General features: G+C 41.2%; 1 protein-coding gene and 1 pseudogene across 1 annotated transcript; both read left to right on the top strand.

Annotated features, from left to right (window-relative positions):
* The first annotated feature begins 17,036 nt into the window (after window positions 1-17,036).
* Window positions 17,037-115,720, top strand: Itga2 (integrin subunit alpha 2). The gene is given in 30 exon segments (NM_001427291.1): window positions 17,037-17,214; window positions 44,479-44,596; window positions 58,129-58,238; window positions 60,417-60,508; window positions 64,707-64,821; window positions 64,989-65,116; window positions 66,085-66,233; window positions 68,123-68,273; window positions 68,504-68,669; window positions 70,390-70,466; window positions 72,657-72,795; window positions 74,073-74,218; window positions 75,018-75,161; window positions 77,000-77,203; window positions 77,907-78,043; window positions 80,711-80,850; window positions 83,331-83,482; window positions 85,377-85,487; window positions 86,094-86,176; window positions 86,585-86,726; window positions 88,354-88,446; window positions 88,915-88,991; window positions 89,079-89,162; window positions 99,330-99,432; window positions 100,748-100,858; window positions 102,696-102,800; window positions 105,164-105,277; window positions 108,678-108,767; window positions 110,988-111,104; window positions 112,024-115,720. Coding segments are annotated over 30 exon segments (3,537 nt in total). The 5' UTR covers window positions 17,037-17,156; the 3' UTR covers window positions 112,105-115,720.
* On the top strand, window positions 21,514-21,618 carry LOC120101248 (small nucleolar RNA SNORA44; annotated as a pseudogene).
* Window positions 115,721-117,162: the final 1,442 nt, after the last annotated feature.

The following is a 117,162-nucleotide window of genomic DNA, read 5'->3' as shown; positions in this document are numbered from 1 at the left end:
ACATGAAAATCCATACATACTGTCTTAGAGTTTCCATTGCTGTGTAGAGACACCATGACCAAGGCAACTCTTGTAAAGGACAACACTTCACTGGGGCTGGCTTACAGGTTCAGAAGCTCAGTCCATTATCATCAAGGCAGGAGCATGGCAGTGTCCAGGCAGGCGTGGTGCAGGAGGAGCTGAGTTCTACATCTTGTTGCAGAGGCAAACAGAAGACTGCGGTCTTTTAGGCAGCTAGGGGAGAGTCACAGAGCCCACTCCCACAGAGACACACTTCTTCTGATAAGACCACATTTACTCCAACAAGGCCACACCTCTTAATGGTGCCAATGCCTGGGCTAAACATATTTAAACCACCACACATACATACACACAAAATAGCAAAGGAAAAAAAAAGACCAAAAATAGAAACAATTCAGCATAGGAAAGCCCTGTACACAGAAGTGGAGACATTCCAAAGGATTTGGGCATTTTATGAATGGAGCTTCATTTACACTCAGAAACAGATTTATCAATTGTGAAAGTCACTACCCCCATCTATACTTCATAAACCATAAGAAATGCACAGTCTTATAGCAGCATTTCATATGAAAATGTATACTTTTAAGGGCCTTAAAATAACCAGGTTTTCTGCAATATAAGCTTTAAATAAAAGCATTTCTACCTTTTAACCTTGGAATATAGCACAGTCATCTACAAATTTCATACTTGATAACTAAGTTACAAAAGAGGAGGTAGGCAGACTCTTATAAAATAAGTTTACAATTTCTTGTTGGGTCACATTCATAGCTATTCTGGCGTGTATGCCTTTCTTATCTATAGATCTAGACTATTAAAACAGTGTAAGCCATTCAGTAGGTAAATCATTTGCAACAAAAGCTTGAGGAGCTGAATTTGAGGCCCCAGAGCCCACATAAGGCCAGGAGCAGATGTGTGCATCTGTAATCCCAGTGCTAATAAGTAAAGATGGGAAGCAAAGAGAAGAGAATCTGTGGCAGTTGCAGACAAAAAGGAGAATCCCCGGAGTTCACAAGGCAAGGGAACCTTGTGTCTAAAGCAGAGGGGCACTAACAAAGAGCCCCTGCCTCAAGCAACTCAAGCAAAGTAGGGGTCACTGGAGGTTGTTCTCTGACCTCCACACTTTCTCTCTCTCTCTCTCTCTCTCTCTCTCTCTCTCTCTCTCTCTCTCTCTCTCTCACACACACACACACACACACACACACACACACACATACAATAGTACAAGCCACCTTTCATATGATTATTTTTATAAAGATTCATAACAAGTGTAAAGAAACTGTATCTGGATGTTCTTCCATTGCACTGAATAACACAGCGACGGAGCTTCCACATTGCTTCACATGCAGAATAATTTCAGCTACAACAGTTCCCCGAAGGTAGGGTTTGGTAGTGAGGTTCCAAGGGCATTGCCAGCAGCTATTGAATGCAGCCAATTTTGGTTCTGACTACACTACTTAGCCCACCAGTTTGTACGCGGTAGATGCTAAATAAATACGTATGTGAATAATTAATTACCACATTACTCCTTACCTGAATTCGAGTGAATCACTGTGGACACAACGTGTGGGTGAGAAGACAGCCTACAAGAAAATTACAAAGGAGAAACCTGGAGAAAAGGGTAAGTTAGGCGGAGGAGCGGCAACCTTTGCATATGGCACAGCGGGGGACCAGAAGCAAGAAAGATTTAGAAGGTGACTAAGGCTGAGAATGTGGGTCTCTGCCTTGGGCTCCATCCACTGCTAGATGAAGCCTCTCAGGAGACAGTTCTGCTAGGCTCCTGTCTGCAAGCACAGCAGAGTGTCATAATAGTGTCAGGGTCCGCTCTCTCCTATGCAGTGGTCAGGTTGGGGCAGTCATTGGTTGGCCATTCCCTGGAACCCTGCTCCCCGGACATCTTGCAGGCAGGACAAGTGTGGGCTTCTCCTTCTCTGAGGATAAGAGGGGTAAATGAGGAAGAGGTATGTAAGGATAGGACTGGAAGAAGAGGAGGGAGGCTGCAATTGAGATATAAAGTGAATTAATAATAATAATAATAATAATAATAATAATAATAATAATAATAACCTTTGAAAAAGACTGAGATTATGACTCCCCAGAATTTGAGATTCTCCCAGTATCACAGAGCTCTTTTGATGTGTTAACAAATCTCACTGACCACTCCAATCAGATAAATGTTAGTGGAATTATTGGCTCTGTTTGATTTTTTTTTAATGTTAAACATTTGAAATGTATTTCTATCAAAAAGGACAGACTCCAATCTAAAAGGTAAAATCACAATGACTTCAAACAAAATAGGAGTCAATGTCCCTCATGAAGTGTACTTAAAGTTCAAGGGTAAAATAGCTAAGTGAGAAAGGGTTCTAGAGGCAGTTGATGGGAGGATACAACTAATCCTGTAGAGACTTGAAGCAGGGGTTGGGGGACCCCTCTCAGAGTCAAAGGGGAGGGGCTGAGGGAAGAAGGGAGGGGACAACATTTGGGATGTAAATAAATAAAATAATTAGTTAATTAAAAAGAATAACCCTGTATTTCAACCAACTTAAAATAATTTTTGAAACATCCATATGGATGAGAATTCCTTGAGAGGAGGCTGCATCTGCCAAGATTGACTGACTGGTTAGAACTATAACAATATAGAAATGTTGAACTGTTACAGATCCAAAGCCTAATTATTTTGTCTGGGACTAGCTTTAGCCCCTCAAGTAGCCAATCTTTGTGCACATCTGTTTAGGAGCTAACATCATATAACTAATAAATAACTAATATAATATAATATAATATAATATAATATTATATAATATAATATAACTTTGACAGACCACTAGCTTCCACTAATCCCAAAGCTGAGAATGTCATCATTCAGGTCTTAGGCCTGTAGAAGAGATTTCTCCCTCTTCATGGAGCCACCTCTCTTATGTTCTCACACATATATTTAAAAATTGCCTTGACTGATAACCTTGTTCCCCCATTGCCATGAATCTGCTCCCATGTTGAAACATGGACCAAGCGATGACTAAGACTTATGTTTCTCTGGCACTGGTCAGTCAGATTTGGCTCCAGAATAAACTATCATTTAAACTACCTAGCAGATAAAGATGGTTTATTCTCCAGGCAAGCCTTAAAGGGAAAAAAACATCATCTTAAGTGTTTTTAGGAGAGAGCTAAACTGAAAAAGACACCTTACTGAATTAACATAGATCTTACCAATCTATTTTTTAGAGCTGAGAAAGGCTATGAAAAACCAAAGGCTTTTACAAGTCAAAGTTAGAAGACAGAGAATAGCGAAGGAGGAAGTCATCACACAGAGAAGGGAATGGAGTGCCCAGCGAGACGAAGCTGGGAACTCACGCAGTTCCTAGGAGTTACACAGAAAACGCAGTGTTCATGCTTTTCACCTCCATCGAGCTGTCATAGGCAGCTTTATGTCTGGAGTCTTTTCATATGCTTTCAAGTAGCTATCTTTTGGCTGCTGCTAATTTTAAATATAATGAAATTTTCCCCTCTTGGATAGCAACTGATGTGGCATTGAGATCGAAATTTCCAAAAAGGGCTCTTTATTCTTTTAGACATTAGCTTCTTTTTTTTTAAATTAATCAAAATCGTTAGTCATTAGTTGAGCAAACACATTTGTTCATTAATAAACAAATATTTATGGTCATTAATTCAGTGTTGGGTTCTATCTTAGAGATTATGAATGAGGGAAGTTAATGACATCCATTCACCATATTTAGAGATTTCTCATAGAAGGGTGAAGTTTGTGTCACCAGTAATGTAGCATGATGAATAGAAACCTGTTCAAACCAGCTCATGAGAAAGCTTAAGAGGACACAGGCACATTTTATGGGTCTCCCACATAGCTGAAAAAAAAGGAAATAAAACATAGAACCCAGACTCGATCTCTATCTTTCTCTCAAAAGAACCTAGGAGAGCCAAGAGTCAAGAAAGAGGAACTGGACGATATGGGGGCGGGGACTGATATAAATATAGTACATATATATGGAATTTAAAAATAACTTAATCTTTTAAATTCTTCTATGATGAGGGCTGAAAGCCACAGTTTAGATTTTTTGTTTTCTGTTTTTCTCCAGATCCGTGTTGTTTCTTGCTGACCAGGCTTCAAATCCAACCAGAATGATTGATCATTCCCAAAACATCCATGCCACCAATGTGCTGGTGGGCATATCTCACCAGGCCAGTCACTAGTGTACCTCCCAGTATTCACAGATGAGTAAGACTGTTAATGAACTTCTTCCCCACTCCTGGCAACATGCATAGAACCTTCCAGAACTATGAAAGCTAGCCAGTAGGGATAAAGCTTCAGGTCAATACTAGTTTGATATCTTCATGTCCTGTGATTCAGATATGTGGTGTTTCCAGCAATATGGTATAATCATCAAGTTCTAGAAGATAAGCAAAAGAATAGCAATAGCTGATGATGTTTGGAAGTGGTAGTAAGTTTGGAAGTCCCATTGAACAACTAAATACGGGTATTTACTTGACAGCTTACAGTGTGTGAGAAAGCATTGTACCGTCATTCCAGGTAACTTCCATTTAAGCCTCAGTATATGTACGTGTCTTACTGAGCTTCTACAGTAGCTTTTCATGTGGCATTCCCCACAGGTTTTTAGCATTGATTATCCTTAATGTAGTACTCTCTCCTCTAGCTGTCCTCCTATCTTGGATGTCAGTGAACGCTTCCAGTTTCATTATTCCTCCTTTTCTTTTTATACCACCTATATTCTGTTTCCTTTTCCCTGAAATCCTTCTCCCACAGTTTCCTGCCTTGCATGGGCACTCCAATTGAAGTATAAATATCTAAAGATTCAAAGCAAGCATACACATACGAGAGAGAACATAAATCATTTGTCATTCAGGGTCTAGACTACTTTGCTGAAAATTCAATTCCCAGCTCCTTCCATTTACCTGCTGTGATGGTTTGGATATGCTCAGCCAAGGGAGTGGCACTATTAGAAGGTGTGACCTTGATGCAGTAGATGTGTCCCTGTGGGGGTGGGCCTGAGGATACTCTGTCTGTTCCTGGCTTCCTTTGGATGAAGATGTAGAACTCAGTTCCTCCTGCTCCATGCCTGCCTGGATGCTGCCATGCTCCTACCTTGATGATAATGAACTGAACCTCTGAACCTGTAAGCCAGCCCCAATTAAATGTTGTTGTTTATAAGACTTGCCTTGGTCATGGTATCTGTTCACAGCAGTAAAACCCAAACTAAGATACCTGCAGATTTGTAATTTGATTTTTTTTTTCTCCACAGCTGAATAATACTCCATTGTGTAATGAAGTACATCTCATTACTGTTTTACCATTCATGGATATTTAGGTTGTTGGGATTCCCTGGCTATTATGAATAGAGCATCAATGAACATTGGTGATCAAGTATCTCTGTAGTGGGATATAGAATGTTTTGGGACTAGGCCCAGGAGTGGTCTGGATAGACGCCATGATAGATCTAATTATGACTTTTTATAGAGCTTTTATGCTGATTTTCTCTGTGGCTATCCCAGGGTCCTTCCTCACCAGCAATATAAGTACTGATCGTTCTTGTAGCTCTTGGTAATTATCACAAAGACTCCAGGCAGAAAAGGATGCAGAGAGTGGAGAGACTTTGCAGTGAGAGACTTTGGAGAGCTCAGCTCTAAGTGTTATGTCTTTGCTATATGCTCCCTTCAAGGATCTGAGTTCTATGCTGAATAATAGTCAGAATGATTATAAGAGCCCGAGGTCATGGATGATTGTAGGGAAACAATGTCTTGCAGACACAGCAGGGCTGATATACATATGAATTCACAGAAATTGTGACAGTGTTCACAAAACTTGACTGCATTGGTACAAGCCAAACAAGTCCCAGAACACAGAAGTGGAAGTAGGCATAAAGTCCCACTCCTAACCAAGAAGTTATTTGCAACTGATACCTCTGTGGAAAGGGAATAATTCTTTTTCTTCACATAAATGTCTTTAGCCGGTCATAGCAATCACATTCTAGGGAAAGCCCCATGCCTACAAGTAGTTGGTCAACACAAATGAACCTCATATTGCTTTGTGTGTGTGTGTGTGTGTGTGTGTGTGTGTGTGTGTGTGTGTGTGTGTGTGTGTGTGTTGTTTTATTTTGTTTTGTTTTATATTTTTGTCTTATTGGATTTTTGTTTGTTTATTTGTTGAGGGAGATGGGAAGGGTGGAAGAGGGAGGGAGAGAGGAAGTTGGGTAGATAATGAGGTAGAGAGGACCCAAGAGAAGATGGGACAGGGCATAAATATAATTATTTAAAAAAGCGAAATACATTGTTATATGTAGGGGATCTCTGCAAACACCATGGCCAGCAGAGTTTGAGCCCTGTGAGGCTAGAAGGAAATTCAGTTCAACATGACTCAGTAAATAGCAAGGTTGGTTCTAGACTTCTAGTCTGACCCCAGACACTTTATATTAGGCATGTTTAAGCACAGCAGTTTTAGGGAAAAAAGTTTCCTGATGACAATTAACTAAATCCTGTGTGTATGACAAAATATGATTGGGTGGAAACTCCTTTCAAGGTTCATAGGACCATTTCCGTAAAGGTGAGTTCCATTGACTAAAAAAGTCTTCAAAATAAGGGTCTAGGGAAAATGATTGAGAGAAACATAAAGTCCTGGGTAGAAAGGTGCGGCTTTATCATACAGATAGAGCAGGGGTCACCAGGCTGCCAACACCTCTGCTCCATTTGTAAAATACCTGTGACATTTACCATAGAATGGGCTCTATCGACTGGGAAACAATGTTCAAGATAAAGGTCTAGGGGGAAAGAGTCCAGGATAAGCACAAGAGTTTGAGGGAGTCAGGTATGCCTTTGTCCCACAGATAGCACAGGCTATCAATCACATCCATTCCCAGCCTTCTGGAAGGGAAGGGGGAGGGACAAGTTATACATCTCTTTCTTGAGAGACAACCCTGCCTGTTTAACATTCCTGGGATTCCCAATGCATATCTGTGATCACCAGGGCCTTGTACCCTCTACAGTTATCTTTTTGCAAATTAATGGTTGAAGACTCTCTTTCAATAACGTGACTTCCACTGGTACTGTAATTAACAACATTTACAGTACCAGGCATGGTATTTCTCTTTTTGACTAAGTCTTAAGTTCAATTGAAGAGCTGTTGGTTAGCACTCGAATATGTCACTACTTCAGCCTTAGGGTTATTGTGTACAATGCTGGTCATTGATAAAATTTATAGGTATCATAGCTGGGTAGGAGAGTTGGTGCCCCCACCTCTTTTGGAAACTTACATGGCATTTTCTGGTACCATGAAGATTAGTCCTTAGGGAAGGGGCATTCAACTCAGTTCCAACCAGTATAACTCCCTAAAAGCAATCTATAAACATTTGCCCTCCCACCCTCAGATAACTATAGCCCTGACCCTTCAGGAAGAAAACTTCTCTTTGCCACAGATGGGCACCATTACAGAGAAGCACGACCAATCAAAATGCACAGTCGTGGAGTCATAGCCCAATGCTAACATCTATGAAACACTTCCAAACCTAAGTCTCAGAGAACAGCACAGAAGGGAGAGCAGAAAGATTTCAAGAGCCAGAGAATCAAGGGGTTTGCTCTGAGATTGTGTCTCCTACCAGCCTCAGAGGCAACAGCCATAAAATCTCAGCGGCATGATTGCTGAAACATGAGGTGGAGAACTGTGACCCAATAAACATCTCAAAATGAACGATAAAACCCCACAGCCCTCCAACCCACACAAAGAACTTTAGGTAAGTGATGAGAGCTGGGAATAGGAGAGGTGGCTTGACCCAGAGAAGAGCACACCAACTGCTTATCCAGTGCCAAATGGTCACTCCTGAGACATACCTACAGGAAGCATTATACAGACTTAAAGGTGTGTGTGTGTGTGTGTGTGTGTGTGTGTGTGTGTGTGTATACAATAACAATTATTGAAGAGGACATGAATTTGCAGAGAGAAGCAATGGTTCTATGAGATGGTTTAGAAGGAGAAGACAGGAGGAGATTAAAATCTCAAAAAAAAAAAAAAACCCAAAAAACTTTCTTTTCTCCAATATATGTTTTTGGCCATTTTGTCAAAAATCGGGTGGATGTAAGTCTTGTGTGTGGGCCCTCAATTCTATTCCACCAATTACTGTGACTCTATTTAAATTAGTCTCATATTGTTTTTACTACAATAGCTGTGTGGTGATAACTTGCAATCAGGGATAGGGAGACCTTAAGTAGTGTATTTGTTGTTCAGGATAAATTTTGGCTAGTCTCAGTCTTTTGTATTTTTGCATGACTATTCATTTTCTTCAACTTCTGTGAATAATTTCTTTGGAATTCTGATGGGGATTGCATTGAATCTATATATTGCTTTTGGTGAGATGGTCGATTTTATGATATCAATTCTACCAACCCATGAATGTGGTAGGATTTTCCATCTTCTGGTATCATTTTCAGTATCTTTCTTCTGTGTCTTAAAGTTTTCATTGTACAAGTCTTTCATTTTCTCTGATAATGAATTACAAGACTGTTTCCCCTGAGACTATTTGAATGGAATTGCTTCCCAGATTTATTTCTCGGTATGTGTGATGTTTGTGGACAGGAAAGCCAGTGATTTTGTATCCTGATACCTTGCTGAGTATTTTGTCAGCTGTATGTGACTTCCAGTAGATTCCTCATCATCTTTTATCATATCACCTAGAAATAACAGTATTTTGACTTCTTTCTTTCTCATTCATATCCCCTTTATCTCTTTTTCTCCTATGACTGCTTTAGGCAATAATTCAAGCACTGTGTTGAAGAGGAGTAGAGAGAATATTCCTGATTTTGGTGAAAATGCCTTGAGTTTTTCTTCATTTTGCATGATTTTGGCTGTGGGGCTATTATAGACTGCCTTTTCTGTGTTGAGATATGACCTCTGTATTCCTGAATTCTCCTGGACTTTCATTATTAGGGAATTTGGATTTTTGTCAAGGTCTTTTCTGAATCTAATAATATGATCATATTGCTTCTGTCTTGAGTCTATGTTCCACCTTAATTTTTGAGAAAGGATTCCTCACTGAATTTGAAGATCACCATTTTTACTAGTCTGGCTGGCCACTGAGACTTTGTGATCTGCCTATCTATACCTTCAGACACTGGGCTTAAAGATTCATCCTACCACACTCAATTTGTGTGTGGGTGCTGGAGATCCAACCTCACATCCAAAGATTTCTAACAGTCAAGCTCACATCTCCAAAGAAAAATTGTAATGGTAAGTATAAAGTGCAGACAGAAGACAGGAAAGGAGGAAGTAGAGAGAGATTATGAGGAAGACTGTACGTAGTCTTAGCTACTGTCTTAGCTATTGGGGTGAAGAGACACCAGGAGCACAGCAACCAGAAAGAAAACATTTAATTGGGAGCTTGTTTAAAATTAAGCACTTTAGTCCATTATTGTCACCATGAGGAGCATGATGGTACGTAGACAAACAGACATAGTGCTAGAGGAGTAGCTGAGAGCTATCAGGCAGCAGACACAGAGAGAAACACTTGACTTTTGAAACCCGAAAGCCCACCCCAGTGACACACTTCCTACAACAAGGCAACGCCTCCTAATCGTAACCTCAGACAGTTTCCACTCCCTGGTGATTAATCACTCAACTATATGAGCCTGTGGGGGCCATTTTCATTCAAACCACAACTGTAATTTGATAAGAAATCTTACAAGCAACAGAAGGGCTCATGGTACAGGAAGTGCAGAATTGGTTTGCTGATAAGGTGTCCTAGTGGTAGCCCCAAGAAGGAGAAGAGAGCTTTCTAGAATGGTGGTTGTATAGTATGAAATAAGCAAGGTGCATTAGAAGAGAAAAGAGGTCAGAAAGGAACCTGGGGAACCTCTGCTGGATCCCCTCTCTCATGCAACAAAATTCTGGTCTAGCGTTGAAAAAAGAGAAAACCTAGGAAAGCCACTTCTCTCCACAATCTACCTCAGTATCCAAAGACCCTTTCAAGTGCTCAGTGAGAGCGAAATTGCTTTCTCAATAATACTGAGGCATCAGTTGGCTTTGCCACTGTGTTATTATTTACTCTTACTTCATAAGACAAGTGTTGAGTGATGGTAATCTCTGTGGAGGGAAACGGGGAAACCCCTGAACATTAATGCTGTAGAATCTGAAGAGTTCTTAATATGTGTTCAGATTTCTTAACTAGTTTTAAAGAAACTGTTTCCTTTTTCCCAGTCCTCCATTTGCAATGGAACCTCCCGATCAAGATGAAGATTTCATAAAAACCCTTTGCTGGGAAGACCATCGCTCCCAAGGTTGAACTCTCTGACACTACAGAGTATGGACGGGGCAAGATCCAGGATGTGGAAGGGACTCCCCCTGATCAGCAAAGGATGGTCTTTGCTGGAAACCAGCTGAGAGATAGGTGTACATCCGACTACACTCAAAAGGAACTCACCCTTCATACTGTACTGAGATTTCCTGAGTCTTACACCAGTTCCGAGAAGAACAAGCATAAGATAAAGAGGAGTAAACTGACTGACCGGAAATGCTGGAGAATGGATGAAAATGGCAAACGCAGTTGCCTTCAACAAGAGCTTTCTTTGATGAATGTGGTGCTAGGATCTTTATGGCTGTCCACATTGGCAGACATTACTGGGGCGAGCGTTCTGTTTAATCGCTCCAACAAACCAGGAAACAAGTGATGGTGTGTGAGTTAATAAAAAGACGAGAACTAAGAACCAGAGGAGAAAGAAAGAAAATACTGTTCGTTGAATTTGGATTCCAGTTTAGAGGGTTATGTAAAATTGCCAGAGGTTTAGAGATGACAGGTCTGTGTTGCAACACCTTAAGTCTTATGATTTAACTCGAAGGACATACAACAGGGTCACATGCTGAGCCAGATACAAGAATTAACATGTCTTTTTAAAAACAGATATTGAATAATATCTATAAAATAAAAACTATAGAACAATGCTACTCTTTTCATGGGTTGATTTACAATGGGAAAATAATTTTCTTAAATGTATGGCATTTCTGTAAATATGTAATAGTTTCTGATATTAAAAATTAATATACAGATATCTGAATTGCTCTGTTTTAATATTTTATATGGTAAATGTAATTTAAAAGTTCCTTAATAATTTGAATGGCATAAAAGGATCCTGAGGGTGCGGTGGGAAAGTCCAGCTCTTGCCTTATTTCCTGATGGGGATGTGGTTTCCAAACTAACTAACCCAGGCAAGGTATGTGTTAGGTAAGACTGCCAAAACTATTTGTCTCTCAGCCCCTTCATGCTGGTTAAATATTATAATCCACAAATTAGCTCTTTGTTTCCTGAAAATTTTGCCTGCTCCAAAAGAATATACAGCTCCTTATCTAACCTGTGTCCAATAGCAGTGTGGTGCTAATTTATCCTCTTCCAAGAGCAACACGCCCCCAAAAGATACACTTTTTTCCTCCCCAACTCAGACAAAACACATTAGGAAGAGCTACCCTGCTTCCCAAATCAGAGTCTGCTCCAAACAGAACTCACATTTTAGTGATTCAGAAGGGAACAGGCAGATAGTCATCTTCCTGAAACCTAGCTGGCTTCCCACCAGGAGTCTGAGCTGCCCAGCTGTGTGTCAGGGTTACTGAGTAATCCCTTCAGAGCTCTCCTGCCTCACTAAGCACTCAGCACACAGGAGGTCAGAAGTGTCTGGTAGGATGTGGAAGTAAAGAAGTGAAGTGGTGGGTGAGAGAGACAGCCTGGGGCTGTGAGGTTTGAGGGTGCTGAATCTAGGATATTAATCATAAGTTCTAGCTGCAGGTGAGTACATCAGCTTGGTACTGCTATGAGTCTAGCCGGTCATCCAGTCTAGCCTGGTTGGCAGGATCCTGCCCTGTGAGGATCACAAAAGGTCTTCTCAACACAAAAGGTGGACAGCTGTGGGGAAACAACTGGCCTACATACATATGCACACGCACAAGCACACACATCAGCACATAGAAACTTGTACATGTATGCACATGCACACACACATACATGCACAGACACATGCACATGCACACAAGCACACACACATACACACACACACACATACACATACACACACAAAGAAGTGGAGGTTCCGGTTCTACGCACTATTTTATAAATAGATTTGAAGGGTTTGGCTTTCCCGAGTGGTTACGTCTGCCACACCTGAAAATTTCTTGCTATCTCTATGAACTTGGGGAGTCCTTTCCTGCTCAGAGGCCTGCTCCCAAAAGATTTTGAACGATGCGAGTAATAACAATTAGACAAGCAATTCTTTATTTTATGAGACCTTTTGAGTGCTTCAAACACTCACTGGAATAATTCTAGCCTCGTCAATGTGCAGAAATCTGAGGTTGAGTCTTTTAGGGATATTAGATTTAGAGACGATTAAAAGCGGATGTTATTTATGGGACACAATGAAAGCTGTGCTAAGAGGAAAACTCATAGCGCTGAGTGCCTGCAGAAAGAAACAGGAAAGAGCATATGTCAGCAGCTTGACAGCACACCTAAAAGCTCTAGAACAAAAAGAAGCAAATACACCCAGGAGGAGTAGAAGGCAGGAAATAATCAAACTCAGAGCTGAAATCAACCAAGTAGAAACAAAAAGGACCATAGAAAGAATCAACAGGACCAAAAGTTGGTTCTTTGAGAAAATCAACAAGATAGATAAACCCTTAGCCAGACTAACGAGAGGACACAGAGAGTGCGTCCAAATTAACAAAATCAGAAATGAAAAGGGAGACATAACTACAGATTCAGAGGAAATTCAAAAAATCATCAGATCTTACTATAAAAACCTATATTCAACAAAATTTGAAAATCTTCAGGAAATGGACAATTTCCTAGACAGATACCAGGTATCAAAGTTAAATCAGGAACAGATAAACCAGTTAAACAACCCCATAACTCCTAAGGAAATAGAAGCAGTCATTAAAGGTCTCCCAACCAAAAAGAGCCCAGGTCCAGATGGGTTTAGTGCAGAATTCTATCAAACCTTCATAGAAGACCTCATACCAATATTATCCAAACTATTCCACAAAATTGAAACAGATGGAGCCCTACCGAATTCCTTCTACGAATCTACAATTACTCTTATACCTAAACCACACAAAGACACAACAAAGAAAGAGAACTTCAGACCAATTTCCCTTATGAATATCGACGCAAAAATACTCAATAAAATTCTGGCAAACCGAATTCAAGAGCACATCAAAACAATCATCCACCATGATCAAGTAGGCTTCATCCCAGGCATGCAGGGATGGTTTAATATACGGAAAACCATCAACGTGATCCATTATATAAACAAACTGAAAGAACAGAACCACATGATCATTTCATTAGATGCTGAGAAAGCATTTGACAAAATTCAACACCCCTTCATGATAAAAGTCCTGGAAAGAATAGGAATTCAAGGCCCATACCTAAACATAGTAAAAGCCATATACAGCAAACCAGTTGCTAACATTAAACTAAATGGAGAGAAACTTGAAGCAATCCCACTAAAATCAGGGACTAGACAAGGCTGCCCACTCGCTCCCTACTTATTCAATATAGTTCTTGAAGTTCTAGCCAGAGCAATCAGACAACAAAAGGAGATCAAAGGGATACAGATCGGAAAAGAAGAGGTCAAAATATCACTATTTGCAGATGATATGATAGTATATTTAAGTGATCCCAAAAGTTCCACCAGAGAACTACTAAAGCTGATAAACAACTTCAGCAAAGTGGCTGGGTATAAAATTAACTCAAATAAATCAGTTGCCTTCCTCTATACAAAAGAGAAACAAGCCGAGAAAGAAATTAGGGAAACGACACCCTTCATAATAGACCCAAATAATATAAAGTACCTCGGTGTGACTTTAACCAAGCAAGTAAAAGATCTGTACAATAAGAACTTCAAGACACTGAAGAAAGAAATTGAAGAAGACCTCAGAAGATGGAAAGATCTCCCATGCTCATGGATTGGCAGGATTAATATAGTAAAAATGGCCATTTTACCAAAAGCAATCTACAGATTCAATGCAATCCCCATCAAAATACCAATCCAATTCTTCAAAGAGTTAGACAGAACAATTTGCAAATTCATCTGGAATAACAAAAAACCCAGGATAGCTAAAGCTATCCTCAACAATAAAAGGACTTCAGGGGGAATCACTATCCCTGAACTCAAGCAGTATTACAGAGCAATAGTGATAAAAACTGCATGGTATTGGTACAGAGACAGACAGATAGACCAATGGAATAGAATTGAAGACCCAGAAATGAACCCACACACCTTTGGTCACTTGATTTTTGACAAAGGAGCCAAAACCATCCAATGGAAAAAAGATAGCATTTTCAGCAAATGGTGCTGGTTCAACTGGAGGGCAACATGTAGAAGAATGCAGATCGATCCATGCTTATCACCCTGTACAAAGCTTAAGTCCAAGTGGATCAAGGACCTCCACATCAAACCAGACACACTCAAACTAATAGAAGAAAAACTAGGGAAGCATCTGGAACACATGGGCACTGGAAAAAATTTCCTGAACAAAACACCAATGGCTTATGCTCTAAGATCAAGAATTGACAAATGGGATCTCATAAAACTGCAAAGCTTCTGTAAGGCAAAGGACACTGTGGTTAGGACAAAACGGCAACCAACAGATTGGGAAAAGATCTTTACCAACCCTACAACAGATAGAGGCCTTATATCCAAAATATACAAAGAACTCAAGAAGTTAGACCGCAGGGAAACAAATAACCCTATTAAAAAATGGGGTTCAGAGCTAAACAAAGAATTCACAGCTGAGGAATGCCGAATGGCTGAGAAACACCTAAAGAAATGTTCAACATCTTTAGTCATAAGGGAAATGCAAATCAAAACAACCCTGAGATTTCACCTCACACCAGTGCGATTGGCTAAGATCAAAAACTCAGGTGACAGCAGATGCTGGCGAGGTTGTGGAGAAAGAGGAACACTCCTCCATTGTTGGTGGGATTGCAGACTGGTAAAACCATTCTGGAAATCAGTCTGGAGGTTCCTCAGAAAATTGGACATTGAACTGCCTGAGGATCCAGCTATACCTCTCTTGGGCATATACCCAAAAGATGCCTCAACATATAAAAGAGACACGTGCTCCACTATGTTCATCGCAGCCTTATTTATAATAGCCAGAAAATGGAAAGAACCCAGATGCCCTTCAACAGAGGAATGGATACAGAAAATGTGGTACATCTACACAATGGAATACTACTCAGCTATCAAAAACAACGAGTTTATGAAATTCGTAGGCAAATGGTTGGAACTGGAAAATATCATCCTGAGTGAACTAACCCAATCACAGAAAGACATACATGGTATGCACTCATTGATAAGTGGCTATTAGCCCAAATGCTTGAATTACCCTAGATCCCTAGAACAAACGAAACTCAAGACGGATGATCAAAATGTGAATGCTTCACTCCTTCTTTAAATGAGGAAAAAGAATACCCTTGGCAGGGAAGGGAGAGGCAAAGATTAAAACAGAGACTGAAGGAACACCCATTCAGAGCCTGTCCCACATTTGGCCCATACATATACAGCCACCCAATTGGACTAGATGGATGAAGCAAAGAAGTGCAGACGGACAGGAGCCGGATGTAGATCGCTCCTGAGAGACACAGCCAGAATACAGCAAATACAGAGGCGAATGCCAGCAGCAAACCACTGAACTGAGAATAGGTCCCCTATTGAAGGAATCAGAGAAAGAACTGGAAGAGCTTGAAGGGGCTCGAGACCCCATATGTACAACAATGCCAAGCAACCAGAGCTTCCAGGGACTAAGCCACTACCTAAAGACTATACATGGACTGACCCTGGACTCTGACCCCATAGGTAGCAATGAATATCCTAGTAAGAGCACCAGTGGAAGGGGAAGCCCTGGGTCCTGCTAAGACTGAACCCCCAGTGAACTAGTCTATGGGGGGAGGGCGGCAATGGTGGGAGGGTTGGGAGGGGAACACCCATAAGGAAGGGGAGGGGGGAGGGGGATGTTTGCCCGGAAACCGGGAAAGGGAATAACACTCGAAATGTATATAAGAAATACTCAAGTTAATAAAAAATAAAATAAAATAAAAATCCTTTACCAAAAAAAAAAAAAAAGCGGATGTTATACTTCTTGGATTCGAAAACGAAAGACTCAGATGAAAGCTGTCTTTCCAGAATCGGAAAGATTGGGAAATGGTGAGGTGCAAGCTCTGGGGGAGATGTTCTCGACCTGTGGGTCGCGACCCCCATAGGTGTAGCTTAAGACCATTGATTGGAGGGGTCACCACAACATGAAAACCATATGAAAGGGTCCCAACACTAGAAAAGTTGAGAACCACTAATCTTCAGTCCTCGTAGACTGTTGACTCTTCTCACCTGTCCTGAAATAAATCAAGTAAACTCGGTGATCCAACTCCTCATCACCTCAGAAATGAACGATCCCCTCCCCTCTCTCTCACACCCCTCTGTGGTGCAAAAATAGTACCTCAGGGATAATCATAGCTTGAGAGCAGCTCTTTCTGATGACTTAGTGTCGAACCTGGTCATTCTGAGCTTATTTCTGTCCCTTTCTCCACCCACTCAGGAAAAGCAGAGCAGGGCCCGCACTTAGCAGCCTAGGAGCTGCAGGTTAAGTCTCATGGCTCTCCTGCTGAGCTTTGGGGGGTTGGCGGGGGCTTTGACTTGATACAACTGCTCTGGGGACTGCCTAGGAGTCAGTTTCCTGTGGACAGAGAACGAAGTGATGTTGGTTGTGGGTGGATCCTGCGCTTTTGGGTCTGGGGTGCCAGAACAATTTGGTACAGGGTTCGAAAAGCCACCAGGTTGTCGTTGCATCCGCACTGTCTGTAAGATGAGGGCGGCTGTGTGGGCGTCCAGGGATCTTGGCTCAGTGCACTGAGCCCTGGAGGGGTTGGGCTCAGCGGGGCGTGGCAGGACAGAGTTTGCCTAAGCTGGAGGGGCGGGCAGGGGCGGTTCCTAGCTCAGGAGCTGCAAGCAACTTTTCCTTGCTCTCTTTCAGGCTGGAGAGAAGTCCTCCCGTACAGCTTCTGGAAAGTCTAGCTTCTGGGAGCCCTGGGCCAAGGGTACTGTGCGCACCCCCAAAAGCACTTTAGATTCCCCAGCGCAGACCCGAGATGGGACCGGGACAGGCAGGGGGCGCGCTTCTGCTGCAGCTGCTACTGCTCACTCAAGGTAAGTAAACTCCACTGCGCGTCCTCGGACGGACCCTCAGTGGTCCTAGGAGAGCAGGGAGGGATCGAGCGCTGCTCTGGAGCTGGCGAAATCTGCTCTGCATTCATGTGGACTCGGGATCCAGGCTTCCTGGAGCCGCTTGAACAGATACGAGACACACACACACACACACACACACACACACACACACACACACACACACGCACACACACACACGTCCGCATTAAGACGTGTTTCACCCGATCGATCAAAGCATCTTTCAAAGTCATCTTTCGAAGAACAATGGGTTTAGATGTTCTCACACCCTCGGGTTTAGAGCGTTTGTGGGTGGCCCGCAGACCGCGCGTCCAGCCTCCCAACTTCCCACAGATCCCTGGCAGGTGCTGAGCTAGCTCTGAACCAGGAACCCGGGATCTAGCTCCGGGCTGCAGCTTGCAGCCCCCAAAGGGTAGCTTTGCAGGAAACTGTGATGTATATTTTTCGCCCCACGTGCACAATGCCCCCCTATTCTTATTTCAGGAAGGAGCACTGGTGTTTCTTTCCATAGGAGGAAGAAAAGCTAATCACCTCTTAAATACTAGGCAGAAGGGGACTCTTCCTTCCCTCCTACCTTCCTCTTATTGTTGTAATGTCGCCTGTCCTTCAAAGAAAGTAAACTTAGGCCAGTTCTCTCCACTCTCTTGATCTTAGACATGACAAGGGGATTAACTGAGACTGGAGCCAAGCTGCCTGACCTGACTTCCTTTGCCCTCAGTGAGGAAGGAGGGTGGGAAAGGTGGGCCCAGGAGAACTTTCTCTCCACCTTTTATCCACAGTCTGGTTATGCCTAAAGTGAGGATTTTAAGGTAGTTAAGGAGAGACCGAGAGGGGGAGGGATCGTATCTGGACTCTAAACAGCTAAAAAACAGCAAAATGGTCCTTGGTTGTCAATTATTTTACAAAAAGGGAAAGCGTTCTCTAAACCGTGCTTCTCATTCAGGGTCATCTTTCTTTAAGGTTGAGGAAAACTAGTCCAGGTTGGCCTCGTGGAACTTTCTGTCTGTCAGAGAGGAGAGGAAATGCCCCCTTCCCGATTCTCCAGCCGATACAGGGCACTGTTAGTTGTTGGGATGCTAACCTGTGCCCCATGCTTTGCACACGTTCTGTCCTAGAAAAATACAATTGACCTGAGGGGCCATCGGGTCTACCGTATGGGGTTTAAGACAGTTGGATTGGATTCTGAAGTTCAGACTGGAAAGTCTCCTAAGAGGTACTAGGAACCCAAACCTGGGCTTTTCATCTCTCAGATTGACGGTATTATTAAAAGGAGCCACTGAAGCACAACACCAGCTTCTGATCTCTGAAATGTTGAGGCTTGTTCTGGGAGGAGTCGCTGACAAGGACCCGGGTGGAATGTGTTGCCGAAAGGCACGGAGTCGGGTACCGGTTTTCCTCTGCAGTTAGTTAATTGGTATGATTCAATGTCAGCAAGCAGACAGGATTTACGTGACATCTATAAAAACGATCCCAGGTATTTATTTCTCTCTCTCTCTCTAGTTCAGTTATTTGTATATCCAAGGGACCCATTTTCTCTTGATTCGTAATCATCTGACTAAATAAAATCAGATAAATCAAATTTTGCCATTTGAGGGAGCAATGGGGATTGGTAGGTGGGCAGCATAATTTCAGATGCCTTGGGTATGTAAGGATGGCATTCAGCTGAAAGTTCCCAGGTTACTGGTACTTTAAACTTTTATTTTTATCTTACCTGTATAAGCATCCTGAACTTGACACTAAACGGACACACTGATTGTTCTTTATAGACCACGCGCATGCGCAATTGTGATGCAAGTAGATACAGAAGTTAAAAATGTGAAGACATACACAAATGTGTGTTTCTATACCTCCCATTCTCTGCAGCACACGGACAGACAACGTTAGGTGCAAACTCGTCTCGGATCTCATTGTAACACTTAGATTCAAATTTGTTTCTCATGATCCTTCTCACAAGTGGATAAGAGGAACAAGAACTCCGTTTTATTCCGTACTTATGCCTTTTCCTTGTCCATGAGGAGGCTGACAGGGAAGAACAAGAGATCACATGACACCTAGGGAATCTGTCAGTTAAGTGCACATCCAGAGAAGAAACCAACTGTCACCTTAGCATCAGTGAAATCACACACTCTCCAGTGGTCTCACGGGCCAAGGAATTGTCTCTGTGGATTTTTCACTGCACTCTGAGAGGTCAGCCCTCCCTCTCGAACTAGTCTCCTTTGTCTGTAAACTATTCAGTAGGTTCCTCTCAGGGTAAGAAGTTTTCCTTTTGATTTTTGCTTTCCTCTAGAAACTCCCTCTCCCCTGGCCTGTGTTCTCTCTCTCTCCTCTCCTCTCCTCAGCGTCACCTCTCCCCCTTAGAGGCTCATCTTCCACCCTGTCATAAAGAGTGTTTGCAGAGCTCTGTCCAGGATCTCCCTCTTCATTCTAAGCTTTAGAATCTAAAGGTTCTTCTGGGTCCGGATCCTTCCTCAAAGCAGTATCTCTCACCACTCACCTCTTGATTTCAAAGCTCCAGATTTCCACACCCATGTGCTCTATTAATATGCCAGAGCCGATGTTTCCTAAGGTGAATTCACCACCTATCTTCCAGGTTTTCTCCTTTAAGCCAGCGCACCGTGCTAGTAGTGAGGCTGGCAGTGTGTTTCCCAAGTTTTCAATTTTTCCTTCCCATATATACAGTTTCTGCCACTACCCAGGTCAATCCCCCCTCCTCTTATATCAGAGCACTTGTGACTTTGAACCTGGCTTTCCCATTTCGTTCCTTGTCCCTCCAGTTTATTGTTCTTACTGCCACCTTTCTAAAACACTTACCTGCTTTATCAACCTACACCCTTACTTCAAAGACTTGCTGTTTCCCACCACAACTAATATAGGGTAAAGTCCAAATGTCTTGACAGTCATAAAAGTCCTCTAGCGTCTGGCTGTGCTTTCCCTACCAACCCTCCCTCCCCCCACACACTATTCAAGCCTACATATAAGTACACACAGGCACTCCATACATGCAGGCAATCTATACATTTCAAACATTATAAGCACCTACATACACCATCCTATGTCTAAGCTCAATGGACAAAGTTTATATTAAACTTTTCCCAGACTATATTCCCATGAACTTCACTAGAATGTTGCCTTTCTTCTTTTCCCTCTCATTTCTTTGCAGCCAACCAGTTCTCCAATCCTAGAAGACATGACCCCAAACATAATTATAAAGTAGAACGGTTTAGATTCTGTAGCACAAAAAGAAAAGATAGGCTTATCTCTAAATTCTATGAACCAGTCCAGACTCCTCTTAACTTCAGCCTCTCAATAGCTTCTGGTCACTCTTTGATGAAGTAGCTTTCTTCCTCCATAAAGGATCAGTACTACGTAACCCTTCTCAGTAGGCTCTGTGCTGACTCTCGAGACTATTTGAAATGTATGGATTTGGTCTCTGGACTCCATCCTTAAAAACAAATCTTCATGCATTCCTGATGTTCATTCATGTTTATAAGTGAGTGCATAAACACTATCATTGTCTCTTCCCATTCTCTAAATTAAAATTTCAGTGTTGCCTGTCTTATGAAATGACTGTCAAGATAGGCAGTCAATGACCACATCAGTTTCAATAAATTTGTTTTAAGCTGATAAGTGCTCTCTTTCTTCATGTGCTAACATCCTGGGCAGATTAAGAGGGAGAAACCTGGTTATCTCTAGATGAACGTCTAACAGTGGGATTCTAGACACTCAGCAAAATACATGCCAAGATACAAAACCTGAAAACTTTCAGGGATGATGGGAAAATATCTGAGGCCGAAAATATATTAGCATCATATAAATATAACCACCAATATTATAAGCTCTAGTCTTTACCACGAAGCCTGCTTAGCTTAGTACTGACAGACTCAGGACAACAGAAAGGAGGAAGAACCATGGGATGTTTCCCTGTTAATTGCAAATCGAAGGTGAAGAGTTGCTGTCTGTTTCTTCAAGTTGTCATTGTGACCATTGCTTGTCTTCCTATGCAAACAGAGAAAAAATGGCTCTGAATAGCAGATGCCATTAAGTCCAGAGATAATAGATTTTGTGGATAGATGACAATGATCCCAGCCCCTCTTCGATGAACCTCAGAAACTCTGCCAATCTGGCAGCATATAGTAAATGTCATAAGCCAACATGTGACCGTACATTCCTCTGCTAAAGGCATATTACAGACACAATGCCAAGTCAGAGAAAGCATGATACATGGTACAGAGAGGTCTATTTCTATGAGTCTAAACATGGAGAAAGAAAGTTTCTTTGGATCTCCAACTGCATGCCAGAGTAATGGAGAGACTTTGACAGCCCAGGTCATCACAGTGCCTGCAGTTGCCACTCAGTTCTCCTATATGTTAAAAGAAATAAAAAAGGAAGTTTCTTTGTCCCTAAAGGATACTTAACTGGCTTCAACCCATCATCCTCCATATATATGTGTGTGTGTGTGAGTGTGTGTGTGAGTGTAGGAAAAGAATCTTCATTTTTCAAACAATATGATTTTTGTCACATTCAGACGCCAGGTTCAGAGAAGCTGCAGCCATCTTGCAAGCATGATGCCAAACAGCTACTGAAGGATAAAAGCAGCTATACCATAGATGGCACCGGAGAAAGATGGAGAGGATATTAGTGCCTGGAATTGTCTTTGAGTTTCTAAATTATCAAAAGGAAATACTAACCTTCCACTCGATTAGGTTAAAAATGTTTATATAATTTTAAACATAGTAATGTTTTATATAAATGAGAATTATAAAGTCTTCCCATGGCATAATAAATATCATGTTTGCATACAGTTCATGAATGATACCAAACAAAATGTTGAGTTTGGTGAAGGAACTATCATATGGACAGTAAAAAATCAAGCCTCCAGAGAAGACAGGAGTCATTAGAGCTTAGATCTTCCACAGAGGACTGTCCAGGTCAGAGGGTCCAGTCTAACACTTTACCTGGATGGAAGCATTATCATTGCAACATAAGACATGCAGCATGTTCCCTCGATGCACTGTTCCCAGGGGGTACAGCACAGCCTCCACCTAAGGAGGACCCACGTTTCATTCCTGTATCACAGAGGACCACTGACCAAAAATTCAAGCTCACGGTGTTGATGGAGAACGAAAGGTGAGAGATAAGCGATCTTCTGGCCTTAAGCTTTTTCACTTATGGAAGACCCAGAGTCTTACCTTAAGGGTAGGGAAGGCCCTGAAGGTAGCCTAGCAAGGAAGTGATACGCTCAGAACTGCTCACTGCCATATCACCATAGTGGCAAGGGATAGGCCTGGAAGGCAATACCATGCACACCTAGGAGAGAATCAGGGTTAGTGTTAGTTTACCACTCCAAGAGAGACATGCAATTTAAACTTAAGTGCTATGAAGGAAGAAGAGACAGGATTTGGGATAGACTTCATTTTGTCACTGAGGGAAAAGATCAAGCCGATGTTTAGATTTCTGGTATATAAAGTACAACGCGCAGCCATTTACTGAGACAAAGAGTGCTAGAAGAGACAAGTTGTAGGAAAGAGGTGATCAGTCTGAGGCGGTTGAGCTGGCAACATCCAGGGGGACCCTCTAGTTGGTCCACAGTGTTGTGCAGTGGCCTTATGATCAGTCCAGTGAGTGAGATGTGCAGAGACGTGGGAGGCATCACATCTGGAGACAACTGAGCGAGCACGTGGTGTTGCTGAGTTAAGTAAGGAGCAAAGACTAGATCTCCAGTGAGCCACAACTAGGGAACTACCTTGGAGGGTTAGGTGAGAGACAAGCGGTATGGAGGGAGAAGGCGGGGAGTGATGCCAACGGGAAACAGCAAGAAGTCTGTAGAAAGTGAAGCAGCACAGAAGTGCTTAGAGAAAGAGAACGAGATAACTGTGTAGAAGTCACATGAGCGTGGCTGCTTGGGTGATGGCAGCCCTCAGCCTCTGCAGTGACTAGGTAGACGTGAGGACTAAATGTAGTGAGTGCCTGCAGTCATGGAGGAACACTCGGCAGAAACGGGAGGAAGAACAGAGAGAGGGTAAGACAGGAGACATTCCTTTCCGCATCTAAACCAGTGGTTTTCAATCTCTCTAGTCCTGCGACCCTTTAGTACAGTCCCTCTTGTTGTGGTGACCCCCCCCAACCATAAGATTATTTCCATTGCACTTCTTAACTGTAATTTTGCTACTGTTGTGAATGTAATGTAAATATGTTTAGACATAGAAGTTTGCCAAAGGGGTCATGACCCACAGGGTGAGAACTACTGATCTAAGCAAAGAAGGAAACACTCAAATATAACTTACGCTAGTTAGAGCTCAAATTTTCTATTCCTAATTCTGCATGGTGCATGTATGATTTTTCCAAAATCATGTTGTGGCATCTGCATGTTTCAGATACCCAGAATCCAAGAGTGAATGGGAACAACTTTAGGGTCTATGGAAAGGATCTTAGAGGGGAGGGAGAAAAGAAAAAGATAGGGGAAAGTGGTCTCTCTCTCTCTCTTTTTCTGTGTGTGTGTGTGTGTGTGTGTGTGTGTATGTGTTTTGTATATGTGTATACATGACAAGTATGTGTGCTCTTACCCACAGGTGTATGTATGGAGGACAGATGTAAGTGTTGTGTGTCTTTTGCTACTGTTTTCCACCTTAAATTTTTTGAACAACGTCTCCCCTGGATCTGGAACTTACTGTTTCAACTAGGCTCGCTAGCCAGCAACCTCCCATGGTCCACCTGTCTCTGTTTCCCATTTGCACCTAAGGGATGGATTTATAGATGTTCACTGCCGTGCCCAGCTCTCTTTACATGGCTGCTGAGAACCCAGAGTAAGATCCTCATCTTATGGAGTGGGTACTTTATCTAGAGAGCCGTCCCCCCTGCCCTGTTGTTAATATTGTTAGAGTTGTGATTACTGCGGATGGCGTATATTCAGTCTATGCCGGCTAGTTCCTGTACAGAAGAGTTAAGTTCACCATGCTGTACAACCTTAAACTGCAGACTGTTCCAGACTTTTCAGTGCCCAGAATGCTATGGTGGCTGATCATTATAAATATATTGTAGCTTCCCCTGGAGATTGGTCAGTTTTCATGGCCCAAATATTTAGCAGAAACTGTAGAACTGTAGGCAGACTCCTGGCCTTATCACTCCCTGCTCTAGACCCACAGCTGCAATATTTGCTTCTATTAGAGAAAATGAATTGGGGGGGGGACAGTTTTTACTACAGAAGCTTTCTGTGTAAAAATGAGGTTAATGCTTAAACAGAGTGAGGCAAACAAAAGCACATTAGAGGCCGTATTGTCAGCGTCTGAGATTATTCCGATGTTTGTTAAATAGCATGAGGAAAGCCACTGCCCCAGTAGCCACCTCGGACACTGGCAGCTGTCATTCATTGAAACGTGGCCTTTGTTTGTCTTTGTGCAGGCCTGAGCTCATTTCCATGGATACCATGTAGCCTTGCAGACTGATCTCAAGCTGGAGTCTAGCCAGAGCAGCCAGACAGCTCTATTCTGATTCTTTCCCAATTGCATTCAGGTCCTTTAACCCACAGTTCTTGGATGCTTGATGGAGCGAAGACTGTTTTGGATTTTGTAACCCTTTCTAAAGCCCACTGTGGGGGCTCAGTGCATGACACAGACATTTCACACTAATCAATTTGGCTTTCTAGGTATTTATTAGTGTAGCTCCCTGGCAGGGAAGAAGGCAAAAGAAAAGCTTAGCCTGGAAATTGCAAGACTTATGCGATCATTTTCTTTTAGAATAGAAATAGAATATATAGTCCTAATGAAAATACAATATGGGATTGAAAAGGATCTATGGAAATATCATAGTAATTAAAGTAATTAAATTCCTTTGTTAGTACAATACTTAATGTGTGCCCCCCAAATGGTCACACTGTAATAGAATCATTGTGATGTTATTTATTGTTATTGTTTGGGAAAGGGTTGAGGACTTACATCACTATTAGTTTTGTAAGGTGTCATATAACCTTATGATTCCTTCCTCCCTCCCTCCCTCCCTTCCTTCCTTCCTTCCTTCCTTCCTGCCTGCCTGCCTGCCTGCCTGTATATCTGTCTGTCTGTCTCTTTCAGTCTCGCATGGCCTGCTGTCCAGATATTCTCAAGCTCTCAACTCCTGTTTTGAAAATCATTTAATTCATCTTCACCGGAGTACTTGTGTCTCAGGAGGCATACCCACCTATCTTGTAATTTAGTGCCACTTCTCACATGCACCCTTGAAGCAGCTGTCATGTGATGTGTCCAATCCCTGTTCGCTCTGATAGATTGTGAGCTTTAAGATAACAAGCCTCCGCCTTCCTTGTGTGTATCAAAGTTTTATTGTTAATATTTTAAAAATTACTTTTACATTTGTTCATTAGTGGAGGTAGAGGAGGATGCCAGGGCACACATGTGGGAATCAGAGGAGGACTTTTGCGTGTCTGTTCCCTCCTTCCACCATGTGCGTTCTGAGTGTGGATCTCAGGTTAGCAGACTTGGCACCAAGAGTCTTAACCTGCTGATACTGCCGCTGGCCTTGTTGACATTCTGTTTGTGAAACACAAATGAATATAAGAATCACTGTAGAGTTGCCCGTCTTGGTCTGATGTATAAGATGTTGTCAGCCAGTTACATGTGGTCTAAAGACAGTCTTCTGCTTGGTTGATTTTATTCTCAGTGATATGTACTGGTGTCATTCTTGGTATGAGTGTAGTGGTGCATTGTGTACTGGTGACATTCATGGTGTGGATGTCATGGAACTCAAATTTTGTGCTCGTTTGCTTTCATTTTGTTTTAAATATAACTTCAAGGAAGGTTCCCTAATACAAACTCAGAAAGGTATTGTCCTGCATTCCATTAAACAATATTTTTTTTGTATCCTCATGTAGGCCTACATTTTCCTGTAGTGGATTTTTGTGAATGATATGAAATAGAAGTTTAAAAACAAGCAGTCAAGCAACAGTCTTATCAACATTTGTTCATTCTGCATGCACACACACACATGCTCACACATTCTCACACAGACAGATACACATACACAAACACACAGACACACAGACACATACACACATACACTAAAATCATTCCTTACTTATTCCTTTATTCTAACACCCTTTAATCCTTTTTAGTTTTAGTTGTTTGTTATCATACCAGATACGCATTATTTCTTTAACAAATGTTTTTATTTGTTTGTTTGTTCGATTAGTTTGGATATTTGCCCGATTGGATTTTTGTTTTGTTTTTGTTTTTGTTTTGTTTTATTTTTTACCTTTTATAATCTTTTTCTTGCCATACTGAGCTAAACATGGTCTCTAAGTCAGAAACCAATACTAAGTAACAAATATTGTGTTGAATACTGAAAAGAAAAGGCAAGAGGAGACTCCTTCTCATGAGCGGATTTCAGCCTCTCACCCATTCTTTCATCAACAAAGTGACTTTCCCTGTTGCTAAGATATTTATTTAAGTTGACAAATGATTTGATTTTTATAAATCTGTTTCTGCATCTCGGTGATAACAAAAATGTTCTTCCATAATCCATTTACATGTCAATGTAGATGAGTTGCCTTTTAGATATGATGAAAGTTTGTAATCGCAAACTGGTCAACATTTGTGATGGACTGTCGGATTACAGTTTTGTTCATGATTAGGATCAGGTTTATATTAGATTTTTCATGCACTCTTCTTTTGGATTTTAATGTCAAGATTGAGCTATCACCATAAACTAGAATTCATTTCCTCTGTTTTGAATATCTCAAAAAAAAATTCTGTGAGCTTACAAAATGGCTCACATGCTACACAAGGATTTTGAGCTCCATCCCCAGCACCCACAGGAAATAAGATGAGGTGGCTTACAGCTGTAACTTTAAACACTCCTATTGGGAAACTGTAGGTGGGAAAGAGAACATCATAGAAGCACTCAGGCTAGCTAGCTTGGAGTAGAGAGATTAACAGAAATAACAAGGTAGATCCTACCTCTGTGAGGGTGGGGGATGGGGGGACCAACTCCTGAACTTTGTCTTCCAACTCCCATATTCTTACTGTTACGTGTGCATGAAGACACACATGGACAAGAACATATATGCCACCACTTTATAAAAGGTTTGTGTAATTTTAGCTTATTTTTCTCATATTCTTTTTAAAATGTGTGTGTATGTGTGTGTGTGTGTGTGTGTGTGTGTGTGTGTGTGTGTGTGTATGTGTGAACACTCTGAAGGTCAGAATAGAGTATTGGAACTAGGGTTATACTCCATTCTATATACTGGGAACTGAATTGAAGTTTCAGGAAGAGCAGAAAGTGTTCTTAACTGTGGAGCTGTGCCACAAGCCTCCTTTTAATATTCACGATAAGAAGCTCTGGGGAAATTGTTTCTATTTACATGTTAGTGTGCAAATTTAAATAACAGCTTAGATATTAGAACTAGTTTCAGAATGTCTAATATTTACCTACCTTTTTGCCCTATTATCTTTGCCTTTCTATTATGTCAGACTTTAAGAAACAATAAATTCTCGCAGTACGTTGGTTTTGTTGGCTGTCGTTTGACAAGCAGTCCGGATAGTTGGCTATTAGCAAACAGAGGGTTGTCTTCGTTTTTATTGTTCCGATCTTAATTGTTGACTTCAACTCTCATATGTCTTAGTTACTTTTCTTTTGCTGTGACCAAACTCCATGACCAAGGCAACTTATAGAGGAAAGAATTTGTTGAGAGATGATGGTTTCAGATGGTGAGTCTATGACCACCGTGAGAGGGAGCATGGCAACATGTAGGCAGGCACAGCACTAGAACAATAGCTAAGAGCATCATCCACAAGCACGAAGTAGAGAGAGCGAGAGAGATCACAGGGAAAACATGTGCTTTTGGAACCTCAAAGCCCGCCACCAGTGACACACCTCCTGCAACAAGGCCACACCTCCAAATCCTTCCCAAATGGTTCCACCAACTAAGGATGAAAGCATTCGGATATATGAGCCTATAGGGGCCAGTCTCATTTCAACCACCCATCTCATACTGCACAGGAAATTATATGTGTATAAATGTAAGTTACAGAGTATGGCTAAAGATGCTTCATCAGAATTCAAGATGCCTTACAGAAGTCGGAGACGAAACGCTGGCAGACATGCACGTAGGGATCTTTGTGGGAGGTTAGGTAGTGAACCCTTTTGGAGAAGTGCTGGAGAGGTTGCTGGATGAACCAAGTTTCCAGGTCACAGGGTTGAACAAACACCTGTGAGCTGCAGAGCTAAATTCAACCAGATGAACATTTATTTCCCCAATATTTACAAGTCACTCCTATTTATAAACTTGTTCACATAAAATTTTAAGTGGGCAGGAAATGATTTTCATCACCTCAGCTTTTAATTGATGTGCGACCTGTTGTACCTACTCATTACCGCTGTTGTTCTTGATCTGTGCCACCAGGAGGTTATAACATTTTTAATTATGCCAAATCATGTCAAAGAAAAAACGTTCCATTTCACTTGCTATTTCCATGTCGTATTTATGTGCATTTCAGTAATGAGGTCTTATTTTCATAATTTTTCTTATTTTCCTCATAAAATTAAACTATTTCTTCATCCCCATTTTCTTTCATTTCTCATTTTTTTTACTTCATTCACACATATAATTGATGTTCCATTTCTCACAATTTTTTTTACTTGTAAATTTGCCTGATGTTTGTTTAAAGTGTCCTCTGTCATCCACGGGGATTACACTTCAATACCTCTAAGGACTGTCTGAAACTACAGATATAACAACACCTTTGTATATCGTTTTCTCTTATATATACATGTGTATGGTGGTTTTATCTATAAATTAAGCACCATTATGGTGATATGCACCTGAAATCCCCAACACTCAGGAAGAGAGTTCTGCTTTACCCTCTACATGACATATTGAGACAATAGTAACTTCTTGCGAACGAAGAAGAAAATAGGCACAGAAAATAGTAATAGTTTAAGAACAGTGCCTAATAATAAAAAGGAACTGTTGTAAAAGTTCTAAAATAAAGTTGCATGAATGTGGTCTCCCACAAAAACGTGTAGCGCCTCTAACCTTTCCCTTCGTGCTGATTCAATGCCTGTCTGATAGGCAGTGTGATAGGACTGTGATAGGACTAACAAACCGTGATGTGGCATCTGGTGACAGGATGACCTGAGCACAGTGTCTGCAAGGCCACGGAAGATACTGAGTGGCTCACAGGCAAGCAGCTTTGATATGCTTGAGAGAGGGATAACTTATATTCCTGGGAGCATGGAGGAGAAGATCTCATCGGGCTCCTTAGACTAGTATGCACGTCAAGAATTACAAGTTGTTTCTAAAAATTCCCACTTACTATTTAGATCATGGCTCATTGTGGGAATGTGAAACTGTGAAAGAGAAACTACGGAAGAGGGTGAACTGCTATTTTTAGAACCCCAAAATCAATAGTAGAGGAGGTTCTGTGGTAGGACAGGAACACGGTAGCAAAACATTGGGTTTCCCCATGCAATTTTCCCAACTGAGGTCAGCAGGGAAACATGCTGCCTTTCTGCCTCAGCTTTCCTGGCATAGACAAGTACAATTATTCTAGTCACTATTTCTTTCATATGTAACATATATATATATATGTGTGTGTGTGTGTGTGTGTATACATACATATATATATGTATGTATGTATGTATATGTATATATATATGTATATATATGTATACACACACACACACACACACACACACATATATATATATATATATATATATATATATATATATATATATATATATATATATATATGGCTTTTAGCTGACTTTGCTGTTTTAGAACTGCTTCCAGATGCAATGTTGGAGTTTAATTGAATGCTGCTAAGTCTGATAGTCAATGCTATGACTTATGGAAAAAAAATCTTTATGTTACGCACTCTTCCTTCAGGCATGAATCAATGTATCCTGCCTTCTCCTGGTTAACAATTGTCCCATTGTTGGATATTTAGGTTGCTTCCTGTGGGATTTCCTTCACCTTTGCTGTGTAAAATGTAACTATAACATCATTATACACAACTTTTTCTTCTATTTCCTTTTGGATGATTTCCCAAAGCAGTATTACATTGTCAAAGACGGTGTGACTGTGTGTGTGTGTGTGTGTGTGTGTGTGTGCATGTGTGTGCATGTGTGTATGTGTTTATAGTGTGTACTTGTGCATGTTTGAGTGTGTATTTGTATGTTTGTGTGTGTGTGGTGTATGTGTATGTATGTGTGTCTATATGTGTTTCTGTATGAGTGTTTGTGTGTATATATAGTATGTCTATGTGTTTGTGTGTATTTGGTGTTGTATGTGGGTATATGGTGTGTATGTGTGTGTGTGTGTGATATGTGTGTGTGGTATGTGTGTGTATGAGATGTGTGTGGGGTGTCTCTGTGTCTCTGTGTATGTCTGTTAGCTCTTGTCACATTTTCAACAGCATAGCCATCTGCTATGTAGAAATTTATCAACTTCCCCAACATTATCTTTTTCATCTTCTTTTGTAATTTGTTAGAGATGAAGTGGCCCATTCATCTGCTCACAAGGAATCACTGCCAAGTTACAGTTTTAGAAGTGTATTTTGTGAAAAATATCTATAGATTCAGGTCAAAGAACTTAGAGCTAGGGCCCTCTGATGTGGGCCTAAAAGAAATCTCAAAAGTTTATCTAGTTCTCTCTGTCTCTGTCTCTGTCTCTGTCTTTCTCTCTCTCTCTCTCTCTCTCTCTCTCTCTTTCTCTCTCACACATACACACACACACACACACACACACACACACACACACATTTTTACACCTGGATTTTGAAAAGACTAAAGCCCGCGTCCAATCTGCAGTGTTCTGCATGTGTTTTCAAGATGCCTTTTGACTGCCCTCTGAAAGTTTCCTTGAAATAAACTTCTATTTTGGCACATACAGTCCCAACAGCTGTCACTCAAAGAGGATTTTTGGCACTTTCACTGATTAAAAACCTTGGGCAGGGAGGAAAGACATTCCATTCGCCACAGCGATTCCTATGATCAACAGTCTGTAGGCTGCACTGGTTTGCGATTACTGTGCAGAGTCACCCAAAGCCAGGGTCTGAGCAGCTTAGCCATCTTTTATTATGATGGTTTCTTGACCTGGGATTTTAAGGGGTGTCTTGCCTGAAGACTCTGCCCAATTGCTGCTCTCAGAGGGTAAGCGCTTTCTCTCCCTGTGAGGCATCCATTAGTCTCAACAGTCAGGCACCTACTGTGTAACCTGACTTCATGTGTGGTGATTTGTCTAAAAACCATACTGGGAAGGAAGTTGGGAGACATGGGTTGGTGGTGTAGAGTACCTTCTGCTCATAGAGATGCCCTGAGTTCAGCTCCCAGCCACCACGTAAGGTGGCTCACAGGCTCACAACCACATGTAACTCCAGATCCAAGGAGACCCGATGCCTCTGACCTCCAAGGACACACACACTGGTGGGTATATACTTACCCAGAGACACACAAATACCCACAATTAAAAGTAATAGAGACTTTAAAGAGATGCTGTGAGCAACTCATGGCCTTCTCTGACTTTAACTTGGAAACCACATCATAGCCTCTATTCATCTGAGCCATGAGCAAGTGTCATTTCACGTCAGGGGAAGGAGGACGAGACTCTGCCTCCTAGGGGATGAGTATCAGAATATCTCACCACAGAAACCTAAACAACTTAACATTGCTTGTGAGACCTCACTCACTGTTTAGACTACAGTTCAGACGCCAGCATTGCTGACATCTGGGGCTTGATAATTCTTCTAGACTGGGGGTGGGGCTGGGGGTAGACTGAGTAATACAGGATACTGTGCAGTGTGCCTGGCCTCCACCCACTAGATAGAGCAGCCCCAGTATGACAGTCAAAAATATATCAGACATTACCAAATGTCCCCTGAGGGGAAACAACTGAAGAGAAGAAGCCTGTGATGAAGGCATTTCCTGCTTATGGTCACTCAGAACCGAGCTGTGAAAAGTTACATGCCATCACTGTAGGTAGCTTTAAATAAGTCACAAGCAGATCGGTTTCTACTTTGTTGGTTCACAAGGAGGATCAAGTGTTATTATTATAAAGGGGAGAACATTTTGTATATTGTAAATCCATAGCCGGGCATCTGTTATCATTACTGTTGTTATTATTAATTGATTGATTGACTTACTTATTCATTCATTTTATTATCATTCATTTACTTAGGGGAACATTAAAATAGTGCCAGGCTACCCTATTTCAAAGGAGTGTCAGACACTGGGGAACTGGAAGAGCTGAGGCAGCCTCTCCCTCTCAAATGCTAAGATCACTGGATGTAACATTCTCCCATTGAATTTTTCTTCCTTCATTAAAACCAAGAGCAGGTTATACTATTAGATTCATAAGAAGTTGAAGGAATCATTTTGGGTCTCTAACATATACTTTTTTGTGTGCATTGTACCATAATTACACAGCATACTCGTACATGTCATGTGCTCGCTTACAACGGACTGCAACTTAACTTGGTTGCTTTTGTGAGAAGGAGGTGTCATCTACCTGCTTTGTGATCCTTCTCATCCTCAAGACAATACAACTGAAAACCAGATTTCCTGCGGTTGTGTGTGGCCATTTCCCATAGCCATGTGTATTCTGGGTAATGATTAGCTGCCCTTGGAAGTGAAGTCTGTTGGCTTAATTCCATTGCAGAATTTGCATCACCCACTTCCTGTCATTGTGGCTTCCTGAGAATGACACTATTTTCTTAGGTTTTAAGGTATGCTTTTCCCATGTGTCAGCAAAATGCAGCCACATATCATCCGGCTACTCATGATGCAGCAGTTTTTAGGAATTTGTTCGGGATATGCTCTTCTGTCTGTGGTGAAAGTGGGTGTGTCCAACTAAGTAGTATGGTTTGTGAAACTTCCCAAGAAGTGTGTGCTAGCCTCAGTTGTGTGCAGTGATGCCAAGAGTGAAGACAGAAAGAGACTGGCTTTCTTTCCTCTGTGTGTATCACATGTTAAGCACTTAGTGGAAGAGTTTCTCATGCATTATCTGATGTACAGGAGGCTTGTGTACTGACCTATTTTACAGTGAGACAGCAGCAGTTGCCATAGACTGAGAAGCTTGATCACAAGGCTCAAATACCACACGCACAGCTCTTAGATCCCATGGTGCACTATTTGCTCTGTTAGTGGCTTTTTTCACATTAAAAATATAACTAACTTCTATCTTTGGCATAATTCTACCATGCTACCACCATCAAATGTGAACAGTCTTCTTTTTAATGTCCTTCTGAAACTACCTAAGAAGAAAAATTAGATATTCTATAGCAGTGGTTCTCAATCTGTGGGTCACTATCCCTTTGGGGGGGTTGCATATCAGATATTTATGTTACAATTCAAAACAGTAACACAATTATAGTTATGAAGTAGCAACAAAATAATTTTATGACTGAGAGCAACTGTATTAAAGGGTCACAACCTTAGGAAGGTTGAGAATCACTGTTCTACAAAATTCTAAATAGAAAACATGCTATATATACCTGCCTGGACACATGAATATGCAGTTCATACTTCTAATGCATGCATTTATAAATTTTATTTGTACAAAGCAGTATGTAACACATAGTCATCAATGTGTCTACTAATCTGTCTCTAAGTCAATTGAGTGCCCTGCATTCCCAGCCCTTGCTTTGAACCATCCAGAACTCTGAGTCATTTTTTTTTAAATTAAACAGGTCTTTCTTGTCCATCCATTATTATGTAATCAATTTAGTGTTTAGAGGAAAGAAAAAATAATTGGGTTTTGTTCATTCAGAAATTGCTACAGATAGAGTACTACTCTAAGTACGGGGCCATATGGTAGTTAATAAATTAAGCATGGTCCCTACTTTTATAAACAAAGAAGGCTAAGTATAAAGCACACAGGGCTTCAGTTTTAGAGATGCCCGTGCAAACCCTGTCCCATGCATTCACATGCCTGATATTTCTTATTAAATATAAAAAAGTTAAACTACTGTCTCTTCCAACATATTTCAATAACAAAAACATCAACCACAAGGTGATGAATAAGTTCTATAATCCATAATTATGGATTAATTCCTATAAAAGAAAAGTTAAAATGCCTTGGAATGTCCTAACTCTTATGCCATTGAGAAATAATTCCAGACCTTTACATGACATTTTTAAAGAAATGTATAGAGGGAAGGGACATACTTAAATGGTATAATTTCACTAGGCTAAAAAATGACATGTATCGTGCTGTTGCCTTTAAAGAATTATTATATAAAACTGTCATTTGAAGAAATGATAAAAAATGTGCAGTCACAAACTGTAGAAAAAAGATCACTGTACCTGGTTAAGGAATCTTGATTTTGTCATCAGTGTTTGAAAACATCCTTAGTGTTGCCTTTCTCATTCCAAATAAGTATTTTAGCTATAAGATTTTTTCTAGCAAAATTATTTTGTTTCCTTGAAGAACTTCCCTTCCTCAAAATTTAGAAGCTTCTATCCCTGCAAAACAGTATGCCTTCCATTATACATTTCAGTGGGTTAGGCATACAACACAGAAATTTTATTGATCACAGATAAGTAAATAAATCGTAATGAAGAAGACAGAATTCTTCCTGGAAATGGTACAATATGTTGTGAATAGATTCTGTATTATTTTATGGTATGATAATCGCTACAATATTATGCACTTTTCTGAGATTCTGAGGGACCAAAATCTGGACATGGCTTCGCTGGGGCCTTTTCAGATTTTTGTAGATGGCTGTAATCATGGTGTTGGGTAGAGATAGGTCTCGTTTAATTGCCTGCCTGAAGTAGAATGGCCTTTCTGCTCCTCACATTGATGGCAGGTATTAGCCGTGACATCTGCTTCTATTTTGCTATTAATCTGCATATGGATAAGGCTGATGGTCTTACCTTGACCTAAAGGCATGTATGTCAGGAGGTGGGGATCACCAGAGAGAACGCTACAGCCTGACTACCACAGTGGTGGAGGAAGGTTAATTTATGAGAAGAATGGAGGGGCCGTGAGAGCAAATACAAGACCCTATGGAGCAAAACTCACAGAAAGCAAGGGAACAGATCGAGATCAGATGTGTGAGGGAGCCAGAATCTCAGCTGTGTGAGCTTTAGATGGGTGGGAGCAGACGTCCTAGAGCAACAGTTCTCAACCTGTGTGTTGTGACCCCTTTGAGGTCAAATGATCTTTTCACAGTGGTCACTCAAGGCTGCCAGGAAACACAGATACTTACTATTCTGTTCTTGGCAGTAGCAAAATTACGGTTATGAAGTGTCAATAAAAACAGTCTTAAGGTCTGAGGTCACCACAACATGAGCGTCTGTTTAAAGAGTCGTGGCACCACAAAGGTTGAGAACCCCTGTCTTAGAGGTAGAGTATGGCTGTGTATGCAGCTGTGAAGTAAACTGCTTTGTGAGATGCTATTGGAGAAGACTGAGGACTACTAAAAAGGTGTGCGAAGGAAGGCTCAGATCATCAAGAAAGACCACATGCAAAATGTGATCTTGATGAGGATGATGCCAATAGACAGGCAAAGGTGGATGGAGAAAAGTCCACCAGGCCTCAACACGACACAGAGAACTATGGGTAACTGAAGAAAGCTGGGAGAGCAAAGCTAGTTTCCCAGAGAAGAGCACACCAATTGATTGTCCAGGGCCAAAGAGTCAGCCCTGAAAACACAAACACACACACACACACACACACACACACACACACACACACCACACACATAACACACCACATACATGCGCACACCCTATACACACAGAATACATATACATACCACACACACACTCACACTCACACACACACTGACACACACACGCAGTATGTGTAACATTATACAGACTGAAGATAATTTTAGGAATATGGATGTGTATATATTATACATATATTATGTATAACATATTTATACTTTTATTCTTATATACTTATATACACATATATATGTCCATATACACATATATACATGTGCACATGCAATAACAGTTAGTGAAATATAGAGCCCATGAACTTGAAAGAGAACAGGAGGGTATATAGGAGGGTTTGCAGGAGAGGGAAGGAAGGGATGTAATTGAAGCATAACCTTAACAATATAACATAAAAACGACCATACAGAAAGATAGGGTGTGGAGTTAGGTAGAAGGAGGATCTGGAAGTGAGGAGGTGTGGAAGAGGAAAGTATGATCAGAGCATGTTGTATGAAAACTTATTTTTAAAAAGACTTTAGAGCAGTTCCCCATGGACAGCAACTTAACAAGTAGGGCTCGTTTTAATTCTGATCTGCTCGCCATGTGCTACCTGCAGATGTGTGAAACACACTTTGCAAGGAACAAGTTTGGTAACAGGCCCTGGCCAGCCAATGGCATGAGGTGGAGAGAGGTAGGAGAGAGACCAGACAGGAAAGGGATTTCTCTTCCACGTAGAAGGCATTTAGGGAGAAGTCGAAAACACTCTTTGATGAAGGACTTTCAAGGATTTCTCCCAGCAACTTTTGGACCAGTAAGACTGTTTCACCGTCTCCAACTCAACTGTCAGGAGACAGTAAGTCTGCCAAATGTAACTCTCCCTCATGCATCCCTTTTGAAAATGGAGAAAATCTATCAAGTTGCTAGACGGCACCAAGTCACAGTAAATGGATGCACAAAACAATTACAGAGAGACTTTTGAGATGGTTCTTGCCTTCAAAATCGAATTGTTGAAATGTGAAGATGCTTCGAAATGCCTTTAGTGATGTAGCCACTCGTCAAGACTCCATGCAGTTTCTCTTCTCTGTTTCTCCACCCTCACTACTCCCCTAACCCCTAAACACACACACATACACACACACACACATTCACACACCACTCATACCACCCACACACACACACACACTCACTTACACAACACTCACACCACACTCACACACCACTCACACTACCCCCCACACACACTCACTTACACAACACTCACACCACACACACACACATTCACACACTACTCACTCCACATACACATTCACATACACAACACTCACATATCACTCATGCCACACACACACACTCACTCACACAACACTCCCACCACATTCACACAACACTCACACTACCCCCCCACACACATACACACACACTTACTTGCAGAGCACTCACACCGCACACACACACACACACACATACATACTACTCATATCACATACACATTCACACACACACGACACACATACACACACATACTCACACACTCACATACCAACCACACCATACACACTCACACACACACCATTCACACCACATACACCTTCACACACATATAACACAAATACACACACACACTCACACCATACATATACACTCACACACCACTCATACCATACACACACACTCATAAACACATATTTACACACCATTCACACCACAAACACACCACTCACACTATATATACATTCACATACAACACATATACACATACACATTCACATGCCACTCACACCACACACTCATACACCACTCACTCCACATACACATACACATTCACAACACACACATACACACACTCACATATCACTCATACCACACACACACACACAACACACACACAACACTTTGAATTTTTTTTACAAAAAAATTAGCATCATGTAAAGCATATCTTTCTTCGTATTTATATGTGTGCCTATATGGACGGAACCTTTGAAACCTAGAGCAATTAACTGAAATTCTCTGGTAGAATTAGACTTCCCTCTCACTAATCTACAAGCACTGCATAGCAAACACTGAAGACAAAGTGGTTTAAATAACAGAAATACATTTTTTGATAGTTTCAGGGGCCAGCAATCTAAATGCTTTGGGAACAAGAACTGTAGTGAATGGGCTTCTTGCAGTTGGCCATCCTCTTGTCTTGTCATGGCCCTTCCCTTGTGTGTGCTGTGGTGTGATATACATATGTATATGTGTGCATGTGTACGTGTGGTGTGTATATGGTGTGTGTATATGTGTGCATGTGTATGTGTGTGTTTGTGATGTGTGTGTGTGTGTGTGTGTTTTGTGTATGGTATGTGGTGAGTGTGTGCTGTGTTTGCATGTGGTATGTATCTGTTATGTATCTGATTATGTGTATAGTGTGTGTGTTGTGTGTATATGTATAGTGTGTATGTGGTGTGTGTGTATTATATGTATGTGTATGGTGTGTGTGTGGTGTATGAGTATGCATGTGTGTATGTGTATGTGTATGTGTGCATGTGTGATATTTGAGTATATGTGTATTTGTGTGTGGTGTGTATATGGTGTGGTGTGTGTATGTGTTGTGCATGGTATGTGGTATGTGTGTGGTGTGCGTTTGCATGTGGTATGTGTCTGCTATGTATCTGAGTATGTGTATAGTGTGTGTGTGTATTGTGTATGTGTGTGGTGTGTGTGTGTGTATGTGTGTGTGGTGTGTGTGTGTGTGTGCATGTGCCCACATGAGTACTGAGAGAGATAGCTCTGGTATGAGGAGTCATCTTGGGAGGACGCTGGTCATGTTGGATTAGAATTCCACTGTGCTTGCCTCTTTCAATTTGAGTCACTTCCGGACAGCCCTTCAGTCTCTTATTGTACTTGCATCGGGAGCTAATGCTTCCCTGCAGCACTTTTAAGCATAGCCCACAGCATTTCCTGAGCTTGGATAATATATTTAGATGTTTATTTTTGATCGTGCAATTGATGCTATTTCCCTTATTTGAACATAGAGTGATTGCCCAATACATGATGCATTCTCTGCAAACAAATATTTTTGAGCCAGAGAAAAAAGATGTTACCACTCAGAGCTTAGCAAGTGGCATGGCTGTTCTGACCTCAGCTTCCCTTGACCCATCACCACTAGTCTCATAGTGGAAAAGACTAGGTGAACATCTGCGTGTACAGGAAAGAGGTAATGAACTTGTGAAGCCTATTCTTTGTCCTGAGGAGATATATTTATCTACCAATGAGTTCACTATAAGCCCAACGCTGTGAATAAAAAGGACCAAAGGTGTTATATTCTCACTAGATTGGTTTTATTAAGTTGAATAGTAACTCCTCAAAAATAAGTCCCCATTTACCTTCTCCTTCCAGTTTCCTGTCCTGACTACCTTTACATGTGAACTATGACATGGAAATATAAGCAAAATGAACCCTTTCCTCCCTAAGTTGCTTATGGTTATCCCAGCAATAGAAACCCTAAGACAATTGTTTTGTCACAAAAGAAAACCTGAGACAGTTGTCTTAGTTGACAAGAGGCTCTTTATATTGTACCTTGAGGAAAATGTTGAATGTCCTGTTCTTGCTAACCATAGTGACTGTAAAAAGAAGAGGCAAGTTGAAAAAGAACCAAGAATCATCATCCTTGATGATCCAGAGACTCCTGTGCCTAAGCAAATCGCAAAACAAAACATTCAGAGTGGTTGTGTCCCTCTGCATTTTGTGTATTGAAATTGTGTGTGTGTGTGTGTGTGTGTGTGTGTGTGTGTGTGTGGTGTGCAGTGTGTGTATGGTGTAAGATGAGCCAGTGGTCAGTGGGTGGTATTTAGGTTATAACACTGGAGGCCTCATGCAAGGAACTGGTGTCCTTACACAAAGACTAGACATCAAGCTCATTCTCTTTCTGCAGGGAAGCAGAAAGAACAAGAACTCAGCCATCTGCAAGCTAGAAGAGGGCTCTTGCTATAACATAGCCATGCTAGCACCCCGATGTCAGACTTTCAGCCTTCGGAACCATGAGAAATGAGATTCCAGACTTGGACAAAGCAGTCCAAGCAAAGCAGTATTATTAATTTCACCATTACAAAAGCATATGTAGCAAGAAGGCCAGTGTTTGGCTGGACATAGTTTTGTTAAAACAGACTAGGATATAATTCATGAGCCCTCAACCGTCTCTCCCATCAGGCTTATCCGGCAGAAAGGATGTTACCCAGGAAAGACCTCGTAATGATTATTTATCGATTGGCACAGATCCCTGGGATGAGTATTACAGGCTTACAAGGTTTTTAAGGGCATCATGCCAGTAGAAATGCTACCATTTTAAATAGGATGAGCAGGACCCAAGAACATTGCTGTGGGTATCAAGGCCTGTAATATCAATAGTTCATGTGACAGAACCAGCAATAACAGAATTACTCTCAAACTTGACATCTAATGAAAACTTCCCTTCTAAAGTCAAACCTGTTTGAGACCAGTGAATCCTTTATTCTGATTTCTGCCTTTTGGAAACTGAATTTCCTGTGTCTGCCCTGCTATTCTATCTTGGAAGTAGATAACTTGTTTGATAAAGTTGGAAGCCCAGGGATGAAAAGGAATCTTGTTCTGGGATACAATACGGAAACATTACTCATATCTGATTGGGATGATAAATCTGGGACTGTGGTTTGATAAGAGTTGATGTTTGGGGGCCTATCGTTAGCATAGAATGGGTTAGAGCTTTTTTGAGAAATATGAGGTTTTTACAAGAAGCACGGGTGTGACTTGACTGGGAGGCAGGCAAGAAAGCATAATTGACTTAAAGGTCATTTCTGAAAAAAGCAAATGTGTCAATGTCCTAACCACTAGAACTATTGAGTGCTACTTTATTTGGCGAAAGGTTCTGCATATGCAATTAATTGATAGCTCTTAAAACAAAGCATCCTTTTTACACTTGGAAGGGCCCAAGCCCAGGCATAAGTGTGCATGTTAGAGAGATGCAAATGGCGCCAGATACAATAGAAATAAGGCATTTAAGCAACACCATGAGAGATTAGAGCAGTAAGGCAACAGTTGAAGTATGCTGCTAGTCCCCCAAAGCTAAAAGAGGCAGGAAATAGTAGAGTCTTCTTCAGAGCCCCAAGAAGGCTCACAGGCTTCTCACACCCTGGCTTGTCAATTTTTTACGGAACACACTTCTGTTGTCTCAAGCCACTGGCTTTGTATAAATCTTCTGCTGTGGCCACAGGAAACGAATATATCCATAGGCTACACATTTAAGAGCAAGAGACGCAGAGAGACTGTGTCCTCCAACACTAATCCTCTACTAATTCCTTTATGGTGACTAAAATCTCGAGTCATTTGACCTCTCAGGCATTCTCTTACACAGGTCTTTGCATGTAGATGGGTAAGGTAAAAGGCAGGACAATGGTAACAGCATAGACTGAGCTCCAGTGTGTGACATAGCTCTTCCTATACAACTTCCCCCATCAGTTTTGTGTTGTGGACAGCTGCTGTGACTAGAGTAAGTCATAGGACAACTGGCTATGACAAGGTTTTCACAGAGCAATAGATCACATAGATTTCCAAAGAATTGAAGAGTTGTCGCATATGCTTTTAAGATATGAAAAGCATTTATACTATTGTCTTTTAAATACAAGACAGTTATTTGAAGAAATATGATTCTTAGATCATATGCAGGCTGGAGAATTAATGTCATCCAGTGGAGTAGACTTGTCCTTTACATTTTATCCGAGATATATACAAGGGTGTGATGATTGAATGAGACACTGAAGGTTAATGAAAACTATTCCTGTGTGTCATTTTGCTAGTATAGAGTAGGAAGAAAAATAACTGTCTTGCTTTAACCTTTTATTCACTTATTTCAAAAACATTAGAATGTACTGCGGGAGACTTAGAAGACAGGCAACTTAGTTCACAGTTCTATTATCTGCTATATCAGTAATGTGTAGACTTTTAAAACATTTTTCATTCAACATTTTAAAGTATATTTTTCACTGAACATTTCCATTCTCTTGTATAGTCTTTGGGATTACTGTTTTAAATAGCAGGGTCAAAATCCATTTCTTAACATGCTAAAGTTTACATTCTCGAACCCTTTATTTTGGACATTTTGGACACTTTAGTTTTGATGATGATTTTAGAAAATCATTAATAGTGTGTGTGCCCAAGCATGTATGTGGGTGGGGGTTGGGGTGGGTGGCTCTGTCCCTGCAGAAGACAGAAAAAGATGTCAGATCCTCTGGAACTGGAGTTACAAGTGGTTGTGAGCCACACTATGTGAGTGTTGGAAACAATCCAGGTCCTCTGCAAGAATAGCATCTGTTTATAATGTCTAAGCCATTGCTCTAGCCCTTTTAACTACATTGATTAAAAATAAACCTTTAGATGGCTAAAAATCATTAGAGTGCTTAAGATTCACAAAGTATGTTTGACCGCATCACCTAAGAAATAATACAAAATACAAAACCATGATCACTATCACAGAATTTCTGTGGTTCAGTCATATAACACAAGGGAGTGTGGGTCCCTAGGCATTGAGTTTGCCGTCTGTGGGAACAGAATATCCCTCGGGACTTGAACATTGTTCTCCTGGAAATGTTTGCTGACCTCAGAGTGTCCCCGTGCCTTAGTCATTGCTGAACTTTCCCTGGATATGAATATTGGTGCACAGCTGGCTTCTACAACTGCTGATGACCAGTGGGGCACTGGATAATAGGATCCATCTAGTTGGGAGGAAATATTTAAAACACTATTGAACTTAAATGTGAGGAATGGGACTCTAGACTGTCTTGTTTCTCTTTTTTTATAGTCAAAATTGTCACTTCGAAGTACATGGTAATTTGAATACATGATTTGCCAAAGTTTAATTTAGTAGTGGGATGGAGTTACATTATTGTATATCAATATACATTCTTTTCAGTGTTAGATATGTTGAAGCGACAGTAACTTGACATTGCCTCCTCATACTTTAAATAGTATATTTAAAAACTGATAAATATTCCAACAGTATTTGCTAAGTTCTGAACCATGGGGTGAAGATGAAGTATGGGTTAGAAACATCAGCATTAGGCTGGAGAGATGGCTCAGTGGGCAAGAGCATTGACTGCTCTTCCAGAGGTCCTGAGTTCAAATCCCAGCAATGACATGGTGGCTCACAACCATCTGGTGTGTCTGAAGACAGTGACAGTGTACTTATATATAATGAGTACATCTTTTTTTTAAATAAAGAAATATCAGCATTCTGATGTTTGATATTCTGCCTAATTTGCTATTATTTTCTTTTGCATTGTGTTTCCTCAATAAAGGGAAACACAGTAATGAGTATGAAGGGACAGAAGTTACAGGTCAGATTTGCAAATGCACAGAGTATTTCAGAATTAATATTTGCCCTTTCATTCTGGCAACCTTATATTTCTAAGAAATAATGAGCTAGGCATTTTTTTTGAGCGAGTGAGCAAACGCCCAGTAGAGTATTTTTGGCACGTGAAAAGGCACATTGACTACTTCAAGTTCCCAAAGCTCCATCGCTGACTTCACTTTTCCTTGGGAGCAGACTGGAGAATCTCCTCCCATAAGTTCAGAAGTCCAGTGGTAAAAACAAGCCACTTCATCCAGGCGTCCTGTGCCTAGAACAACAGAGTTCTAAAACACCATGCGGACGCTGGGTGCCCACGAAGTAAAATCCTCCTCTGTGAGAGCACAGGGCACTGGTGCCCTGAGGAAAGTTTAAGGAGTTTAGGCTCTGCAAAGATAAATGTAAAACCACACGGAAGCCACAAAACCGTGCTTCTATAGAGCGAAGGACTCTAATTCATGCTGTCGGTACAGAGAGAGAGTAACCCTACTCTTCTCCATGCTGCCAACAGAAACCACAAACAAACAAACAAAAAAGCCAATCAGTTGTCTTCTTTGGTCTTTGTTCTATTTTTCATGATTGTTATTTATTGATCATTAAGGAAGAAAAATCAAGGCAAAAGTGGTTTTGGCAATTTCCACTGGAATTAAGAAAAAAAAGTAATGCACCATCCCCTTAACCTTTTATTCTACAAAGCATCACCTTCTGGGGGGGTGGGCGGGATGATACTGATTTCCTGGGTTATGACTTTCCTCCCTCCTCTTCACCATGGTTTTAGCATGATTTCAAATGGAGACCATGTCAAGAACAGGGCACCCCTCAAACTGTGTGCATGAATAGCTTAGAGCCTTGCAAATAGAATTTAAGCTTAAGAGCCTAGTGTCTTGATCAAATCCTGAGATTTCCATTACAACTCAACATAAGAGACCCACCTGGAACCTCAAAAGTCTCTGTGAAGTGAAGGTACCTTTGGTGACTCTCTCCTGGGGCTGCTTTGAGGAAGGTTGAAGCAATGAATTGTGCATATGAGTATCTAGACCAGTGCCAGGACACACATAAGTACTTTAGATGAAGTACCCATTATTACTTATCAACACTGGTAAGGAGACTAGTTATCAGGTCAAACAAGGTTGTCTTTTTTAAAACACCATCTTTAACAAATATAATATGCACTTACATTGTAAATATGGACTATGTTTTCAATTCTTGAATAGGTCTTTTGAGTTGTCTGGCATATAATGTTGGCCTCCCAGGAGCGAAAATATTTTCTGGGTCTTCAAGTGAACAGTTTGGCTATTCGGTGCAGCAGCTTACGACCCCACAAGGCAACTGGTAAGACTATTCTCCTCCTCACTGTTTCAATCAAACTATTGTATAAATGGAGTATTTTAATCTTGTTTATCCAAATAAATGAATGAATCTACTCTTAATACCGTGCTTTAAAATCATTCTTAGGCAGGCTCACTGTGCAACTCTGGCTGGCCCAGAACCCATAAATACATGTTTGCCTCTCTCTCCAAAGTGTGTTGGGTGGACTTAAAGAGCACTCAGATCTTTGGTTCTTTCATTTGCTTTTCTTGAAATCATTTTCTTTGAGAGTTGATAACTGTAGACTGATAATTAATGGAATACTCTAATGGTACATTTTAGTAGGAGGAAAGTCCAGATAGAAATTTTTTTTCTAAAAACTCTAATGACAATACCAGTGTTGGTGATCAGCATGGTAGATTTTAAAAGAGATGAATATTGCCTTCATTCCTTAACCTTTAATCTTCCTTGAGCTTTAAAAGTAATCATCTAGCTGATATTATTTTGGCATCCTTTCTGGGGGGCAGGACAGCTTCCTAAATACCCTCCTTCAGCTGTGCTCTGAGGCAGCTTTCAGTGTTCCGGGTAGCAAGAGTCCTCAGTCATATCCATGGAAAACACACAAAGTCGTCTTCACTCAGCACTGTGTTCTGTCATAAAGTACTTGTCTTAGTTATGGTTTCTATTGCTGTGATAAACACCAAGAACAAAAGCAAGTTGGGAAGAAAGGCTTTTTCAGCTTTTATTTCTGCATCTCAGTTCATCATCAAAGCAAATCAGGGTAGGAATTTAAGCAGGGCAGGAACCTGGAGCAGGAGCGGATGCAGAGGCCGTGGAGGGGTGCTGCTTACTGGCTTGCTCATGATGGCTTGCTTAGCCTGCTCTCTTACAGAACTCAGGATCATCAGCCCAGGGATGACACCACCCACAATAGGCTAGACCCTCCCTTTCCCATCAACCACTAATTAAGAAAATGCCCTGTGACTGGATCTACTGGGGGTATTTTTCTCAATTGAGGTGTCCTTCTTTCAGATAACTCTAGCTTGTATCAAGTTGACATAAAACAGTACTTTACTGTTCTGTGACAGAATAGTTCTTTAGTATAAAGGATTACATTTACAAAGCAGAGCTTTATTCTCTGGTGAACAATAACTACCTTTGATAAACTGGGGAATATATATATGTATATCCATATTTATATAGATATATTTATATATTGATGGATACACACACACACATATATATAATATATATGTATGTATATTCCATTCATTGCTAATTTGTTTCCTTTAAAAGTAATAGAAAAGAAACCCCAGAAAGTCAGATGACTCTGAAAGTAATGTTGAAGAAAGAAATTCTTACCCCATCCAACTTGACGCCCCTTTGTGGACAGACCCTTAGAACCATACATCTGTTGTGGAACAAAGACTTAAGCTCTGCCCACTCAGCCTGGAGCTTTAGGTTCTGATCCTGCCTTCTGGATGCTTATAAACAATGACATGGACATCAAGTGACTCACATGGGAGCTACTATGTATAGCCTTCGTGCTGGGAACTTACGTTTAATTCTCTAATACACTGAATTAAAAGAAAAACTATTTTAAGTCCATGTTGTTGCTACATTGGGGCCTTTTTATCTGTCTGACAAGGAAACAAAATGCTTCTATCATTGTTCGTATTAGAAGACACTTGGAGGAAGCAAAAGGGAGGTAGGGTTAAAGTAATAGAGATGGGTAGGCTGTGGTAGAGCTTGAACAGCTTAACTCTGAGGATATCCAGAAAACAATTACTGCTGGAAATAGTTTGTCAGTCTGAGGGAGGAGAACAGACAAACAAAGCCCGGCACTTACTGCAGCTATCAGGCATACAGGAGGGATCTGAAACCCTACCCATGGTCACCTTTTCTTTGATTATCATAGAGACAAAAGCATGCTTATACAGGTGTTACAGGCCTGTTTTTGACCTTAGGATATAGTTCATTATGTTGGTGATGTACACCAAGATTGGTATTAGTAGATTATATTGATACTCTGGAGCTGATCTGATGACGTCAAAGCCAGAGATATCAGATAATCAGATACCGAAATCCTGCCTTAGACTTCCCATAACATTCCTTATAAGCCTGAGACAATGGCTATTGTGAAACAAGGCTCTGCTCTATAATTGGCTGGGTTAGTACCTTGGATACCAGCATGGGACTTTCTAGCAAGGTGTAACTTTTAGCTAAGGATCATGCTTTCGTTCCTTTTAACCAGTATCAAAAACCATCAGCCTACACAGACATACTATCCCACACAAAGGAAAAGGTAGGGTCCATTTCTATCTAAGGGGCTGAATCCTAGGAGGGTACAAAGCAGAAAGGAAGAGAAGAGAGCTGGTTGGCCAGCCTATCTAAATACGCCCACTGTCTCAACCCTACCAAGAAAAGAAATAGAAGAGACTAAGCCACAGACAAAATTATCTAGTCCACTGTGGACTGGCTTCTGTGCCTACATGGGGTGCAGAAAATCCAGAGCATGGGGACTTCACTCTGGAGTGTAGAACCATCTAGGAGGAAGATTTATATGCTAAATAGGAATGCATGGATAAGAGAGGGCTAATTCAGTGCCAAGCCCTGTCATTGCTCGTGTTTTTATTGCTTTCCTGCCTCTACCTCCATTAACTCAATGGTAAGGGACAAGTTTTCTTTCCAAGTCCTAGGACTACAGTGATAGAAGATCTCCTCATGACCTATGCCATTAGCCTGACCCTGTCAGTGGTCTCCCCAGGAGACAACAAGCCACTGCTAGGAAGTCCTCTGTCAGTGGCCTTCACACCAAGGAGGAAAAATAAAGCGAGACCTGGGCTCCAGAATTGCTGTTTGTTTTGACAATTGGCATTCTGCCCTTCTCCACTTCTGATTTATGACAATTGCCCAGACATTATGGAAATAGCAGATGTGGGAAAACTGTTGAAACATTAACTTTCCTTCTGATACTACTCAAGTTAACTTTTGCTAGGAATTCCTTCAATAAAGTTTGAGTTTGAGTTTGCTCTTGAGACACACACACACACACACACAGACACACACACACACACACACACACCATATACCCACTTTTAGCTCATTGCTCTTTTACTGCTTATACTGGAGCAGGTGTTACCACCTTTCCCCTCTGCTTAATTGAATTTTATGATCTGTTTTACACAGCACTCCACCTCTCAGCACCTTTCTTCTAACTCACTCTAGACCCTAGCCCGAGTGTTCTAGAACTGTTCTTTTAGAGTACAGTTTGAGTTGTCCTGTGTGTTCTGTGTTTTCAAGAATATAGGCATATTTTACTTCCATATCTACTAGATTTCAATGAAGCAAACTTAGCTATTTTAGTAGTTTTCTTTATTAGGTTTTTTATTACACTCTAGACTTTTATTTTAATGATCTTATGACATCTCTTTATTACTTCTTGAGCTCTTTCCGCTGTCTCCTTATGGGCTGTATCATTCCAAAAGCAAGGTGACCTCCAAGTAGAGCTGCCCTGCAGCCCTTGGCCTAAGTCTCTCTTCCTTCAGCACAGCAGAGGCGGGCCAGCCTGCATCTAGACTGAATTTCACACACCGGATGTTCAGTGTGGATGATGCAATCCTTATCACAAACAATCTACAAGGGCCGGAGACATGTTTAAGATCATTTCCTGGAACTAGTTGTGATTTGCACTATTTCTTTGTGTAATCTGAAGGCTTGCCCCAAGAACAATCTGAGTTCATTCTATGACTCAAAATCACTGTAATTGAAATCACTTGTTAGATGAAGACTGACTAAGAATGAGGGGTATTTCCAGTCATGGAAATGTATCTTCTTCTTTTTTCAAGGACTGGTTCGTTTTACTTCCTTATAAAGAGAGAACTATGAATGAATATAGACTCAGGGAGAAAATCTGCTGCATCTATATATGGGCACATATTATTTTAATTTTTCAGTTAAGAGAAATTTTAATAAAGTTCTTTATTTACTATAAGTGTGATAGTCCTCCAAAAATGTCTCTGTGGGAGAAATTTAAATAGAAAGTTCTATAGAAATGAGATTCAATTTTGTAACAGAAATTAGAAAGGTGTCTGCGTTAAATTTCCTATGCTTTAATTTGCTTTTCCCATCATCCATTCTGGACATGATTTTGTGAGGCACACACACACACACACACACACACACACACACACACACACACACCACATTTTTTGGCTCACATTTGAAAGATACCTGCAGTTCTAGAGTTTGGAACATGTCTTAGGAAATCTTCCATGCTCCCACAACCTTCCGTCAGACATTTCTCCATGGTAACATTGATTATTGGCTCCACAAAGCTAATTTACAAGAGCAAAGAGCTTTTACACATACACCTTTTTGGTACCCAGCCATTCCAAACGTTTCCCTCCATCAGAACATAGATGTGGAAGTGCCAAGTAGCACAGATAAGAGATAGTTGTTCATATTGTTAGGTTCCCTATGATAAGCAAGCATTGAGTTCTTGCCTAAAAGAGTTCTAAGTCAACCCAGCATGACAGAAGGGGATTGGAAGGAAAGGAAAAAGTCACTGCAATGGGTTACTTCTCTGTTGCTGTGTGTCCTGGCTGGCTTTGTGTGTCAACTTGACACAAGCTGAAGTTATCACAGAGAAAGGGCCCTCAGTTGAGGAAATTCCTCCATGAGACCCAGCTGTAAGGCATTTTCTCAACAAGTGATCCAGGATGGAGGACCCAGCCCATTGTGGGTGGTGCCATCCCTGGGCTGGTAGTCTTGGGTTCTATAAGCGAGCAAGCTGAGCAAGTCAGGGAAAGCAAGCCAGTGAGTAACATCCCTCCATGGCCTCTGCATCAGCTCCTGTTTCTTGACCTGCTTGAGTTCCAGTTCTGACTTTCTTTAGTGATGAACAGCAATGTGGAAGTGTAAGCCGAATAAACCCTTTCCTCCCCAACTTGCTTCTTGGTCATGATGGTTGTGCAGGAATACAAACCCTGACTAAGACACCGGTAAAATCCCATGACCATGGCAACTTACAGAATGGAGGATTTGCTCCAGCTATAGTTCCCTGTGGGATGAATCCATTATGAGAAAACATGGCAGCAAGCAACAGGGGCAGAAAGCTAAGAGGTCATATTGCAATCAGAATCAGAGAGATGAGAAAGCAAACCAGAGGTAAGGTGAGGCTATCCATTCTCCAAGCCTGCTTGGCTCTAGTGACATACTTTCTCTACTGAAGCCACACATCCCTAATTTCCCCCAAAGAGCACCACCAACTGGGGACCATGTGTTTAAATGTGGAGGGTGCATCTTACCCAAACCAGCCCAGACACTTAGAGCCAGTGTCTTTATACAAAAGCAGAAATAGGTATAATACCTCACAGGCAATGACAAGGACCAACTGCAATATGAGTGCATATGAGTCCTTTATAAAACATAGTGTACTTCTAAATGCTGTTGCTATTCCAGTGTTTATCTCTGAATTTAAAAAAATGTTGCCAAAGCACCCAGGAGAGAGCTGGGATTTGACGTCTGAAATATAGTAATCTTTAAAATTATATTGTTTCCATAGAATGCTAGAAGTGTGGGGTTCTGTAGTACCACATTGCTTCATGGTGAATATCTCGGCTTTTGGTTGTAACTTCAGGAAAACTTCATGGAGGATGAGTTGAAGGAATAATTTGTGTCTATTAGCTCCTTTACTTCCAGGAAGAAAATTAAGTACCCAGGATTTTATGAAACAGAAGAGGCATTAGATGCTTTAGCAATAGTGAAGCAGTATTTCCAGTCATGGTGAACTATGTTGTGACATTGAAAGACCTTGCGAGCTTTTCCACCTAACCACTTCAGGAAACAGTCTGGAAGCTGTAGAGTCTGTGGTCACATAAGGAGGTTGACAGGATAACATTGCTTCAACTTAGGCCAAAATGTTTGACATAGCAATACTTTACCCTAACAGGTGAAGTCTGCCTCCCCCTTTCCCTAAGGGGCAACATTTCATGGGTGACTTCCTTCCTTCACAAACACCTTTCCCACTCACTATCAGGAAGCGAGGATCTATTTAGAACTTGCCAGAAGCCCTGTGTTGTCAATAACCTAGGATGAGATTGATACTCTTATTCACACAGTGTGAGTTTGACATTTCTAATGTTAATATAGAAATTACATAGAGTAGGTGTCTGGTCACAACTACGGTTTCCCCATTGGGGTCTAAAGGACACCTCAGACTCAAGGTGTCTCACACACAGCTGTTGAACTGCTTTATCAAAAAAAAATCTTTCTCGGCTGACAGCATCCTTTCTGATGTTTACTGTGCCTAACTTGTCAGCTTTTAGGGTTTTCCTTGATCTTGGGGTCATTCCTAGATCCCCTCCTCCCTCCTGTCCCTCTGTTCCTCTTTTGTCCTTCTTCTGCTTAATTCTTCTTTGAAAGATAACCTAAAGAAATCCTGCTGGCCCTACCTTGACAAAGTGCTTTAAAGTAAGACGAATGCTCACCACCTGTAGTTCTCTGAGCCTTTATGAACCTCCACTACCTTTTACCTAGGAGACTGCAAGGACCTTCCAAAGACTTGACCCACTTCCCCATGGCTCCAATGCAATCATTTCAATGAATTCTGTCACAGTTCCCAAAATATATTACATTATGATTACTCTACTCACTGCTCAATACCCCCCAAAGCCTTTCTTACATAAAGAAGAAAAACAAAGCAAGCAAACGAGCACCAGGGATTTTCTAATTGAACACAATTCTATATGTGGTCTGGTCCCCTTGCCAGGCTGATTCCAACCCCTACCATTTCCTTCAGCCCCTGGACTTATGTACTTCTTACTTTCCCAGGCTGCTCTTCCACCAGAGTCTCCGTGTGCGTGCGTGCGTGTGTGCATGCATATGCATGTGTTTTTCTCCAATCATTCAAATAAAGATTCCACCACTCTCTACCTCACACCTCTAGCTCTCTTCCACTCAGCTTCCTTCCAAACCACTGATCACCAATCGATTTGGGTCATTTACTAGATTTGTTATCTATCTTCTCCCTAGAATGTAAGATTGAGGCTGACATTTCTCTGACGACTTTTTTACTCACTTATCCTTAGTACCTACGATTGAGTATGGTCCATAGTAGGTGCACTGGCTTGTTTTATGTCAAGTTAACATAAACTAGAGTCATAAGAGAAGGGATCCTCAATTAAGAAAATGTCTCCTTAGGATCAGTCTCTAGGCAAGCCTGTAGGGCATTTTCCTAATTAGTTATTGATGGGAGAGGACTCCAGTCCACTGTATATAGGGCCATCCCTGGGCTGATGGTCCTAGGTTCTATAAGAAAGCAGGCTGAGTAAGCAATTCGCGGCATCCTTCCATGGCCTCTGCATTAGTTCCTGCCTCCAGCTTCCTATCCTGCTTGAGTTCCTGTCCATCCTGATTTCCTCCAGTGATGAACATCAAAGTGTCTCTTCCTCAGCTTGCTTTTGGTCATGCTATTGTATCACAGTCATAGTACTCCTAACTAACACATTAGATTAGGTCTTGTCACCATACACAACCACCCAGGTGGTCTACTGTACAAGGCCAGGGCACACGCTTTACATAAGAATGGTGCCTCCTGGAGTTGTGTGACATGCCTATCCCCAAGGCACTCAGTAAATATTTCTTAATGATACTATATGTTGGAACTGTATGTCCATCTTCAATCTCTGTAAAAACTCCTACTGTTTTTTTTTTTCTTTTACAAAAGCCTGGAGAGCTTAGGGACCCAGAGACCAAAGGCAGATATTTTCAGCAGCTCCTGGATTGTGGGTTAAAATTGTCTGACCTACGCCGCCATAAATAGTGTTTACTAACTAAACAAAGCACTTTGAGTTCCACCGGAGGTGGGCAAATTGGTTATGTTTTGGGAGTCTACATAATCACTATTTTCCCACAAGATAATTGAACAGTAAGTGTTAGTTAAGATAGTCTTGGAAGAATTCCCAGTTTCACTGGAGGAAAGGAGAAGTTTATAACTTTGGCTTTTGCTGAGTTTGGAGAATTAGCACCTGTGTCTATTTCCACAACTATTTTTCTTTTCTTGATGAGAGTGAAGGAAAACTATACAAAGAACTCCTGCTTGTTTCAACGTCATTTCCCCACTAGTGGATGGAACTCCTCCCTTTGGAACATTTGTCCTGGTGTACCTCTCCCTGTTACAGCTCTATGTCCATGAAATTTAACTGGTGACAGTGACAGCCTCCTTAACTTCCTGTGTGATTAATGTAAGGTCATGATTCCCTAGGAGTGGCCTCTGGTGACTTTACAGCCTCCTCTCATGAGGCTGAGCTGTCAGGAACAGGATTCCATAAAAGTCCATGAGTATGAGAAGGCATCTGCTGCAGAATGGGAAAACATTATCAGTAAAGGCTATGGCAGTGGTCAAGAAGTTTCCCTGCAGTCAGAGAAAGAACTGGAAGAGCTTGAAGGGGCTCGAGACCCCATATGTACAACAATGCCAAGCAACCAGAGCTTCCAGGGACTAAGCCACTACCTAAAGACTATACATGGACTGACCCTGGACTCTGACCTCATAGGTAGCAATGAATATCCTAGTAAGAGCACCAGTGGAAGGGGAAGCCCTGGGTCCTGCTAAGACTGAACCCCCAGTGAACTAGATTGTTGGGGGGAGGGTGGCAACGGGGGGAGTGTTGGGAGGGGAACACCCATAAGGAAGGGGAGGGGGGAGGAGATGTTTGCCCGGAAACCGGGAAAGGGAATAACACTCGAAACGTATATTAGAAATACTCAAGTTAATAAAAAAAAAAGTAAAAAAAAAAAAGAAGTTTCCCTGCAATCCCTGATATGCTATAATATTTATAGAACGAGTGTGCGTGAACTAGGGGCCAGGATTACCTTGTTTCTCACGTGCCCCTCAAATGGGAGGTCTCATTGTTTTCTCCTATCTTATGTTGAGTACTTAAAAGAGCAGATGAAGAAAATAAGTTTATGGGGTTTTTTTTCTGACATTTTAGTGCTTTTACGTATTCCTTATTGAGTGGACGCATACAGCGAGTATGTCTCTCCTTCTTTGTGTCCGCTTACCTTAGGAGAGCCACCTTTCTAGTAGTAATGATGACAATGACATCTTAAGTCCTCTCTAATTTCAAGGGTAACTATTTATGAATTCTTAGAAGAGAGGAGAGGAGGTGAGAGAGCTGCCAATCAAGGTGCCCAGTGGGACAGAAAGTAGGAAACACCTCTTGTTTCTTCTTGTGAAGATTAGCAGAGAGCTGGTGCTGTGTCCTTGCTTCTGGAGTCTTTGAGAAATGGAACACTTTACTTCAGGAATGCTTAACTTAAATTCCTCATTCTATCTCTCACAGGCTTTGGCAAGGAACTGTAGAAATCTAAATTAATAAGACTCACCTGTATGATTAAATCTGGTATTACTGATCATACTCTGTTCTTGGCAATCATTGAGAACAGCATGTTCCCCATTGCTGTGTGCGTGTTATCCGTAAGGATGGCTATGTCAGGTGTCTGAATCCTGGCTCCATTTAATAAAGCACAGTCACACACCTATTCCCAGTAAGTGTGAGCTGGCCCTCTGCTTCCCATTTCTACTCCATCCAATTTGTAGAACTTACACTGCCTCTTAACATGGTTTTCCCAGCCTTATCCTAGGCATGGGTTCGCATGTGCCATTTCTCCATCCATGACAGACTGTTGACTGCCTTGATCTTGTACAGATCATGTGAAGATAGAACACAACTGCTGGAAGTTGATGTGTTCAACAGCTATGCAAACTCAGAAGTCGTCATTTCCCAACTGAACTTCTCATTCACTGACTCTTACATTCCTTTGCGCCCTGTATTGAAGAAGAAAGAAAACTTCCTTAAGATTAAAAACCATGCCTTCAAAAAGGGCACAGTTGACCCTGACCAGACATTTGATAAGGAGGGAGTTGCTCGTGACTCTGTTTTGGTGCTTCCATTTCTAAGATGACAATAGTGCAATCTCAGATTTGTTTTGCAGGTTAAGTAAGATAACTTTTGGGAAACCTTACTCCCACTCCAAAATATAATATTTACTAGAATTAACAGGAGTTCCCAGAATGCCGAAGTCCAGAGCCACACATTCTATAACCCTTATCTTAAGGTATTTACAGCAGATACTGTTCTCAACATTGTGACCTTGGCAAGAATATCTGAAGGAATAATGGTTCATGCTAGCTCACAATTGGAGGGGACAACACACCGTAATGAAAAAGACAGGGGGACTGGAGCATGAGGCAGCTGGTCACATTTCCTCTATGGTCAAGAAGCAGAGAATAATGACCACTAGAAGTCATCTGGATTTCAAAGCCCCTTGCCATGGGCTATGCTGCCCACATTTAGGATGGGTCTTCCTTTCTCAAGCCAACCTTCTAGGAGATAACGTATGCAGACACAGAGGTGTGATTCCCTGGTGATTCTAAATTACCATGGAAGATTAAGCAGAGTGATGTTTTCTTCCTAGTCTCCACAGAATACTTTTCTTTGTGCTTTAAACCTTGAGCAGAGAAGCTTCTTTTTGGACAGAGACTCATAACTTGTCAAAGCGTCAAGTGCTAAGTCACACTGAGTGCTGAGTTTTACATGGGTCATCGATACCAACTTCTCACTATCTAAGGCTCAAGAAACCATGGAGAATGGGGAGGAGGCAAAGGAATGTAATGGTTAGTGGATGGCGAATTTAGCTGGGAAATGATAGCTTCTTGAGTTGCATGGTTATTGAACACACATCAACTCTCAACAGCTGTGTTCTATGGCCACGTGATCTGCACAAGATCAAGGCAATCAACAGTCCATTGTGGACAGAGATAGGGCACTTGACAACCCATGCCTAGCCCAAGAGCTACTGGTAACTGATGGCTGCTGGGGAAGGAAAAGTATTTTCTTTGGGGGTGTGGCTACTGGTAGTCAAACCTGGTGGTCAAACCTTAGTGAATGAACCCCCGCCCATGTGCTTATGGGTAGCACTAATTGGACTCAGTAGGTTATTTGAAAAGGGAGGATGGGAGAATGTGCTGGGGGATAAGGGAATTGGCTTGAGAATGAGTGGAAGGTGGTTAAGATCAAGACATATTTTTTTAAAAGAAACATTGTATACATGTGTAAAGTTTTCAAAGACTAAATTTGAAACATTATTTATATTTTTTAGAAGTATAACTTTGATATACAATAGAATGTAGATGCTGAATCTGAAATAGCTGACAGAACAGTCACAATGTATTTCTTTCTCAAGTATTTAAACCTACAGGCACAGAATCTTTGGCTCTCATCAACCTCCATATCTACTAGAGGATCTAGTCCTTAGAGTTTGGCGAACCATGTGACATTCTGGAAGGAGAGTTATATCACAGGATATGTAGCTGATTAGTAGAACCTGCCATGGGTGAAGTGGCATCACATGTAGGAAGGTCTGGAAGCAGAAAAGACTCTGGTCTAGAGAGCTGAGCTCCATAAGGCTGGACTCTTCAACCCCAGGAATACACAGGGATGAGACAGGGATAGTCAGGAAATTAGGAGCTGTATTACCTGCTTCTGTAAGATGTGTCTGTACACAAAAATTAACAGAATGCTATGCGGATCCCCTGTAAGGGACTACTAGAGGATACTACAAATGGAGAAGGCTGAACCATTGTGAGACAGTTTTCACAGTTCAAATGAGAGTCCTCATTCCCTCTGAGTGGTCATGAGGAACACCAGATATGCTCAAACATGCATGCCAAATGCTCCCAGCAGTCCCCAACATCAAAGTGAACATAATAACAACATTAAACCCATCATACAGATTTTTGACTGGTCAAAAATGTGATTGAAACGTTGAGTACAAGTAATGTTTTAATAAATTATGTTAAATCACGTTTATAAGAGGACACAAATCTTTCTGCTGTGACCTTAATAAGACTTAATTGAATTAAAATATTCAGAATTTTCTGCAAGAATAATTTTACACAACTAATAAGATAATCTTGCTGTTGATCTACAAACTGTGTTTCATCCTTCATGTCTGTTTTCCCATCCTTTGACCATGTTAGCATTTGTTTCACAGAAGAGATGAATTTATGTCCTTTGTCTCTCTCATGCAATTGCTTTATTGGTTATGTATGCTAAGCCATTATGCTGGATTTAGTAGACAGGCTTTGATTTTAGTTATGCTGGATTTAGTAGACAGTAGTCTGCCTTAAATTTTTATTTATCTACCACATTACATTAGCAAGGAATACTTGTGTGACTGATAATGACAAATTATTAGCAGAGAAGACACATGGAAAATTTCATAGATAACCTTCTCAACTAGTAAAACAAATGTACTTCCTAAGCAACTGAGTGATACACAATAAATAACCTACTATGACCTCTGAAGGTCAAGCTGATAAGGTTGGGCAACAGCTTAGTTGAGTCCCAGAACCCATGCAAAAGTGCTAGGCCTGGTAACCCATTTGTTACCAATGCTAGGGAGGCAGAGACAGGTGGACTCATAAGGCTCCCTGGCCAGCCAATGTAGCCTTACTGAGAAACTCCTCACCAATGAGAGACCTTGCCTCAAAACAGGTCAGTAGTGTTTCAGGGTATCTGCTGGTCTCCACATGAACAGTCACTTGTATACATGCGTGCATCTACACACATATGAAAACACATGCATAGGAGAAAAACAATTGAACAGCACATAGTCTCTTTCTGTTCACTACCCTATGAGCATTTAACATTAAATGAGTCTTTCTGTTGGGAGAAGGAGCAAAGTCTCTTGAAGGAAATGAAGCTAACCAGAGGAAGGATGTAAACACCAGACTCATCCTGTATTTGAGATAGGCACCCACTAAGGATCACAGCAAAGAGATCTGCAAGACGCATGTGTTCAGTATTTCTGCTAAGTATCCTCTCCATAAAGTCACCCAGATAACTCACCTGCTACCTAAATGGCATAGCCTATGACAGCACTAAAAACATAAAAAGAACTCTAAAAATGTCAGTTGTCACTTTTGGGTGTCAGTGAATATGATGTCCTTCTCCAGCACTATGCCAGCACATAGAGTGATCTCTACCCACCCGAGCCCTCCCTTTCAGTTCTCAGTGTTGCTGGCACATTGATATGTGTTCTCAATGTAAAATATACACTGAACTCTAAAGACTTTGGAGGGGAAAATTAAAAATAGTTTATTAAAAAACTTTTATGCTGACTACATGTTAGTTTGTATCACATGGGTTTAAAAATACATTATTAAAATCAATTTTCCTGTCACTTTTATTGTATTAATGTGACTGACCAATAGAACTATGGGTCATACTGTGGCGCGCGTTGTGCATCTCTGATTAGTGTGGTGAGACATCTAGGGGTGTTTTGTAAAGTATCCATACCACAGACATTTATTAAGTGTCCTGATCAGCCATGAGGGTAGGTAGCAAGTCAAATTATAAATGAATGTATATGAAATGTGAATTTATATAAGATTAACATTAAATGTGATTTTTGCCAACTTTTGCCAGTTTTCTCTTTAATAAGTTGCCCATACCATGCTGTGACTAATGAGAACACCCTGCTTCTAGGCTACTGGTTGGTTCGCCATGGAGTGGCTTCCCTGACAACCGAATGGGAGACGTGTACAAGTGCCCTGTTGACTTACCCACTGCCACCTGTGAAAAGCTGAATCTGCAAAGTGAGTTGCACTTAACAATGGGACTCTTTACAAATGGCAAAATCTCATTTGTCATAAACTCAAACAACCAAATAACAACCAAAACAGATCCTGAGTTTTGTCTTAAGAAATGCTGATAGCTTTATGCCTTTGTTTATTTAATCTTTTGGACACCAGATCATATCCAAATTTCTAATGAGTTTGAACAAACACATGTGCATAGGCACACTCATGTTAGAAAAGCAAGAGCAGAAGTGCCCTTGTATATCTGTGTATGAGAAATGTGTAACATCATTCCTGGCTCACAGTAGGTGCTTATGCAGTGAGTCATGTGGGCAGTGACAGTAAATGCTACAGAGATTGAAGTGTGAAGTAAAAATTTTCAGTTTATGCAAAAGGGATGTGGGTGATCAGAGTCCTAAACACTCACCATTTATGGAATTGATATTCAAATTTTTTATTATCACAACTGGGGATATAGCTGAATGGTAGGTCCAAGAATATGTGAGGGCCTGGTTTGATCTTCAGCACTACAGGGAAAGAAACCACAATTTTTATTGTATCACCTCAATCCACTGTAGGAAGGAGCTTTCTAGTAAGGGTTTCTTCTCAGAACCTCATTTCTCTAGAGAGAAATTGTGGTTGGTGTCTTTCCACCACTCCTCTTATCAAAGGAAACCTGGAGATTTAAACATTGGGGATTGCTTTTGGATCAATTATTCTGCTTAGATAGCAGAGGAAAAATAACAGTGTTGATGTGTAGCTGGCTATTCAGCAAAACAATCAGAATATTTTGAATGAAATGTGGGAGTGAAGACTCATACACATATTTAATTTTAAGCTAATTCACGTCCAGGCCTTAGTAACAAGATGTTTACAGAAAAATAAGAGCATAAACATGGCGGTTCCATTATTTTCTTTCTGCACTCTTCAAAACCATATGTAACTAACATAGTTCTAAGTCCAATGGGACCATGAAGAGGTAAAAAAGAATAAGAAAGAATTTAGGAAGAAACAAGTGTAAGGATTGAGATCCACCCTCCATTTCTAGAAGTTAGGTAATACAGGAAGTGGGAAGATCGCTCCATTGAGCAGCAAGATTAAGAACTCTTTCCAGAAAAAGACAGAGAATGTCAAGAGGTGGCAAAGAAGGAATGGATATCAGCCAATGACCATGCAGCATTAAGCTAGCCAGAGACACTTCACTGGTGTCTGGGAGAGCCAATCTTCAGAGAATGTCTCCTTCTCAAAGACAGAAAGGAAGCAGAGAGGAGTGAGTTCCAGCAGGTACCCTCACCAGTGCTGAGGAGCCAAGGTCACGGAGAGTGTGTACCACAGTGTGCGGCTTCTCAAGGAGACTGACAGGATGAGGGTTCAGTTGAAGGTTTCCAAGGAGGACTGAAGTCTTATAGCAGTTGCCCTGGAAAGTCAGGGAAGCGACCCAACTAAGGATTAATGGAAGTGGTGGTGGCAGCTTGCCTGAGACTAGAGAACAAAAATAAATCACATTACCAAGAAGAAAGAAGAGGAAATAGGTAGTAGTTGGTGTCTTAATTGGGAGGGCCAGATTCATTTATTATTTTACCTGAATGATCCCGTTTAAAAAAAAAAAAATCTCCTATCGCTTTGAGCCATCATCTATCAAATGGTGATCATTAAGAGTAATTGTTTTTAATCCTGATTTTCAAAAAAAAAAGGCAACCGTGAGAAAATGTGACAAACAGAGATGTCTGTGTCCTCATGTGGGTTTCTCTTGATCAGGACATTGTTCTTTCAAAAATACATATTTAAATTCTCTGAGGGCCTCACACTGAAGTGAGCTTCGAGTGGCTGACAGCTCCACGCTCCGACTCTTCGTTATGTAATGCTCGTTCTGGAATATGCTATACTATACTCCAACTTACATCATTATGTAATGCTTGTTCTGGAATATGCTATACTATACTCCAACTTACATCATTATGTAATGCTTGTTCTGGAATATGCTATAATATACTCCAACTTACATCATTATGTAATGCTTGTTCTGGAATATGCTATACTATACTCCAACTTACATCATTATGTAATGCTTGTTCCGGAATATGCTATACTATACTCCAACTTACGTAAAACCTTGAGCCTGCCTGGATGCTTCGTTAGAGCCTTCAGTAAACGGTAACTATTTGACACTTTAAAACATCTCTTTCTCTCCAAAAGATTCAGCAAGCATCTCAAATGTTACCGAGATAAAGACCAACATGAGCCTGGGTTTGACCCTCACCAGGAATCCGGGGACCGGCGGCTTTCTAGTGAGTGTTGTCCTCTCAGATCCTCACTCTGGAGAGAATTTGTCTCAGTGTCTTCCTGCCATCCCTCTTAACGAATACACTCTGGAAATTTAATCACTGAAGTTGGTCTTTGGACCAACCATGCTATTTGAACGTCCAAGGGAAAACAACATAGAGCCTTCTTGACTGTTCGACAAAACAATACAATGTTTTTGAATGAAATGGAAGGAATAAGAGGAAGTCTTTAGCCCTTGGAAAATGTGCTGAGTAGGTATGAAAACTATGGAAATCTCAAGGCTTGTTTCTACTTCCTCAAGGATCATGTTTGAGAACCTTCTGTTCCACAGGCAGGGCTCAAAGCCAAGCACTGGCAAATCTGATCCGACGTAAAGTGAGAAACTGTCTCTCGTGTCATATATTCTTGGATCTCTCACTTACTTCCTAATGTGTTACGAAAGGAAATTTTCTAAAGGAAAGAATTTCTGAGCTTAGATTTAATATAGAAAATTGTTGAAAATATTTGACATTTGTTGTATACACAGTGAAAAAAAAATCACATACCACCACCCCCAAAGTGAGAATATGAGGGGAAACAAACAAATCATATTTGAAATTTCCTCTGAGTCATATAAAAATAGTCTAGTTTAGAGGTTCTCAAACTGTGGATCGAGACCCCTTTAAAGGTCGAATGACCCTGACCCTTTCACAGGGGTCACATATTAGATATCCTGCATATCAGATATTTACTTTATAATTCATAATAGTTGCAAAATTACAGTTATGAAATAGCAACGAAAATAGTTTTATGATTGGGAGGAACTTTATTAAAGGGTCACAGAATTAGGAAGGTTTGACAGCTTTGCCAAACCAAAAAAAAAAATGTTTTCAAAAGCCTAGTTTGTCTGTGCTAGTGACATGTTAACTAAAGTCTTGCCTTTTTAAAACACTAGACTTTGAAAAATATAGCCAATATCATTTCCATTTAGAATCACAGATATTTGCATTCAGAAAACCTTATTACCACTAAGCAAATTAAGTACTGTCCATCGTGTCTGTCATATCAGGTCATCAATGACTATTGAAAGGTGTCTCTGTGCTTAGTGACATTCTGCAATCTTTATAACAGGGTTGATTTCAGGGTTTTTGTTTATTTTTGCAGTTACCAAGGTCAGAAGAATATCCTGAGAATTATGTAGTATAGTTGTACTTTTAAAATTTTTAAACTTTAATTCTAGACTTTTTTTCTTAAAAAAAAAATCTACGAGAGAATTAGTAGATTCTGTAAGGGAGCTGGGAGGAGGGAGAGACCAAACTTTCTTTAAACATTCAAAAGGTCAGAGTCTTGAGCTCCTCTTAAGAATTATGTGGAAAAGACTGGTGCTCCTCACATATTTCTGAACCTTCTTAAGTTCTGGGCTTAAAGCAAGAATGTCTTGGCATTGACAATTGGCATATTGTAACTTCAGCTTCTTAATGCCCTTTTCCATTGCTTGTGAAAAAGAACCTCGATTCTCAAACACTTAATGAGTTATTTTCCACCATGATAAAAGAACTGAGGGTGTAGACAGGGGCATCAATGATTGTTATCTCGAGTGTGTGTGTGTGTGTGTGTGTGTGTGTGTGTGTGTGCGTGTGTGCATGTGTGCATGTGTGCTTGTACTAGCCAGAAGCAACAATGACTTTTTCCTGATTGGCAAAATGTCCCGTTTTTAATGGGAGGAAAATCATGCTTGCTCACTGAGCATGAAATATGAGTACAGCTGCTAGGATTAAGCCACTGACAGTTAAAATGGGTCAAACAAATTTCTTTTGTTTTTCTAATTGCTTCCTATAAGTTCACACCTCTCTATTCAGTTTTAACAACTGATCTGCCCCATAAGTTCAATGTTGTAAGCATGGGTCACTGATTTACGTAATGTGAAATTCTCCAGGTAACTTGTAGCATCCTTGGACTTTCTCTCTCTCTCTCTCTCTCTCTCTCTCTCTCTCTCTCTCTCTCCTCCCTCCCTCCCTCTCCCTCTCCCTCTCTCAAGCTCCTTCTTTTCATCTAGAAAGTTTAATATTATATTAGAGGGTCTAATGTCTCCTATGTGTTTGAATCATGATTGAACTAGCAAATCTCAGCATTCAAATGGGCTGACAAGGAGAGAATTGGTGCTGTCTTTATGGAGATGTTAAGAGCTAGAATAGGTATGCTTTGAACAAGGAAATAGATACCAGGCACCTTTGCTAGCTTAAGAAATAAAATGTGGAACTAAGGAAATAGCTGTTAGCAAGGCTGAAAGGCAGCAGTATACAACCTCAGTTGTGCTGTTTGGTATGTTCATTGCTTTACAAGTATAGGTTTTTCTCAAATTTTTCCTTTATGACCTCAGGGGAAAATGGTTTTAAAACATGGGACAAATAGAGAGAGATACAATGGCCTGCCCCCGAATGCAGGAAGTTTGCTCTTTGTTTACCATTCATAGCTCAGGCATGCTTTGAGGATCCTTGATTGTCCTTAGAGGATTCTAACCCTTGTTGGGTTTTGGTACCTGTTAAAAAGTCTTGGATGAAAATATTCACAGAAGGAGATATGGAGACAAAGTTTGGAGCAGAGACTGAAGGAATGGCCATTCAGAGCCTGCCCCACCTGGGGATGCAGCCCACACACAGTCATCAAATCCAGACAGTATTGCTGATGTCAAGAAGTGCACGCTGACAGGAGCCTGATATAGCTGTCTCCTGAGAGGCTCTGCCAGAGCATGACAAATACAGAGGTGGATGCTTGCAGCCAACCATTGAACTGAGAACGGGGTCCCCATTGGAGGAGTTAGAAAAAGGATTGAAGGAGCTGGAGGGGTTTGCAACCCTATAAGAACAATAATACCAATCAACCAGAGCTCCCAGGGACTAAACCACCATCTAAAGAGTACATATGGATAGACCCATGTCTCCAGCTGCATACATAGCAGAGGATAGCTTTGTTGGGCACCAAGAGAAGCCCTTGGTCTTACCAAGGCTGGACTGCCCAGTGTAGGAGAATGTCAGGGTGGGGAGGCAGGGAAGGGATGAGTGGTTGAGTGGGGAAACACCCTCATAGAAGAAGGGGGAAGAGGGAGGGGATAGGGGGTTCCGGATGGGAAACCAAGAAAGGGAATAACATTTGAAATGTAAATAAAAATACCCAATAAAAAATATTACTATTTGCAGTTGATATTTTTAAAAAAAGTTCTGATGGAAGGAACAAGAGAAGACTTGGTGCTCAATCAACCGTGATGATGAACACGGCAATGCTCTCCTCCTGACTTCATTCTGAGTACTTTATGTCTATGGATCTTCAAATAGTTGATAATCACAACAAGCTTACAAGTAAAAAGGCATGATTGCCTTTGTTTTATAAATGAGCGGTGCGAGACCCACATATCTAAGAGATAAGAAGCCAACACTGCATTCATTTTCATTGGGAGGCTTTTCTAGTAGTTTGGTGAGGGACCCCAAGGTCTTCCTGTCCATTGGCAGTTACCCTCAATGGTCCCAGATTTCCTCCTGAAGACCTACCATGTGGAGAGCACATCTATTGCCCTCTCCTGTCCTCTACCCTTCCCAGAGGATGGTCATTCAAAAGCATTTAAAGAAGATTATTGGGAGTTTGTTTTTCAACCACGTGAATGTGTATGTCTGTGCATCAGGTGCTTGTCAGTGCCCATGGAATCCAAAAGAAGGTGTCAGCTGTCCTAGGACTGGAATTATAAAAGATTGTGAGCTACAACGTGGGGAATGGGAGTTGAACTTGGGTCTGCTGGAAAAGAAGCCAGCACTCTAAACAACTGAGCTATCTCATCAGTCTTTCAAATGCATTTTGACTTGCTAGTCTTGACAGTTGGCAAATTGGGTGCTGGAGAGATGTCTCATCAATGACGACCACTAGATGCCCTTCCAGAGGACCTAGGTCCAATTTCCAGCACCTAACCTCCTCTTCCGGCCTCCAAGGGCACTGGGCACAAAAGTAGTACACAAAAATGTATACAGGTCAAACACACACATACTCTCTCTCTCTCTCTCTCTCTCTCTCTCTCACACACACACACACACACACACACACACACACACAGGAGCATACACATTTATATATTTGGTCAATCTTTGTCAAGAATAGTGTCTAAATTCCATAAAAGGAGAAGTAGAAAGTTACATTTCTTGTGTGTGTATATTACATTATTTTCTTCCTTCTTTGTAGACCTGCGGTCCTCTGTGGGCACATCAGTGTGGAAATCAGTATTATGCAACTGGAATTTGTTCTGATGTCAGTCCAGACTTTCAGTCGTTGACAAGCTTCTCACCTGCAGTTCAAGGTAAGTCACGAATGTGAAAGAGGTCCAAACAGTACCTTACAGTCAAAGGGGGAGGGGTTACATCAAGTCCCACCCAACCTCTCTGCGAGTCAGAAGTTTGTGTGGCTGTGAAATTTGACTTATCTTTGGAAAAACGTGCGTTTTTATTTCCATCTCTCCCTGTGTAGCTTGCCCTTCCCTCGTAGATGTCGTAGTTGTCTGTGATGAATCAAACAGTATTTATCCCTGGGAAGCAGTAAAGAATTTTTTGGAAAAGTTTGTGCAAGGCCTGGATATAGGACCTAAAAAGACACAGGTAAGGACATCAAAAACAAACAAACAAATACATAAATAAGCTCACAGCTTGCTTTTGGAGAAAATAATGTTGGATATGAAGTTTTAAATTTTCATTTGTCAAACTATTCATTTTAAATGAATCTAATGGTAACATGGAAAATTAATTGAAGTATATACTTCTAAGGTCAATATTCTACCAACATGACTTTGTTCAATGCTATTGGTTTTTATAGTTTTGTTTTTGACAGAGGCATCAAAAATAGCGTATAGCATTTATGTCTCTTTCAAAAAGCTTATTTTAATTTTTTAACCCATGAGTTCATTAATAATATGTCTTAAGGGAATAGAAACATGGCTCAGTGGTGTTTATCTTTCTGTTAGCTCTTTCAAGTAAATTTCTTTCTGAAATGGTCAGGAGTTCCTTGTCCCATATGTACATCCAGCATCCTTGCTCCAACAATGCGCAAACTCACAACAGGAGAACTCCAAGAGTCAATCGAACAGAGTAGGGTGCTTAGGAGTGCATGAAGTTCTCCTCAGTTCAACTTGGACTCTGTTACATTACTCTCAACTAATGAGATGTCACCCTCTATCTGCAATTACCTATAGCTGTTTTCAAGGTACTACCCATTGATACTTAGATAGCTTACTTATCTGTATCTATTTTAATATTTGTGTTACAAAGATTTAGCCTAAGATTCCTTTGCATTAAATACACAAAGGAAGTGCTTTAAGAATCTATCGGTACTTTTGAACCCAAAGTGTAAACTGTCACAGGTTATCTTGCTTGGCAGTCATGCGCCTGCTACACACTCATGGCCTTGAACAAAGATTACACGGAAAGAAGAATATTTGTCAAGCACAGAATTGAAATTAGTTCCTTTAAGCTATTGGCCCACATCTAAACTTACCTTGAATTCTTATTATATTGTTAAATATAAGATGTTCATAAGCTAATACTAGTAATAAATGTCTGCTCTTTCCAAGGTGGCGTTAATTCAATATGCCAACGACCCAAGAGTTGTCTTTAACTTGACCACTTACAAAAACAAAGAAGATATGGTTCAGGCCACATCCGAGACGCGCCAGTATGGTGGGGACCTCACAAACACCTTCAAGGCTATCCAATTTGCAAGGTAAAACTTTGCTGCTATCAGGTAGAGATTTTCACAGTGTGGAAGGACAAAAGCAAGAAAAAAAAATGGAAAAGGCAAAGCAAGAGTAACAAGGGTGGAGACAAGGCTGAGCCTTCTGACATGCTTACTTTTTGACAGAACTCGGAGGAAATAAAGTTACACACCACAGTTATGGGACTGCCATGGAATGGTTTTATATGATTTTTCATGAGGTGCCCAATTTTGCAAAGATCTTAGGTTAAAATACTGTACGTGAGACAATCTACCACCGTTCATATTAACTTCATACAAATTAAGCTAATATAGTACTTTATGCATATTAATGATATTAATGAAGCTCATGGGATAAAATGCACAGGAATTCGAGTGTTGAGATTATCGTGTCTGCTGCAACCTGCAGAGAGTGTCACTTGCAGCTGCATGCATTCTACCCCCTTCTTACCTCAGTTTCTACTTTTCAATTCCGTAAGCTTTACGAGACACTTAACTAAATGTTTTCCTGTCGCAAATGTGCCTCCCTTACACCTGCTCCCAACCGTTTCTGTCTCCTGGTTTTGTTCTTTCGAACACCATTAAAACAAGTTGCCTACAAGCCTTCTAGCCTCTTCTTCCTTGAACATGTAACTCTGCCTCGAGGTGGACGTCTATCACTATATCAACTATTCTAGCACTCCTCCCTTCAAGCCCCACTGTCCTTAGCTCCTCTGAACATCTCGGATCCCCACCAATGTTCTGTCGACAGCTCTGGTCTCTTCACTGGCTCCATGCCTGGCTTTTCTTCACTGAACAAAGTTCTCTCTCCTCTCCACTGTTCTCTCAGTTAGGAATAATGTCTCTACCCTTGCCATGAGTGACAGCCCTGTGTGGGCTGCCCATTGCTTTGTATCATTTCCTACCTCTCCCCAAAGTCATCAGTCACCTCTCACTGAAGTTGAGCATCTCTATTGGGAGAGCATCGTCTCACTTAGCACATTCCGTCTGTCCTGAACCAGCCCCATTCCTTGCCCACACTGCTTATGATGCTGGTGTCTATTCACCCAGTCATCAGGTGGGCAAAACCCTCCTCCCATTCCCATAGATACACATCTGGCTATCATCACACTTGCCTTGTCTGTCTCACCCTTCCCTGTTTTGTCTGTCCCCTCGTTTGTTCTGTCTGTACTGAAGTAAGAAGCTTTCACCAACTGGTAAGGTTTTCTTCATGTGTCTCAAAGGAGACTGTCCATCAGAGAAGATGTGACTGGCTTCCTCCTTCCTGTGTCCATCTCTTTTGAGGCTGGACCATGTCATAAACATGAGTCACCTGTCATTAAGTGGAGAGCCATTTCCAGTCCAGTAACCCAGACTGAGGAAAAGAATGTTATCAAGATAACCTCGGAGAACTCCTGTCTTTGACAGAGAATGTAGCTGGGACCTTTACCCAAGGAAAGAAGCTTGGGGTCCTGGCAAGCATTCTAAAATAGGGCATGGTCACTGTTTATGTGTGGCTTGTCTGGCTTTTATTACCCTTTTAAAGCCCTGGACTTTTCCTCCGTAATTTCCAAATGAACAGGAATTAGGACTCACCCAAATTCTAATCAGCACAACCCAGAATACAAGACACACAAATACAGACACACACACACACACACACACACACACACACACACACACACCATGGGTTGGAATTACTGTTGAACATGAATTATGTTTTATATTCCTCTGAGGAAGCTACAATAGAGGAAGGCTCTTAAATGGGACACTGGCATCGACACAGAAGGAAACTGACCTAAAGAAATACAACATAGTTCATGTTTGAGGTGCTCCAAGATGCTAACTTCCCATTTTTAATTCAAAGCAGAGGTTTACATGTTAGCTTCCATTAATGATGAGTAATTTATCTATCACAGAGACATTGCTTATTTACCGGAGTCTGGCGGGCGCCCAGGTGCTACAAAAGTCATGGTAGTTGTGACTGATGGGGAATCCCATGATGGGTCGAAGCTGCAAACTGTGATCCAGCAATGCAATGATGACGAGATACTGAGGTTTGGCATAGCGGTAAGCAGCTTCTGTCTGGATTTGTCTAACCGGTTACACATACCTATATGTTGACGCGTTCCAAGTCTGTAGTTTGTACTGTCTCTCTGCTTACCACTGATTTTCAGTCACGCCAACTAAAAGAACGGCTGTGGAAATGTTTGCCAGAAAGTTTATGATGAAATGAACAGACACAGTGAAATTTGCACAGAACAAGAATGACCTTGGCCCCCCGCTTTCTCTTTTTCAAGGTTCTTGGATATTTAAACAGAAATGCTCTTGATACTAAAAATCTAATCAAAGAAATTAAAGCAATCGCTAGCACTCCAACGGAGAGGTACTTTTTCAATGTGGCCGATGAGGCGGCTCTTCTGGAGAAAGCTGGCACTCTAGGGGAGCACATATTCAGCATTGAAGGTAAGAATGCAGGTTTCTCTTTCAAATGCTTATTTTTCTGAGAATTTGTAATTTTCGTATGTTTGCCATATGGATATGAATTCACAGACCATGCAGAAAAAACAGCTCAGGTGTGTCACCAAGAAAGATAGACAAAGCACAGGAATACACAGCTTATAAGAGGAGGTGTAAGGGAGCAGCAAGCAGGAGAAAACTATGAATCCAACCACTTTTGCATTTGGCCCAAAAGAGGACACATCAATATTCCTTAATTTTCCAGAATTCTCTGAGGTGCAAAGAAGCTCGTATATGGTTGATACAATGATATTTTTTTTCAGTTTTTTTGAGAGGACAATTGAGCACCATCCACCATAATCATTGTCTTTTCTTTATAAATTACATAATGACAGAAGTTCTTGAGTCCGTTTATAGTAGCTGTATATACCTTTAAAATGGTGAAAATGCACTGACAGTATCCAGCAGTTCAACTGGAGGAAAGGTTTTCCTTAGTGCAGCTCTCGTGATGTACTTCCATAGCCTTGGAACCTCCTCAGGGCAGGACAGTCATCAAAGCAGACACTAAGAACTGGAGCACTCGTCACAGTTGGTTAAAAAAAAAAAAGTAGCATGAGACCGAATCCCGGTAACTCTCAGCACTAAAGCTGGCATTTACTTGTTCACCTGTATATCAGGCACTGTCTTAGAAGCTGGATTCAGTGATCTTGCATGGGTATCTGCTGCTGAAGTCAAACTTCGATCTTCTGACGATGCAGCAGAATTTTCTATCCTGCCCCAAATGTAATTGCTCAAGTGGACTGTTTCTGAGTTATTCAAATCATCACCGAAAATGTAAAGCCCCCTGCAATAATTAGAAGATACTAAGGCATCTGTACTAGAAAATTTGGTTGAAATCCGTGAGTAAGAAGAGTTGCAGTGCAATTTAAGAATTCCTTGAAATTATTTTGGACAGTTCTGATTGTTGAAGGCTTTCAAAGAGCATAACACCGTTTCTCCCTTCAAATCGTCTGTATGCAGCCTGTGTGAATTATATCTCCGAAGGAAAAGTATATGTCACAGCAGTACATTTTGCTATTGTATCACGGTATCTATGCAGGAATTTGACTTTCTTCTTATGAACATTATTGAAACCATTCTGACCAGGCTGAAAATAACATCCCTACCAGTAGAGTTCTGTGGTGTTAGACAGCGACAGATACCTAAGTACAGTTAATGCAACTTTCCAGCCTCTTCAACCTTGAGTCCTGGTTTCCGATGGCTAACACAGATTCCCCTCTGTCCAGTCTATGGTGGGAAGTAACTGCTTGCCCCTCCAGTGCATCTGAAGTATTTGTGCATCAGAAGCACCGATATTTAAAGGCAAATTCCAAATTGTTTCTTGGCTAGTAATGATAAATTTAAAACAGTGTTCTAATCTCAATTTCCACATTAACCAATATTCTCCTTGATGAGGCTAATTTCATATCAGGAACAGCATAAACATTTCATTAAATTAATTAACATGTAGTGGAGGTCGAAGCCAACTTTGAACACTACTTCCATGACTTGTGCTTTCCTCTTCCAAGAATCCCCCAGGGCATCGTTTCACATTGACATAAGAATGTTTGTGTGCGTATGTGCAGGTGTGGATGTGTGTATAAATACCTGTGCGTATAGGCCTGTGTCCATATTTGAAATTTTGATTGCTGACGATAATATCATTTTGGAAAACGGTATTTTCCAGGCACTGTTCAAGGAGGAGACAACTTCCAGATGGAAATGGCACAAGTTGGATTCAGTGCAGATTACTCTCCTCAAAATGTGTGTACATCAGATAAGTCGAAGCCAATACTGTCACTTGCCAGAACATACATGCAGACACAATAGCTTAGACATAACGGAGGAAAAGCAGCCATCCCCTGAGCAATGATTCAGATTTCTGGCCCGGGTCACTGAGTTTAAAAAAATAATTAAATTTTTCTTTTCCTACATAACAGAAGAATATCATTTGCAATAAAGGCTTTGAGTTCCCTATGTCAAAACACTATACTAATTCCAGGCATCATCTATCTAAAAACCCCACGGCAATCAGTTAACTACCTGAAACATCTGTCAGAGAAACAAAACCATTTTATCTGTCACAGAGTCACAGACTACATTATCATAGCATCTAGTTCACTTCAGAGACAGAAAATAGGGGATTCATAAAATCTGAAGTGGGTGTCTTTGGTCCCCAGTCCTCATAGCTCAGGGGATCAGTCCATCCAGTGTGCTCAGGAACGACCTCTAGGTCTGGATTCTAACTCTCTCTCCCCCAGGACATGGGAGGATGAGAGACAAAACGAGACCAGATTCTGGAAAATATTTTAGGGAATAATTTGAAATCAGAGGCGGCATTAAGCAGAGCTAAGGATCAAGAAGTGTGCAGCTTCTGTGTAGAGCCGTGGTTCTTACTCTTCCTAATGCTGTAACTCTCTAATAGTTCCTCCTGTTGTGGTGAACCCCTAGTCACCAATGTATTTTTGTTGCTATTTCCTAATTATACTTTTGCTGCTGCTATGAATTGTAATGTAAATATCTTATCTATAGGCCATCTGATATGTGACCCCTGTGAAACAGTGATTCAACCCCCAAAGGGGTCTCGACCCACAGATTGAGAACCACTGATCTAGACTAAAAGATGTTAACTTTATCGATTCAAAAACCCTTAGAGATGTTGACAGAAGTTAGAAAACCTTCCCATAGCAAGAGGTAAACATACAATATTACAGAAATACTGTTGCACAATTCCATGAGCTTGCTGTCATCCCCTGAATGCCACATCCTCATCCTACATCCTACATCCTACATCCTACATCCTACATCCTACATCCTATATCCTACATCCTCAGCTCAAAGTCTGTACCTACATTAATTACACTTTTCTCAAATTTTTATATTTTTTCCTCAGAATAGGATTTTTTCCTATTCGTTATTTTAAACCTACATTATATCCTTGCTTCCTTGTACATAAGAAAAATAAAAACCTTAACAATAATATCTTTCATTCTGACCAAGCCTAAGGACTTGTAGCCTTTGGTATATAGATTGAATTTGAGCCAATACAGAAGACCCTGCACTGCTTGGTCCTCCCCATTCCTGAATTAGGCTGACTTTCTATCCCCTATGTTGACTGTCACAGCTACAGGTGAGTTTTGTAGTTGTGCTATGATTTAACACATAGGATAAAAGGATGTAGATGCCAGAATGCTTGAAAGGACTGGGAAAAAAAGCACCTGATGCCCTCAGGCCTCTATGTGTGCAAGCCTGAACATCCAGGCACCACACCACACACCACAAATATATGAGGAAGAGAGCTGATAATACAACCAGTCAGAAGGAGGCCTTCCAAGATGTGCTAGGAAATGGCAGCACTCCCTCCCTCCTCTGGGGTCAGCACTTTCTGTTGCTTTAGTGCATCTCATGTTCATCACGAGCCTTTCCTATAAATATGTGGGAGGAGAACCTCTCATCTGACTCATCCGAAGGTCCAGCACGCATCCATCCTGGACCATGCATGACCCATTGCAAAGATTTCTACATAATGAATAATAACATGTTCTTCCCAGACAGCATAGCTTAACCATTGCTCAACCTTCCTAGCTGAGACCCTTTAATACAGCGACCACTCTGTGATAAAATCATTTTCATTGCTACTTCTTAATGGTAACTTTGCTACTGTTACAATTGTCATGTAAATATCTGATATGCAGAATGATCTTAGGTGACCCCTGTGAAAGAGTCATTTAACCCCTAAAAGGGGTCATGACCCCATAGATTGAGAACTAATGCCACAGCTCATGGTAAGCTTCAAAATCAAAACAATTCCAAGATATATATTTAGTTTACTTCACTATGCAGATTTTCTTAGTTTTCTTTTTTTTTTTTTAGTTTGTTTCAATGTTTGACTCACCTGAATTCTTTTACATTAAAAGTGATTTGTCTTAACCTTCATTTCTTCAATCTTTTCAGGATATCCTGATGCTAGGTGCAGTGGGAGCTTTTGACTGGAGTGGAACTGTTGTCCAGGAGACATCTTACGAGCACTTGATCTTTCCTAAACAAGCCTTTGACCAGGTTCTGCAGGATAGAAATCACAGTTCATTTTTAGGTGAGGCACAGAAATAGTTGGCTCAGAAATCGCAGGGTTTGTTTGGCTGGTTTTTGTCTTTGCTTTTGTTTTGGTTATCCCTCTTGGAACTCTCAGTTCAGCTCAGACCATGAACTGTCCTCTCGTTAGTGCGTTTGTGATCCAGTCGTTACCTCGTGGCCAGTCAGGCCTCAGCCCATACGTAAGGAAAGCTGAGCCTTACACACTAATCTGTTGTTGAGCTGTTAAGCTCATGTGATCTTTGATGTTACTTAACACTAATGTTTCTCAAACACAAAAGTCTCTGTTCAGGCGGATATCGCTGGAACATGGTTGTTTCTTCAAAACCAAAGTTGTCTCTAAAGTGTAATACCCAAGCAGTAGCCATCTATCGTTCTGGAGTTCTTAGGTGTTTGTTCTTACTGTTGTTACTCATGTGAGGAGCATCCGGTGATGTTCAGTACCTACTGTGGATTACTTGTATTCTATATACACAAATCCTTCCAAAACCATTTCAGAGCCACTGACCTTAATAATGTGTATCAACTTCAACAACCCAGCAAATGACAAGTCCAGAATGCAAACCCAGAGCTCTGTAACTCCAGGGCCTGTATTCTTTCCATTAAATAGCAACACCATTTAACTTCATCCATTCATTAAACGGTTGTTAAAGGACAGTGTCTTTGTTTTGTTTCCTGTTGCTATAATACAATACAGAGACAAAGGCAACTTTAAGGAGGAAGGGTTCATGTGGCTCACAACTCCAGGTCACAGTCCATCACGGTGGGGAAATCAAGGCAATAGGAACTTGAAGTAGCCATTCACATTATACACACAGTCAGGAGCTGAGAGAAATGATTTAATGGATGTGTGCTTGCTCTTAGCACACTTCCTCTACTCTTATTCAATTCAGGATCCCCTGCCTAAGGAATGATGGCACCCACGGTGGGAAGGGCTTCCCACCTCAATTATTCAATTAATGTAATCAACCTAATCTAGACAACCCCTCACTGAGACTCTCTTCCCAGGTAATAGATTATGTCAAGTTGACAATTAAAATGAACAATTAGCAAGGCTTGTAAGTAAATAGCTGAAGAGAATAATCCAGGACCAAGGGACAGCCTTATAAGTTGAGGTCCTATCTATTGTACCCAGAACTATAAATGAAAAGGCAGAAAAATTCATTTCAGGAGCAGGTCATCACATCTAACATCAAGACTTTTGAGCATCTCTGCTACCTTTGAAAGCCCCCTCTGGCTGAGACAGTGATGTTCAATCTAGAACTGCTTCTCTCCTAGGTTACTCTGTGGCTGCAATTTCTACTGAAAATGGTGTCCACTTTGTTGCTGGTGCTCCTCGAGCAAATTATACTGGCCAGATAGTGCTGTACAGTGTTAACAAGCATGGCAATGTGACCGTGATTCAGTCTCACAGAGGGGACCAGGTAAATATTATGACTAAGCATGTGAAACTAATTTTATGGATAACCGGGGCAGGTGAAGTAGAAACGTGTTTACCGACTGGCTCCTCATGTTTAAGTCATCTCAGTCTACTCATGTCTGTGTTCAACGCTAATGGTATAAGGTTCACTGGGATTAAGTCTGGTCTAGCTATTGCCATTGATTTTTCTAGGAGTAGGGGGATCACAAACTAACATTCATATCACATTTTTGCCTTCTTTTTAGTAGGATAAAGAATGAGGGGTTATCTAGTTTGAGAGACAAACAAGGACAGTGTTACAGAAGAAATCCCTCACTAATTTTTAAATCCTTAATAGATGTTACACCAACACTCACTGAACATTGCTGGAGGGGATGACATTCAGATCCTCAGTCCTAATGACTTCATCTCTACCTAGTTCTCTTATCTTTCCTAACATCACCTGTGCTGGATCACAATACTGGCTTTACATCCATGGTTCTCTCCACCTAGAAACTCCTTTTGTCTTTAAGATGCTATGGAAATATTAGTCTCCCTGAGCCCTCCACCTGCTGCCGACACTCTGATAAAGTGTCCTTGTTACAACATTTTGTTTTGTTTTGTTTTCCATGGTAACATGGCTATTTTTCTGTCCTTAGCTGGCCCTATCCCTCTTGCCTTTCTCTAAATTACAGCTCACATAGCTATGAAGGGTTTGTCTAGTGAGCTCTGGCTCCCTGGTGTCAGGAATACCTAGAGTTGTGTGGGCTAGGATACGTATGTGACTCTATAACTCCTAAGATTAATTTGCCTTGCTACTCTAGATTGGCTCCTATTTTGGCAGTGTGCTGTGTTCGGTGGATGTGGATAAAGATACCATTACAGATGTGCTCTTGGTAGGTGCTCCCATGTACATGAACGACCTCAAGAAAGAAGAAGGGAAAGTCTACCTGTTCACAATCACAAAGGTAAAAATAAATATTAAGAAAACAGCTTAAATGACTCTAGTACTGATAAATACATTAATCTGAAGGACACTTATTAGTCCGGAATAACAGCTAATTTTCACGCACAGTATGGCCTATGTTTAATCAAATTCGAGGAATCGCCATCATTATAATTTTTTTAAATGCATTAAAAGGTGTGGAGTTTAATATGTAGTATATCCCATCTTCAATGAGAGGTCTTGGGATATATGTTCCTATGCAAATAAAGCTGTCATAAGCACGGAAAATGTGTGGCATGCACATACATAAAATATTAGTTATTTCCTAAGCATGTCATTTCACATCCTGTGAAGTGATAATGGTCACTGGGCATTCTGACCTCTTCATTTCACAGTAAAAATAATTGTCCCAGCAACTCCTTCAACCCCCAGATGACCTAGAGTGCTTTCTACATTAATTTGTCAGAAAATTCCAGTCGTCAGTGTCACATGTAAGTACACATCCGACCCATGGAATGTCAGATCCTTGCCATAAAACTGAGCTCACTCGGAAAGACAAGGCACGGTCTCTCCAATAGGTCAACAAAATTCTACATTCATTTCCTTAGGAATCTGGAGCTCAATGAGAACAGGAACAAAAGCAAATGAAAATCAGTGGTTGACCTGGAAAACCAGACAGGTGTAGGAAAGAGAGAAGTCAATGCAGGCAAAGTTCTATTTAGTTGTTGGGATATTTTATATGATTGATGCTTACTAAATATATTAATGTAAAAACTGACCTTCTAATTCAAGCTGTTAAAATAATTGCAATTCTACCTGAACAAGGTATAAGCACATGCAAAGATAGGATATAGTCCCTTCTTGAAAGTTTTTTTATCTCTAGTTTCTTTTGTGTTGCTTGTTTGCAAAACAGCCTGAACTATCATTAATCGTTGGAGAGGAAAACGGCTGTTTAAAATTTGTTTTGATTGTTTTATTCTTATGTATATGTCTGTTTTGCCTGCATGATTATATGTTTGCCACATGTGTATTTGATGTGACCAAAGAGATCAGAAGAGGGTGTTGGATCCCTAGAACTGGAGGTAGTAATGGTTATGAGTTACCCTGTGGATTCTTAGAAAAGAACCCACGTCCTCTGCAAGAGCAAAAGGTGCTCTTAGTCACGGAGCCAACTCTCCAGCCCAGTAACATTCTCCCTTAATGCTTTATCTAATTCAGTAAAAATTTAATCTTCATAAAATTACTATAAACTAGAAAGAATCCACACTGACCTAGTTTCCTGGTTGAGAAACTTTGCTTTCTTGCAAAGCCATTAAATATTTTCATACTTGAGCTATGTTTTTCTTTTTTTTTTTAAAGAAAATGTCTTTTCCTTTGCAGAGAATCCTGTTATGGAATGCTAGTGACTTCTTTTTCCACCTCTTACCCCAGTATAATTATTATGTCACTGTGCAGCAATTTTTAAGTAAGATATAGATTATCAAGTTTCATTTAGTTTTGTATCTACCATAATTTTATGCACATTATTAGACTCCCACCGGAAATATTTTAAGTCAAAGATTTGGAAGGAGATGTGATCCTCATACTGAGAGAAAGGACAGATAGTGTTAGACATTTTGTGTAGGTTTTCTGGTACAATAAGAAGTATTATTACCTCCTTTAATCTTGGATTAGGAGCAGATATCTTATGATCTTAATTAATAAAATCCTTATATATAACTCTCATCACACATGGAGAATCATCAACACCAAGATTAAAACCCTATCCACATTTTGAAATCTCATCTGAGCATAGTTGCTTTGAATTTTAATGATGCACATTGAGAATTCTGCTTTAACGGTTCCTCTCCTCTTCGCCAGGGCGTCCTGAACCAGCACCAGTTTCTTGAAGGACCTGAAGGCACTGGAAATGCTCGGTTTGGTTCAGCAATTGCAGCCCTTTCAGACATCAACATGGATGGCTTTAATGATGTGATTGTTGGTTCGCCTGTAGAGAATGAGAACTCTGGAGCTGTGTACGTCTACAATGGTCACCAGGGTACCATTCGCACCAAGTACTCCCAGGTAACCCACGCACAAGGTGATGATGTATCGTGTACATCCCATGCTGGAGCTAGACAGCATCATCCAAGCCATGCCTCTTGGATTAGACCCACGTTCTTTCCATCAAAAACTGTTTAGTAAAGCTTTACTGTATGTCAAACATTATTCTAGCTCTGAGAATGCTGTATAGAACAAGACAAACTTTCTGCCTTTATGTTGACCTTATATTTCAATAGAGGATACATGAAAAAAGAAATGAATTGCAGAGTTCTAGATAATAACACATGTCAAGAATCAACTCTAAGAACATAAAGCTCGACTAAGGTTGAATTTCAAGGATGAAGGGTACCAGATGGCTGAAGAATAATGGAGGATTTCTTACTAATAGGCAATTTTGTGTTCACTTTGAGGAAAGCTAGTTAGAGTAGGAATCAATACCTGAATTTGTCTCAGCTCTTTCCCTGCCAGAGACTTCTCCCCATTTTGTGCTGCTTTGTGATTATGAACTAAAGATCCATGCTGTTTTCTTGATGAGAGAATCATAGTAAAAAGAATAGTAATAATAATACAGTGATCTGACAAAATGTGATGGAAAAAAAACAATGAAATTTCCTGGACCAGACAACCTGAAAGTGACCAGAGAGAATGTAAGGGGCAAGATAAGGCAGTCATTCCATGATTCAGCTGTATGCACTACAACTCTGTGTTAACTCTGCTCTTTCAGAAAATCCTTGGATCCGACGGAGCCTTTAAGAGCCATCTCCAGTTCTTTGGAAGGTCCCTGGATGGCTATGGAGATTTAAATGGGGACTCCATCACTGATGTATCCATTGGTGCTTTGGGGCAAGTGGTTCAACTCTGGTGAGTCAGTAAGTGCAAGACTCAGACTAAATGAAAATGACTTGCTTTATTGTGTAATTTGTATCATGCCCAATGTATTATATAAGGCTGTAGGAAATGTATTTATCATGGTTTGCATAAAAAGGGGCTACTCATGGTTTTCCTGAGAGAATTGGGGGAAACACACACACACGCACACACACACACACACACACACACACACACACACACAGAAAGAGAGAGAGAGAGAGAGAGAGAGAGAGAGAGAGAGAGAGAGAGAGAGTCAGGACACCTCATGAGAACACACTCATAATACACAAAGCAAAACTTCCTGGGTGCTTAAAAGGTATACATTAAAATCCTTAGTCATAAACCATTATTTTGGCTTAGTTGACTTCTTCACTGACCTCCATAGGCATAAAAGATGAGGGAACAGAAAAGATTCAAAGGTAATATGGTTCAAGGCTTTAAACACTAGGCATATGAAGGGCTTGGAAAGATAGCTCAGTTGTTTAGAAGGCCTGCTGTGCAAGCATGACTTGAGTTCATTCCCCAGAGCCCATGTTAAAAAACCAGACAATGCCAGGTGAGGTAGCTCACGTCTTTAATCTGAGAACTTGGGAGGCTGGTAGAGGTAGGTATCTGTGAGTTTGAGGACAGCCTGGTTTACATAGAACAGCCTCAAACTGTGTTCCAGCTCAAGCACAGCTGAATAGTGAGGCCACTTAAATAAGCAAAAACGTAGGCACAGTGGAGGCATAGTGGCACGTGCATATAGTCCCAGTCATGGTGAGGCAGAAAAAATATCTGTAGTTCACTACAGGTATTTAGCCATGACTAAATGTCAAGTTCCAGGGCAGTAAAGACCATGCCTCAAGCAACAGGGGACCTGATTATTCTAATACTCGAGGTTGACCACTGGCATCCAGATGCACATGCATACATATATATGCACCTACACACACACACACACACACACACACACACACACACACACACACACACACACAAACAGCAAACAGAAACATACACACAAATAAGAAACACATAGGTATATGATCTAGTGAGATACTGGAATTAAAAAGGAATGGGTTACCCGGTCAGGAATACTCATGCATTCATCTTTCTCTGTTGAAAATACATTTTAACTGTCCAGACACACCGGAACAATTCATTGACGTTTTATGATTTCTGAGTTTGATGCTACTCTGTGCAAGTCTGAACTGTACTTTTCAAGAGTAAAATGCATTTTTTGACAAATGATACTGTTATGTGGAAACTCAAGGATAGCTTTGAGACTTAGAAACTGGAAAAGTCACTTAATGATTCAAGCATGGCATGCTTGGAGTTTTACCTAGTTTCGTGGCTTTATTTAAAATAATGTATGCAAACACAGACCTGACAGTAAAGAGAGTCAGGTAAGCCCCTTGGTAGGCTTCCCACACCGTACTTCTATATTTACCGTACTGTGATATAGTTTAGTCAGTGACTTGATCCAGCTTCTGTTTTAAAAGGTGGATGTCCTTCTTCAGAAAAGCCAACACACACAAAAGCAAGTGAATGTGCTGAGATGACCGCTCCTGCTAAGCTAATGTCCTGTGCTCACATTCCTACTAAGTGCCGAACTGCTCTTTCTGGATAACTCCGAGAATAATGTGTAAAAAATTTACAAAACGTGGAATGTCATTTGTATCAGAATGTTCCTTAGTCCCTCAAATAATTGGTCTACAATTAAGCACTTTAAACTCGAAGCTGTGCAATACTTCTTATGCCGCGGTTGGTTAGTAAGAGAAATCACAGACACATAGTAACTTCTAAAATTGTCTTCCCAGTGATGCCAGAAGATAAAAAGACATGCTCTTTGGGTCTATTCATGATGCTTTTCAAAATGGTGAAGTCGGTAATCCTTGCTTGCTGCCTTATAAATAGTGGAAGGTTACACAGGGGTCACTATCGTGAAGTTCACATTCTAGTAATGGAAGGATTCAGACTGTAGGTTCCATTTCCTCACTGACTAATACCCAGTGATGTGGTAAGCCTCCAAGTACCCTTGTCTCAGATATTTTCATTAATAAAATGGAATCAGTATTCTTTTACACCAATGTTGAAAGAGCAGATAAGACTGTGGCTTGGGGTATACAAAGGACCACACCAGGGTAGAAAACTCTGTGATGGACTCCTCAGCCATAATCTACCATCATACTACTTGTCACCATCATGGATCGGTGATGCCAACCATGGAGATAACAAGGCACAGGTCAGGACAATACTCATCAGTTCTGCCACCTCCAACTTCCTCCCTTCCCGCCATTTCAAGGACTGAGAATAACACAGACCCCAACCGGGAAGGCATAGAGAGGTCAGGACATAATGTATGATCTGCACAGATCTACATAGAATAGATCAGGCTTCTATTCTGTGTAGGTTCAAGTGTTATGAAGACAGGTGGGTAGATAGACAGATGGACAGACATATGGACAGACAGACAGACAGATTCATTCTGTGCGCTACACAGTTACCAACCAAAATCCATTCACCCTGCTGACATATTTTGCTTTTGAATAGGAACCACTGCTCTCAAACGCTAAGAAAACAGAAAAACTCATCAATGCTGACCCCAGGTCCTCTATGTAGATTGTACTATGTATACTGGACAATAATGCGCATCTGTTTCCTTTTGTCTTTCAGGTCACAAAGCGTTGCAGATGTGGCCACAGAAGCTTCGTTCACTCCAGACAAAATCATATTGCTCAACAAGGAAGCTAAGATAACCCTCAAACTCTGCTTCAGAGCAAAGTTTAGACCTCCTGGGCAAAACCACCAAGTGGGTAGGTGGACCTGAAATAGCCTATACAGTGATTGGTTTGCCTCAATAGCTTTAGCTAGAAGTTTTGGTTTGCAGACCAGAAGACACAGGGATCTCTCCTGGGCACGCTTAAACGCCACGCATTCGGTATCTAAGAGTCGTTCATTCCGCATGGGATTGTTTAGAGCATGCTCAGGTCTAGATTCTAGCATTCTACTATGGAACACTGTGGTCACTGTAGTATACTTATGAGCTCTGCCATTGAGTCTCTAGTACCCACAGATCCCTTCTGTAGATCTTTAGCACACAGAGATTTCTTATGCCGCAAAGTTCAAAGTAAACGTGTTGCTTACTGTCTAGCCATTTCCTGTGTAGGTGTCCTTCATAGAACACCAAATGTTATTCCTGTTCTGGAGGAAAAAGTGAGAAAGGCAGAAAAGAATATACAATCTGCTCCATTGCTTTGCCATTCTATGGTATGAGTCTGAGTGTGTCCCATCAGACGGGAGAAAGCATAGGAACTGTCATTCTCTGTCCCCTGAGAGGCCAGATCATTGTGTGGCACCTGGCTGACATGCTGCATCCTCTTGGAAGCCTTTTCCAACCAGCCAACCACCTCTGTTATCCCAGCATCCTCTGCAGACAGCAAGCCAAGCAGCACTACATTAAAAACTATATATTTTCCCTTCTTCCTGGCCGATGGATTCCAATCTCTCCTCCATAAGAGTCTGGCTCTATATTTCTGATCTCTGAGTTCCTAGTGGTACTTCATTTAATTGCAAAAAAATTAACTTAAAGGCTGAAAGCAATCAGATCAGTCGTTTGTGTGATACCTGTGTGTCTTGGAGTACACACCTGAGTTAGCCATCACAAATAAGTCAAAACCCATGACCATATAAACAATTTTAGTCTGCATAAAAGACAGAAAAGGTAATTCTCTGGCAGACGTGGCTGGCTGTCAGGCTATCTTGGCCCTAAAGCATGAATGTGGATCTTCCACATTTTGAATGCTCGTCCAATACTGTGCTGGCGAATGCTGACAAACCTGTACTTTCAGAGCATTCCATTTGCTTGGATTGGCTGGTGAAGACTTGGGAACCTTTCTCTTCAACTCTCTCCTGCTGTGTTTCAGATCCACACTGTTGAGTTGGTCATAATTTTTCACTCTGTTGCTTGGCAATGACAGCGCATAAGAAATAAATTCCATCTTTAAAACTGGATAATCTACAAAACTATACATCTATATCATCGATCTATTTGAAAAAAATATGTGTCACTTTCTAACTTCATCCTCTTTACAACTCCCTAGTCACCACTGTTAATTTCCCCTTCCTGTGCTTTTCGTCAGTTACCTTTAGTCTGTCCATCCAAGTGCTTCATGATTTCACAAGTTTATTGGTCTTGTGAAGTCATCAAAGCACAGTTTCTTTAATAGATACATTAAAAGTAACTGATATATTGTCTTAGGAAGTATATTCAACTTTAAAATACCGAATAAATCTGGTAAAGTAATTCCCCACAAGGCCACTGCTCTAAGCAGTAGAGAAAGCTCTGAATTTCGGAGTGGCCAATGGATTCTTCTAAAGGCAGCTGGTCTGATTATTTGGATTTTAGTCACTGTCAGCATTTTTTATCACAGAGTAGTTTTTCGTTTCTACTCCCCTGAGTTTTTATTAATGATTTCTGATGGCCAAAGAAACAGAGATCCAAAGAGGGTTGGGAGAGTGTTCAAGCCAAGGAGGACATAAAGTGTGCAATTGCTGCCCAGTCTAAGAATGTCTGACTCAGACCTTGTGCTGCAATGTTGCGTGTTCTTCTCCACGTAAGCATCTAGACTATGTCAGGCAGGGTCCATGTTCTCTTCGATGATCACACTTAATTCTCACAGTAACACTTAGTCCTTGGAACGGCATGGAAATGGAACATGAACTTTCATTTCAGTTACTTAAGTTTTGTTTCTGACCTTGTCAAAGCTGGGGGAACCCAGGCCAATTATTCTGTCTCGTTTAATCTAGTTCATTATCTCAAAATGAGCATCAGAGTATCCAGGGTCCAGGTTTATTGTAGAGATGGGTAGCAGAGGGGGATGTGTTCAACTGGAATTTCACCGTATAACGAATAGTCCTGTGTGTGCTTCCTATGTTATGGAAGATCAAACTAGTGCAAAGGAATGGGATCCGTTTACCCAAGTTTATCCAATAGATTTCCTACGGCAAGCCCAATAGCCCAATAGTTGTTGGGTTTCATTGTTACAAGACGTGTTTCTCTGGCTAGCTGTGTGTGTGTGTGTGTGTGTGTGTGTGTGTGTGTGTGTGTGTGTGTGTTTTCACAGTCACTTAGACCAAATCCCACAAAATAGGGTCTTGCTCTGTACATAAACCACCAATGTAAAGATAGTTTTTGCATCTTCTTGATATCAAGGGCTTCCTCCAAATACAATGAAACCAGGCTGTTTTCTTCTTCAGAGCACACTTGACACATTTGTTTGTGATTTCACCACAGCCATCCTGTTTAACATGACACTTGATGCTGACCAATATTCATCCAGAGTAACCTCCAGGGGGATATTTAGAGAAAATAGTGAGCGATTCTTGCAGAAGACTATGGTTGTAAGTGAAGTGGAGAACTGTTCTGAGTACCACATTAGTATACAGGTGAGGTTTCTGGGTTCCCACTTTTCTTCTAAAAGACTAATGAATACAGGGTGTCTAAAATGGAAGTTATATGTTAAAAGGTGTTTGTCTTTCTAATGACTTTATGCCTTGTTTAACTCTGTGAATAGAAAGCACATTTCTATTATGCTAATACTTAAGGTCACATTCTGATTTTATGTGTGTTGGTGACATGATTCATTAGGAATTGCAACTAAAGGGGCTGAGAGATTGTTAAAGAAGTGAAAGGCTTGGAGCTAGAGGGATGGCTGAGCAGGTAAGAGCACCTGCAGCATAAGCAGTGGGACCTCTCTAGCACCTCTGTAAAAAGCCAAGGGTGGCTATCTGCATGCCTATAATCTGAGTGCTCTGAACATCTTGACAAGATGATTTCTGGGGCTGGCCCTGCTGATGCCAGCCTTATTCCAGGATCATCAAGATACTTTGTCTCAAGGGGGAAAATGTTGAATATGATGAAGCAGAAGACCTGATTTTTCTCCTCTGGCCTCCACACATATGTGCACATACAGCACACACATGCACATGTGCAGGCAAACCACACACACACACACACACACACACACACACACACACAAATAAAGAAAATAAGTAGAATAATTAAATATTTTAAGGGAAAGACAGTGTTTCTTAAATGACTACTAACAAGGTAAACTTACCATTTGCAATTTTATTTTGATATCTTTTCCATCAGGTAAAAGTTATATTCATTTTAAGCTCCTGAGAATGAAAATCTCAACTGTGGTTTCTAGTATTGCTTTGCACTAGGTCAGTGGTTCTCAACCTTCCTAATGTTGCGACCCTTTAACCCACTTCCTCATGTTGTGATGACCCCCAACTATGACATTATTCCATTGTTACTTCATGCTAACTTCATAACCGTGCTAACTATGAATAGTAATGTAAATATCTGATATACGACCCCCAGGGGTGGTGACTCAAAGGTTGAGAACTGCTGTAATGGTGAATGACTGCAGATTGTGTAGTAAAGATTGCTTGTTCTAATATTGGCCATAATTTTGAGAGTTCACACAGACTTTGGAAATCTTTAATGTAGGAAAAATGCTTCTTGGGAGAAACTTTCCAGCCAGAAAGTTATTTTAAGTTATATGGAACATCTCCTTCCTCCTTAGCAACTGTGAATAAAAACTGGGTAGAACTCTGGTCTCCACACAGGCACATGTATACATGCATGTGGGCATGCACACACACACACACACACACACACACACACACACACACATATATATACCATACACACACACACATATATATATACACCATACATACACATGTGCACACACAACACACACACAAAACATATACAATACACATACAACACAACATACATACATACACACCACACACAAGGAAAGAGAAGGGGCAAGGAGAGAAGAGGAACAGGGGATAAAGTGTAAAAGAGGAGGGAGGGAGGAGAAGAGGAGGCAGCGAGGAAACTTCTCTTTCATTCTTCTCTGACCTTGTTTAGAAGGGGATCAAATTATTGATGTAATTACAGATTTCTGTGGAATCAAGACTGGAATGATGATACTAGGGATGAGAAGCAAAGCCACCCAAGCTGGGCACTGATATAGGCATCCGTTGACAATGAAAACTAAATATTTATAATTGCTTGTGTGTAAACAATGGGATTATTTACCATTCCAGTAGGAATTGCTGCTTCCAATTTTACTGTAATTGAGTCACCTTAGGTTTCTGAGTTTTGAGGCTAACTACGGAATTGGCACCAAAGAGGACGTCTTCGTCATTCAGAAAGAGATGACTTTCTGAAACCGATGGTCCTCTTAATTATAAGCACATTGTAGACTTTATTTACAAGTTACTATGACTAAGTAATCAATCTCTCTCCTGGATTTAGAAGCCCTCTGATGTTGTCAACCCTTTGGATCTGCGAGTGGACATCAGTTTGGAAAAGCCAGGCACTAGCCCTGCCCTTGAAGCCTATTCAGAAACTGTGAAAGTCTTCAGTGTGAGTGTGGCTTGCCCTTCCCAAGTGGAGGCTGGCTAACAGCTTCCACAGTCCGTGTGGTGTTAGAGATGTTAAGGACGGACGCGGCCTAAATGAACTGAGGCGCACGCTTCACTGGCATACCAATTCCACAAAGCAGAGATCGCTTCTTCTCCACTCTCTTCCTGGCCCCAAGAGCAGTGCCAAGTTACCAGGGGAGCTCAACAAATGCTTCTTGAAGAAATCAATAATGAAACAGGCCAAGTTGCTCATGCTCACCATCCACTTAAAAAGTCAGATGCCTGTGAAGTTATTCATATCTCTCTCTCCCTCCCTCTCCCTCACTCTCTCTTCCCCTCCCCTCCTCCTCCCTCTCCTTCTATCTCTCCCTTTCCTTCTCTCTCTTATGAGAATTTTAATTTAGCTCTCCATAAGCAAACTATTACCTTGAATTCTGTATTTTTCAGTATTCTTTTCTTTATGATTACGTAGCCATGTACAAGTTCCTAAAACTTCGTTCAGTTTCTCTTAGTTTTGGCCTTTATGTACATGGAATAATAGTGTATACAATCTTTGTTTTTAGCCTAAGGGCAGCCAAGAGGATGATGCATTTTTCCTTTGTTGTAGATCCCTTTCTATAAAGAGTGTGGCAGCGATGGAATTTGCATCTCTGACCTGATCCTGGATGTCCGACAGCTGCCAGCCCTTAGGTATATTTGACTTCACATTTCTGTGTAAGATACAGGGATAGCGGGCACACTACACCTCTCTACTCAGAATAAAACTTTGAATTTCTTTTCTAAAGAAGAAATACTCTGAATGTAGTTAAGACTGTGCAAAACGGAATTTCAGCTTCTGCCACTCCCCTAAGAGTAAAGCCCTGACAAATGGTAACTTCCTGGGTTTGTGGACTTCCCTGCAGTGTAATCAGAAGCTACAAAGAATGCGATCCAGCAACATTTGCTTACTTGCCTGCTCGGGTTACTGTGAAGAAAGTCTTTCGTTGTTAAGTAATCTTCGCTCAAATGCAAAGAATTTCTTCAATCAGTGAAGTTTTTAAATAGTGGAGCCATTTTAACCTCAGTGGCTTTATCTTTCTCTCTTTCTTGTTTTCACAGAAATCAGCCCTTTATTGTCAGTAACCAAAACAAGAGGTTAACATTTTCAGTCACACTGAAAAACAGAGGGGAAAGCGCGTACAACACTGCCGTCCTGGCTGAGTTTTCTGAGAACTTGTTTTTTGCCTCTTTCTCCATGCCGGTATGTGATGACAACCCCGCCCCAAGGCACGCACACACCCTCACGCCCCGCCTCCCAAGCCAGCACAGCATTTCTCCCCTCCTTCCTCCCTGAGGATCGCTGTCTCTGATACTCATCCTAAGTCCTCAAAGTCGTCTGAGGGGAAAATAAAATTAAAAAAACAAAAACAAACAAACAAAAAAAAAAAAAAAAACAGCGTTGACCCCGAGCATGCTCAGTCCTACCACGTGGCTTCCAGTTTGTTAAGCCTCCAGAGATCTCAGCCTGGCTCTGAATCTAGAATCTAGGGCGGCTCTGATTCAGCGAGGGTCACTTTTTCCTTTACCCCAGGCCTTGGCCGCAGTAGCTCATAGCTTTTCCAGCCATCTGTGCGAGGAGGCTGCCTGTCCCGGTGCTAGACAGATGTGCACTTGCTCAGTGACACTGTGAGACCGTCAGCTTAGCCCTAGATTTGCAGATGCTGCTGCCAGAATGACTTGTTCCGTGAAGCCATTCTATCAAGTTGACCTGATCACTAAACCAGTAATAAGCTTTACCGAAAGCCCTCTGCTCTCATGGCATGAAGAGAGAAAGAAAAAAAAAAAAAAAAGGAAAAGCTATTTTCCAAGTAGACTACTTGATTAAATGTTATAAAAAAGTTTCTTCCTATTTCACGTTAATGTGAACTTTTATAGATTTAGAAATCTAAACTTAATACTGACCTCATCTTTAAATGGCCTGCTCCCATAGCACTCTTACATTAAAGACAAAATGAAGAAAGGAAAACTGGCACAGTCTGTTTTTTTATAATTCAAACGCCACTGGGCAGTGGAGGTGGGCACTTTAATCCCCGCACTCAGAAGGCAGGAGCAGTGGATCTTTGAGGTCCAGGCCAGCCTGGTCTGTAGTGTGAGTTCTGAGACAGTCAGGGCTACATAGAGAAACCCTGTCTCGAGAAAACAAACCGACAAAAAGAACAACAACAAAAATATCCCACAAGATATAAATAAATAAAATACAAACACCGACATGTATTTTTCTTCTTCGAAAATACGCATTTAAAAAATATTAAGGAGAAGGTACTACTAAAGTTAAGGCTTCTGAATATTATATTAGAGGTATTTGTGCTCCTGAACTACAAAAGGTGATCTCTATTGTAGTGTACACTTTGCCAATCCTTTGACTTCTTGAGTATATCTTTAGAGTTGGCAATACAAATGCATGCTAACCACTTGGATACCACAAGATATCCAAGTCTTTGAGAACAATAAACTATTTAAATAAAATAGCACTGCTAAGATGTCCTTGTACACCTTTAAGTGTGGGTATGCACACACATACACACATATATACACACACAACATACATACATACATACATATACACATATATACATGCACACATACACATATATATGCATATATGCATCTCACACATATATATCACATACACACACATATTCCCACACACCACACATATACACACCACAGATATATATGCACATACATATACACATACATATATATCACACACATACACACATACACACATATATGCACATACACACAATACACATACACAGCACACATATATGCACACTCCGAATACATACACCACACTTAATTGTTATTTCTTTGGTCCTGTTCAGGTCGATGGAACAGAAGTAACATGCCAGATTGGTTCATCACAGAAATCTGTTACCTGTGACGTGGGATACCCTGCCTTAAAGAGTGAGCAGCAGGTACAGTTTGCATCCTCCAGCCCATGCCATCCACAGCTGAGAGCACTGTCTTCCCCAGATGTCATTTCACAGACATGACAAAGCAGCTACATACCCAGACAGGGTGTCCTCACAGAGGTTGCTGGGTTTAAATGGTTAGCAAAGGTAGCATTTCCTCCAAGTACCTTTTTCCACGTGCACAAACAACATAGAATGTTCTTTTGTGTGGCTGACCAACATTGGTCAGAGCACTGTAAGTAAATTTAGGTCAGCACAAAGCTTGTCAGTTCTTAGCTCCATGATGTGTGCATCTGAGAGAAGTTAAGCTCTGTTCTCACATGAACACGCTAAAGCAAGGTGGGGAGACCTGGTCTACAAACAACATTTTAAGGCAAAATTCAGAATTCCACAGGAACGGGTCCATCTTGCTAGAGAACACTTCCCTGGCCTAGAGCATCACGGACTGATGGATTTTACTGTTGTGTGTAGGTGACTTTTACCATTAACTTCGACTTCAATCTTCAGAACCTCCAGAATCAGGCGGCCATCAATTTCCAAGCCTTCAGGTAAGATACAATTTAGTCATAAACTCACATGGTCAGTAGCTTTTATGAGATTTCTCTTTAAGTCATGTCTAATATTTGTTTTAATAGTGAGAGCCAAGAAACAAACAAAGCAGACAATTCGGTCAGCCTCATAGTTCCTCTCCTGTATGACGCTGAACTTCACTTAACCAGGTAGGAGAAGCCTGCTACTTGGGTGGGTGGCTTTTTACCCCTGACAGCATCTTGGTCCATAAGTCATCGAGCTCATGACTTCAGCCCTCTATTGAGTCTTAGATTAGGAGTTTATTTCCCACCAGTCAACTAGATTAGAAACATGCAGATAAACTGATGCCTAGGAACACTTCGACCTTTGAGGTTTACAGTACCAGAATTGAAGAGGAAAGGTGTTTTTGTCCCCTGTTATATGTCAACACCCCCGAAAGGTGGTGTGATGCCTCTGTCAACAAGCAAACAAACAAACAAACAACAAACAACAACAAAACCTCCTCTATCCTTACACACTGAATCATACTCTTGGGGGCCTTGACAATTGCCACCATTTCTCACTGCCCCGTTCATAATATGCATCCTGGATGTCAAGCAATATGCCTTTTCTTGGGCATGGAAGTCCCCAGCACCATACCTTAGACATTGAAAGAGCGTGACAAATATAAAATGGAGTCATGGGCCAAGTAAGCTAATACGGAAACTGCACTAAGTCTAGCTCCTTAATGGAAAACCCCAGACATGACGGATGACGGTTTTCTTCCAACCAGGAAGAAATGAGGGATTTTTCCAAAGGCAGCCATCCATGAGGAAGGGCTTTCTTCCTTTTTCTTATCTTCCAAACACAGGTCAACCTGAGGACAGTGGTTAAAATGTAACGACTAGACACCAATTAGCTTCAGTTGTCTCAAGGAGCAGGTGTCTTGGGAAATGGGTAACATACAAATCCTATAGCTGCTATAGGCAAATCCTATCTAAGTTCACTCTGTGAACTAAGGCCACTTCCTCCTGTATACCAAAGACCCCTAGAAAGCACAATACTGATTTCCCAATAAATCTAGGGGCAGCTACATTCTCTGACTCGTGCCTTGCCAATCCAGCCCAGGAAAGCATGAAGCATACATCTCAGGCAATAAATCCCAAAACAAAATTGAAAAGGACTGTGTGGATCCTGTTCTAAGCTTGAGACATAGGAGCAAAGGTAAAAACAACACATTTGTATCAAGTGAGTCACAAAGGCATAAGTCAGAACAAAATGTGGCCCATGTTATCCAGCCCTCAGAAGTGTATCAATAGCTATGGTTTAAAAAAAAAAGTCTTGTTGCTAAAAAAAAAAAAAAAAAAAGCAATTGATGACAAAGCCACTTTGGTGTGAGTCACCATTTCACTTGACCTTTTCCTCCCAATGTATATGATTCTGCATTCTCTTAAACACGTTTGGTAGAACGTGTTTTCACCTATGTTAGCATGAAATAAAGGATTCAAATAAGACTTTACTTTTATTGGCATCTTAGCTATGCATGTTTGTGATTGCAAGTTTATTTTAAAGTACTCTCGTACTAGAGTCTATAATATGTGCTTAAAAGGTTAAGGTAGATATTCAAAATTTTCATGGTGGAGAATTTTAAATGAATGACTTTTGATCCCACACCCAAATGATTTCCTACAAGCTTCTCTTTTAAAAAAAAAAAAAAAAGCATTACATGTGTATATTTGGAAAATGCAAACATTACAGTAAGAATCAAAATGAAAAATGAGGTTAGCATTCTCTTTCCCCTTGGTGAGAGCCCCCACAAATGCATAACAAGGCTATTTTAGGGTCTTCCATATAAGCAGCTCATTCATCCACAAGGTTATCTACATACACACACATTCTCATTTTACTCACTAAAAGGGAATGCTAAAACACTCTTTCTTATCTTTATGTGATTTTCATATCAGGATATACATATCTAATTTATTCCATTTCTGGCGAGGCATAATTCAATACTCACTTCAGTATTAATTACATATTTGGTTGTTTATACTTCTGTTTGTGTAACCATCAAAACCAATATTGCGGCTGCCGCTGCGGAGAGCTCTTGGGCAGCACCCCGCGAGCAAACTTGAGCCTCGGGACCACAGGTAAGACCAACTTTTCTGCTGCAAGAGACCTGCCTGGTGATCTCGGGACACACAGATGCAGAATTCCTCTAGGACTGGGCACCTCCTGTGTTTACCGGGAGTCCCACACCCGCGGATCCCGGCCCGGCCCGTAGCAGCTCTCTGCTCCCAGACCCGGTGAGAGAGAGACCCAACCGCCTGGTCAGGTGGGCACTCCTGAGGCTGCAGAGCAGAAGAGACCACCAACACTGCTCACCCCTGCCCACATCCCTGGCCCAAGAGGAAACTGTATAAGGCCTCTGGGCTCCCGTGGGGGAGGGCCCAGGAGCGGCAGGACCCCTGCCAGAGACACCGCCGGACCCTGAAGGAAACAGACCGGATAAACAGTTCTCTGCACCCAAATCCTGTGGGAGGGAGAGCTAAACCCTCAGAGAGGCAGACACGCCTGGGAAACCAGAAGAGACTGCACTCTGCACACACATCTCGGATGGACTCCAGAGGAAAACACCAAACTCCATCTGGAACCCTGGTGCACTGAAGCTCCCGGAAACGGCGGCGCAGATCTTTCTGGTTGCTGCCTCCGCAGAGAGCTCGTGGGCAGCACCCCGTGAGCGAACTTGAGCCTCAGGACCACAGGTAAGACCAACTTTTCTGCTGCAAGTGACCTGTCTGGTGAACTCAAGACACAGGCCCACAGGAACAGCTGAAGACCTGTAGAGAGGAAAAACTACACGCCCGAAAGCAGAACACTCTGTCGCCATGACAGGCTGAAAGAAAACAGGAAAACAGGTCTACAGCACGCCTGACACACAGGCTTATAGGGCAGTCTAGCCACTGTCAGAAATAGCAGAACAAAGTAACACTAGAGATAATCTGATGGCGAGAGGCAAGCGCAGGAACCGAAGCAACAGAAACCAAGACTACATGACATCATCGGAGCCCAATTCTCCCACCAAAATAAACATGGAATATCCAAACACACCAGAAAAGCAAGATCTAGTTTCAAAATCATATTTGATCATGATGCTGGAGGACTTCAAGAAAGACGTGAAGAACTCCCTTAGAGAACAAGTAGAAGCCTACAGAGAGGAATCACAAAAATGCCTGAAAGAATTCCAGGAAAACATAATTAAACAAGTAGAAGCCCATAGAGAGGAGTCACAAAAATCCCTGAAAGAATTCCAGGAAATCATAAATAAACAAGTAGAAGCCCATAGAGAGGAGTCACAAAAATCCCTGAAAGAATTCCAGGAAAACACAATCAAACAGTTGAAGGAATTAAAAATGGAAATAGAAGCAATCAAGAAAGAAGACATGGAAACAACCCTGGATATAGAAAACCAAAAGAAAAGACAAGGAGCTGTAGATACAAGCTTCACCAACAGAATACAGGAGATGGAAGAGAGAATCTCAGGAGCAGAAGATTCCATAGAAATCATTGACTCAACTGTCAAAGATAATGTAAAGCAGAAAAAGCTACTGGTCCAAAACATACAGGAAATCCAGGACTCAATGAGAAGATCAAACCTAAGGATAATAGGTATAGAAGAGAGTGAAGACTCCCAGCTCAAAGGACCAGTAAATATCTTCAACAAAATCATAGAAGAAAACTTCCCTAACCTAAAAAAAGAGATACCCATAGGCATACAAGAAGCCTACAGAACTCCAAATCGATTGGAGCAGAAAAGAAACACCTCCCGTCACATAATAGTCAAAACACCAAACGCACAAAATAAAGAAAGAATATTAAAAGCAGTAGGGGAAAAAGGTCAAGTAACATATAAAGGGAGACCTATCAGAATCACACCAGACTTTTCGCCAGAAACTATGAAGGCCAGAAGATCCTGGACTGATGTCATACAGACCCTAAGAGAACACAAATGCCAGCCCAGGTTACTGTATCCTGCAAAACTCTCAATTAACATAGATGGAGAAACCAAGATATTCCATGACAAAACCAAATTTACACAATATCTTTCTACAAATCCAGCACTACGAAGGATAATAAATGGTGAAGCCCAACATAAGGAGGCAAGCTATACCCTAGAAGAAGCAAGAAAATAATCGTCTTGGCAACAAAACAAAGAGAAGAAAAGCACACAGACATAACCTCACATCCAAATATGAATACAACAGGAAGCAATAATCACTATTCCTTATTATCTCTCAACATCAATGGCCTCAACTCCCCAATAAAAAGACCTAGATTAACAAACTGGATACGCAACGAGGACCCTGCATTCTGCTGCCTACAAGAAACACACCTCAGAGACAAAGACAGGTACTACCTCAGAGTGAAAGGCTGGAAAACAATTTTCCAAGCAAATGGTCGGAAGAAGCAAGCCGGAGTACCCATTCTAATATCAGATAAAATCAATTTTCAACTAAAAGTCATCAAAAAAGATAAGGAAGGACACTTCATATTCATCAAAGGAAAAATCCACCAAGATGAACTCTCAATCCTAAATATCTATGCCCCAAATACAAGGGCACCTACATACGTAAAAGAAACCTTACTAAAGCTCAAAACACACATTGTACCTCACACAATAATAGTGGGAGATTTCAACACCCCACTCTCATCAATGGACAGATCATGGAAACACAAATTAAACAGAGACGTAGACAGACTAAGAGAAGTCATGAGCCAAATGGACTTAATGGATATTTATAGAACATTCTATCCTAAAGCAAAAGGATATACCTTCTTCTCAGCTCCTCATGGTACTTTCTCCAAAACTGACCATATAATTGGTCAAAAAACGGGCCTCAACAGGTACAGAAAGATAGAAATAATCCCATGCGTGCTATTGGACCACCACGGCCTAAAACTGGTCTTCAATAACAATAAGGGAAGAATGCCCACATATACGTGGAAATTGAACAATGCTCTACTCAATGATAACCTGGTCAAGGAAGAAATAAAGAAAGAAATTAAAGACTTTTTAGAATTTAATGAAAATGAAGGTACAACATACCCAAACTTATGGGACACAATGAAAGCTGTGCTAAGAGGAAAATTCATAGCGCTGAGTGCCTGCAGAAAGAAACAGGAAAGAGCATATGTAAGCAACTTGACAGCACACCTAAAAGCTCTAGAACAAAAAGAAGCAAATACGCCCAGGGGGAGTAGAAGGCAGGAAATAATCAAACTCAGAGCTGAAATCAACCAAGTAGAAACAAAAAGGACCATAGAAAGAATCAACAGAACCAAAAGTTGGTTCTTTGAGAAAATCAACAAGATAGATAAACCCTTAGCCAGACTAACGAGAGGAGACAGAGAGTGTGTCCAAATTAACAAAATCAGAAATGAAAAGGGAGACATAACTACAGATTCAGAGGAAATTGAAAAAATCATCAGATCTTACTATAAAAGCCTATATTCAACAAAACTTGAAAATCTGCAGGAAATGGACAATTTCCTAGACAGATACCAGGTACCGAAGTTAAATCAGGAACAGATAAACCAGTTAAACAACCCCACAACTCCTAAGGAAATAGAAGCAGTCATTAAAGGTCTTCCAACCAAAAAGAGCCCAGGTCCAGACGGGTTTAGTGCAGAATTCTATCAGACCTTCATAGAAGACCTCATACCAATATTATCCAAACTATTGCACAAAATTGAAACAGATGGATCACTACTGAATTCCTTCTATGAAGCCACAATTACTCTTATACCTAAACCACACAAAGACCCAACAAAGAAAGAGAACTTCAGACCAATTTCCCTTATGAATATCGACACAAAAATACTCAATAAAATTCTGGCAAACCGAATCCAAGAGCACATCAAAACAATCATCCACCATGATCAAGTAGGCTTCATCCCAGGCATGCAGGGATGGTTTAATATACGGAAAACCATCAACGTGATCCATTATATAAACAAACTGAAAGAACAAAACCACATGATCATTTCATTAGATGCTGAGAAAGCATTTGACAAAATTCAACACCCCTTCATGATAAAAGTCCTGGAAAGAATAGGAATTCAAAGCCCATACCTAAACATAGTAAAAGCCATATACAGCAAACCAGTTGCTAACATTAAACTAAATGGAGAGAAACTCGAAGCAATCCCACTAAAATCAGGGACTAGACAAGGCTGCCCACTCTCTCCCTACTTATTCAATATAGTTCTTGAAGTTCTAGCCAGAGCAATCAGACAACAAAAGGAGGTCAAGGGGATACAGATCGGAAAAGAAGAAGTCAAAATATCACTATTTGCAGATGATATGAAGTATATTTAAGTGATCCCAAAAGTTCCACCAGAGAACTACTAAAGCTGATAAACAACTTCAGCAAAGTGGCTGGGTATAAAATTAACTCAAATAAATCAGTAGCCTTCCTCTACACAAAAGAGAAACAAGCCGAGAAAGAAATTAGGGAAACGACACCCTTCATAATAGACCCAAATAATATAAAGTACCTCGGTGTGACTTTAACCAAGCAAGTAAAAGATCTGTACAATAAGAACTTCAAGACACTGAAGAAAGAAATTGAAGAAGACCTCAGAAGATGGAAAGATCTCCCATGCTCATGGATTGGCAGGATTAATATAGTAAAAATGGCCATTTTACCAAAAGCAATCTACAGATTCAATGCAATCCCCATCAAAATACCAATCCAATTCTTCAAAGAGTTAGACAGAACAATTTGCAAATTCATCTGGAATAACAAAAAACCCAGGATAGCTAAAACTATCCTCAATAATAAAAGGACTTCAGGGGGAATCACTATCCCTGAACTCAAGCAGTATTACGGAGCAATGGTGATAAAAACTGCATGGTATTGGTACAGAGACAGACAGATAGACCAATGGAATAGAATTGAAGACCCAGAAATGAACCCACACACCTATGGTCACTTGATTTTTGACAAAGGAGCCAAAACCATCCAATGGAAAAAAGATAGCATTTTCAGCAAATGGTGCTGGTTCAACTGGAGGTCAATATGTAGAAGAATGCAGATCGATCCATGCTTATCACCCTGTACAAAGCTTAAGTCCAAGTGGATCAAGGACCTCCACATCAAACCAGACACACTCAAACTAATAGAAGAAAAACTAGGGAAGCATCTGGAACACATGGGCACTGGAAAAAATTTCCTGAACAAAACACCAATGGCTTATGCTCTAAGATCAAGAATCGACAAATGGGATCTCATAAAACTGCAAAGCTTCTGTAAGGCAAAGGACACTGTGGTTAGGACAAAACGGCAACCAACAGATTGGGAAAAGATCTTTACCAATCCTACAACAGATAGAGGCCTTATATCCAAAATATACAAAGAACTCAAGAAGTTAGACCGCAGGGAGACAAATAACCCTATTAAAAATGGGGTTCAGAGCTAAACAAAGAATTCACAGCTGAGGAATGCTGAATGTCTGAGAAACACCTAAAGAAATGTTCAACATCTTTAGTCATAAGGGAAATGCAAATCAAAACAACCCTGAGATTTCACCTCACACCAGTGAGAATGGCTAAGATCAAAAACTCAGGTGACAGCAGATGCTGGTGAGGATGCGGAGAAAGAGGAACACTCCTCCATTGTTGGTGGGATTGCAGACTGGTACAACCATTCTGGAAATCAGTCTGGAGGTTCCTCAGAAAATTGGACATTGAACTGCCTAAGGATCCAGCTATACCTCTCTTGGGCATATACCCAAAAGATGCCCCAACATATAAAAAAGACACGTGCTCCACTATGTTCATCGCAGCCTTATTTACAATAGCCAGAAGCTGAAAAGAACCCAGATGCCCTTCAACAGAGGAATGGATACAGAAAATGTGGTACATCTACACAATGGAATATTACTCAGCTATCAAAAACAACGGCTTTATGAAATTCATAGGCAAATGGTTGGAACTGGAAAATATCATCCTGAGTGAGCTAACCCAATCACAGAAAGACATACATGGTATGCACTCACTGATAAGTGGCTATTAGCCCAAATGCTTGAATTACTCTAGATGCCTAGAACAAATGAAACTCAAGACGGATGATCAAAATGTGAATGCTTCACTCCTTCTTTAAAAGGGGAACAAGAATACCCTTGGCAGGGAAGAGAGAGGCAAAGATTAAAACAGAGACTGAAGTAACACCCATTCAGAGCCTGCCCCACATGTGGCCCATACATATACAGCCACCCATATAGACAAGATGGATGAAGCAAAGAAGTGCAGACCGACAGGAGCCGGATGTAGATCGCTCCTGAGAGACACAGCCAGAATACAGCAAATACAGAGGCGAATGCCAGCAGCAATCCACTGAAGTGAGAATAGAGCCCCCATTGAAGGAATCAGAGAAAGAACTGGAAGAGCTTGAAGGGGCTCGAGACCCCATATGTACAACAATGCCAAGCAACCAGAGCTTCCAGGGACTAAGCCACTACCTAAAGACTATACATGGACTGACCCTGGACTCTGACCTCATAGGTAGCAATGAATATCCTAGTAAGAGCACCAGTGGAAGGGGAAGCCCTGGGTCCTGCTAAGACTGAACCCCCAGTGAACTAGACTGGTGGGGGGAGGGCGGCAATGGGGGGAGGGTTGGGAGGGGAATACCCACAAGGAAGGGGAGGGGGAGGGGGATGTTTGCCCGGAAACCGGGAAAGGGAATAACACTCGAAATGTATAAAAGAAATACTCAAGGTAATAAAAAAAAACAAAAACAAAAACAAAAAACCAATATTGCAAAAAGAAAAGGCTTTAATATTTTGTAAACTTCTGAGCAAAGTACTACCCTTAGCAGCTACTGTAATACTGCATAAATTCATTTATAGCCTATGCATATAATAAATACAATTAGAATTATTTTGGACAGGACCCTCTTCAATTTAGATCACTACTACTGTAACCCATAAGGAATGCACGGAAAACTTTCATAAAGTAGCAAAGTGTCAGATCGACTTAAAATACAAAAAAAGCAGACCATAGCCATCAATTTAGGGGCTGGCTCTGTTTAGGGGGTTACATAAACATCTGGAAAGCGAAGAGAATATCATAGCTGGGTTTTCTGTTTTAAACCCTAGACCGTTTTCCCATTTTCCATACAAGGCTGACACATCACTATTTCCTCCCATAGGCAACAAAACCTTGACAAATACCCACATATATTCAACTCTTCTGTGACAGGTTTTCCTTCTGAAAATCTGGAAGAACATTCTTTAAAAAGGGAGAGGGATGGGGCAGTCAGAGAGATGCAGGAGGGAGAGAGGGAGAGAAGGGGGGTGCCCAGAAGATAAAAAACATTGTCTCAGAAAATGTCTAGTCCATTCTTTTAGGAAATGAACGGAATGTCCTATAATTTAGATAAACTATAGCTGTCCCCTGGGAATATATGGAAGGAAATGCATAGTGCTTTTCAGAATCCTACTCTGGCTTCATGCTCCACACAGTGCAAGTCTCTGGCCTGGGCATTTCTGTGCTTGCAGGCATTAGTGAGGGACCCTAAACTGCATGGTCAATCACAATGAAAGTTTTGGATTTTAAGACTGCAACGATGGAAACAAATTTGATCAACCCTTAACTTACTGCCAACTATTAGAGTTGTGGTCAAAAATGAGAGAAAGATTAATAAAATCAAGTCATGCCCCATTTGAAAGTCACTTAGACATGCACACTGCAGGAGCTAGTAGCACTCTTTGCACTACAGTCACAAGTGAAAAATCTGGGCTCACAAATCCAATCCAACCACCAAAGATGGAGCTCCTACCTTTCCAACCCAGAAGCCGGTATAACAGCAGCCTGGAGACTAACACAACAGTCAGTTCTAAGATGATACTGTTATGCCTACGTTAGAAACCTGGCTACTGATGAACATAGACATTCCTCAGAAAGACAGTGAAGGGGTATGATTTGAAAGGAAGGAGTTTTAAGCAATTTTAATATTTTTCAAAACCTTTGTGTTGAGTCTTTAGTCACTTTTGTGTTATGATAGTACTAATTAATAATTCTACACATTTATGGGGCTCAAGGCATGTGTGATGTGTACCATTCATATTGGGGATAGGTAGCACTGTGATTTCTAGCCCCTCAGACACCAGTCAAGCAGAAAGATTCTCATAGTCTCTCATGTGGAATCTTAAAACGCTGGTGTGAAGGTAGAATGCTCCTTTGGTGTTTTATAGTAAAAGTGAGCTGTTTTGGGGGATAATCCAAGCTAGAAGACACTTCAGTAAAATCAATAGGATGATTCAAGAGAAACTGAAACACCAAAATAATCGGCTTCACTGCTGTCCCCCAACAGATCCACCAACATAAACTTTTATGAAATCTCTTCGGATGAGAATGCTCCTTCTGTCATAAACAGTGTTGAAGATATTGGTCCTGAATTCATCTTCTCTCTCAAGGTTGGTAAGCTTGTCATAAAGGACGGCAAACCAGGAAGAGGAAGAAAGAGAGAGTCTAGGCTGAGGAAGAAGTAAAACAAGGTTACAATGTGCCAGTGATGTCAGTCTTCAGTGGTGTGCAGTGACTCCGGGAGACCTTGTTGACACACATGCATGGCTGGGCCTCACCCCCAAGGGCGTGTCTCACTCAGAAGGTCTGCAGCGAGCCTGGAAGTGAAATTCTGAGGAGCCTCCACAATGCTACAGATGCTGCTGCACAGGCAATGCTGCGGATGTTGCTGGCTTGGGTGTCAGACTTTGAGGACTCTGAGGTAGATGACAGATAAGTTGAGGGATCTGTGTTCAGCTGTGTGTCCTAGGTAAGGGAGAAATGATATATTTTCAAAGCAAAAACTCATGATTACCCAACAAGGCATCTCTATAATGGTCTTATTGTGGGGGACTGTCTGTGACACTGCTTCATGCTCAGAGACTGGTCCTGTTTGTAAAGTTCTTCAATATGGCACAGATACATATGACTTTTGTACGGTCATGCTAAGTAGAACATAAAATGCTCAGAGTGGATCCAATATAACATAACTGTCAGTATAAGTAAGTAACTGTTAATCTAAAGATTGGGATCCATTATTTAGAGAAATTCACAGAAACACCAGTCAAGCAGAAAGATTCTCATAGTCTCTCATGTGGAATCTTAGAATTTGGGAAGCTGAGGTGAGATTGCGTATGTTTAAATCCAGTCCGGGCCACAGAATATAACTAAGAAAGAGAGAGAGAGAAATTAAGAAGAGCAAATTTAGAAAAAAAAATGCTATAGAACCTTTAGAATATAACCAGAAACCCACCTGCCTTTCTGAGTCAATAACCATTCTGTCTGCATTTCCGCTAATCCCCGAACATCTTCAGCTCTGAAGTCTAGTTTCATGTCTTGAATGAGAAAAGAATCTTGATTTGTTATCCAGATTTTTGTGTTTTGGAAAGTGAGGAAGTCAACCACATTGCTTTAAAAGATTTTCAATCATTTCACCGTAAAAGAAAAACAACAGTATTAAGTGTGTAAGTGTGAGGCATTGTATCAAGTGTTTTCCACACTACCAACCTAATTCCCACCAGTGGGAACAGATAGTTTGAGAGCGTGTCATGGCCACTGAACTGTCGATGGGCTTCAATCTTCAGGTGAAAAAAACGATCTTTAGGGAGGTTCAGTTCCTTGCCCAAGCTGCACTGCTATTCTCCATCCCCCTTATCATGCTATCATCGATAGCATCATGGCTGGTTTTTCTGACAGCATTTGTGTCTCATGTTATTTTCTACACAGATAACAGCGGGAAGTGCTCCAGTGAGCATGGCATCAGTAACCATCCACATTCCTCTGCACACCAAGGAAAAGAACCCACTCCTGTATCTGACCGGGATACAAACAGACAAGGTAAGGACAATACAAACTGGCCACACAGACAGAAACAACCCAAGACTTACAGGTGATTGTGTCTGTACCTGAAAGTTAAAAAACAAGAGAGACCACCTATACACCCCAGATCCCAACAAACTGGCATCAAACTTTAGATGTCTTAAAAAAAAAAACCAACTACTTGATTTAAATAGTCAGAGGTGGTTGAAATCGTTCTACAATCTGTTTTAGGTAGGAGGTGATTTGACTTGGTTAGCGTCCTGCTAGGAGACAAAACTGAGAAGTGAGAGACTCAGGCTACTGTGGACACATAGTAGGTCTAGAGAGCTGCAATGGCAGCCTTTCAGACTTTCAGCCAGTAATGTTCAGTCCTACTTATTCATTTAAGTCACCCCGATTACTTTTTAAAGAGAAACATCAAGACAATGAAACCGGAATCTAAATATAAAGCACTAGTCTTTCGCTTTGCAAGCTACAGGGTTTCTTCCATGCAGCCTGGGCTAAGAGATAGTGCCTGTCATAGTCAAACCTCCTATCATTGGCTCACCTTTAGCTATGCCCCTAGCTGGTCTTACAGTGGTGTTGTTTCTGCAATGTGCATAGTGAGACTTAAAGGAAATAAAGTCCTAAACTGTTCCAAGAAACAAGAATACTAAATCATGATGTTTTTATCTATCTGTCTGTCCGTCCGTCTATTTTTACTACATGATCTAATGTCATACCAGCAAAGTATTAGTTCATTTTACATTGCTACAATAAAATGCCTTAGGCTAGGTAAACTTTACAGATAAAGAGATTAATTTAACCCCTAGTTCCCAAGGTTCAGAGATACAGTGCCAGCATCACTTCAGCTCTAGTTGAGTGTCTCATGGTAGTTGATATAAGAGTGAAAGGGGAAAATGGAAATACATTGCCAAGTAGGAAACTGAAGTGATTTCTGCACTCCTTTTTTGGGGACAACCTTCCAATTAATCAGCCTATAGATGTTCTACTTGGACCCAACTCTTAAAGGTCTCATAGTCTCTCCACACTACCACCTTGGGGACCCCATGTTTTCTTTGTATTGCTTTCTCGTATATTACACCCCAACTGCAGTTTCCCCTCCTTGCCTCCTCCCACTCTCCACCTCCCATCTCCACACTCCCCCCAGATCCATGCTCTCTTTTGGCCTCCCCTCAGAAAAGAGCAGACCTCTCAATGACATCAATTAAGCACAGCATAACAAGTAGGAAGAGAAGGGTCTCAGAAGTAGACAAAGGAGTCAGGAACAGCCTCTGCTCCCACTATTAGAATTCCCATATCTACTCAGCTATAACATATTTGCAGAGGACCTAGATCAGACCACTATAGACTCTCTGATCTCTGCATCTCCCATGAGTCCCTGACAATTGATTCTGTGGACCATATTCTTGTGATGGCCCTGACCCCTCTAATTCCTCCAATCCTTTCTCCGTGTCCTGAGCAGGAGTCCCAGGGTTCTTTAACATTTGTTCATGGTACTCTGTATCTGTTCCCATCAGCTGGCAGATGAAGACTCTCTGGTATCTTTGACGATGATTTTGCTAGGCTCTGGGGGGGGGGTCGGGAGGGCTACCCTTTTAATGCGTGAACTATGAGGTACAAACCACATTGAAATCATGATAGGCTGTGAGAGACTGGCCTGCCTTATCAGGCCACATCAGCTCACTGCAATAGTTGAGTCTTCACAGAAGAACAAAAGATTTGGCCACTAGGCCCCTGAGAAAGGAGCCTAAGGGCCCCGCCCTCACCCCACATGTCAGCAGGATTTCCTGGCAGACTGAAAAGACTGAAACAACCACTTTGCTTTCCAATTCTGCTGTGTTCTTCTCTCTAGGCTGGCGACATCAGCTGCAGAGCAGAAATTAATCCACTAAACTTACCACACACGGCCTCACCCGTATCTTTCAAGAGTGAAAACTTCCGGCATATGAAAGAATTGGTGAGGAGAGGTCAATGTTTCACCAAGCTTGCCTTCAGTGATCTGGTGTTTGTTGGAATTGTGGCTTTTGCTTTACCCCAGTAGCCGACACACTAGAGCAGGGCTTCTCATCCTGTGGGTTGCAACCCATTTGGGGGTGAAATTACCCAGTCATGGGGGTCGCTTAAGACTATCAGAAATATCAAGTATTTACATTATGATTCATAACAGTAAGAAAATGACAGTTATGAAGTAACAACAAAAAATAATTTTAGAGTTGGGGTCACCACAACATGAGGAACTGTACAAAAGGGCCGCAGCATTAGGAAGGGTGAGAATATATTCCTTTCTCATATATTACACCCCAACTGAAGTTTCCCCTCCTTGCCTCCTCCTACTCTCCACCTCCCATAGAGTGAGTGTTCTTTTGGCTTCAATGGCCAGTATGACTTGGGAGGCAGCAAATATGTTTTCATGTTTAGGTCGACAGTTAACAACATTAACAGGACATGTGTGGTGTGACACGGAGGTGAAACGGGGCCTAGAGAAAGCAGAGGGTGCAGAAGGGCCAGGGGACAGTGAGCAGAGCAGAATCAGCAGAACCAATGCTTGCTCTGCTAACCTTTAAAACGGAACTCCGTGTGCTTACTGTCCTGTTCCCCAATCCCTGCCTGCTCTCTGGGGAAGAGTTAGTGTAGCACCCAGCATGGTTCTTGGCAAAGACTCAGTCACTGGGTAAATAACAATAAACTCTAAGGAAGGTCTCCCCCATCCCTACATGTGGTGTAAAGTGTGTGTGTGTGTGTGTGTGTGTGTGTGTGTGTGTGTGTGTGTGTGTGTGTGGCTATGTGTGGCTGTATGGTATACAAACAGAAGTATGAGGGCATGTTCTCCTGTGAATGACACATAGACTGGGCACTCCTCTATTGCTCTCCATCATGTTACCCTGAGACAAGGTCTCTCGCTGCACTGGATGCTCATTTTGCCTAGGCTAGACTGCCAGAGAACTCTCAGGATCCTTTTGTCCCTGCACTGCCTCTCCAGTACTGGGGTACAGGCACACAGCCAGAGGAAGCTTTCTATCTGGGTACTGAGGACTTGAACTCTGGTCCTAGTGCTTGTTAGTACTCTTATCTAGTGTGTTATATCTTTCTGGCTCCCATAGAACCTTTTTAAAGATGTTTCATTTTTAAAGCAACTAAAAACAAAACCGTGTGGAATGTAGAAGACTTTCCCATGTCCCTCCTGTTGACACATAATCATGGCTTCATCCACCACTGAAACCCATGATAGAGTGATACATCTCTCACAAGTGTGACAAGTGACAGAGCTATACTATATATCCGTGCCTGAAACCATAGGTTACACTGGAACTCATGGCTGGAATCTCCAATAATCAATCACACTATGGGGTTTGGAAATGTATAACGACCTCCTGTGTCCATTAATTATGGCGGAACATAGAGAGGCTTAACAACCCTAAAAACCTGCCATGCTCTGTGTAGTCATATCTCTCTCTCTCTCTCTCTCTCTCTCTCTCTCTCTCTCTCTCTCTCTCTCTCTCTCTCTCTCCCGCAGCCCCTAATAACTACTGATTCTTTTACTGACATTTTAATCTAAAAAATGCATTATTATCATTAAGTTTAATGATTAAATTATACTACTTGTCCTTTCTGTTCAATAATTTACTTGCCTTTACATGTTATCAACACACTGCAGATAAGATGAGTTAGTTACTCCATTTTGCTTTCATGGTCATAAAGAGTAGAATGAACAGGTGAACCCTTCTTTTCACATGTTTCTGTTATCTCCAAGGGAATCCATATGAACAGGAAAGAGCTCTCTGTGTGTGTGTGTGTGTGTGTGTGTGTGTGTGTGTGTGTGTGTGTGTGTGTGTGTGTCTGGGGAGGGTGGAGGCTGACCTGTCAATTCTCTTTACATTCTGAAACACAATACCAAAACCTCTTTAAAAAGAGTTATAAGTACTAATACAATAGTGGTTCCCAACCTGTGAGTCGTGTCCCCTTTGAGCCTGAATGACCCTTTCATGGGGATACCCTAAGACCATTGCAGAACACAGATATTTCCATTACGATTCAAGTAGAAGCAAGTTAGTTACAAAGTAGTTATAAAATGATTTTATGGTTTGGGGTCAGCACAACATGAGGAACTGAGTTAAAGGGTCGAAGCCTTAGGAAGCGTGCAAACCCCTGTAACAGAGCCTGACAGTCTGTTTCCAGGGCTCCTTCCTAGCACTATAATTTAGCTTATCTTTTTCTAAAGTCTTAGCATTCATAACACCTGGTCTCTTCCTTCCCTCTCTCCGTCCCCCTCCCCTCTCTCCTTCCCCCCTTGCCTCTCTCCTGTTGACTCACACCTGAAAGGACTGCAAAACCACTTCCTGCAGTAACGTCTCCTGCTGGCTGAAAGACCTTCACATGAAAGTGGAGTACTTTATCAATGTGACTACCAGGGTTTGGAACAGGACCTTTGCTGCAGTAAGTACAAGCCAGCTAGTAAGTTCACACACCTCTCTAATGCTCACCCTTCCTGGCTTTGGCTCAGAATCATCTGGACAGCTCATCCAGAGGTCTGTCTCTTAGCCGGCACTCCAGTCATGTCATCTCCATGAATAGTGCCAAAGATGCCTTTGCTGTCCTTGCCACCAACAACATCTTCTTGGTCTCCCTCCCAATATCCCCAGAGTTCTATATTTGCAGTCATAGTTGAATCAAGATGGGCATGCCCCTGTCTCTGTCCTTGGGTTCTCAGCTAAGTGTGTTATTGATCTTCAACCATGCAGAAGACAACTCCAGCAGGAGGGTCCTTCTCGCTCTGTGAAGACAGGCAGGCACTCTGCTTTCCTGGTTTAGCTTGAATTTGATGAGTAAGTCTAGAGACTGTAGAGCTCTTAGGCTGCTTCAATCTCATTGAAAAAAGAAAGTACCAAAACTGTTGCACCCACCCTGACCAGCAAGGAAGACTCAACACCTTCGGATTCTTCTCAACAGCCTTTATTGCAGGAGCACCTAATTGTTGATACGGGGACCCCAGGGAACAAAGGCACTCGCCTTAAATACAAGACAGGCTGTGGCTGTGAACTTGTCCTCTGGGGATTGGTGGAGTATGAAATACCTTATTAGCATGAATATCACCCTGGCCTTGTAGATGCTGGGGGTATGCCAACACATGCGCTGTGGGTGTTTACCACAAACGACCACCGGATGTCGGCGCCATCTTTAGCCGCTCCCTACACAAAACGATTAGTGTTGTTTCTCTGGACAGCAGGCATGAGTCTATCATAGCACTATTGAGTGGGGTTTGAGATTGGGGAGTTTAGTCTGGCAGGAATAATGTAAATACAGGCAACATAAGAAGGGGCGGGCCTCAGCCTCGGGATCCTGGCTGCCTGAATGACTAGCTACTCCTTCCTCAGATGCCGGCTCTGATTGTTGACAAATTATCTTAGTCTGAATCTCCCGGGCTCTGTGTGGCTCTTGGTGGATCTTTTTTAAAGTATTCTCTTCCTTTGATTTTTCACTATTTTACAATCAGTAATGTTCCCCATTCTCTGTGTTGATTAGAGAGTGCCCTCCTAACTGTGTTCTGGAGCCATAACACAGTGAGATTGAGGAAAGATATAATATGAAATAGACAGTTTAGGGAAAGATTACAGAACTGGGGAGTTGGGGAGATGGGGACATTGGGGTTCCTTTTGGAAATCTTCTCTTCTTTTGTTTGCTTGTCAATTGCATTGGCTCTGAAGCCTCTGGGACAGTTCTATGTCCTAAGATGTGACACATTGTGTTGGACCCGGCCCCCTCAGCCGCTGCAGCTCAGTCTTAGCAGTTGGTTCCTGGCTCCTTAGATCTGAAGAACAAATACTTTCATTACGAACTTTGCCAAGTGGGAAGGAAAACTGACTTTTGCACATCAAAATCTCATCACTCCAGCTCTGTGAAAAGTATTTGGGCTTTCTGGGGTTTTCTTGACGCTACCTCCACTTTCACCATCGGGCTTTGTGGAAGCGCCCTCAACAGGCTCAGAGGCAGCCTTTCTCTTTAAAGAGCCGAGTTCTTAAGCAGTGGAGAACTCATCCTTTCCACAGTAGTTATAGTTGGTAAACAAAGAAAGCACTGCTCCAAGTTACTGGGTGCCGAGCCCAGAACCTCTCCCCACTCTCTGAGAAGCATTACTTTTGTCTATTTTAACAGCCGAGTAGACGACGATAACCCCGTCTGAGATGCGGGTCTCGTTTGCAGTGTGGGGCTCGCTACGGGCCACCTTCTGTTACTCCTGTCTGTGATGCAGTGCACGTCAGCCTAGCGCTGATCACATACTGACTGCTCAGGCTTCCCAGTAGCACCGGCTGCCTTTTGCATGGAAAACCTCGGTGGATGCTAGCAAGTGTGCTACTTTGTTCTCCTGACTCTGCGAAATACGCCTTCTGCTACTGGTTAGCATTGTCGGACATTGGGTATGTGTAAGACCAGCCAGCTCTGTGTGGGCAGCCATATTAGCTTTGGAAGTACAATTATTTCATCACACAGTCTACTGGGGATACAGCCTAGCACAATAACATGACTGTCACCACTTTCCATTTAAATCTCTACCATCATAAAAACTTTTTAAAAATGTATTAATTTATGTGTGCTGCTTGCATGAATTTCTATGTAGGTAATACATGCATATAGGTACCCTTGGAGGTCAGGAAAGAGAACTGGGTTTTCTAGAATTCGAGGTGTAGGTGGGAATGTGGCTGAGGTCCTCTGCAAGAGCCCTAAGAACTCTATCTACCCCGCCGAGCCATCTCTCCAAACACACAGCTTGTGTAAATATTCTTAATGCTTCACCTCTAATAATGTTTAAAAGATCAGCGCTTAGAGTAACGGATGACCCAATCTTCCTTCTTGAGAAAATTAAGAAGAACCAGAGCCTGGGCCAGCAGAAGGGAAACAAATCGCTCACTCTTTGGAAATATATTCTCTCTAGCTGGCTCCTGTGCATAGTCTGCAAATTACTTCATGAAGATGTTGTACCCTAGTAACCAGAACGACGGAATCCTAATAGCCAGAGCATATGGGTGGCTCTAAAATCTGAGTGCTGGATTCTGTTTCACATAATTATGATGCCCATAATTTGTGTTGTATAGCAAATGCCAACAGCAAGGCATTTGCACCAACCATGTTCACATTGAGCAGACTCATTGTAGAGACATTGATGGTGACATGTAAACTTACTTTATATTCTTACTCATAGTACCAGCAAACATATATGTCCTTCTTCTACATTTTCCACACAGACAGTACCATCTGATAAAGACACAGATTAGGATGTGTGGAATCATTCCTAATGTGATATAACACATCAGAAGGTTCAAGGTTTCTGCTGCCAACATGTATTGTCAAGTTCAGGGATAGTCTTAGATAGAGTGATAGTTTATGCATGTGCACCCAAGAGGAAACTCAAAGGCTGCTTCTCCATTTTTTTTTGTGTCTTGATCAAATCTAGATAGAAGAGTGTTATGTGCAATTTTCTTTGATGTATAAGCTTCACTTAATTTAAGAAAAAAAGTCTTGGTGACCAGCTTTTCCATTTAAAAACAGGTCTTGTAAGCCTTCAGTTTGAATCCTTTTCAAGTTTGAAAACTGTAAGGAGGTGTGGTGTCACCCTAGAGGTGGTTGAATTCACAGAGACAGTCTCCAATCGCTGCATATTTCAAAGGCTGCTCAGCAACTTCTGATGGGTCCGTGCAGCGAGTTTGAGCATGCAGGAGGCTAAGTCTTCAGGCCTGGGTTTTCTTCTTGTGATTTTCCATCAGGAACTAAATAATCTTAAACACTCCAGGTTTTTGTGCTTATTGCTGTGAGGGTACAATGATGTTCTTCTGTATTCCAGTCAACTTTCCAGACTGTGCAGCTGACAGCAGCAGCCGAGATCGATACGCATAACCCTCAGCTCTTCGTGATTGAAGAAAATGCTGTCACGGTGAGTGTGCTGCGTCCCTCCCTGTGACAGACATTCTATTATACAAAACATGGACAGTCATTCTTCTCATCTGTGTGCATGAAGAGAGCGCTTAACAAAATGCTGAAGGTCTGGGCTTTCTTAGGTTGAGATCTGGCAATGATGTCTGAGACACTCAGAAAGTCCAGACACACTTGCCTTCCTCCCAGCCTCTCATGTTGCAAAGGATCCCTACAAAAAGGAACAACCAGAGGGCCTCTCTTGTATTTGGACACCATGGTGACATTTCATGCCTAAAGCAGAATTACCCCTCTTCCCATACTGTGAGGAACCATCAGAACCTCAATCATAAGCCCTATGTTATCTTGACTAAAATCCTGAATTGGATCCAAAACACTGTAAACTATATGTAAATAAGGCATGTTTAAAACTTTTCAAAAAGTATTTCTCATTAGCCAGACAGCAACATGTCCATTCACTGCCTTGCATTCTAGAACTACAAATGTACCCTTCATTTAAAGGGGGGCACTATGGAGAAGTGTCCCTTTACAGAAGACAAAGGCCCTCTGTTCCATAGGCTGGCACAGGCAGCCTTCCTTAGCAGTGAGCCTCGGGTTAGCATGAGCCATTTTTAGATACAACAGGATTTCCATACCCAGCTAATCTGCTGGCAGAGCCCTGAGCATTTTCCTCCCAAGGCTTTTGTTTAAGAACTGGAAGCCAGTTCATGAATCTGTCCCCAAGGCCAGCTGGACAGTTGGCCTCTGTCCAGTTCTCCATCCTACAGATTGGTTAGAAAGCCAAGGGCCCCATGAACTCTAAGTTCACAACATTGCTGTCCAACTCTTGCCCCAGGAAAAATGATCCACACAATAGAGGCTGCTTTTCTGCCTCTGGTTTGGGAACCTTGGCAAAAGCCTACACCCTCTCTGCAGAGGCTGGGCATGGAAAGCCAGAAATGGAGCCAAAGAAAGTGCAGACTCTAAGCTGGAACCCAGTGATGAGAAAAAGCAATATACCTGTTTCAAAGCCCCGCTTAGGAAACTGCAGCATTCACGTGATATGTGAACTCTGCTAAAGCCTTTCTTTCGTGAAAAGCAGCCCTTGAACATATTCACTGAAAATCCAAAGTTTTATTTTGATGAATCAGATTTTTCTTTTCTTGGTTTTTCTATGGGCAATGCTAATTAGTACCAGAGGCTGATTTCTACGTGTGTCTGTGAAATTATTCTGTAATCCAAACAATAATTTGGATAACCTTCTGAGGAATACTTGGAATCCAAATCATATATTGGCACGCCCTTATATGAAGATATCCAGGCCTCCTTCGAAATCTGATACATGAAGTATTGTGCTCAAGGGTACAGGGAAAACCAAGAGCTAGATTCGTGAGCTCTGAAATATGGCCTTGGGACCGTGCTACTACAGAGCTATGAACTGTATGAATTTATAGTAATTTCATTCAGAACATTTAAGCTTTGCAAATACAAGCAAGGAGAAACACAGTCCCTGAGGGTGGCTTTTTATTTTCTCCATGGCTCATTAAAAAGCAGTTCTTTTGTCACTGAAGTTTAACATACTATCAAGTAAATAGATTAACTAATGTCCCCTTTTGCTTTGTAATCCCTCAAGACTATATTGTGAAGATCCTTTTCTCAACTAAGAAAAAGAATGTGAAATATCACTGTTCAAGTCCCTGGGGCTGCCATCGCATGCCACTGCCACAAAGATCACCAAGGGACATGGGAATAGAGTCATAAATATGCTCAAGGACAAGGCGGCCACTACAAAGGCCAACCCTGAGATATCCGCTCTACTTTTCCAGAGTCTTATATCAAACTCGAATGAGACTGGAATCAGTATTTTAAAAGCTGATGCAATGTGATCGAGTGAGAGGAGGAAGGGTTGGAAGGGGCTGTGCTTTGTCCCATTCCTAGGGTGCTTTGGTCACAGAAATGTGTACCGGAAACTGGGGGGCTACTTTAAACAAAGCGTTTGTTCAGCTCAGCATAGCCCTAAGACACTAATGTGACTGAGGAAGAGAAAGTAGGAAGGCTGTGCCTACCTGAGTTTTCAGGTGGTCTCTCAATGTGTGCTGTGTGTTGCTTGAGGAGTGAATGCCATCAGGACAATTACCACTCGACAGCTGTGGGTCGTATTTATAAATTACTGAGTTGCACTGGGCCACTTTGCTTTTCTGATGAATGGACAACTCAGTTTGGAGCACGTGTTCATTTGCAGATTCCCCTCATGATAATGAAACCCACCGAGAAAGCAGAAGTGCCCACAGGAGTTATCATAGGAAGCATAATTGCTGGAATCCTTTTGCTGTTGGCTATGGTTGCAGGCTTGTGGAAGGTAAGTAAACTTCATGACTAATGTGTAACATCCCCAAAAGCTCCTGTTTTGAATTCCTTACAAAATATCAACCCAAATACGGCATAGTATCTGTCTTAGTGAGGGTTTCACTTCTGTGAGCAGATACCATGACCAAAGCAAGTCTTATAAAGGACAACATATATTTGGGGCTGGCTTACAGGTTCAGAGGTTCAGTCTGTTATCATCAAGGTGGGAACATGGCAGCATCCGGGCAGGCATGGTGCAGGAGATGCTGAGAGTTCTACCTCTTCATCTGCAGGCTGCTAGTGAGTGGAAGGCTGACTTCCAGGGAGCTAGGATGAGGGTCTTAAAGCCCACGCCCACAGTGACACAGCTACTCAAGGTCACACCTACTCCAGCAAGGCCACACCTTCTAATAGTGCCATTCCCTTGGCCAAGCATATACACACCATCACAGTTCGTCTTACCATTGAGAAAAGAGATACAAGATCGTATGTGCTTTCTTACTCAAGTCTTTGAAAACCAGTAAGGTTTTTTCCAGCACCCTGAACATCTTGTTCAACTGCAGATAAACAGAATGACAGAAACTCAATTTCACACAAAATGAAACCTAACTCTTTGGACATAATGTTCACCAACACGTGGGTGTGAAGACATTTGTCAGGACCTGTGCATGTCCCCCAAACCTGCAGGTACTTCAGCCGGGCTGCAGGGGAGTGGGCAGCAAAGCAGGTCAAAGGCACCTGCTGAACAAGCCATGGTGGAAACGCCATTCCTTTAATTGTTGGTATTTCTTGGACACAGTATCCTGTGGATACACACATCTGTCATGTAGCGATCAGATTGAGGTAACTGTAGTTACAGGTCTGTCGTGTAACAATCAGATTGAGATAACTGTAGTTACAGGTTGGTAACAGGTTATGTCATCATCTTACAGCTCGGCTTCTTCAAAAGACAATATAAAAAAATGGGCCAAAATCCAGATGAGACGGACGAGACCACAGAACTCAACAGCTAAACCATCGGCAGGCACAACTGTGTGGGGGCTATCGGCATCCTGGAGAGAGTCCGCTGGTGTAATGAATGGATTTCTTTTAAATCCACTTTTAAATAATTTAATAGGTAAACTAGCCCGATCATTTTAGAGTATCTGCTGGTCAGTTGGAGATGACAAAATTGTGGGTGGTGGTTAGGGGTAGAAAGGCCAAAGGCATCACATAGGAAGGAAAAAAGTTATCTTTAGACTGGCTAGTCCAGTGTTTACCTTTCATCAGGAAGACAGAATGCTTCTAGGCATGACAAACCTTCAAGAAGATTGAAATGTTTTTCAAATTTGGGAGTGAGAAAGTGCATGGGAATGCTCTTTTTAATTTGATTAACAGTAACAGTGAAAGTGGAAAGTACCTGGTGTGTATATTATACATAATATATATGTTATATATTATCCATATAGCATATATATTATACATATATAATCGACATAAATCATATAGTAGATCATATGTTTATAGGTATGTATATATGTATATGTATAAATGAGTACTTTCTGCAGATATAACTATATTAATATTATAATGAATATGAACGTTTGTTGACAAGAGCGAAAACCAGCATAGATTGCTTTTCAATTTATGCTGCTCATCAAAGGATGCCACAGGGATATTTTTAAGTGGTAATCTTATTTATTAACTAAGTTAAAAATAAAGTCCTCCTATTGCAGGACAGTAATCTCAGCTACTACTCAGGAAGCTGAGACAGGACTTAAGAGTCTGAGGTCTCCCTGAGCAGCCTCTTTTTAAAAAGCAGGTAGAACACATGCTTTCTTTCAGCCCTTTTATGCCTCTTCTGAGTCCTATCTTACTATGAACATGCTTGAAATGCTTGAATAACCAAGAGAAACACACACACACACACACACACACACACACACACGCACGCACGCACGCACACGCAGATAAATATACCACCTACTAAAGAAACCTCTACAGACATTGAGCTGGGGTAGGTTTAAAAACCAAGGCACCAAAATTGACTTGTAACCTATAGCAAATTTATAGTATAACTGTCTGCTGTGGGCCATCCTTGCCTAAGGGGGGGGGCTTTCTTTCCTTTTAGGAATCACAAGAATTCTCTTTTAATTGATTAGATATCTGGGAGAGACCTAGTGTATCTTTTGCAAGCTGCCTCCCTAACCACTCCCCTTTCCTGCTGCCTTTATGACAAAGGCTGTGGCCTGCTTTTCTCTTCAGCCATTACCTCCTTTCCTTTCCCCACCATTCACATCTCCTACAGCATGAATACCAACCCTGACACACTACCCCAAGTGTTGGAAGGAGAATGTCCTCTGTTTAGTTCACGCATCTGTGTGATTTTACACTCCTTAACTTTAGGGGGCCATTTTCATTTGCTGCTAAACAAGTAATTAAGCCACGCCTGAATTTGTTACCGATACAAAAAGAAAAAAGTGACTGGAAAGGCTCAGGATTTGAGAGCAGCAGAAACCACTAACTTAGCACTAACTATGCTTGATTCGGGGGGTACAACTGTTCAGCCCTAACTCCTGAAGCTCTGTCGTGACAGAAGGCCAGCCAGCCTGCATTTTGACAAGTTCTTGGTCCTTGTAAACACTGCACTCCAGGGAGGAGGTCTTTTCCTCCCATTTGCTCCTATTGCTGAGACTATACAGTCTCTAGAAGAGAGTGGGTGGGAGAGCAGGGTTCAGGCACAGCTGTGGAACTCCCTTTGTCACACACTATATACAAAAGGCTCTAGCCTGGGCCCTAACCTCTAGGAGCTTCATTGTTCTTCTTAGGAAAGAGGAAGTTAGGCTTAGGGCTAGGCAGGGACTCCAACTTAAAGGCCACCCTTAAGGATTTCCTGCTCTACAACCTCTAAGAATAAGACCTAGGGATAACAGAGGAAAACCAACTTGTTCATGTGTGTGTGGATGGATGGCCTTGACTGCCCTTGTGCCAGGCCCCTGGGTGGCAGTCCAGAGCTCCTTGAACCACTTAGTGGCTCACTTCAGCCTTAGTAAAGCCAAATAAAGAAGGAAAAAAAATATATTAGCTGTAACAGTCAGGGAGGTACAGCAAAAACAGATTAGTACTTTGAGTTACATGATCCAGATTCCTTCAATCCCTACAGATTCATCATTCTAACGAAGTTTTAAAGGGTGCAGAAACCAGTCATGCGGTTGCTAGAGAATATTTCACACAGCATGTTAATTTATTGCACACTTGTGTATATGTGCACGGTGTGTGCTGGGTTACAACAGAGACTTAGACACAGTCCTGAAACCCATTTCCCACCCTACCCACTGGGCTTTAGAGCTTGGCAGTATTGTCATTTTGAAACAGACAGTTTAGGAGGGAAGGGGCTGCCTCGTGCTTTACAAGGTTTTAAGGAGCCATGCCTGGCTTCTACTGACTCCTCCCATGGCCTTGACAATAACAAATGTCCCCAGGTTTTACCAAATGACTCCTGTAGTTTTCAGGAATTTTAAGCAAAGATGAGTGTTCTTAAGGAATCATTGGGGGCCAGGTAGGTGGTGTTGGAGAGGAAAATATGTGGTCCATTCAACCATATTTTTGATTTAACTGAACTACAGGATTCAAAGATGGCAGGGTAAAACATACATTTCATAAGTGGTAGATCACAAAATATGACCTTAAAAACCTGAATTGCTTCTTGCCTGGCCACTACACAACTCTACAAAGAGCAGCAGGACGAATTAGTGTAATAAAGAAACTGGACTCACTTAAAATACACACCACTCATTTCAGCAGCAAACTACGGACGTCTAACTGAACGTTAGACGTTAGCAGTGTTATTTTTATATGACAGTGAAACTTGCCTTTTTAACTGTGAAGAGTAAAGACATCTAAGGTCAATTCATGACAAACACAAAAGCGATTATTCTAAACTATAAAGGATGATGTCATTTTGTATCTATCCTGACACATAGCTGAACCCAACATGTGAAAATCTCATTAAGATTTCACTAAACGGAAGACAGGATCCTCAGCTGAGCTCCCTCATTTATCTCCTTGCACACAAAGAACAATTGCACACACAGTCTCCTAGGCCACCCCCTTCATGTACCTTTCAGGAGGTACATCAGCATCATCGTCCTCAGCAGAAAAGAGTAAACATCCAGAGACGAAAGATAAACATGAGGGAAAGTTGGAAGTACAATATTTACGACTTTGAATTTTAAAGCATAAAGACATAGTCATCATGTAAATATATAGATTGTATTGTTTGTACTTGGTTTTGGCAAACGAAGCTGAAACATAAATGTATATATTGCACAACTGTATTAGAACTGTCTTATTTTTTAAAGAGGGAACTGTCCTATTTCCTTCTCATGTGATGAGTAATCTTGGTAAGATGTAATGCTTGCTGGTTTTAATTAAACGTGTTTTGTCATTTTTTTTTTCTCTCCACCAAAAGTATATAAGATGAATGTATTTGCTTGTACACCAACTTGGTGAATTTATTTGACTTCTTAAAAACAATCAAATTGTAGTAATCAATGTAAATAAAAGCAGAAGAACCAGACAGAAACGTTGTATTTAACTGTAAATCATCCTTTTCATACCCTGTTAAATATTAAAATTGTTTTGACAGTACACAGCTCTCTCCTTGGGTTTTTACTGCAACGTTAGACATTTCAGTATGTCTTAGGGACTCCTTTTGCTTGAGCACACATTCAACATTCAATTCTAGACAACTCGGGCTATCAGTAGGCATAAGTTTCCGTTCTCATAAAAAATTAAAGCATCTGATGGGCTGCAACTTGCAAAGCACAACTAAAACACTTGAATATTAAATGGGGGGCTAAATGTTTGAAAAACTAAACACACTGAAATGAGCACACTGAAGATTCAAAGCTACATATGCTTACAGGCCGCCATCACTGTATGCACGGCAGACTGCCGCACAGTTCAGGTAGACTGTGAGTGTGCAGCACCTCTCTCAGTGTTAAATAGCTACCCAGGACTTCTCCCCAAACTAAACAAAGCAAATGAAGCAAAATGAAAAACTGGGACTGTGTTTAAGGTAAGATGCTGGATGGAAAAAAAAGTTTTGTTTTTAGTTTTCTGGTTTGGGGGTTTGTTTTCATTTTTCCTTTACAGAAATACAATTTTTAAATTTAAAAAGTTGCATACAAAGTATTTTCAAGATATTCTTTCCCCTCACCCAATTCTTCCCAGAGCCTGCCTGCCTCCCTGATCCAACTTTGTTTTTCTTCCTTAAAAGAAAAAAATAGAAGATGAAATAAAACAATTAAAATAGCAGAAAAAAGCAGGGAATCCATGCATGGGTCTGCCCTGGAGGGAGGCTGATACACTGAATGAGGCTCTGTTAATTCCCATTTCCCAATAGCTGTCAACTGCAAATGGCTAATTGATCCGGATGGGGCTTCATGTTCGCTTCTCCAAGCCTTTAAAACCTATATCAAAGTCATCATCTTGTCCCATACAGGTCACTGTATAATTTTATATTTATGCACATGTAAAAGAAGATGAATGATTCCTTTCACTAATTCTATATTAGTATTAAAAACCATAAACACTTCTCTAACAGTCTGTCCCTAACCCTATTGTAACCTTTAATTTTTAAATAAGCTAGCAATTAAAGATCAAACATTAGATCACACTTAAAGTGCACTCCAGCCTCAAAGAATGACCACACTAAACTGAACTTTTAGATTCAACTCAATATGGGATTTAAGTCAGTCCCACTTATAGCCCTGAATCTACTGCCCTCTGTTGGATGATTCAACTAATTACAACACACAGTAGTAGATTAGCTGTGCTTGCCCACTTACATTTAACCACTTTATATTTCACATCTGTATGCAGTACACCTTTCATGTTGGGTGTGTTTAAATTGAGACACTGTATGTGAAACCAACAGCACAAGTACTCATGCGATAAATATTTGAGTATATACTATAAATGCACGCACTGGTTAGGCGCTTTGATAACATAGCCCTTGATCTCACGCAGTTGAGGCCAATGGTGGTGATAAACTACTGGGTGTAGTACTTCAGGTAGAATCAGGTACC

Source organism: Rattus norvegicus, chromosome 2, assembly GCF_021556685.1.
Source record: "Rattus norvegicus strain SHRSP/BbbUtx chromosome 2, alternate assembly SHRSP_T2T, whole genome shotgun sequence".
Classification (NCBI taxonomy): Eukaryota; Metazoa; Chordata; class Mammalia; order Rodentia; family Muridae; genus Rattus; species Rattus norvegicus.
The sequence above is the reverse complement of the archived record's forward strand: the minus strand, read 5'-3'. Positions and strand labels throughout refer to the sequence as shown.